This window comes from Giraffa tippelskirchi, chromosome 12 (assembly GCF_054371585.1).
Source record: "Giraffa tippelskirchi isolate mGirTip1 chromosome 12, T2T-mGirTip1v1.2.pri, whole genome shotgun sequence".
NCBI classification, from domain to species: Eukaryota; Metazoa; Chordata; class Mammalia; order Artiodactyla; family Giraffidae; genus Giraffa; species Giraffa tippelskirchi.
The window spans coordinates 103,714,760-103,838,501 of NC_137286.1; the positions used below are offsets into that span (position 1 = coordinate 103,714,760).

At 45.7% G+C, this 123,742-nt stretch overlaps 1 protein-coding gene across 9 annotated transcripts; it reads right to left on the reverse strand.

Annotated features, from left to right (window-relative positions):
- Positions 1–24,573: 24,573 nt before the first annotated feature.
- On the reverse strand, positions 24,574–98,340 carry WASF3 (WASP family member 3). 9 transcript variants are annotated; one of them, XM_081546670.1, is made up of 11 exons: positions 98,204–98,294; positions 79,187–79,387; positions 63,492–63,584; positions 54,820–54,962; positions 44,019–44,153; positions 41,479–41,632; positions 37,707–37,824; positions 31,294–31,460; positions 30,225–30,488; positions 28,445–28,812; positions 24,574–27,647 (listed from the first exon to the last, which is right to left on the reverse strand). In XM_081546670.1, exons 4-11 carry the CDS (start codon positions 54,950–54,952, stop codon positions 27,490–27,492), a joined length of 1,497 nt encoding a protein of 498 aa, XP_081402796.1. In that variant the 5' UTR covers positions 54,953–54,962; positions 63,492–63,584; positions 79,187–79,387; positions 98,204–98,294; the 3' UTR covers positions 24,574–27,489. The 9 variants fall into 9 exon arrangements, with proteins under 9 accessions (XP_081402796.1, XP_081402792.1, XP_081402800.1 ...); XM_081546666.1 differs by lacking the exons at positions 31,294–31,460; positions 79,187–79,387; positions 98,204–98,294 and adding exons at positions 34,525–34,700; positions 66,454–66,498; positions 75,599–75,619; XM_081546674.1 differs by lacking the exons at positions 79,187–79,387; positions 98,204–98,294 and adding exons at positions 74,037–74,244; positions 75,255–75,569.
- Between the last annotated feature and the right edge of the window lie 25,402 nt (positions 98,341–123,742).

The window sequence follows — 123,742 nt, forward strand, 5'->3', positions numbered from 1 at the left end:
ACAAGACCATTTCAGGATGAAACGTGGGCGGGGGAGCGATAGGCTGAGGACAGAGGGGCAGGCACCTGCGGGTCAGACCCAGAGGCGGAAAAGCGAGTGGAGTTTCGGGAAAGGTGTGGGCTCATCGTGGTGGATGTCAACCCCTGTGCCCCAAGTCCAGGAGGATGGGAGATGATGCTTTGCACTGAGGTGCTGTCGGTGAGACCCTGTGCACGTGAAAGTAAAACTGGTTGGGAGGCTGTGACAAGGTTTATCCTCCAGTGTCAGTTTTCTCCTTCTCTTAGTATTACACCCAAATTTTGTCTGAGATACAAGCCTGCCCAGAAGAAAAACTATACTTATCTTCCTTGCACCTGGGGTGGCCCCTGGGATAGAAGCAGGATTGGGGTCCACAACTACCTAGAAATGTCCTTAAAAGTAAGAAATACACCTTTCCCACCTTCTCTCTTCTAGCCAGTTGAATGCATATGCGGTAGCTGGAGCTACAGCAGTTATCTTAGCCGGAATAGGAGATCCTTGTGCTGAGGATCAAGGTGGAAGGATCTGGATCCGCAACATGTGACATCCTATTCCAGTCTGTGCCAACTATACCCATTATACAGATTCTCCAGATTACTGACAAACCGCCCTCTGTTGATGGGGGATGTGCTCAGGGGCAAGGCGATACACAAAGCCAGATATTTGGAGATGACTTGCACATAGGAGGTGCTCAATATGGTGCTGCGTTGTTACATGAATTGGGGGAAAAAAAGAAAACTGCATAGAATGATCATTTGGGAAAGAGCAAATATCCCTGACTCTTAGAGAGATGAAAATAAAAACGCAGGGCTGTGCAGGCAGACCAACTGTCGTTGAGGTAGGCTGGAAGCTCTATTTAGGGGAAAATAAAGCATAGTCTAAAATAGTCGCCTCCATCAGCAGGTCCCTGGCAGCGCCATCAGCCACCCACCCTTCCTTGACGGCCAGCTCACAATAGCCCCAGGCGAGAGGTCCCTTGTTCAATCGCAATCGCTTACTGTCCCTTGGAGCTGGGACTGTTTTGAGGTTTGTTTTTGCACACCAGGGAGCAGTCACTGCCCTGCACGTGCCTTCTGGGGAAACACTCTGCCGTGCCTTCACTCTGCCAGCCAGCCTTGCTTGGGGGCCAATAGCCCATCCCTGGAGCCTTCTGAAGCGCCATGAGGGACGCTTGCGGGGGCTGCGTGTGGTCAGTGCACAGTTTGGAGGCGCGCAGAGCCCTCAAACAGCTGAAGGGACCAAAGCCAGCAGGTGCCTCCTAGGCAGGCCTTCCCAGCAGCTCAGCCGAGGCAGCTGGCCTGGCCGGGTAAACTGAGGCAGAAGCTGGTGTGGGCGGGGGGGCATGGGGAGGGACCATGCTCCAGAGCCCCCTTTTGACCACTCAGGAGTGAGGATGCTCCTCCGGCCTTTCAGACTCCCAGGACCCTGTCAGACTTCATCCGTCCCACCGTCTGGATTTGATATGAAGACTGACCTCTCTGAAGCACTTGGGTCTGGAGTGTAGCTGCAGACCAGCTACCCTCGTGGGTGGCACGTCACGGTCTCGGGCTTTAGTAAAGACTGCAAGGCCCATAGCCTGGCTCCAGGACTTGGTCCATTTCACCTGCATTTTCAAATGTGTTGGCGTAATTGCTTATTACCTTTTTGATGATCGGTGGGACCTTTAGCAAAAATCCCCTTTATACATCCTGATGTTGATTTTGTTACTTCTCTTTTTCTGTAAACTGGGGGTGTAATTTTTGTCTTCTCAAAGAACCAGTCTTTGGCTTTCTCAGTCCTCTTTTGTACACTTATTTTTCTAAGTCTTTTTCTTGGCTTTTATCCTTATTATAAATGATACTTTCTTTGGCTTTATTTTCCTGTTTGTTTTCAAACTTGTTGAGACAGACTCTTGGTGCTTTAATTTTTAGCATTTATTCTTGTCCACTAAACTCGTTTGGGCTTCCCAGGTATCTCAGTGGTAAAGAATCCACGTGTCAACTAGGAGACGGGGGTTCTATCCCTGAGTCAGGAAGATCCCCTGGAGGAGGAAGTGGCAACCCACTCCAGTATTCTTGCCTGGAGAATCCCGTGGACAGAGAAGCCTGGTGGGCTACAGTCTATGGGGTCACAAAGAGTTGGACATGGCTGAGGGACTAAACTGCAGCAACAGCAATAGATTCATTGAAGACCATAAATTTTCCTTCAGCCATGGCTTTGGCTGCATCCCAAACATTTTGATATGTAGTGTTTAAGAATAATTTAATTTAAAAATATTTTCTAATTTTTATTATGATTTCTTCTTTGTCACATATAGTTCTTCAGAAAAAATACTGGTTAATTACCCATCAAATATACTTATCTTTTTGTTATTGATTTTTAACCTAGTTGCATTGAAGTGAAAATATATTCTCATCTTCCTTATATGTTAGATGTGTCTCTTGTAAACTGTGTATCGCTGGGTTGTGTTTACCCATCTGGCAAACTTTGTATTAATTAGAACATTTATCATGTTTACAATTAACAATGTTGTGTATTATAGATTACTTTTATTATTTCATTCTATTGTCTCATTATGCAGTTTTTCATATTCTTCTAGTGGTTACCATGGAGATTACAACACCACTCCAGATGTGTCAAAGTCCAGTATGAGTTGGTTGTCTGCTTCTTTCTGCCAAGTCCTGCTTTCTGTCCCTTCTTTCTGCCCTGGATTGTTGAATGCATTTTTAAAATTAATTTTCATTAGAGTACAGTTACTTTACAATGTCGTGTCAGTTTCTTCTGTACAGCAAAGTGAATCCACTATACATGTACATACATCGCCTCTTTTATGGATTTCCTTCCCATTTAGGTCACCACAGAGCACTGAGCAGAGTTCCCTGTGCTCTGTTCTCAGTAGTTAGCTATTTTATACATAGTATCGATAGTGTATACATGTGGATCCCAATCTCCCACCCCATCCCCCCGCCCCTTCCCCCTTTGGTACCCATATGTTTGTTCTCTACGTCTGTACCGCTCTCTGGGCTGGGCCAGAGCTCAGGCTCAAACTGTCCAGCAAGTGGAGTCTGTGTTTCCTCAAGACTATCTTTGTTTACAACGACACCTGGACGTCTGCAGGCCCATGTGACATGCATGGTGGGGGTGGCAGGTGGAGGTCAGGGTTCAGTGGGCAATATCAAGCCTCCGGAGAGGAAATGCACCCCGGGGAGGAGGAGATGGGGCAGAACACAGAGCCCCACTCCAGGCCAGGGCTCCACAGGGAGCTGGCACTTAGACCCCTGTTCCCTGCAGGACACCCGGCCACATGCATGGCCCGACCTGGGTGGGTGTGGGCTGAAGAGCTGGACTACTCGACTCTGGGATGGGGCTACCCTCGCTGAGGTGCCACCAGAGTGGTGGGGTCACTGACTGAGGGGAAATTGCAGGGCCTGATGTGAAGACAGGAGAGTCTGACCCTCCAGGTGGAACACTGGAGACCCTGCCAGTGCTCCACGGAAGGCAGGCAGCCCCCGGCCTCCTGTACGAGGTCCAGAATTGCCCAGGGCCACCGCCCAAGGCCTGGAGTCAGCCTTTGTGTGATCGCTTTCCTACTCCCCAGCAGAGACACCAGATCCCTGGGCAGTTTGTAAAAAAAAAAAAAAAAAATCACCATCTAAACTAAAAGAAAAACCTACGTGGGGAGAGTTTGTCCTCTAAGTTTGCCAGATAAGGGCTTGGAAACCTCCAAGTCTAAGCTCCTCCACTTGATGCCACAGACATGCGGCGAGGTTCCAGCCAGACCTTTCGGGGGATCTGATCACGCCCCTGCTGAACACCCTTAGGTCATTTCTGAAAGTCTCTGCCTCTTGCTCAGCTGCGTCGGCTCTCAAAGCGCCCGTGTCACGATCGCCCTGGTGAAGACTGTTTCTGGAGAAGAAGGTCCCCCTACGCTGCCGCTAGGTCATCTGCTTCCAGACTCCGCCACAGCTGTCCCCGGAATCTCACTGAGGGACCTGGGGACCCAGGGCAAGCATCTGCAGCACCTTAGAGATGCCAGCTCCTCCCAGAGGCCACACCAGCCTGGGATGAGGGGACGAGAAGCCCGTGGGTCCGAGCCCAGGTGGTGGGAGGAGAGATCTTCCCCCAGGGGAAGGGGCTGAACGGACCCCAGGTGTGGGGGTCGCAGGCTGACCTGGGGCCTCCCCGAGGCCTCTGTCCAGGGCCATCTCACCTCTGCTGCCTCTAGGCCTTCAGATCACAGGACCCTCGGCCTGGCCCCCTCCCTGATTACCAGGAAAACCCCCCACTCACCTGCCCCTGCAATTTCAGGACACTGGCCAGCTTGCTTGCAAAGCCTGCCCACTCTCCCCAGGACACCGGCTCGTGTTCCTGAAGAACCTTCCACAATCCCTTGGCGTGTGGGCCCATCGCAGACACCCGAGCGAGGGCTTCATATGAGAAGCACCCAGCAGCTCATGATTGCTACCTATGAAACACAACTGTGGGGGGCGCGGAGCGGGGGGCGCAGGGAGGCCCTCGTGAAGCGTGCGTCCCCCGCTCCACGGAGTGAAAGTTTGCAGCCAGGTCATTCCGTGCTCTGCAGGGTGTCCATCCTCCTCTCTGAGGAGGTCTGATGGGAAGGTCTACCCTTGGCACTTCCCGGCTCTGCTGGGCACCAGGAGCTCCAGGATGGAGAGAGAACCCGCCAGGACCCTCCAAGGAAGCTGCCAGTCTGTAGACTTCTCCACTGATTCTGACCCCGGCTTTAGGGAACAGCACAGCGGAACCCCAGCTCTGGTCCCGCATGCCTGGCAACTCGGGGCCGGTGGGACCCTAAGGACCTGAAACCCTCCTCCTGCATCTCAGCACCAACTAGAGCGAGGCTTCCACAGGCTTCTGAACACGACTATGGTAGGAAACGTGACACGCCACCACCCTCCACGCGCTAGTTATTCCATTTCTTTTTGCCAGTGCTGTTGATGACCCAGCAAATTGATTTCATGTCTTCGAATCGATTTCCAAAGCACATTTTGAAAAGACTAGGTTAAGGAACCCATACATCAAGGAACCTGTTCTTCTTTCAGTGAATAATTTTGAGTCGCTCTCCGGTGGCGAGCAGGCTGGACACCTAATACGTAGTGCTGAGCTAAGGAGATAATGCCCGGCCTGGGGAAGTACACATGTTACAAGACTGTGGATGCTCAGTGAACAAGTACATTTATAACTGTGAATCGTATCAAGGGCTGGGAGAGGAAAGAGCAGGAGGACGGAACGACTTGGACGAAGTGGGCAGTGAGAGTGCGCTCCAGGCAGAGGGAGCTCTGTGCACAAAGGCCCTAAGAGAGAACTCCAGGAGCTCAAGGATGAAAACCAAATGCCGGTGGGCCCGAGGGCAGGGAGCCTGGCGGACACTGCAGGTGACCAGTGACCACAGGCTGCAGGGGCTCCCCATCCAGTGAGGGAGCCACAGTCACGGGTGCTCTTGAGCGCTGAAACGTGTATTGAGATGTGTCCCACCTGGAAAATATACTAGGATTTCTAAGACTCAAGGGAAAATAACCATGTCAACTATCTCAGCAACTTTTTATATTAATTTCATGTTGAAATGATATGTTGAATATTCTGTATTGGGTTAACTAAAATATATTATTCCTGGAGAAGGGAAAAGCTACCTACTCCAGTATTCTTGCCTGGAGAATCCCCATGGACAGAGGAGCTTGGCAGACTTCAGTTTATGGGGTCGCAAACAGTCGGACACCGCTGAGCGACTAAGCACAAAATATATTATTAAAATTAATTTCAGTTTTCAAAATTTGCAGTATGGCTACGAGAAACAGAAAGTTATACCTTGGTTCACATCTGTGGTTTGCATTAGAATCTGCTGGAAGATGCTGCAAATCACAGAGGTTTAATCAGGGCAGTTAGGAAGTCGCTTGGCTGCTCTGCGAGAGGCAAATTCAGGGCGTAGGGTGACAAGCAGAGATTGTGGGAAGGGGGTGTCTCACCCGATAAAGAGGGAGGGTGAGTGTTGACTTGGATAAGGGGGGGCGGTCCTGAGGGTAGGCAGAAGGGGATGATGTCAGATGTGTTCGCAGGGCCCCCCACCGACCCACATACTCCTTAAGCATCAAGAAAGGAGCCTTGGCCATTTCCTTCGTCTTATGTGAAAATAGAGTGAAAGAGTTAGTCCCTCAGGTGTACCCGACTGTTTGTGACCCCATGGACTGAAGCCTGCCAGGCTCCTCTGCCAATGGGATTCTCCAGGCAAGGATACTGGAATGGGTTGCCAAGCCCTCCTACAGGGGGTCTTCCCGACCCAGGGGTGGAACCCATGTCTCCTGCATTGCAGGCAGATTCTTCACCATCTGAGCCACCATGTGTGTTGCACATAACTATTTGTCTACACCCCTTAGTGGCATTATTAGCAGCTTTATTGTGTGTATGTGTTTAGTTGCTTAGTTATGTCCAATTCTTTGCAAACCCATGGACTCTGACCCCCCAGGCTCCTCTGTCCATGGGATTCTCCAGGCAAGAATACTGGAGTGGATTACCATTTCCTCCTCCAAGGGATCTGCCCAACCTAGGGATTGAATCTAAATTCAATCCACCTGTATTGCAGGCGGATTCTTTACCCCACTGAGCCATAGGGGAAACCCAGCATTATTAGTAGTAGTATTTGTGTGTGTGTGATTAAAAGGCTACTTTATTTTCTTTCCCATCACCTCTTTGTGACTTATTTGGTGAACATAAACTTCCTGCCCTTGATAAAAACATTGAAGGTCCATGACTTTTTTGCAAGTACACGGCTGAAATCAAAACCTGCCACTAATATTATGAGAGGAATACAGTACCAATTTCATTATTTTTTTAAAAAAGTTTTAAAAATCCAGTAAAACATTTTAAAAGTGTCCTTAAGGGCTTCCCTTGTGGCTTAGCTGGTAAAGAATTTGCCTGTAATGTGGGAGACCTGGATTCAATCCCTGGGTTGGGAAGATCCCCTGGAGAAGGGAAAGGCTACCCACTCCAGTATTCTGGCCTGGAAAATCCCATGGACTGGATAGTCCATGGGGTCGCAAAGAGTCAGACATGACTGAGCAACTTTCACTAACTGTCCACAAGTTGGTATTATATTAGCAATATGAGGTGGTTTAACACTAGGACATCAAAAGATGTAATTCACCATACTGATAGAATATGGAGAAAAGTGAATGATCAGCCGAACACATGCAGAAAAAACACTTTTAAGAATTCAGTATTCATTCTTGATAAAACATTTAGGAAACAGGACTACAGGGGATCATCCTAATCTCACAGGATTTCTTAGCAGCAATCTTAGAGGCATTATTGCCTTGTCCCTTTTGGCCCCTGTGCCAACTAGAGCCAGTGCCTGTAAGATGTGGGCAAATCCCTCATTCTAGCATTTATATCAATAATGGGAACATTTATATTTTGAGCCAGAGGGCCAGAGAATATAATATCCGATATATTGATCATTCCTTCCAGAGTTGAGTTCATTGCACGTGATCAATATCTAACATAACTTCGTCAGTTATTAAATCTCTGCTTCTTTAAAAGCAACAATTGACCCTCTCCTGCAATGGATTCATGACGCCGGGGCCCTAGGAGCCTGGGATGCTGGCCATTCTCTGACGATGATGGAGTCCCTTTCCCTGCAGGTATATTCTTCTCTCTATAAAACTGCACTTGATTGGGACAAACTCACAGATGATGTTTTGAAAAATGACCAAAGCTCAGCTTTCACGAGAGAGTAAGATCTCAGTATAGCCAGTCTTTGTAAAGAAGAGACACAAGACAGTGATGTGGCTCAAAAGAACACCAAGGTTTAGGGCCAAGGAGGGGCCAGGGCTCCCTGAAGAAGAGTCTTGTTCCATTGATAGTGCTGTTGAGGGGGCCATCTTTTCACAGGGCCCCAGGAGTCACAACGCTGAGGTTCTCATCCACCTCCCACCCTGTGACACAGGCAGGTGAACTCAGGCCTCAAAACAACGTCCTCTGCCCCGTGCTCCAGATGGGAAAACCAAGTCACCAAGTAGTGGACACATGGAGAGAACTTAGAAGATGGCTCCACATGCAGAGAGTCCAGTATAAATGGTAGTTATTCAAAAACTGGCAGTTGTCTAAGGGTGACGCTTGAAATTAATTGGGGTCACTTCTGAAACTATCAGCAACGGTAGCAGGATACAAGGTTAACAGACAAAGTCAACCACTTTCCTATTTACCAGCACAACCTGGACACTGGGACTTTCAAAATCGCCTCCAGATGGCTCTTACATGCAGCCAGTGTTGGGAACCCCCGTCCCAGGCCCTGGAGGCACCCCTGAGCCACTGACCAAGGCCTGATGAGCAGGCGGCTTTAAATGATCATAATATCAACTTTGCATGATGCTAAGAACAGTCAGCTCCCTTGCCACGTTGCCATCCTAATCATCATAAAATTGTAGTGTATTGGCATAATTTAGAATCTTAATGAGAACTGCTTTCTTCATCTTAATTGGATTCCAAGTTACATTAATTCTTCACAAAAATCTCTCAATATATTATGCTTACTAAGTCAGAAATATTTTGTTAGCACTGCATTTTAAACATGAGAGAAAGAGAGGGGGGAAAAAAAAGAACAGAGCAGATAGCTCATTTTAAAATACTCGAAAAGGCGAAAGCAGTTCTTGCACACACCAGCACCGCAGACGTGAATTCAGCCCCAGCTCGTGTTGTATAACAGAAACGAGACTTCTAACTGCAGGAAACAGAGCATAGCCACCCAGGGAGCAGCGTGACTCGGACCACGACCTGCCCCATCAGGAGACGCGCTCCCGCCGCAGCCACCTAAACCCTTTGAGCCTGTTTCCTTGGATCTGAAAGAGAAGAAACCAGTCTCACTACCTGTGTGTGACAAGGAACTGGGTCAGGTGCCTGTGTTTGCAACTTGATGAGACAAATGACGAGACTTTCTTAACTCAGGCAAAACAGAGACCCAAGCACATGCATTGTCCAAAATTACACAACCAGGAGAGGCAGAGACAGGATTAAAAAAACTGGGTACCTCTGAGTCCAAAATCTTCTTTTTTTTTTTTTAATGTAGAGAAACATACAATATTTGGGCTTCCCAGGTGATGTTTAGTAAGCAGTGGTAAAGAACCTGTCTGTCAATGCAGAAGACAGGTTCGATCCCTGGGTCAGGAAGATCCCCTGGAGGAGTACACAGCAACCCATTCCAGTATTCTTGCCTGGAGAATCCTATGGACAGAGGAGACTGGTGGGCTACAGTCCATGGTAGTAAAGAGGGTAGTAAAGAGTCAGACATGACTGAAGCAACTGAGCACATACGCACAAGCCAATGTAAGCAAAAAAAAAAAGCATTATTTAGCAATGTAAAACTATCTAGGAATGAAAGAAATGTAGAAACAGACTATATTTGCTTTATTTAATTATCATAAAGATGAGATAAAATAACAGTAAAATTTTTAAGTGTATAATACATTAGTGACTCTAGGCACAAAATCTTTCTGTCTATGCCACTCTGGTCTAATAATTCTGACTGAGATAAAAAGCCAGTTTAGACTTGAAGGCATCATGCCAACTGAAAGAGACCTGCCCATAGATTCCACTGATGTGAGGATCAGGAAGATTATGGTGAATGAAGAGGCTTCTTAGACTTAAATCCATAACACGAAGGGGTGGGAACCAATTTCTTATTTTACTTGAACTGCCTGGGCCACTCAACTGTAGGAGTCCAGGGGAGCCCAGGGGTGCCCTGCTCAGGGCGGCCTCTCTTCCACAGAGTAAGCTGTCTCCCCGCGCCCCTTCCAGCTCTCCCTGCCTCCCCCTCCGGCTCCCAGGAGGGCCTTCAGGGTCTCAGAGCACAGAAGCAGAGAAGTGATTTCCATCTCTTTCACTCAGCCTCCATCCCAGCCTGGTCCATGAACTGAAGCAGCCTGAGCAGGCTGGTCCAGCCTCCTCTGGCCTTGGTTTCTCTGTTACAACGGCCTGGCAGCTCCAAACATGGAACTTACTGTACTTTTTGCAACTTCTTTTTCTGAGTCAGTGGCTCTCCTCCAGCTCCCTGGAGCAGAGAGGATTCTGAGGAGAAAGCTTCCAGGCCAGAGACGTGCTCCCCCCAACCCCCACCCTGGCTGTCTGGTTTGATGTGACAGCCACTTCCACTTACCACGCAGCTAGGTCCACACCCCACTCCCCCCAGGTCTCCTGAAGGGTCCTTCACGCCCATCAGAGAGCATACAGGGCCACCTCGCGCATGACTCAGCATCCCGCCTCTGGGGACCCGCCCATGTCCAGGACTGACCGGAGGGGACAACTTAACCCTGGCTTCTTCAAGCAGGAGTGAGGACCCTGGCAGGATGCCCACACGACCCTCCTCTCTCCGGCTCCATCCAAGGCACGACCCACGTGGAAGGAAAAGCCCGTTTCCAGGCAGAAATAGCCTGGGGAAGCACACGTTTTAGGCCGGTCACCCTGACTACCTGCTCTTAGGAGCTGGGCTGACGGACTGGGAGGCTCTGGGTCCGGGGATGGGGGGGACCAGCTCTACAGCAGTGCCCTCCTGGACTGGGCAGCGGGTCACCTGAGGGCAGGGGGTGGCTAGGCAGGTGGGAGGACTCCCCCAGGGTGTGCCGAGGGACCCTGCGCCGGTGACGCCTCATCCTGGTCCCGGAGCCGAGGCAGCACTGCCCCCCTGTGGACGGTCCCTGCATCGCAGCCACCTGGCCGCCCAAGGCCCGCGGGGCAGCCGCCTCCGACCAGGCAGGCACGGTCGCGGGATTCAGGCCTACCGATGTCCCCACTGCGGGGCAGGCACCATTCTCACCACGTTCCGGGTGAGGAACCCAACACTCAGAAGCCACCCGCGACCTACCCCGGGCCGTGCAGCCCGTGACGGGCCGACAGGGGCCTGGGAGCCTTGTGCCCTGCGGGCCTGCTCCCCCCCGGCCCCACACTGGACTGACGGCCGCAGCTCCACGGCGAGTCTCAAGCAGGATCCTCCACGCTCTGACTCTGCTCGCTCCTTCAGCAGTGTGCGGGCGGCTGTCTCTCGCCTCTCAGACCGCCTCTCGGGCCACTGGCTCATCCACACCCTCCCCCAGACCAGCCCCACCGGTGCCCCAGACTCGGACAGGCCAGGCCCCCAGCCGCGTCCTCCTGGAGCAGTGGTCGCTGTGCAGGCCAGCGCCAGCGCACACTCTGGCGAGGTTTGGTTTTGGTTTTCTTCTGTTTCGGTTTAGTCCGCGGGGGCGGCCCTGGGGGAGGGGTCCCTGTCTAGACCTGCGCTCCTTCACCGCCCCATCTCGCCCACTGAGAAGCAGAGGCCGTTCTTTCATACCTCCTCCCTCCTCATTCCCCGGGTCCTCTGAACCTCTGCTAGGAGGTAACCACCTCGTCTTGTTCTACTTAGTAATTCTTTATATCAAAATGCCCTTGTTCAGGGGAAGGCCGGGTGAATTGAGAGGGCAGCACTGACATAAATACAATACCATGTGTAAAAACGCTAGCTTTGGGGAAGCTGCTGTATAACACAGGGGGCCCAGGCCAGTGCTCTGTGATGACCTAGAGGGGTGGGGTGTGTGAGGAGGGGAGGGAGGCTCAAGAGCGAGGCCATATATGTTTAATTGTTATAATTACTGATTTGTGTTGTTGTACAGCAGATACCAATATAACATAGTAAAATATGTAAACATAGTACAATACAACCAATACAACATAGTAAAAAAAAAAAAAAACAATAAAAAAACGAAAGCGTTAGTCGCTCAGTCATGTCTGACTCTTTGCAACCCCAAGGACTGTAGCCCGCCAGGCTCCTCTGTCCATGGGATTTTGCAGACAAGAACACTGGAGTGGGTTGCCATTTCCTCCTCCAGGGGTTCTTCCTGAACCAGGGAGCGAACCCAGGTCTCCCACTTTGCAGGCAGATTCTTTGTCACCTGAGCCACCAAATATCCCTGTCCAAATAACCAGTGTAGTTGCTGTTTTCAGTTGAACCCGGACAGCCTGCTGGCAGAGCTCAAGACTGGCAAAAGGGGGCAGATCTCTGGCAGACTGCCCCCCCACCCCCACCCCAGGGCACAAAGGGGAGAGGGAGCAGGGGGCTGTGGTTGGGGTGCTTGTGAAGGTAAGAGTCACTCACTCAACAACTGAACCAAGGGTGAAATAAAGATAATTTCAGATGAAAATAATGAGCTTTTCCATCAGCAAACCCTCACTGAAGAACATTTTTAAATAACGTACTTCAGTAAAGAATGAAGTGATCCCAAATGGAAGGTCTGAAATACAGGAAGAAAGGAGGAGCAAAAATAATGATGAATTTTGGGGTAGACCTAAAAGGACATGAAACAATGCTATCTTACGAGGTTGAAAAAAAGAATCCATAAGTCAGATGAGGGTGCTATGGACTAAATTGTGTCCCCCAAATTCACATGGTGATGCCCTAATCCCACTGTGATGGTGTTCAGATGTGATTAAGTTATAAGAGGGGACCTTTGGAATGGGATGGGCGCTCTTATAAGAAGAGACCCCAGAGAGTTCTCCTCCACCCTGCCCCATGAGGGCACAGCAGGAAGGCGGCCGTCTGCAAGCCAGGAGGAGGTGCCCCCACCTCCACCAGAATCCAAACATATTGGTACCCTGATGTTGGACTTTCAGCCTTTAGAACCATGAGAAAACACATTTCTGCCGTCTAAATCACCCAGTCTGCAGTACTTTATTATGGCAGCTGAACTAAACCAGGGAAGGCGTTCTACACTGGAGATGCGGCAAAGCCCTCGTCTTGCCCCAAAGGAGTGAGCAGACAGGGCTGGCAGCCAGGCAGCTTGAACTTGTAAATCTTCCCGCGTGGACTGGCCACTAGGGCTGATCGGCCCATGGGTGTCATAAAACAAATAAGTTCATTACCTCTGGGGAAATTATTGACCAGCTTTAGACTTGATAAATTGAGTTTTCATATTATAATGCTGAGAGTAATGACCTATTAAAAATTTTCCAATTAAAACACAAAAACTGTCAGAAGGAGGAAAAAAAAATCCAAATATTTGCTAACAAGAGGCATATCCAAAACATAAGAATACACAAGATTGAAAGTTAAAGGACAGAAAAAGATACACCAAGAAGATGTTCATTTTAAAAAATGCCACTGGAGCATTATAAGTATTAGATAGAACAGACTTAAGGTAAAGACAATCGTCAGAAAGAAGTTTGTGTCATAACAACAAAAGCTCATTCACTAGAACGATGTAAGATCTGGTTAAAAGAACAGATTCCAGGGACAGTCTGTTCAAATCCCAGCACAGCTACTTACTATATGTGGAGTCTACAGCAAATTACTTAGTCTCTGTATTTTTCAGTTTCCACACATAAGTGGACTACTAATAGTAACTACCTCATAGGATGGTTGGGCTTCTCTGGTGGCTCAGTGCTATAAAGAATCCGCCTAACAATACAGGAGACTTGGGTTTTATCCCCGGGTGGTGTCGGGAAGATCCTTTGAGAAGGAAATGGCACCCTATTCAGTATTCTTGCCTGGAAAATTCCATGGACAGAGAGCCTGGCAAGCTGTAGTCCATGGGGTCACTGAGTCAGATGCAACTTAGTGGCTAAACAACATAGAATGGTAAAGAGGATAAACAAGTTAGCATACATTTAAAGCAATTAGAACAATGCCTGGCATGTATGTATATAGTAGGCATTCCATCCATATGACTTGAAATTACAAACCCTAATAACATGAAACAACATATGTGAAGATAAGTTTACTAGAACTACAAAATATAATAGACACCAGTCCAGATTCTCAGTGGGCTATTCTAGACACATCCTTTCAGTGATTTAAAAAATTCAGTAACAATATGGAAAAGTTGACAGTACAAAAACCTTAAATCAATGAACACATACAAAACACTGCATCCAATAACCCCCTATATATAAATTATTTTCCAAAATTTGACATATACTGCGTCATAAAGTAAATGTCAGCAAATTTCATACAAAGCCTGCAGGAAATCATGAAAAACATATTCTAGAACTAGATGCAACAAAGCTAGAAATAAAAAACCAAAAAACCCTAGAAAGTCCTCCTATGTTTGGAAATTAACATTTCTAAATATTGGGTTGGCCAAAAGCTATTTGAGTAACTCGCCCAAGGTCACGGGGCAGAGACAGAATTGGAATTCCAAGAAGCCCAATTCTAGGGCCCCATTCTTTGGTGTTTGCCTTAATTATAGAAAAATAAGGTGAATTTTATGATGAATAGGAGTCTTTCATCTCTATATCACATCTGCAGCGTATCAAAATGACTATATATTTAAAAATAATTGGTCAATGTTTTTTAGGCTGGAGAACAATTTGTTGTTGTTCAGTTGGCAAGTTCAGTTGGCAAGTTGTGTCTAACTCTTTTGCCACCCCATGGACTGTAGCCCACCAGCCTCCTCTGTCCATGGGATTTCCCAGGCAAGAATACTCAAGTGGGTTGCCATTTCCTTCTCCAGGGGATCTTCACAACCCAGGGATTGAACCCACGGATCCTGTTTGGCAGGTGGATTCTTTACCTCTGCGCCAACCAGGGAGGCCAACCCCCACCCCAGGTGAACATTTACTTGGCTATAAAAGTGACAGGTATGAAAAGGGAAGCAGGCAAGATCACCCTCCCCCACCCCAAGACACGTGTACGCTCCTGAGGTTTAGTACTGTCACTGTCTTATGCATCCTTTCAGAAACATTTTATGCACATAGAAATAAAGACATGTTTTTTCTTTTTTATCTAACGAATGGTATATATGCATATTTTTCCGACCTTTGTTTTTTCACTTTAATGATATATCTTGAAAATCATATTAATCCAAACACCCTCATATCTTGTACAGTGGCAGAGTATTCCATTGTGTATACATTAAATTCTATAATTTAATTTGTATTCTGTTGATAGAACAGGAGGCTGTCTCCAATGTTCTGTTATTTCAAACCATGCTGTGGGGAAGGTGTCATTTTGCACATGTGCAAATAAGCTGGAAACACCTCTCTGTGCCAGCAACTGGAGTATGTCTCAGTTCCTAAAGGTGTGTAACAAATTACCCCAAATCTGAGTAACCTAAGGGGACATTTATTTTTGCTCACAAATCTGCAGTTTTGACTGGCAGAGCTCAGTGGGAATGGATGTCATTGCCCCAGCAATAAGGGGCTGCAGAGACCCCAGTCCTCTGCAGGGGTCTCTCCCACTCCCGGGGCCGGCAGGCGATGCTGGGTGTCAGCTGGGACCGGACCTTAATGTGGCCCCTCTAGTTGGCTTCCTTGCAACATGGAGGCTGACCCCAGAGATGGGTTCTGACCCAGGCTTCCTTGTCTTTGTGACCTCAGCTGGGAAGTCTTGCCTGCAGAGAAGCAGCCCCTAAAACCCCACCCGGCTCTGAGGGGAAGAGAATCCACTCCTGACACTGGAGGGTAACGTGGGCCCAGAAATACTACTTCTGGAAAAGTCCTGCACAGAGATGGACGCGCTCGATCACAGGCATGTGCAAGTCTTGATAGATGTTTGCTAATCGCCCTTGAGGGAATATGTCCCAGTTCCCTCCCAACGGTGGTGAATGAGAAACACACACCTGTTTGATGGAGGAATCAGAGATGGAAGCACAGAAGGGGTGCGGGGAGGGGCCGCAGGAGCGCAGCTGTTCCACCACCCAGCCGCTGGGGGGCGGCGCTTCCCCGGAGAAGCGCAGGGCGGTGCCCTCCGAGGCCCGGAGACCCCCGGTGACTACAACGCGCTTTAAGATTGAGGCCAGACGCCCTCTGCATCTGGTCCGCTCTGCAGGCTCACACCGCGTGGGTGCCTCGGCGGATGGAAGAGGAGAGGCGGATCAGAGCCCTCAGTCTCTCGACCTCTTCAGTACAGCGCTGTTTTCCCTGGAAGGTCCATCCAGGGACTCGGGCACCACCATCCTCCACAGGGCTCTGGGGTGTTGCAGTTCCATTCAAGGCAGGTTTCCAGACGGCCTCAGGGTTAAGTGCCAGCGTCCAGCTCGCTCAGTCCCCAGGGGAACAGGAGATGCTGCTGGGGGTCAGAGGTCGTGTCAATGCTAAGCCCCAAGCCACGCTCCTGCCCAGATGACTCCAGGGGTGATTGTCTCTGATTCCACCATGCTGAACCCTTGGTCACTTCCAGGGACCCCAAGACCAGAGGCCCCGGGACTGAGCTTCCTCCACAGTGCTGTGAGGCCCCGGGTATGGCATGAGGGCGCTGGTAGCAGCACCAGCTCAGCAACCCTCTGCGTGAGGTCTGAGATGCAGGCCCACCCTGGGGTCATCATTCACACAGACCCACCCCCACCTCCAGCGCCCCTGAGTCTGCCCTCAAAATGCCCACCTTCCCATCTCCCTGCCTGGCCTAGAGCACCGAGGGGGCCTGTCCACCGGCCATGAGCGTCTCTCACCAGCCGAAGGCCACCTGCGGGAGGGAGGGGTTAGGCCAGGCACCCGCACCAATCCCCAGGGAGGTCCAGGCCAGCTCTCTGCCTACACACCGCTCCTCAGACGTCAGCAGGGCCCTAAACAGGACGTCTTGACCATGAAGCTTTGATGCCAGGATGGTTCCATTGTGCATAAACCTTCCAAAAACCAGTGAAATGGGTGCGTGGACCCCCTCTCCACCAGGACTCTGCGCTTGGTGGAGTCAATTTGCTTTTAGTCCAAGCAGGCAACCAGCAGGTGGACCAGCAGGGCTTCCCAGGTGGCACTATGTAATAATCTGCCTGCCAATGCAGGAGGTGTAAGAGACGCGGGTTCAATCCCTGGGTCAGGAAGATCCCCTGGAGGAGGGCATGGCAACCTGCTCCAGTATCATTGCCTGGACAATCCCATGGACAGAGGAGCCTGGTGGGCCACAGTCCACGGGGTTGCAAAGAGTTGGACACGACTGAGCGACTAAGCAACAGCAAGGGGACCAGCAGGCCCGTTCTGCCCAGGCCTGCCACCCACCATGAAGAGGCCATGTTGTCACTTTGCCTGGGTGGACTCGTCTACCTCTGGGCTGCACTGGGGCCCCGACTCTCACTTCCCACCTTGCAGTCCCGCCTCAGCTTCCTGGCAGAGCAGCGGCAGCAATGGGCTCTACCAGCTGCCCACCGAGTCCTCCTGCAAATTCCTGCTAGTTGGCCTGGCCGGGAGAGCAGAGTCCCACTGGGAGGCCTGGTTTGAACCTCCGTCCTGGGACCCCCGGGGAAAACAGGTGGCCTCACTTTTCTCACCTGTGAAACGGTTGCACCCCTCTGCAGAGAATCGCCATGTTCAACCCGACGGCTCACGCAGCCGTCCTAGCGTGGGGCCAGGCACAGGGCGGCCGGCAGAGGGGGGAAGGCTGTTCCCATCACCCTGGTCCTGTCCTGCTCTTACAGCTCCTGGCCCAGCACCTTCATCCCAGCGGGAGAGGCAGGTGTTCTGGCCACACTCAGAGCAGAGAGGGGTCAGGCTGAGACTCAGGCCACGCGGATGGGGGGTCATGGGTGTCCCTCCAGCCACCCCCTCCACATGGTTTCTCCAGCTGAGGTGGACGGGCCCTCGGGGACACTCGATTGCCTCCCCTGTATCACTCTGCAGGGGGGGAGGGGAGCCGTCTGCTTGCCAGGCCCCAAGTGCCCGCTCCCCGGGGCCCCACCCTACCGGACTCTCTGCTGGACTACAGGGGACACTTGACCTAGTCCCAACCCCCCTGCCGGTGGCCCCCAGGCCATGGTATGGGGAGTGTCCCCCTTTTCACGCCCTGGCAGGCCTCTCACTGCCCTCTGTTAGCATCCACTAAGGAGCCAGAACACAGGAAGCCCCGCCTCCAGTCTCCCTGCTCCAAGGAGGCCTCTGTCCAACCTGCTTTTAGGATGGGCTCCTAACCGTGGCCTTAGGATAGACAGTGCTGCTCCTTCCTTCCAGGCGAGGCTGGAATGAGTTCCTCGGGCAGGGGTGGGCGGGCCCCAGCTGGCTCAGCCCCAGGCTCCCAGGGCCCCCAGGCTGAACACAGGTGCCCAGTATTCCTGATGAGCTGGAGGGCCCACCCGTATGTAGATAAATCTCTTTGGCCACTCGTCTTAGCAGAGGGCAGATAACCATGTTACCAGGTGTGGGATCAAGCCAAGAATCGTTACTGTTTCCCATCTCAAGTGTTAGTTGCTCACTCGTCTGACTCTTTGCGACCCCGTGGACTGTACCCCACCAGGCTCCTCTTGTCTATGAGATTCTCCAGGCAAGAATACTGGAGTGGGTAGCCATTCCCTTCTCCAGGGGAATTTCCCAACCCAAGGATTGAACCTGGATTTCCTACACTGCAGGCAGATTCTTTACCATTGCAGCCACCAGGGAAGCTCTTTTCTATTTAAAGTCAGTTACGGGAAGGGACACCCTAGGGCATCCCCCACCCTGGGACCAGCTAGGGGACCCACCTGCTTGGGTCAGTCCTGCACCTGCAGACCAACTGTACTTAGCAGGATGAAGCCACTTTCCCCACTTCCCACCCTACGTGACAGACCTACACCAGCCCCCACAGAAGCATCTTTTTGTTAAACATGTGACTCTAGAAAACCAAGGCAGTGCTTGGCTTCCATTCCTGTTGCCGTGCCCCCAGGGCCAGGGGTTAGGGCCCCGTGTCTCTCATCATAAACTTGCCTCACATGCCAGTTCTAAGGGCCATGAAGGGGGGTGGGGGAACTTTTAAAAATATATATATTTTTAATACACCTTTATCTTTTGTCTCCACTGTGTAGGGTCTTAGTTCCATGACCACGGTTTGCACTCACGCCCCCCGCAGTGGAAGTGAGGTGTTCTAACCACTGGACTGCCAGGGAAGTCCCAAGGGAACTTTTAAGAGCAGGGTGCTCACACCTCCAGGAGAGAAGTCCTCGGAGCTTGGGGCCAATTCACACCCCTGTGCGTATCACACCAGCCCTGTCCCCACCCCAAGGACCCCACAGTGGTAGAAACGGAGCAGAGAATCAGACTCATCTCCCAGTCCAGCCAGGGCAGGATGAAGCTCTGTCCAGTGAGTGGTGTCAACAGGGACAGCCCCCAGACAAGGGTCAGGCCCTGGGATTTTGTCCTCCCGGGTACTGAAGCCAAGAGTTCAGAGGGGCTCCTAAATTACCTGCTCTGCCCAGAACCATAAACTCTCCCAGGTGCTGTGTGCAGCCAAGACTCATTGGTACAAACGAGCGAGGAGCTTGGGGGTGGGGGGCGATCAGCAGGCAGGTTTGCAGATGAAGGGACAGCTGTCCTGAAGGAACAGGGGGCTGGGCCACTGGATGTGAAGTTAGGATGGCCACTCTGCACCCAGGCCCTGGGGTCCAAGATGAAGTTGCTTGGCAGGGGACTCTGCTCCCCCATGCACACCAGGGCTGCACACTTCCCTCCATTGGGCACTAGTGGCAGACAGCCCCGGACTGTGGAGGGTCTGGGCCCCATGTTGAGTCCACTTGGTGCCTCGGTGGGCTGGCCTGGGTCACTGTCAGAATCTTTGGGTTCTGATCAGTCCTGTAAGGTCCTGTAAGAGCTCGTGTTTCATGAACTCTGGTGTCCCCAAGAATCACTTGCCTGGTGGGGTGAACTGCGATTCCAGGGTCTCCTGCTCGAGGTTTGGGATGGAGCCTGGAAACCTGCGTTTTTAACATGCATCCCCAGGTAACTGTGGTGCGGGTTGGGTGAAACAACACTGGGAGAAAACTCAGACTCTTGGCTGGTAAGACCCTGAAGGGGACGTGACCGCCGGGCTCCTCCGGGAGCATCCAGGGACATCTTGGCTCAGACACACTGACTCCTTTATTAACTGCCTTGGTCCTCAGCGCCCCCAGTATTGCCTCAAGACCCGGTGGTGTAGCAGGGTCTGGACACAGAGGGGAGGAGAGCAGGGAGCTGCAAGTGGGCCACTGGGGGTGGGGGCAGTGCTCTGGAGGAATCCAGGGGCTCAGTAGTGACTCATTGCTCAGCTCGGCCTCAACGTAGCTGCCATTGAAAGTCTCTAACTTGCAAGTCAAACGAATGCTTAGGTTCTTGAAATGTTCAAAGATGTTTCAAAGCAGCTGAGAGGTAACACCCTAACTTAATTATCAAGATCACAGTCTTGATTCCAAGAGGGTCCATTTCGAGCCACCATCACCTGCGCCCACAAAAGGCAACGTGTGATCCACATAAATGCTGAGTTACAACTCCTATCTGCAGGACAGGAAGGCTGCATCCTCTCAAATTGCTTGACTTCGATTTAAACAGGTTTGGGGCCAGAACTGCCAGAACGCACCCTAGAATACTAAATGCTTTGAAATGTCACTTCATGGAAAGTACCACCACTTGGTAGGTTTTAAATTACTCTCAGGGGGCCTATTTTCTTCATGGTGAATCATCCACCAGTCACCACCTCTAATCACGGTGCTGTGTTTGAAGCTAATTACTCAAGTCACAAGCATGCAGATGAATGTAGTGGGGGACTTAGAAAGATGACATATGCAAATATTCACTACAGAGCTACTGTGTTTTGGCACATACATGTCCAGCAGGTGTCAGCTCTGTGAAGAAAGTGTACTTTGAAAGCAAACCTTTCTCATCTAAGTCCTGTCAAGACACCACTACAAGTTACTCGCACCTGCAAATACATAAGTCTTCTCAGGCTTTGACGAATCTCTGTGTTAGCACTGTCTTTGCTGAATATACAATGAGAGCACAGTACAAAGCAGAGTAACAGTGTGAAACCTTCTTGGTCTAAAGGTAAGAAAATCAGAGAGTGATGATGGCACGCAGTGGTTCTCCAACTTCTAAGTAGTAAAACCAGTGTTTCAAATGAACCCCTAATAGAATTTACATTTCTAACAGTGAAAACATTAAAGTGCTCTGGGGAGCATAAAAATTTGAGACTGGGGTTAGGGCTGGTGATTTATTAAAGTAATCTCAAAAAAAAATAATAATCTCAATTTACACATTATTTATGTACTATGTTTTGCTTACAGCTTACTTAGATACTATCCTGATTCACAGACATAAGGAGATGCGAATAGCGAATGTTACAGAGCATGTTGTTCCTTAGTCACAGCCATGTCTGACTCTTTGTGACCCCATGGACTGTAGCCTGCCAGGCTCCTCTGTCCATGGGATTCTCCAGGCAAGAATACTGGAGTGGGTTGCCATTTCCATCTCCAGGGGATCTTCCCTACCCAGGGATCAAACTTGCGTCTTCTGCACTGGCAGGTGGATTCTTTACTGCTGAGCCACCAGGGAAGCACACCATGCGTGCAATTCTTCTATACCATGTACATATAAAGAGATCGCAAGTCTCACTGCAGGGTCTTTGCAAAAACAAGTTTGCCTGGTAGAAAATTTGAACCACTGGTCTTCTGTTATATTTTGGTATTTAAAAATGGTCTGTATTTTTAAAAATTACATTTAAAAATATTTTAAAAATAAACGTTGCATCAGATATTTACAGAACAAGGCTCCTAGGAATGGAGAAAGAACCCATGCCAGACAAATTCTTTACAGAAAACAATTATAAGCTGGACAAACTACACCACACAACTATTCCAGGCACTGGAGAGCAGTCAGAAAGACACTAGAGAAAGCTGGTGCTTGAAAGGAGAGAAATTTGGTGCATTTCTTGTTTTTTAACTGCATTTTTTTTTTTTTTTTTGCATGAGGACAGGCTACATCCTATCAGGCAGGGCAACTAAATTTGAATAGAAACGCTGCAGGGAATTTCCTGGTGGCTCTCAATGCAGGGGGCCTGGTTTGATCCCTGGTCAGGGAACTATATCCCACAATGTGGCAACCAAGATCTGACAAAGCCAAATTTAAAAAAAGAAAAGAAAAGGAACCCTGCAGGCTTGCTGGCTCACTCCAAAGTCTGTTGGCTTAAAGAATAAGAAAACCAAATTCAGAGTGACCAGAGTTGAAAGTGAGGGGGGGGGATCCAAGAAAGGAGAGCTGGAGAGGGGGCCCAAACATTCTGTGTAAAACTGCACATCTGTGGTTGAGCCTGCAACCAGGCATGCACCAGGAAAACTCAAGGCAGCCTGGCTAAGCTGAAAGAACTGAAAAGATTTCTGCTGTTACCCATTGCAAGGGGAGTGGGGAAGCACTGGCAGTTTAATTCTAGCCATGTTAACTCTCTTTTTAAAAAATCAGCACTTTTCAGAGGGACATAACAGAATCCAGAGTCTCTAAGATGTGTTATTCACCAAGTTTATGATACAATCCAAAAATACTAGGCATCATGCACTCAATATCAATAGAGACTGATCCTGGAAATATCTCGATGTTGGGGATTAGCAGGCAAGGGTTTTTTAAGAGGTAGTGTAACTATGTACAAAGATATAAAGGAAAATGAGCTTTTAGTAAATGAACAAGTAGGAAATCTCAGGAGAGAAACTATTAAAAAAAAAAAAAAGGAACAGCAAATTCTAGAATGGAAAAAAAATGAATAAAAGATTAGATGAGTTTAAGAGCAAATTATAGATGACCAATAAAGACTCAGTGAAACTGAAGATGGATACATAAAAATTATCCAACCTGCAAAACAGAGAGAAAGAAACTTTTAAATTGAAACAGTCCCAAGCAACTGTGGGCCAACACTAAAAGGTCTAACATATGTAGACAGGCAGACCTCAGAAACACTGCAGGTTTGGCTTCACATCCCTTGCAAGATAGTGAGTCACATGAATTTTCTGTTTTCCCAGTGTTTATGAAAGTCATGTTTACACTTGCTGTAGTCTATTAAAGTGTACAATAGCATTATGTCCACCAAAACAATGTACTTACCTTAATTTAAAAATATTTTATTGCTAAAAAATGCCAGAATTACAACAGTAACAACAAAGATCACTGATCACAAATCACTGTAATGAATCATGAAAAAGTCTAAAATATTGCGAGAATTACCCAAGCGTGACACAGAACATGAAGTGAGCAAATGCTGCTGGAAAAATGGCACCAGCAGGAGTGTTTGAGGCAGGGGTGCCACAGAGCCTCAACTTGAAAAAAAAATGCATAATCTGTGAAGACCAATAAAGCAAAGCATAAAACAAGGTCTGCCTGTAACAGGGGTGCAAGAAGGTAAGTGTGGAAAGGGGCAGAAAATATACTTGAAAAAATAATGCCCAAATATTCCCCAAATTTCATGAAAGACATACATTTACAGATTCAAGATTGGTGAACCCCAAGCAGGATAAATACAAAGAAAATCCTAGCTAAGGATGTGACAGCATTTAATGTTGTCTCTTTTGATGAGATGCTCCCTAAGGGGCAGAGACTGGCCTGTTTCTGTCTCTAGCAAGTGGCCTGCAGACACCGATGGCTAACAATCCCCTCTGTCAGCTAGGCGTCCGGCACAGTTCTGTGTTTTACACGGGTTATTGCATTTACCTTCTTCTTAAGCCTTCAAACCTGTTGATGAAGACTCCCTTTCTGATGAAGCTCTGTAAATGACCATCAGTTAATAAATACCTGCGGATCCCTATGAAGTACCAGGCGCTGTTGCTTGACAAATAGGCTGTAACAGTAAATATGATGCCCCCCGCCTGCCCTGATGAGCCCCAGCTGCTGAGGACACATGTAAATAGAGTGGGAGCCAGGCATCTAGGGACAAGTGCTAACAAGGAGGAAATATGGAGTATCTGGCAAAATGCTTCATATTTTAAAAATTGCACACAGCTAACTTTTGGTAAGAAAGTAACTCGGAAATCCACCATCCATCCAATCACTCCACAAGTAGCTGCTTGGTGTGGAGGAGTTGGGGCTGTGCTGAGGCTCAGACACACAGATGACCGGGGTCCTCGCAGAGCACAGCGCGTGGACAGCCAGCTTGGAGCAGCGGCCGCAGGAGCCTGGATGCCAGCCTGTGCCCCCTAAGGTGGCTGCTCTTGCCCCCCTGACCTCAACTGCCACAACCCCCTGCAGTGCTGCGCCCATGTTCAGTGCAGGTCCATCAGAAACCTTCCCCGGCTAGCAGCTTAACTTTACTCCGTTCTCTCACACAGGAAACAGGGAGAATGCCCCCTTTCAAATGATCATTTTAAGGAGTAGACGGAAGCATCTCAGAAGCTATCAATGCTCCAGAATATTAGTCGCTACGATTGAGACTAGACGTGGTTAAGAGGCCAAAGTCTCCTGGGCAGGTTGCTTCCTGCTCCAGGAACAGCGTTTTCAAACTATACCAGTCCTTCCCCAAGTCACTCGCAGAACTAACCTCAACTCTTGTCTACACAAAAATTGTGCAGAAAGTTAAATGGCATCTGAGCAGTATCTTTTATTATCTAATAATGGAAAGTGAAAGTGAAGTCGCTCAGTCATGTCCGACTCTTTGCCACCCCATGGACCGCAGCCTACCAGGCTCCTCCATCCACGGAATTTTCCAGGCACAAGTACCCGAGTGGGTTGCCATTTCCTTCTCCAGGGGATCTTCCCAACCCAGGGATTGAACCCAGGTCTCCTGCATCGCAGTCAGACGCTTTACCATCTGAGCCACCAGGGAATAATGGAAAGGCTAATTAAAAGACCCACCAAGCCCCAATTTCTCCCCCCACCCCAAAGGTTAACCATACAACACTGCTATAGTAAGAAAAACTGTTTAGGGTTAAAAGTGTAATTTTATTTAGATGTTACTTGTACATAATCTATAATAAGATATACAAACAGATAAAAATTGTTTACCAGGAGGTTTTTTTTAATACCACTTTAAATTCAGTGTACAACAGCATTGGTAATACTGCAAGGTGACAGACTCTGGTTTAGAAAACAAAAATTACTTGCTACTCTGGCTGATACATTCCCATGAGTCTTCAATGGATGAAAATGTATCATGAATTTCAGCTGCAAATTATTACAAAACTTTCACAATCTAGCCACTTGGTGCTCAGAAAAGATTTTGACATTCTAAAAATTTACTGAAATGAATATGCTAATTCTTCAACAGTATACTTTTACTGAAGAAAAACATAAGTGACCGAATCTTATGGTTTTAGGGCTAAACAACAGAAAATTGACTACATCATATGCGTGCAGTTAATGGGTGGTTCTGAGTCTTCTTCTCATCCCTCTGCCTGATCCATGACATGAGAAAAAGTTTGTAAGAAATTAGACTAAACAAAAAAATAAAATAACCTTACAACATAGAGCTTACTTTAAAATGTAAAATCCATACATAGGAAGTATGCATTTAAATGGTTTTCTCCATTTGTCTCGTAAATACTTCTTGAAAATGAAAATGGACAGTTCAAAATAGTCACTTTTTCCTTTTCATGTGCTATCGTATTAGAAAAAGTCTGGATTTCATTTTTAAAATAAAGCAGTGCTGAGAAAAATACTGCAAAAAATAATCTAAAATGGATTTTAGTCCTTTTCCATTCTCTTAGAGGCTACATAACACATCAGGGCAAAAGTGTTTTCACTGGTTAGAACATCAAGTTGAAAATAACTTGTTGATTAAACTACAGGAAGACAACCAATACTTAACAGGCTCATGAATATGTATAAAGTGCCACTAATTTTACTGTGATAAGATATAAATAGAAGAAATCCTGACACGGATAGTAGCTTTATGCATTCTCTCCATCCTGAGGACAGAAGGGACATTACAAAAAAAAAACAAAGAAGATTTACCAAACAGGTTCTAGAAGGACACAGGTGCTTCCTTATCCAAAAGTAACACTAAAGACAAAATACTGTAAGAAAGACAAAATATGACCACAATTGGTAAAAGTCCCAAGAAAAATGCCAACACAGCTGGCCTCTGCACTGGAGAAAAAGAGAGAAATTGAAAGAGAGGAACTGAGGAGTTCATTAATAACTACTCAGAGGGACACAACATGGTGACGAGCTCCAACAAGCATGAGCCTCAACAGCTGGTTTTAGCTGAAAAGACTCAGACAACCTGGCCTGGGCCCTTGGAAACAAGGGTAATACAGATCTGAGGCTTTTCCGAGTTCCAACCTAGGTGACTCAAGGCCCGTCAGGCAGCCCTTACAGGATGACCATGACCTTCCACAGCCCATATGTGTCCCTCAGGGACATAGACGTGATGGTGGGAGCAGCAGCTTCCTGGGGAGAACTCAGTAACAACACCCCCCTCCCCACCCCCGGCAGTCGGGGTCCTGCTGACATCCTACCGTCCACCCACACAGCTCTGTTTTAGCCACAGATTCCTTGGTCACAACTGAGCGTCACTAGGACCCGAGTTTTCACGTGGCAGAGAAGTCAGAACTGCTGGGGGATAAAGTGTCTTTGTACATCCGTGAAGTTACATCTGAGATCAAAGCCTGGGGTGTTTTTTTCTTCCAAACAAACAGTTCACCTTCACCCAGCATTACAGAATCTAAGTTCTCATTCACGAGTTTCCTAGCAGTTTGTCTTGAACAGGAAGACCCGCTCGGGCTCACCTGTCACCACGTGGGAAGGGACAAGGAAGGGTCGACACTCCCCTGGGGTACCTGGTCAAGCGTGGTGTGCCGACGACCGAGTGGGAGAGGAACCCGTGTGTTTCGAGGGCTGGGTCCGCAACTGGCCACACCACCAGGGAAGGCAAAAAAGATGCGACAGTCTCCTCTCACCCAAATGAAGCTCTCAGAACTCAAGACCAGGTGGGGCCAGGTGCCACCTGGAGCCTTCTCTGTGGCTCCAAGGCCTCCACGTGAGCCCACCTGGGACATGGTTCCGGGAGAGAGGTTGTGAGAGCTCTGCTCCCAGGTCCGTGTGGGCTGGTTCCCCAGCTCCAGGGGCCGCTGAGGGTGCTGAGTGCACCCCTGTCCCCGACGACCCCAAAGGAAAAAGGACCGTTCTCCACTTTCCTTCCTACTGTGCTCTGGAAACTTCCTACAGAAACCACCAGGGAGCACTGACTCCATAGACGCCCGAGAGGGATCCTGCCTGAGAAGGGCCAAGATCACATTTCACAAGGTCAGCAGAGAAAATGAGGTTCTTCAACAGAGCCTCCAGATTCACAGAAGCCACTGGGCCATGACAATGCAAGCTCAGACAGCTGAGTCTCCTACTTGTCAAATCTTTCTCTCAAGAACCAACTTCTGAAACACATTTAAAAAAAAAAAAAAAAAGTGGAAAACAATATCAATTACTGATCGGAAGACACTGGTCTGTTGCACAGCTGTGAATCTCGCAGAGACCTGACAACAGGCAGCTTCACAAACACACAGCAAGTCTGCAGGATTTTCATGATCAAGGAGCGTGAACCCAAACGGCACTAAACGCGTTTGTGGCCGAGAGAAAGAAGCAAGAGGCTGTTTTCAGGACGATGCGATAGTTACAGCGTTATTTCCTCGTGTGCAGCACGGTTTGCTATGTTTAGTGGCACTTAAGTATTACACAGTAAATACTGAAAAAACCCAGAAGTTTTGGATGTGCAAAAGCAATCTCACATTATTGATACAAAAGTGGCTAAGCTACGGGATTATAATACCACTATCTGGGTGCTGGGACCACTGACATCGTCAACACGCCCCCTGGCCCGGCCCGGCCCACTGGGTGCCCGTCTCAGTCGGACCAGTCGTTCTCATCAAACTCCGAGTCGTCGTCCGAGTCGCTGTACTCGACGGCGATGCGCCGGGACAGGATGGTGGCCACATCGTTGCCCACCGGCTCGCGCTTGGCCTCCTGCTCCCGCTGTTCCTGCACCTTCTTCAGCTGAATCCCTAGAGACATGAGAGGCAGCTCAGAATGCAATCCCTCTGCTCGTTCCGATTAAACAGAGACGGACCAACAAGCCTATTAGACATTTTTGGCCTACTGATGCTAGAATAAAACGTTTTAGAAACTGGAGGGGAAATGCTTGGAAAATAGATGTTCCAGGACCAAGAAAAAAAATCAAATGTACAGAAGTTGTGACATTCCTTAAGTGATGTGTTGAAATGCAAGGTAGTCAGTTACGATTCCAGTGCACATGAGCTCCGAGAAAGAACATTCTAGAGCAGCACAGCCCAATCAGGTAGCCACCAGCCACCAGAGGCTGTTTCAAGGTTTCTGGTGGGCCCTGCACTGGGACAACTGTGCCAACACGAGTGTTTCCATCATGAAGACTGTATTCCTGGACAGCCTACAGCTCAATGGCACATCAAACTAAAAATACAAAAAGTCTAAGACAAATCCTAGATGTCTGAAAAACTAGATCACTGACAGGAGCTCATTTTCTTTTATTTATACTTTTGACTTTAGAGTAAGATGCAGTGAAAAAAAAGAAGATCCAGTTAACTGATGATCACTTTTATAATCTATTCCTAGTCATGTAAAGCTTTTCTGAATTCTCAGTGCTTTATCACCGTGTTTACTTGGCACTGAAAAAACACATCCACTGTTAAAAAAAAAAAAAAAAGAAAGAAAACCAAACGAGGCTCCTGTGACCCTCTCCTAAAGGCCATCTGGTGGAGGTTTGAGCTGCTGGAAGCCGAGGAGGCCATGGCTGGTGGGCCGCTGTCCTGGGACGGGCACTCACCCATCCGGATGGCAGCGAGTAGGTCGCTGCGGGCATCGCTGACCGGCGGCTGCGCTGCCTCCTGCCTCTTGGCCTCGGCCCCCGGGGGGGCGTGCATTGGAGAGGAGGAGAGCGAAGAGCCGGCACCTGGAGGGCCGGGCGGGGGCGGCGGGGGGCCCGGGGGCGGCGGGGCCGTGACCACAAGCCCACCAGAGGGAGGGTGGGGAGGGCCGACGTAGGCGGAGCCGGCGGAGGCCGGGAAGGGGGGCTGCAGGGGCATCTGGAGGGGGCAGACGAAAGCAGTTTGTGCGGAGGGGATCACGGGCGGGGGCGGGGGCGGCGGGGGTCCTGAGGGGCTGTAATACTCCGTGATCTGCGCCGGCAGCATCCTAGCGGAGACAGGAAGCAAGAGTCACTAGAGAGCAGTGGGCGGTCCCATCCTCGGAGGGTCTCCCCTACCTCGGAGACAGCCCCTCCCCACCCCCCCAGACACCACGGCACGCTGTCATGTGGAACACTGTAGGATGCAAACAGCCACGCTTTGGACCACAGGTCATCACAAGTCACTGTGATGGGATTCAAGATAGTCTGCTGACGTGCACCAAACTATAACCGCTGGAAAAGGTGACGTCTGTGGAGCGCTGGACAGCTGACTGCAGCACGAAGAAGGCAGGACAAGGCATCCTTATGCGTGGCATCTCAGAAAAGGGGCTCAGAAATCTGTCTTAGGAGGGTTCTGAGGCCAATCAGATTGGCAAATTCTGTATTTTTCATCCTGTCCCCATGGAAATTCCCCACAGCCCACAAAGCCCATCAGAATATCCAAAGCTTCGAAAACCCCTCCAGCTAAGAAACCTGCAGGGTTCTATTTAGCCGAGGGTTTTCCAAACCAACTGGACCACAAACCCTCTCTGCCTGACACTCGGAGCCTCAGAACACTCTGTGGGAACCCTGAGTTACAGAGAACCAATTGAAGGGACCGTCTAAGATCCTGCGGTTGGAGAGAAAACCTCTGGAGGCTGAGGGACCTACGTTTAGAGTACCACCCTCCCTGCCCCAGAGGGGAGAAAACCCTGTCCATGGAAACACATGTTTAACTTCCCTGGGCGCTGACTGGGAGGGACTAACTCTTGAAAGACAGCTTAAGCCAAAAAGACCGCTTACCAAAATACAGGCGGTGCTTAACTTAATAAGCCCTTAACATGAGGATCTTTTTTTAGGAGATGTTTGAACTTTTCCCAAATGACACAAAACAAGAGGACCTGGTGGCAGAATAATATTTGGGTACCCAGAGGTCAGGGTTACATACACCCAAGTCTAAGAAGTCCTGTGTTGCATATTATCGTTTTCTCCTTTGAAATTCGAATTCTATGGAGCATTTGGGACCCGCTCACAAAACTGGCACGTCGTCCTTTGTCAAGGCCCTGGTAATGTGTGTTCACGAACATAGACACAAACCTGAGGCTTATGTGTAATAAAAGGGGACTTGCGTGACCCTGCCTTTCCTAACACAGAGTTTCTCATAAGGGACAGTATCTGCACCCTGCATTCCTGGCTGCATCCTAGCCTCCACAGAGTTTGGCTCAGTGTTCAGTGTTAGTCGCTCAGTCATGTCCGACTGTTTGTGACCCCATGGACTGTAGCCCACCAGGCTCCTCTGTCTGTAGACATCTCCAGGCAAGAAAACTGGAATGGGTTGCCATTTCCTTCTCCAGTTTATTCAGTGACAATTCGTCATCACCCACCCCCAAGACCCCATGCAACGGCAAGCCCCAGAGCGAGCCCAGGATGGGGTATTTACCCGTAGTCGGCTGGGGCCATGGGTGCGGGGGCCTGGGGGCCCTCCGCGGCCTGCGGTGGGGGCGGCGGGGGCTGCTGGGGCCTGTTCAGGGCCAGGTGCCGGGCCGAGGCCGACGGGGGCCGGAACTCATGCTCGGGGGCCTGCGCTGCCGGCCCATGGGGTGGCGCGTCACCTGCTCCGTAGGAAGGGGTCCCGGGCTGCGGGTGCAGAGAGTGATTGGGGGTGGCCGGGTATGAGTAATCCGTGACATCCGATGCATGGGACCTGCGGGCCAGAGCCAGGGGTGGGAGAAAGTGGCGTCAGTTAAGAAGACTTCCCCCCCGCCACCAGGCATCAGCGTACATTTAAATCAGAACACGGCCAAGGCACAGAAATCACACGCTTATTCCCTGTACTATCGACAAGGTTGAGGCCCACAAGAGCTTCCAAGCACAATGCAATCATGATTTTAGCGGCAAAGCGCCAGGGTTACGTGGTTTCAGAGCCACAGCTGTGAAGTGCGTGGTCAGACAGACGGACAAGCAGCAGACAGCACAGCCCCCTTCACAGCATCGCAGCGGACCCGTTTGTAAGACAGGAGCCTCCAAGACAGGCTGCGGAACTTGAAAACGGCATCCAAGGTGGAAGATTTCAGTGGCGATTAAACTGACAGCGTATAACTAGACCTTAACAAACAGCAGATGAATCGGAAAAAAAAAATGAATGGTAAGAACAGAGAAAGAAGTCAAGAATGCAGTGAGTGGTAGTTTTCTTGAACAGGAGAAATGTATTTATGGCCAAAAGAGAGAGAAGGAACACGGTGCTGCAGGCAGAAGCCCTCCTGCTGTCTCCAAGGCTCACAGGAGAGAAACTCTGAAAGGATGTACACATCTCCGTGTTAGTTGGCAGAGTTCAGAAGGATGCTGGGACCCTGGGGGTACCGCTGGGGGCGGGGAGGGCTGGGCAGCGCTGCAGGGCGTTAGTCACCCGGGTTATGGGATGTGTGGTCAGTACAGGGCAGGGCATCCTCTCGTGACGCCGAAGCAGGGGGCCGCGGGGGCTGGGACCCGGAGCAAGCAGAACCACAAACCCGGCGGGCGTCCTGTGCTCTGCCGCGCCCCCCGCCTGCTGCAGCTTCCTCGCGTCACTCATGAACTCAATGCCCATCTTCCTTCTCTCCCATTCTTCTCTTCTGGTCCTGACTTTTCTCACACTTATTTGCTGGCTTCTGTTGGGATTCAGCTTGTGTCTCTCTCTCTGAAGGAAAGAGGCAAACACACATCGGATCTTTGGAATTCAGACAGCAGCTTCCCTGGGGTATCATTGTGTAGACAAGTTCTCTAAGTGGCAAAAGACTACTTTTTTTTTTTCCTTTTTTCTTCCCTAATTGCAGTCTAAACATAACTTGTAACTCACTTCCTTTTTCCCTAACTGCAGTGTGAACTGTACATTACGGTGTGCATATGACTGTCTTTTGAACTATGCCAACTGCTGGCAAGGGAGTTAAAAATATTTTCAGTGGGGGAAGAATCTGACCTGTTTTTAGTTTTAGTGTATTTTAAAAATGTAAATACCTGAAACTCTGGATTCCCCGATGATGGGGGCATGGCCCCGTGTGGACATAGCCGGGGTTTAACTTTCTAATGGAAACAAACTTATCTACAGGCTACGGAGTGCTTCTGATGGGGCGAGGAGCCGAGGCTGGAAATATCCTGGCACAATTCAGAGCTCTGTTCTGTAAGGTTCGGGGTGATACAGGGCCGAATGGAGGCAATGGAGGACAAAACTGGGTGGAGGACAGAAGTGAGTAGGGCATGCCCAATGTCGGGAATTAGAGCAGGAGAGCCTGGCGGGCAGGGCTCTATGACGGTGGTGGGGTGGAGTGGAGAGGGGGCTGACTGGTCACTCGAGGTGTCACCGCCCCTGTTCAGGGGACACCGGCGGGCTGGACGAGAGGTGAGGAGGAGGGTGACCGCTGAGCAAAAAGGACCCCCCAATAGCAAGGCAGAATCAGCTCCAGGAGACATGGCACCCGTGTGGGCCAGGGCGGGTGGTCCTAAAGCTGCAGGGGCACCAGGAGTTATCTGTTAGGGGAAAGAGAATGTGGAGGAGTGAAGAAAAGATGGGACAGGAGGAAGTGTCAGCAGTGGAGACTCAGTGGGAGAAGCAAATGAAGCCCTTGGGGTTCTGCGGGAGGGCAGGGTCGAGTGGCTGCGTAACAGGGTCAGGTGGCTGCAACACACAGAACAGGGCGAGGAAGGGGGAAGGACAGGGGCCAGGAGGCACCCTGCTCCCTGATCGATGGGGGGAGCCGGGGACAAGCATTTCATCAAGGCTCATCCTAAATGTACGCTTAGAATCAAACCATTCCTGATGATCTACAAAGAAAGTGAAAACTTATCATTAATTTGTGTGATGAGCTGAAAATGTATTACTTACAAGAACAAATTATATACGTACCATCAAACTTAATGCTCAAATTTCCCTCAGTTACCCTCCATACATCCATTAAAAACCGTGTTTCTAAATAACACTTAAAACAGGAATGTGTGAAAGTTGCTCAGTTGTGTTTGACTGTTTGCAATCCCATGGACTATAGCTGACCAGGCTCTTCTGTCCATGGGGATTCTCCAGGCAAGAATACTGGAGTGGGTAGCCATTCCCTTCTCCAGGGGCTCTTCCCAACCCAGGGATTGGCCCAGGTCTCCCACATTGCAGGCGATTCTTTATTCTCTGAGCCACCAGAGAAGCCCAGGAATATGAGACATTATAAAATCAAAAGGTAAATAACACAGGGCAGACTTCAATTTCATTAAGTAAAAAATACACACATGTACAGAAAAAAGACCCAAAAAAGAAATACACTAAAATGCAAAAACAGTGGTTTCTCTGGTAATAGGATTATGAATACTTTAATTTTTTCCAAATATAAAAATTTAATCTTATTTTATAATAAGAAAACCGTTACACTTTCATAAAATAAAAAATATCCAAAATAATTTAAGGGCTATAATCCATCAATTTTATACCCAGCATGGCAGAGTCTAATCTCAGATTCCAGAATGAATATTGATTAATTCAACTGAGAGATTTTTAAAAAGTCATTTTTCCATCTGTACCTATGGAAAGAGTTATGTATGTAATATTACAAAGTATACGTTTTGCACGAATAAACAGTCCCAGCTTAGTTGGAGAAAAAAGAACAGCAGATACGACACCCTGGGAGCTGTCAAGTTCAAGCACTTCTCACCCAAAGATCTATGAGCAGAAGTGTATCTTCAGTCTTACTTTCTACAGAGATAAACTGACACAAAGGCTAAAACTTGAGGCTACAGCTCAATTAAAGCTCCAGGAAATGTCAGATCATTACCTGATAACAGCTTGTACAGAAAAATCTAGACCCTGCCTCAGGCAGGGACCTGCAGCCCTTGTGGGATAAGTGTATTTATGGGAACTATACCCACCGAGCATTAAGCATCTTCTGTACAGCAGTCTGAGCTAAACACAGAGGTTAATACACATTTCTTAAAACACAGATTTAATGCAAGGTCCAGGTTACTGCTGATGTAAGAATCCTCTATTCACGTTTTTAAATGCCGATGGAAGAGCCCACCTTTACAGAAACAGAAATACGAAATTAACTGTAAATTACAATTACTGGTCAGTTCTTCCTGTCCAGTGAAGCCCTTTCGGGATAAATGCTGCTTAGTGACCATATCTTTCACATCTGCAAGAAAACAGTTTTATTGAATTGCTAACAATTTTTAAAAATAAATTCCTAAGAGAATTCTCCTCCTGCAATTAGAATACATAAGATTAGTGAACTGAAGGGGGAAAAAAAAAACTTTGTTCATCCCTTTTGGAAAGGTTATTAAAAAGAACAATGAAGTTATTCCTTGATCACATCAATCACTATCTACCAATCGTTTCAGATACCAAGCGGCAAAGGAAAAGCAAAATTCTAAGCAAAAGAGGCAGAGAAAGAATGAAATGATTATCAAAATGAAAATGCCAGTCACGGGCAGGTACTAAGCCCAAAATCAGAATCGAGGTAAAAACAGTACATCTAGATTAATGGAATGATTAAGTGAAGTCACAGATGGAAAATGATGCAAAGTAACCCAACATCAAACAAAACTAAAGTATTATTTCAAACTCAAAACATATACAACGCTCATCTTTAAGGAAAGTTTGGAAACACACTGTGGACCACGTAAACACAAAGCTGTGCTACGTTTCCACTTACAGGGAAGCCAGGCCCCACTCACCCTCACAATGCATGCACGCATGCGTGCGCGCGCGCGCGCACACACACACACACCTAGTGTCTGGGGACAAGGATCCTTCAGAAGACGCTCCGTGGTGTGCGCTCTGTGATAACCTGGTGTCGGGTCTAAGCTCTTTGTCATACGCCATCATATTCCATTCTTGGCGCCTGTTTCTGGCTTTTCTAACCTTTTTCACCTCCCGGGTTGTGCCATCTATACGCTTTTGCTCCTGACGTCCGAGGAGGAAGGCAAGCATGCCGAGACAGAGGGAAGGAAAAGAGCAGGTTAGTGCGGTAGCCACGGCAGCGGTGAGCCTGGGGTGCAGACAGGGCGGGCCCCTTTCCATCACTCCCCGGTCGAGAACCTCCTAACACCCTCGCCCAACTCAGACCCAACCAAGAGAACAGACACTGATTTAACACCAACATGTAAAAGTTACTACGTTGCAGTTTCAAGAGTTGCTTACCATTCTTTTTTTGTCAAGAATTCTCACTTCACTAAGATGTAGCTTCTTTTCAGTATAGATACATCTAGACCTATTTTATACACATGAAATACCTGCCTGCTCCATACAGAGACATTGTTTCCCACCCTTATACTGCTCTGACTTGTTAATGTATAATTATCTGTCACAAAATAATTTTAAGTGTTCAGTTTCAAAAGGATTACTTCAGAATATTTGAGTGAACCCTGCAACTAGCTTGTACAATTACAACTGGCGTGTATTGTCTGAATGCTTTTAAAACCAAGAGAAAGAAAAGGAGGGAGAGTTCTCTGGATTCCAACATACCTCCTGCTTGAGAGTCACTGTCTTTGACTAATTAATAGCTATCACCCTCACTTTTAAGAGGTGAATGCTGACATGGGTAGGGACATGAGTGGTGGTATCTGCCACTCTGTTTACAATGGCTTAGCCTCCAATCTACCCATCAACGCATGACCAACACACATACATACACACACACACACAAGCCGACTATGGCATAACGTTGACCTTGATACATCTGCACCCGGCTACACTGCCTACATGAAGACCCCAAGGCTGTCCCCAGCTACTTTTTACCCCAGGATGATTTCAGCTGCTGCTACTTAGAATGCTCCTCCATCCTGAAGCCCCCCGACCCCCAGGCACACACTCACTCCGCTCAAGCAGCCTCTTCTATCTGACCCTGCATCTCAGGGACAGGCCTCCTCCACTCTCTGCGTCCTCCCTGCACGGTCACCTCGCCTCCTGCTGCCACCTCTCCCAAAGCCGCCCATTCCCTCACTTTGCAGCTCTGCAACTTTAGCCTGACACCAACGTCGTTATTTGCGGGACTTAAAAAAATGTTTTTACACCAGCAAACGAAAGAAATTTCAAGTTCAGAGACAACGGATGTCTTTTCCCCAAATTTTCTAAACTAAGTCTTCCTTCAGATGGGCTTGTCTGTTCCAAATAAGAGTGTGACTTCTAGGGTTCCTAGAATCCTGGGAAATGAAGGCTACCTTGCCTCGTTTTCTGTTCCTATAAAAAGCAGATTTTGTATTAAAAATTTCAAATTTCTTTCCCTCTTTATGAGTTCCAGAGGATGGCATGACTTTTTTTAATGTTTGTTTCCCCCACTTGACTCTCATCTCCATGAGGGTGACAGTCCTTTCTTTTACATCACAGCCTTTAGAAGGCATTCAAAAAAGAACCATTATACAAATGAATGATGGAGAAATTCTCATCAGAATTTTATGTGTTTGAGGCACACAGGATAAGACAAAACCACCAAGGAAATGACAAATAATTCTGTACACATAGTAATCACACACAGTCAACTAAGACTGCCTTCCCCTGAAGAACAGTGGCGGAAAAGTTAAATATTTTTGCCAAAACGAACACTGCTGCTTCGAGGGAATCCTGGGAATCCTTTAAAATCCTCCATTTTAAAGGAGGCATGCTTTAAAGGAGAGAACTTGTGAAGTCTTGGGGTTCTGCCCTGGTGCCATGAAGAGGTTTGGGGATTCAGATCCACAGGCCTTCAAATCTCTGTTCCTTCTCCTTTGGAGAGATTAGCACCTTCCCACTCTGTACTTTAGTCCTTAGCGGTGTCTGCTTGAATATTTCTCCACTTGAACACCCAGCAATTCTTCCAAGATTCCCCATTAAATTGCCCCAGCGGGATTCTCCGGGCAAGAATACTGGGGCAGGTTGCCATGCTGTTCTCCAGGGGATTTTCCCGACCCAGAGATCGAACCTGGGTCTCCTGCATTGCAGGCAGATTCTTTACCATCTGAGCCCCCTGGGAAGCCCCGAGAAGAGCACACAGATAAAAATCTGAGAAATTCCCTCCCAAAATTTGAGGTGACATCTCACACCTGCAGCCTGCAACCGACTGCCGACTGCCGTGTTCTCCTTCCGAAATCCTGGTTTCAAATCTCAAGTCCTCTTCCATCCTGAACCGTCACCCCTACTGCGCCAGTACACCCACTAGTTGTCTCAAACCTCCAGGGAGCCAGCCCACAAAGTGCTAATAAGCTCTTAACTCACACACTAGGTGGTCATTTTTTAAAACATTGTTCACATATAAAAAGGCTTGGCAACTAATTGCCTTTGGAGAATTAACTGCTTTTCAGTCATTTAAGTCTAATTTCTGGGCCCCAAAGTGACAATTTTCAAAACGTAAGTTCCTGAACCTGAGGGTGGGTTTGTCCTTCTAAGAGTGTTTGCAAGCCAGGTGCCTCAGTTCTTCTGCCTACGACCACCCCACCAGAGGGAAAGCAGCTCATTTTCAGGAAATACTATCCTCTCAGTGTGCTGACCACACATGGTTTTCCATCCGATATGAACCTCTCTCACCAAGGTTTTAATTACAGTTAGGTGGCAGCCCAACAATTAAGAATGTTAAAAATGCCAAAGCAGATAATTCTAACTGATATGCAAGGATGACTGCTTTATGAAATTTGCAAGTGCAAGAGAAAAGTTATAAAACGCAGTGACAAACAAAACTGAAATTTTTGCCACTACTTTCATGAAAGCAGAGCAAGTTTTAGAGAGTAAATCAATAGAATTTATTGACAGTAGTACTGTATTACTGTGTTAGATTGAATGGTATCTTCACATGAAGAATGCAACCTCTAAAAACACTTCAGCACAAAACCCAACCTGTCAACTGTTTAAAAAAATGTACTGATTTTTAAATCTCTAATTTCTAAGCAAGCATCTCAATTACACATTTACATGAACATTTCCCATACTTGAATTCTTTACCTTTTGACGTCTTTTCTCTTTCCTTTTGTCTTCCGTGTCCTGTAGCATTTTTTCTTTCCAGAGGTCAAAGAAATAGGAAGGATCAGTATAGAACTTCAGCCCATCCTTCTTATCATCTCTGTAAATCAATGTATTACAAGTCAGGCGGGAAGAAAAAGGTTGTTAGATATTTTCATATGGGGTAATTATTAATGTTCATTTAAACTCACGAGATAACATCTGCATGAGGAATCTGAACTATCCTATACTCTCTGAAGTCTCCCAATTTTCCTTATTTGAAAAAAAACTGTGAACGTGCAGTAACAGCAGTTTTTTTCTAGAATAATTAAGTAAAAAACTACTCTTGCAAATTTAGATTTAGAAAAGTGCTACCCAAAATCACAATATGGCTCATAAACAGCAGTATCTAATACCACAATTATGTCAAGGTATGTTCTGTTTATTCCAATGGGGGCTACATATAGATGGATCTCTTAGCACATATATGTTCACTTCTATTCTGTAGTGACAAGGTTATTTGGATAAAAATTAGCAAGTACTCTGTCTTTTTTTTAAAAATCAGGTTTGCCCAACATCTATAATTCAATTAGGAAAGTAGAACATTCATGGTGCATAAATATAACTAGGATAGAAAGTGATGACCTAGATACTTTTCAAATGGAAAGTGAAAGTGTTAGTCACTCAGTCATGTCACTTTGTGACCCCAGAGACTATAACCCACCAGGTTCCTCTGTCCATGGAACTCTTCAGGCAAGAATACCGGAGTGGGTTGCCATTCCTTTCTCCAGGGTTTTAAATGGAAGTAACTCACAAAGAAAATTCACTTGCAGCTATTTAGTTTTCAAGAACTGCTATAATTACTGTATATTAAAAAATATTTCAAGTCTTTATATGCTACTCATTCATCACAAAGTCAGTAAAACACAGCCAACATGGACCCAAAGTTGTAATATACATCAACAGACAGCAAAGCTCAAAATAATCATGTTAAGAAGTGAACACTCTATCTGCTAATGCTTTATAAAGAGTATGTGACCTGTATATTACCTTCAAGAGGAAGCAAAAGATTTTCACTTAAAGAGAGCATTTCAATTAGTCATTTGAGGCATACAGAGAAAGAAAAAAAAAATCACAGAAATAAGTATAGAAAAGAGTTTCTGGCCCAGTAGTCAAAGAAAGTGACGTGAATTACTCGAGGGAAACTGGTCTTGAAGTTACTGCTATGCTGGGTTCTCTAAGCTTCTCAGCATCAAATGATAAGCCAGGCTCTCAGGAGGGCGGTCTGGCAGTTCTCTGCCTGAAAGTCACTAACAAACCAGCACAATTCACTCTGTACTTCAATCTTTAGTTATTTAAAATCCTGTCTCTTCCCAATTTCCTAAGTGACAAGCAACTTGCATTATTGGGATTTTATTAAAAACATTGTTGTGAAAAATATAAACTATTTCCCTAAGATACTACTAGGTCGTTAATATAGTTGAGGACATGGAAAAACTGAGCAGCAACTTGCTGCAATTTTAAAATGTATAAAATGCACCTTCTTTTTTCAAAAGTGGAGCTAATACTTTGATGAGGAGTTACTACTTAATGGAACAAATATGTACAATAACTTAAGCAAACATTAACTTTGACACCAGAATATAAGCGGAAATATTCTATGTTTATCGCAACTAAACACTTGACTTTTCAGTCACACTGTACTTATTTAAAACTGTGTTGTCACTGTCATATTTAAATCCAATTGCAAAAGTTTGTGTTTTTTTCTACCCAGAATATTTCTGTATTAATAAAAAGTAGATTTGAGTTGGCACGACTATTTTTAAACACACTATTAAAAGACATTTTTCTTTTCCGTAAAACTGAATATACACAATATATATGAACATCAATTTATTTTTATGCAATTAAAAATTTTAACCACCACAAATATTTAATCATGATCTTGATTAGTGAAATATGAGTGGTTCACTGAGTTTTCTGGGTTTCCTTTTTCCTTTATAACAAAATATTTAGTGAGGTTTCTTAGCAAAATTTTAGTAACTTCTCATGGCTCTGGGATAAATAAAGCTGAAATTGCCCCCAGAAAAATGTCTGCTGAACAAAAGCAAATTCACAAGTTAAAACATTAGGCTTCCCACCCCATCTCACCTCTCTAGCTCGTCACCGAGCCACGGTTTGAGTTCCCGGAGTCATATGGTAAATTCCCACTGGCTATCTATTTTACATACAGGAGAGCAGGAGGGAGGTTCAAGAGGGAGGGGAAATGTGTACACCTATGACGGATTCATGTTGATGTACGGCAGAAACCAACACAGTATTATAAAGCAATTGCCCTTCAGTTAAAAATAAATTTTTAAAAGGTAAAAAAAAAAAAGTTAGGCTTACAATACTACTATTTATCTGTAAGTTGAGTATCTAAAGACTCCAGAAACGTACACTTGTTTCACAGAAAAATGTGGTATCCTGATCCTCTCCCATCAGAGCTTCCATGGAATCCCTATTTCATTTTCTGGAGCATCTTACTGTCCATGCTGAAGAAAGGGATGAAGTCTGAACGACTACTTTCCTAGCAGAGCTGCAATAAAGGATGGGTCCAAACATCTCCTTTTGGACCCTGAGAAAGGACAGGAATTCAGACCAAGAAAACCCCTGGGCACTGCCTGAGAAGGGCCACCAGACCCAGGAGAGCAGTAATGGACATGAAGGACTCAGTGAATTCAGGAAGGCTGGGGTACCATCCAACAGAGCTAATCCTGGGGGGCTGTGAGGACCATCCCCCACCAATCTGAGCTCATCAGAGGCTGAGGAGCGAACTCTACAGGGGGTGAAAGATGGGGACAAACAGAGAATTACTGGGTAGGCGAAAAAGTTCATTTAGGTTTTCCTGTAACTGTTTCAAAAAACCCAAATGAACCTGTTAGCCAACCCAATACATGAAAATAGGAAAGAAGACAGCGATGTGGCAGTAGGTCGGAGAGGAGTTCTAAAGAGCATTTTTAGTATCTTAATAATAATTTTTGTACAATTTATTTTTCGTTCTTTTTCTAGGAAGTTCGGTCCCAATAATGTGTCCTACCAATTCAAACAAAAGGTTACCTTCTCGATTCTATACTCACTCTTAGAAACCCCAACGCTGCAGAAAACAAGTTTCTGAATTAAATAACAAATGTCTGCAGGGCTGAAATGCTGAGACAGGCACTTGGCTGCATTAGAGATGAATTATGCAACTCCTTTAAACTTGACTTTGAACGTGAGGATCAACACAATCACACACCATTACTATGTAATGTGCCCTCTTCTACTCAAGATATCTGCATCTGAAAGCTACCATCAGAGCTCACACTTCCCTTGGTAAGCTTATCTGTTTTTTGAAATACTCAAACTTTAGCAATAATTCTGTAAATCACTAATGTCATCGTGGTTGTTTTTGTTGTTGAGTCGCTAAGAGTCTACTCTTTTGGGACCCCGAGGACGGTAGCCCGTCAGGCTCCTCTGTCCATGTAATTCTCCAGGCAAGAACCCACTGGAGTGGGTTGTCTTTTCCTTCTCTAGGGCATCTTCCTGACCCAGGGATTGAACCTGTGTCTCCTGCATCCCCTGCACTGGCAGGCAAGTTCTTTACCATCTGTGCCACCTGGGAAGCCCAATTTCATCATGGATAACACTGCAATTATTATTCTCAGAGTCTGAAAAGATGTTTTCACCACACTGCCCGCCTCTCTCAGCTTACCCCGAGAAGCTCCGGGGACGCACCTGCGCGTGGAAGACCTACCTGTACGGTGTCAGGATGTTCAGAGGAGGTGGTTTGTCGCTCTGGTTGTAAATGTCAGCAACAGGATTAGGAATGGTGCTCTTTGACACCACCTGCTGGTCTTGGACTGTGGAGCTTCTGAAAGCTTTTTTCATGTTGATGTCCTGCAGTGACACTGTTTAGACAAAAGTCCCCCAAGTCGGGTTATGTGGAAATATCCTGAACCATTTAGAAACAAGTATAATTTGATTCACAGTCATAAACATCTCCTAGAATAGCCAAAAATATAACATCTATCCTGCTGCTGCTGCTAAGTCGCTTCAGTCGTGTCCGACTCTGTGCGACCGCATAGACGGCAGCCCACCAGGCTCCCCCGTCCCTGGGATTCTCTAGGCAAGAACACCGGAGTGGGTTGTCATTTCCTTCTCCAATGCATGAAAGTGAAAAGTGAAAGTGAAGTCGCTCAGTAGTGTCCGACTCTCAGTGACTCCATGGACTGCAGCCCACCAGGCTCCTCCGTCCATGGGATTTTCCAGGCAAGAGTACTGGAGTGGGGTGCCACTGCCTTCTCCAACATCTATCCTAGCCGAACAATAATATCTATTGTTGTTCATTTAAAATCATGCTTACTAGTATGCGCAACCTCTCCCTCTGATAAACAATAGTTACCTCTATAAATCATGTCTTTCCTTCTTTTGTGGCAATATAATGATTTCATTGAGCCTAATTATGACTACATCATTCTTTACTCAAATAGCATTTCTCAGAAACCACACAGGAATAAAGTTATGAGTGTAATAGGTATGTAAACACAAAGATTCGGGGTATCCAGGGGGAGGGGAACCATTCAAACGGTTAATACCAGTTTAGTTACAATACATGTGGGAAATGCATCTGCAAAAAATACATGAATGTAGAAAGTGCATTAAGTTTTTCTGACAGTAATATTAAGGAGAAATGGTAAAGCTTTTCAGCACACCTAGAGTCCTGGAAATTAAGCAGCATGATACAAATCTACACTAAGGAGTCTGAGAGAAGCAGGCTAATTACACTCATTTCTTGAGTCTGAACGGCACGCTGCATCTCAGGTATCAACTCATCCGACCTTGACATGACTTTTTGAGGTGGGCACACAGGCGCACTCATCCACTGGACCAATGAGGCTGACGGTCAGGAGTGTTAAAATGACCGTTCCAAGATCACCCAACGGAGGAGTGGTAGGATCACATCAAGCAGAGGTTTCCTGACTTGGTCAAGGATTCTTCTATTGGAATAGCCACGCCAAGAAAAGTCATAAGGGAGAATACTGATTGGGAAGGGAATTTAAGGCTGTAAGATGTGCTGTAGAATCTCATGATGCTAACCTTTTCCAGGGTAGGGTTTACCACAAGCATCACAACTGCAAGAGCCAACAAAAAGCTGAATAAAGACAAGTAAGTATTTTTAAAATCACTTTTGATACCATTTGAAATGTATATGATTGATTTAAAATGTTAAAACTCTTTGTCTGAATAGACCCAGTATCTATTCAAACTTTTCCTTTTAAATAAAAGATACATTTAAAAATCAAATTAAAAAGAGCACGTCTCTAGCTTCCTACTTACTGTTGGAAAAGTAAGAATGTTCATAACAAATATTAAAATCTCAATGTTCTACGCTTGTTAAATTTTTAGTTCACTAATTTAATTCTGACCTTTGAAACAGATCTGAAGATAAGAAAACATGTTTTTTTTGAGTGATGAGGGATGAATTTCATAAATAACTACATTTAAAAAAACTCTCATTTTTTATTAATACTGCTATTGTAGGCCTAGTAGAAAAATAAGATGCTAGGATCATTTTAATGCCAGGAGGGAAACTGTAACTACCTATACAAAGGGAAAAATAATTTTTAATCTGAGAGTTTTCTTCAAAGTAAATATAAAATGGCACATCTTGATTTGGGGGGTCAGTTTTTTTCAGTCTAATTTCAGTCTTTTATTTGAAAGAGACAAAAAAGTGAAAATTTTTTTAAGGGACTATTGAATTTTAATTTTTTTTGAAACTATCCCAATTTCAGGGTACATCATCAAAATGACCATCAGTTAACTACACAGCACCTGTGGATATTAACTTTGTTTTAGAGGTCTGAAGCCCTTCATTTCTGGGCAATTAAGTCAGCAGGATCAGCTCAATTACAATCAGTCCTAAGGGGAGCAGAAGGTACAGGGCTCTCTTAGCTGGACAGTATCTTTGGAGTGAGTCTGTGATTTTTCCGGTAAGAAAGTATCTTTCCAATAACTACCAGTAACCTCCATTGGGACTTCTAACACTGAATGCATTGAGTCCTTTAAAACAAATACTGAATGTGTCATTTATTTAAAAATTAAGTGTGGTTCATAAGGTAGACCAGATGTGACTCTTAATTACTAAGTAACCCCACACTGTGGGTTTTGCCCCTCGCTTTTCTTCTAGGAAAAGAGGAGATGAAGGATGAGCGCACGACCCCAAGGAAGCAGCAGGGTGACTCTCTCCCCTCCTTCAGCATCATTTACGGCCCCGGCTCTCCAGGGATGACCTACCCTCTTCCACCGTGGAATCCAGCTGGGTGACCTTGACAGCAAGGCGATCAATCCTGTCCTGCAGAGAGTTCGCGCGGATGTAGAAGTTATTAGCCTCGTTAAACAGCTCTCCAAATATGTCCTCAGCATGTTTGCCTGCAGAAGGCACGAGCAGAAGGCTGCCTGGTCAGAGGCCACACTCTCACCCAAGCCCAACACCAACCTCCACACACGCGGTTATGTGCAAATCATCACAAAATGCATCACCATCAAAGGCCTGTAGGATTTTTCAAAATTTATTAGGAATACTCATATGTATCTGAAAGTGACCCAAAGTTGTAGGATTTTTAAATGACCCAAATAATATAGAATTTTTACTATGAGCTTTCCGCCCTCACCAAGTTGCTTCCCGTTAAATTAAGCTTCTTTGAGAAAAAATTTTAACTCATTTTGCATGCTTTGCACATACACAGCTCAGGACCTGAACTTTCCTTTTACTTCCCAAGTAAACAAATCTGATTCAACAAATCATGTTGGCTTCTAAATTCAGAATTTTAACCTCATTCACAATCAGCAATGTCAGATATCTTATACGGTGCCTCACACTTCCAATGGCACTAAATTCTTCTAATTCATATTTCAAAATCTAGGTATACAATGCTGACTCTGGCCCTCCCTAAAAAGCAGTATGTTGAATTCTGAGTTAAATTTTTCTGTACAGATCATCTCTTCTTTTCCGTGAGTGCGAGACATACCTCCCATCTTCCTTAAAGTGTAATTAATAACATTTCTGAAAATTTCACAAGATGGGAATCAGTATCTGCTTATGCTCAATTTCCAAACCCTAAGACCATTCCTTTACTCACTCAACAAACATTTAAGAACTGCCTACTAAGCATGCAAGCAGCATGACTGCTGGAGCATGACCGCTATGGTATGAGTACGTTTAGAGCTTTAAGAAACAGCTAAACCGTCTTCCAGAGCGGCTGGACCATTCTGCATTCCCACCAGCAATGAACTCGAGTTCCTGTTGCTCTGCACCCTCGTTAGCACCTGATGTTGTCAGCGTTTCATGTTTTGGCCGTCCTAATAGGTGTCTTTTATCTTGCTTTAAGCTGCATTTCCCAAAAGACTGTGATGTGGAGCATCTTTTCATGTGCTTGTTTGCCATCTGCACATCTTCCCCAGTGAGAGGTCTGTTCAGGTCTTTTGCCCATTTTTCAAACAAGTTGTTCATTTGCTTATTGCTGAGTTTTAAGAGTTCTTTGGATATATTTTGGATAATGGTCCTTTATCAGATTATGTCTTTTGGAAACATCTTCTCCCAGTCGTTGGCCTGTCTTCTGATTCTCCACAATATCTTTTACAGAACAGATATTTTTAATTTGGATGAAGTCCAGCTTATCAATTATTTCTTTCACTGTCATGCCTTTTAACACTGTATGTAAAAAGTCACAGGCATATCCAAAGTCATCTAGACTTTTTCCTTTGCTGTCATCAAGGAGTTCTACTGTTTTACATCTAGGTCTAGGATCCATTTTGACTTCACTTTTCTGAGGGGTATAAGATGCGTTGTTTTTATCTGCATATTCTATCAACTTATCACTCAAAAGAGAAAAGAGCCTGAACCTTCCCGGAAGAAAAGTTACCTGGAGCAAAAATAACTATAATGTTTTCACCGTGCTTTACAGTTTACACGGTGTTCTCACACCCACTCACCTTAGTCTTTGCTGTGAACCCCGAGACTATAACCTCCACGAGAGTTAATAACCACCTGTGTCCACTGGGTGTCCCCACCTTGGACAGAGCCTTCTGGCACCACCTGTATGATGAGTGAGAACTCATGAGCCAAACATGGCGCCACTGCTCCCACCTTCCAGGTGACTAAGCTGAGCACCAGATGGTCCGTCCAGACACCGTGCCGAGAAAGTGGGAGAAACAGATGAAAAGACAACTTGGGTCTCCTATCTTCTGATTCCCTGCCTTAGCGCACACTTCCCTCAACTTTCTTGGCTAGAAATTAGCGACTTCTCATGAATTATCTCAGGTCATGAGACACTTGGAAATTTCCTGTTTACTTAATAAAATGGACTGAAATATTCTGCCGCTTCAATGGTTACTCCTAGATACTGGATAAGCATCTCTTAAGCATTGAAAATCTGTATAATTTCATAAATTCTAACAGTGTAACTGTCTTAATAACAGGAACGCTGCCTGAGGAAATAAGAGTAAGAAAGGAATCAATGAACACCACTAAAAATGGGAGTGGGACTTTGACTACGTATCTCAGTTGAGCAGTCAATCGTTTCTCCTGAAGCTGAAAACCTGCGGTGCAGCTTTCTGGAGTCACCTGAAATCCTGCCGACAGTCCCCACTCACGCAAGATACAAAATGGTTCCAAAAGGTGAACCAATTTAAAAAAAAAGAGTCTTCAGACAAATTATGCATGCTTTTAAACACTGTAACTAGATGTGGCATCCAATGGTAAGGTTTGTTTGCTGCCTTTATTATGAACTTCCTGAGCAAGCCTCGTGTGTAGCTAATAGACATCTCCATGCTGGTGTCCTGTAAGAATCGCAATCCCTGGACAAGTTCTCATAGGAGCTCATGTTCCCATTAATCAAACCCACACCCCTACGTGGAAAGGCATGGTCTGCCGACGATGAAGCCCCAGAAAGAACAGAGTCACCCGTGACTGCTCCCTCCCTCCACGGGCACGGACACCAAACCTCTCCTGCCCGCCATTCCCTGGGCTCCAGCCCTCCCTGTTTCTCTCCTGAATTACATCAACAGCTTTGTTTTCCCATGTCCAGATTCACCTTCCCTTCTTAGATCTGCACATCACAATGCTGCTATTCCGACCCTTCACTGCCGCCATCATTTTAAGACCAAAGCCGAGGCTCTGAGCAGGCACGGAGGCCCCGTGCACTTCGGCTCTGTCCTTCCTCTGGGCCCCGGCAGAACACACTGCCTAAACCCTCCCCACCTGCTCATAGATGCCATTAGTCCTCTGCGTGTTCAAACTCCTCCCATGCTGTTACCTGACTCAGAAGAAGAGATGAAGGCCGGCAGTGACTCAGAAGGTTCTGCCGGGTCCAGCTCAGTGCCCTCCTGGGCCCATCCCCTGCTGCCGTCTCCCTCCCATGTTCCACACCAACCACCCGGGCCCCGCGGATACTCAGACACACCAGACACGCCCACTCCTGCCCAGGCTTTCACATCTCCTGTACCTCCCTCCTGGACCACGTCTGTCACCCAGGTCTAGACCCAAATGTCATCTTCTAAGGGAGACGTTCTCTAGCATCTCTAGCTAAGTGGCACTCACTTCTCCGTATACACACTCACAGGTGTAAACAAACCCCCACACCCCTCGTCCCCTCCCTGCCATGTTTTTCTCTGAGCACTCCCGCCACATAATAAGTTATACACTTGTATTTAGTGATCCTGTTTCCAGCCTGCCTCCTTCCACAAGAACACACAATCCAGGAGAGGAGGACTCGATGCATCGCTGCATCAATGGCCAAGGTCTAGGGCGTGTCTGGCTTATTGTAGGTGCTCAAAAAGAGATTTAAAGAAACGAACAAAAATGCACACACTTAAAACCCATCCTTCGGGAAGCAGACTGGAGGCTGTGAGATCAGAGGCACCTCCCTGTGTCCTCAGATACCCAGAGGACATCTTAGTCACAGGACGCATCCTACACCCCTCCTCTTGGCTTTTTTACACAAGTCCTTAAGGGCGTGGGCCATGCCTGTGGTCTCTGCACTGATTGCGCTAGCCGGTGCTCAGCATCTCTTGAATAAAAACACATAACCTGTACCAGTGTTTTCTTGTTCACAAGGACACAACCAACAAAGGCTCCCTGCTCGGGTACATTTGGGAAACGCTGGACTAGAAAGAGTAAACATGTATATGCCTCAGGCATCTCAAAATCTTTACCATGCTCATGTGTGTCGGGGTTCCGCAGGACAAGTGTCATGCACACCACATTTTCAAACTGACTGGTTTTTGAAACACCAGTAACGCCTTTCAGACTGTTTTCTGAAGCCCGTTTGGGAAAATGCCTGCCCATTCAGCTGGATGACCTGTAGACAAAGCACCGTGTTCCAAACGGTTTGGATTCAAGTCTAGCAGCTGTTTTTTGGAATGTCAGATGTAATCAAAATGGAACCAACTAATTTTTTTCTACTTGACCATTCATGGTTAAAATAAAAAAAAAATTCCAGTGCAACTCCAAGAAAACCCCTTTCCCTTCAGCGCTGCAAAAATCTAATCAATAGCGACAGTGTGTACCACCATCAACTCAGGCATGGACAGCACAGCCTCTTGCTGAAGTGACTTGACTGTTCTCAAAACACACTCTGTAGAAGCTAAACAGGCTGAAAAGGACCAATAACACAGACCCTCCACCTTCACTGCTTAATCCTATTTGAAAAAACACAACAGACACTCTACTCCACTTAGAAGTTCTCGATTTATAAAAAGAAACAGAAATTAAAGACTTGCAAACTTAATCTACCAGCTGCTGGAAGCTGACAAGTGACTAAAGAGAAGAAAATGGGAGGAACTATATTTTCTGATGAACAAGAATAAAGTGTTGCAACCACAGCACTCAGTTTTAGGAACAGTAACTCATTCGAAGAGCTTAATTTGACTCACTCTTCCAATGGCAAGTCTGATAATAGCTGAACTGAACTAATTCTGAATTGAATTAAAGACCACGAAGAGGTAAGAGCCACTGATTCATTCTCAACTGACAAAGAACCAGTCAGGGATTTATCTGTACCACACAAGTTTGTGTCCAAGCTCAAAAAATCTTGTTGGGAAGGAAAGGATCAAGAAATGGGGCGATGGGCAGAGGGTGATCTCTCAATAAATGAGTATTTGGTAGGAAGAATGAAGATGGGGTCGGGGGTGCATGAGGTGGGCAAGAAGGGGTAAACCCAGTCCTGGGATCACCACCGTAGAGCGGGCGGGGCAGGGCGTGCCGGTGCAGAGGCAAAGCAGAGGGCTGATACGGCAGAAGGGGGGCGGCTGGTTCTCCCCTAAAAGCTTTTATTTTCCCAGTGAAATAAGCAAATCATTAGCTCACAATCTGGAATGGGGGGCTGCGGGGAGAAAAGATGTGAAACAGGCAGGAAACGAATTAGTGCAGGAATTACAGCGTGGCTGCCAAGCAGCCCTGAATGCCCACCTGAGGAAGGCTGCCGATTTCATGTCCCTCTCCTTTTCTGACACAAGCATTTAAAGATACAAACTTCCCTCTGAGCACCTCTTTACGTAAATCCCACAAATACGCTGGTGATTCTGTGTGTTCATTACTGGTGCAATAAGAGTTTGCAATTTCCTTTTTGATTTCTTCTTTGACCCAAGGATGATTTTAGAAGCTGCCACTTGATTTTCCAATATGTGAGAACTATCTAGAAAGATTATTAGAATTATTTTCTCATTAACATCATGCTCTTGGTGGTATGAGTCTCTTCAAATGTATTATTTTATGGCCAAGCGCAGGCCCCATCTGAGAGAGGCAGCATTAAAAGAACGTATATTCTGCAGGTGGGAGTTTTGTTCTACAAATATGGGTGAAGTCAGCCTGGCTGGCAGTGTCGTTCAAACCTCCCATATCCTGGTAAGTTGTGATCCTTGGAATCTGTCTTTCCCAGTTCTGGGGCAGTGGTTTGTCCCATGATCTCAGTTCTGTGATGATCTAAGGAGAAGCTGCTGAGATCTTTTCTTGGGCAGGTGGGTATGACTTCCACGTCTGCAATGCCAGGCTGGGGTCATCTGTGGTTCCTACTTCTTTCTGTAACTTCTCTTTTTTCTTGATCGAGTGTCACACTTTTCTCCCTTCCCATGAGTCTCCTATTTTTGGCTGGACCACGTGTGTAAAAGGCTGGTGGAGAATGAAGCAGACACAGTAGACCTACCCTTACGAAAGGCCCCGTGTCAAGAAGGAACACCACTGACCTGAGACTGCTGATGATCACAGTCATGGACTGATAGGAGAGTGGTGTCGTGGTCTGGACAATCTTAGAAAAAAACATTAAAAACCTTGAAAATCTTCCCTCAACGTTTTTAGGTGATAATAACAGCACAGATCACAATGACCAGAAAGACACCTGTAAGTCACTTATGATACGTTACCGTAGGCCTATGAACTCATGAGATGGGAAGAACACAGATGATAAGGCAGAGAGGTTTGATGGCTGGCTTTCCACGTGTGCTCGGAAAAATTAGTCTGCGTTTAATCCTGCCACGTTGCAGTCAGCCCAGGGCAGGGAGAGGTGAGAAACAGCCCTGGTGTCATTACTTCTATTAAGGAAACACTTCTGATGCTCCAGGTGAGTGATGGGCTAGGGAAAACTCGTCTGTTTCCAACAGCCTTGTCTTTGTGAGGAGGGGATTCTCCTACTTGCCTCCAATTCTGTGGCTGACAGAGCCTTACTTTACACGTACGCGTACACAGGACTGTTTACCTCCTTCATTGGCTTTCTATTTTTATCCACAAGAAATGCAAACACGTGTCTCAGTTTGAAGCAGTAAATTTTTAAAAATTCATGCTGTTTCTTCCAGTCAACTCTGTCCAGTACATAAACACCTCTTCTCTTAAAGCACCCTTAACCTAGCCTGAACCTGCATGGTGATGAACTTGTGATCTATCTCTTGCATATATTATATTTAATCTTCCCTTTTCCCCTCAAATATTCCATTTGGCTAAAAACATTCAAGAAATCTATTCAGTGCATGCCTTCAAAATACTTAAAATCTCTCTTCTGACTAGAACTGCACTTGGTATAATCAATTAACACAACCCTGAATTTCAGATCCAATTACATAAAGCAAATGTATTACACTGCAAGCCATCAAGGAAGTATTTTCATTCAACTTAGCATTTGGTTTGACATGAGACATAATACATAAAGAGTATTAATAAAAATAATCACTAATTAAAAAACTGAGAAGGAAACTGACTTTCCTTCTCATTTATACAAGTACTCAATGTAGAAATTAAATGGAAAATAGGTTTTGTAATAGTTTTTTTTAAAGAGACTCATATTTAAAACTGATAGAGTCTCAGAACTTTTATACCATTGGTAAGGATGATCTTAGCTCTGTGGGAGGAAGCTTGATGACATATAAAATGAAAGAAATCTTGGAGAAAAAAAAAGGAGAGAGATGCCAAAACAGATTTGAGATGTAAGTACTAGTTTTATAAAAGAATTATGACAGTGTCTCCACAAACAAAGAAACGTATGTATGCGCAACAGCAAGATAATGGTTATTCGTGGTATATCAATATAATACAGTAATCTCTAACTATTAAAAATGTATCTTAGATGCTGAATATATACCAAGTGAGTATAGGCTACAAACTCAAATGTATGAGAAATCATACCATTAGTACCATCAAATATACCCAAAAACTCTGGGCAGTGTTACCTAAGGTCTAATTCCTTTCCTTGTGACATCTTGGGGGCCTTTGTAAGAAAGGAAAAGAAAGAGCTATTACTGCAAGAACGTAGAGAGAGAAGCAGAAACTGGCTTGGGAGGCACAGAAATGGATTTGACACAAATGCTCTGTCTCCTTTTTAAAGCAAATTCTATTAGAATTACATTATAATATCAGAAGAAATTTGATTGCGAGACATTAATTTTAATTGAGCAACTAGGTGATAAGAACAAGAGCACTCAGATAATTAATCAAGGAAAATGAAGAAAAAGCACTCCCGATTCAATGTTAATTGCTACACTAAACTGTCATTATTTGAAGAAAAAAAATATCAATACTCCATTGCTGGAAAACCAAGTGACATGCTAATTTTTTTTTTCTCACTGAAGTAAAGTTGATTTACATATTATTTTCATTTCAGTTATATAGTACAGTGATTCAATATTTTTACAGGTTATATATTGCATTAAAAGCTATTACAAGATAATGGCTATAATTCCCTGTGCTGTATATAGTAGATTCTTGTTGCTTATCTGCTTTATACATAGTAGTTTGTATCTCTTAATCGCACACCCCTATCTTGCCCCTCCCTCTGCCCCACTGGTAACCACTAGCTTGTTTTCTGTATCTGTGAGTCTGTTTCTGTTTTGCTATATACATTCATTTATTTTCTAGATTCCACATATAAGTGATATACAGTATGTCTTTCTCTGACACTTATTTCACCAAGTATAATATTCTCTTGGTCCATCCACATTGCTGCAAATGGCAGAATTTCCTTCTTTTTTACGGCAGAGTAATATTCTACTGTGTGTATGTATGTATCTATAGCCCACTGTCTCTATCCATTGGTCTGTCAATGGACAGTCAGGCTGCTTCCATGTCTCAGTTGTTGTAAACAGTGCTGCTATGAACACAGGGGTTGTTGAAAAACATTTTCAAGTTAGTATTTACATTTTCTTCTGGATATAAATCCAGGAGTGGAATCACTGGGTCATATGGTAGTTCTGTTTGCATTCTGAGGGACTGCTGTTGCTGCTGCTGCTGCTAAGTCGCTTCAGTCGTGTCCGACTCTGTGCGACCCCACAGACGGCAGCCCACCAGGCTCCGCCGTCCCTGGGATTCTCCAGGCAAGAATACTGGAGTGGGTTGCCATTTCCTTCTCCAGTGCATGAAAGGGAAAAGTGAAAGCGAAGTCGCTCAGTCGTGTCCGACTCTTAGCGATCCCACGGACTGTAGCCTACCAGGCTCCTCTGTCCATGGGATTTTCCAGGCAAGAGTACTGGAGTGGGGTGCCATTGCCTTCTCCGTCTGAGGGACTATTTGGTATCTATTATCCCCTCATGACGCTGAACTGTCCCGCCACAGATGTGAAGAGAACCAGAGAGACACCAGAGGTGCACCAGGCCCTCCACTGCTAGTCTTTCTTCTGGAAAAGACCAAAGAGATGCCTTCTGGCCCTGGCTCTGTTCTTCCTCCCCTAGACCCACGAGAGCAGTGCTCCCCAGCCTTCTCGGCACCGGGGGACTGATTTTGCGGCAGACAATTTTTCCACGGATTGGGGGTGGGGGGCTGGTTTCGGGATGATCCAACAACTACACTTTCTGTGCTCTTTATCTCTAATCCAACGTCACCACTGACCTGACAGGAGGTAGTGGTTTGCGGCCCAGGGGTTGGGGACCGCTGCACTAAAGAACTAATGACTCTGGATTGCCCATCTAAAGGACCCCCAGTTTTCACTGGGCCCAACTGGACAGCCCAGGGTAACCTGCTTCTCGCGAGGTGAGCTGACGAGCAGCCTCAACCCTCTGCCTGCCGAGTGACACAGCACACCCGTGGGTCCCAAGGGTGAAGATTCAGATACCCTCGGAGGGGCTGCCCTCACTCAGCCCAAAGGGGGCTCCACGGAACGGACCAGAGCATGTGGGCAGCTCCGCTTACAAACAGGTCCCATAGACACGACTGATACAACACTGTGCATGGAACACGGCACAATTATTAAAAACCGTAATAGTTTATGTTGGTTTTCCTCACTTAGACCCCATGCCCATAGACATTTCAGGCATAAAAACAAGAGACTGAAAAGCATTCTTACAGAAATACATGAAGGCACACAGAAACACGTTCACCCTTCAACAATCCACATGGTATCCTCTTGTAACGTGAATCTACACATTTTATCAACAACCGCTACCAAAAATCAATTATAATTAGTTCAGACTCCAGAAGAAATCTATTTTGAAACACATTTTAAGTAATTTCCAGGTTACTCTGGCCTCAGCCAATGATTATAGATAGCATATATCAAAAATATATCCATAACAACACAGTACAATTCTTTTAAAGAAAAAAAAAGACTCATCTGTTGTGTTTCTTCTTCAAAACAAATAAAGTACTTGAGTTGTTTTTTTTTTAAAAAACCACTCTCCTGTGCTCGAGGCAACCAGGATGTGAAATTTCATGGAGGATTTTCTCATTATTAACAGAGGTTCTGAAAATTTAACTGTGAAAACCTGTCACCCAAAATGCAGTGTGAACCATCTAAACCAAAAAGGAGTGGGATGAAGTGAGAAAATAAGATCACGACGTGAATGTAAAAGTTAGGCAGAAAGACTGCAACTTCAAAAAGCTTTGGAGGAAAAGCATTTTCATGCACATACGAGTCTTAAGAAATGGAGTATTTCTTGTGTATCTCATACTAATTTTCACAATTGGGAAAAAAGGAAGCCCTCTCCTCTTTATGCTTGTGTTTGCTTACATGTCTGTAAACCATGCATGTGACGTGTACGTGGCACTGCGTATGTGTCACCAGCAGCGCATTGCTGACCTCCATTCGGAAGTCAGTACCTGCACTTTAACCTTTAGAAGGTTAAAATCAGCAAGTCTCACTGGTTTCAGGCTGGATCCTCTGATTCATTTGAAATCTTATTCAGTCAACAAACATGTATCGAGCCTCCACTCTAGGCCAGTCATAGCACAGTTCTCAATTCACTACGTTTAAAAAAAGGATTAGTCCTGTCCAAGTGTAATAAATAACTCACTTAAAAAACACAACTACCAATGATTTTATCCTTATGTACAATAAGCTTTTAAAAATGAACACTACTTTAAACTACACATTTGGTCTTATCTAGTCATCTGTGAACCAGTCAATTCCAACTTGATCACACCAAGCTGGTGTCAGAAGACCAGAGAGGGCAGACAGCTCATTTCACGCTGGGCAATTTTCAGGAGGGAGGAAGGCTCTTTCCTCCAAAGCCTCTTCTTCGGACAATCCCAGAACCACTGCACTGAAATCACTTGGCTAAAGTCATTAAAACTAACACATCACTGGTAATCAGAAAGGAGGGAGCCCGAGGCAAGGGGACTCACTCAGACTGCTCAGCTGGCGGATGATGGCGGCCAGGGTGCTGTTGGTCACACACTCGAGCTCACTGGTGATGCCTTCGGGCAGGGCCCCCCGGCACAGGTGCCGGGGCTCGATGTTCCTCTTCACTAAGGGCATGGCTCACGATCTGAAAATGAAAAAGATGGTTTCAGAAGCTCACAGTCCCAGTGTAACATGCCTGGAGCTTCGACTCCCTGGAAAATCGACTCTTGCCCAGGAATCCGCATTATCCTATCGCTTCTATGTGAGCGAACTGGCTAAACTTGCAACAGATGTCGAACTACTTATATAAACGTTACAGATATACAGACAGCACATCCTACTTTTATAGAAAAATGACGTATGCACGATTTCTAGCTAAGCATGACTAAAATAAAACACTTAATTATTTCCCATCTAATTTTGCTTACTGTACAATTAATCTAAACCTGAATTTTTCCTGTGATTTTACTCATTATGCAACAAGACGCGTGCACATTGGCATTTAACTTCCAGTAGTACTCTTCATTACAGTTCAAGTCAAATGATTAAAGAATTTCAGAATCGGATCAATATGCTTTCTACTTTCAGGCAACCTTCCTATCTTCCAATAACTCATCTAATCTCTTTTTAAAATTCCATACAATGAAGCTCTTCAGTTATCCCATAGCATGATTAACTGGAATACCTTTATTCTTAAAATAAAAAAGAAAAGAAATGACAGAAGCAACTCCACAGATGTTTAAAACAGTATGAAGTTCTCAGAACATCTCTTTCCGTGACCATTCCTGTCCATGTGAACCATCTGGAAGATGTCTTTTGGGTGAGCAGCCAACTGAGTGAGACAAACACAATTAGTCAGTTTTTCCAGATATCTTACTGCTGGTGGTTTTCAGTTTAATTTTGTTGTGATCAGAGGGCATGCTTTGTCTGATTTTAATTCTTTTAAATCTGTTTTGTTTTACAGCCCAGAAAATGGTGTGTCTTGGTGAATGCCTCACACGTGCTTCAAAAGCTTATGTATCAGCTTCAATGACTGACGCTGCTGCTGAGATGTTCTGTATCCTTAGCTGATTTTTAATACACTCGCTTCATGAATTACTGAGGGAGGGTTGAAGCTGTCAGTGATCACTGTGGATCTGTCAATTTCTCCCTTGAGCTCCAGCAGTTTGTGTTTATGTATTTTGAAGGTCTGCTGTTGAACATATGAAAGTGAAAGTGAAGTCGCTCAGTCGTGTCCGACTCTGCAGCCCCATGGACTATAGCCTACTAGGCTCCTCCATCTTCGGGATTTTCCAGGCAAGAGTACTGGAGTGGGTTGCCATCTCCTTCTCCAGGGAGTTGAACATATACACAATATTTAAGATTCCTGTGTCTTCTTTAATGTATTACCTTTGGTTGCCCTGGGTCTACATTGCTGCTCGTGGGCTTTCTCTAGTTGTGGCAAATGGGGGCTATTCTCTAGTTGTGGTGTGTGGGCTTCTCATTACAGTGGCTTTTCTTGTTGCAGAGCATGGGCTCTAGATGCTCAGGCTCAGAAGTGGTAGCGCCCAGGCGTAGTAGCTCTGCGGCATGTGGAGTCTTAGTTCCTCAACCAGGGATTGAACCTGCATCCCCTGCACCGGCAAGAGGATTCTTAACCCCTGGACCATCAGAGAAGTCCCTACTGTATGTTCTCAGCGAAATGACCTCATTATCCTTCAGTGATGCTCCACTTTTTCTGGGAGATCACTGTGCTGGCTGCCCGTGTTTGGATCTGTGATCATGTTGACAGGTATGCAGGAGCTCTGTCCTCAGAATAAACATGATCCCAGCAGAAGTGGCCACACAGAGCCCATGCTCTGACTCCACTGTACTGTCCACTGTGAAGGGCAAGGTTGCGGCTGCTCCCCGGTTTTACAGCACTCCGGCTGCCAGCTGACGTCCTCAGGAGGTCACGTGTCTGCAGTCAGAAGGGCAACCTGGGCTTCCCCAAGGCCCAACCCATTCCGTGACCTTCTCGACTGACACCACCTGACCTCTTCTTAGTTAAGCTTCAGATGACATCGTGATGAAGTGAGGGGCGGGGCGGGGGAAGGACCACGGACAGTTCACCAGTCATGGTTCACCGGGATCAACATCCAGACTTCGCTACTAGAACATGGCCTGTCCGCTTCTGCAGGATGAGAGACTGAAGAGCACCGGGGTCCTGCCACTAACACCGCACGGCCCTAGGAGACGTCTTAACTGAGAGAGCCTCAGGTTCCTCTTCTGATCAACAGAGCTGCTGCTCTCGAAGGGTCCTGAGCTCTCATAGGCTTTCCCTCCTTCCAGTCAGGTACACTTAGCTGGTTTCCAGAAACATCCACATTGGATTCACCTGCACGCCAAACATCTGCATTTTGATTATACTTCAGCCAGTGGAAATGCAGAGAATAAACATCAAAAAATAAGACAAAAATCCCTTTCCTCAAGGAATTAAAGGTTCAGTGAGAGAGACAGGCATATAAATGAAGTTACAATCCGCGGTGACAAGCACTAGTTTAAGGTATTTCTCATTTCCTGGGAAGTTAAAATACAACTGGAAAGACTTCACTGGTGGGGAAGAGGGGTAGGGGTGGGGTCACACTGCATTGCTGACCCCACGTGTGGCACACGGAGGCCACTCAGTAAACGTCGGGGTGGTGGAGGAGTGCAGTTCACAGCCATGGCTTAGAAGCCGATCAGAGGTACAGTGGTGAGCAGAGCTGCCTTCCAAGGCTCAGAAGCAGCATCCCATTATTTTAAAAAAATTATCCAGTCTTTGCTCAAAACCCTCTACAACTAAATAATAAGTATCTCTGGGTGGGGAAAGCCGAGTTCTGTCTATGGACTAACACAGTGATACATATGAAATGGTCATTCACCTTTCCTTGACACGTGGACCCTTCAGGTGGATGCTAACACCCAGTTCTAACTGAAAAGGCAGAGAGCAGAGGTCAAGAATGACATTCCTCTGCCCCCATGCATTCACCACTGGCTCCTGTCTCACTGCTTGTCTGCTATAAGAAGAAGCCCCAGAGCCATCAGTCATTGATCATGAAGGAGGTACAAACTGAAACCACTAGGAGGTGGCTGTACACCTGTTAGAATGGACGAAGGTAAAACCACTGGCCACACCGAGTGTTTGGTAAGGATGTAGACGGAGCACAGTTCTCTGCTGAAGGGAATGGAAAACAACCCAATCACTACGGCAGTCTGGCAGGTTCTTAAAAGATTAAACACACACTTCTCAGGATGACCCTAGGATCTATTCCATGCCTGGGAACTCACGCAGAAGAATTAAATGCACACGCTCAAAAAAAGACCTGTACACGAACAATCACATGCCTTCATCTGTAAAAGCCAAAAACAACCCCAGAATAGAAACAAGCCCAAATTCATCAACAGGCGAGCAGATAAACAAACAGCACTTCTCAGCAACAGCAAGGAATGAATCACTGAGCCGGGAAACAACGTGGACAAATCTGGGATGATCATGCTGAACCAAAGTCAGACCAAAAAACAGTACAGCCAATAGGACTCCATCTATGTAACTATGATACTGTGATTTATAGTAACAAATAAATATATTTGGTCTTCATCTCCATCGATGGCACAGAGCTCCAAAAACTCTTGGAATTCCTAAGTGACAAGGGCTATAAAGGTGTCTTTTGCCACAAACAAGCCAACCTCATTGAACCACACCTGTGGATGTTAGTGAAGTGACTACGGACCCTCCCTAAGGATGGGGGAGCTGGTTACCAGGGGAACCAACCCAGTGAGTAGGAGGCTGGAAGCTTCAGTCCTACCCCCAAACCCCCGAGGAGAGGACAAGGGCTGGAGGCTGAGTTCCATCACCTACTACCAATGACCTAATGCATCGTGTCTGTCATGAAGCCCCCATACTCTCAAAAAGATGGGGTTCAAGGGCTCCCAGGTTCATGCACCAGATGCATTTATGTGCCAGGACGGTGGTGCATCCCAATCTCACAGGGACAGAAGCTCCAGGGGCTTGGTACCCGCAAGACTTCGCCCTCTGTTCTCATCATTGAACTGTTCATCGTATCCTTGAAGGTCCTTCTAACAACCCTGCCATGAGTCCAGTGGGAAAACTGGTTTCCTGGGCTCTGGGCACCATGAAGCTCAGATGGGGCCATGGGAACCTTGGATTTACAGCTAGTTGGCCAGAGTGCAGGTGAAAAAGGAAGCTAGTGGGGTGCGGGCAGGGGGTCGTGGGGGATAGACCCTTCACCTGTGGGGTGACTGCCCTCCACCAGACACATGTCAGAACTGAGGTCAACTGCATGCCCTGAGGCTAGTGTCGCCAAACTGCCTGCCGTTGGAAAACCCACACGTCTGGTGTCAGGCGAAGAAGCGGCAGACACATGAGTGCTTCCCTTTACAGTCACGTTCTGGAAACACAAACCCATCTCCAGAGACACAGGGCAGATCGGAGGCTGCCTGGAGGTCGGGGAGCGACCAGGGAGGGTTGACCAAGGCCAGAGGAACCGTCCGTGGTGATGGTGTGTGAGTTCATGTCTGGTCTGTGCTGGTGGTTTCGTGGCCATGTGCATGGGTCAGAATTCATCAGACGGTACATCTCAAACACGCATCCTTTACTGTTGGTCAGTTACGCCCAATAAAACTGCTTAAAACTGGATCTGTAGGGGTGGATGAGAGATACAGAGCAGAATACAAATTGGGAGATGCCTGGAAATTTATTCCCTATTTAGATTTTGACATGATGGTCAGGTAGGAAGAATTACTGTCAGCCACAGACATGGGACAAAAGACTACAACAGACCGAAAAAAAAAAAAAAAAAAACCACAGAAAAAAGATAAATTTAGCAACTCGTCGGGCGCAACTCCAGAAGAGTAACACAAAAGGCCACAGTTAATGGCTCAGTGAATCCGGCAGACAGAAACACTAGCTCAGTTCCGAGGAAAAGTTTCCTCCTGCAGAATTCCCTCCTCCTCAGGGGATGTGTCCCCCCACCTGCCCCCAAGCCCTGAGTCAGGACTGCAAAGAGGGTGAGCACCGAGCACAGACAGCTGCTCTGCAGGGCCCTGCCTCCCTCCCACACCGCAGCCGGACAAGCTGGACAAGCCAGACCACTGAGCCGAATCCGAGTTCCTCCACTAAACTGCAGTCCTCACCTACAACACAGTAGCAACAACGCCTGCTGCTCTCCTCCAAGGGCTGCGATGAAACTGCATACCAGCAAGGCCAGGAATGCCGAAATACGGATCCCAAACCCCCAGACACAACTCCTGTGAAGGAATCGAGGCTTACCTGACACAATAAAGAACTAGCCCCATCCCTCCCTCTCCCTTTTAATTGGACAGGAAGGGAAGGATGGTTTATCAGCACCACGACCTGGCTGTGATCACACTGTGATGAGCAGGCCAGATTCACGAGCTGCCTTATGCAGTATTATTACTGCGGTATTATTACTGCAGTATTCTTCAGGATCCACATTAAGCGTCTGTTACGTGAATGCTCTTTCAAATAAAACTAAAATAGTCAACTTCTGATTCGAAGTACAATAAACATGTGACCTACAGACACTTGACAAACCCAGGATCAAGTTGAGTGGCCACTGCATTATTTTCCTAAGAACACATGAAGAAGCTGAAACCATCAAGAGCGCTTTAAGACTTGTGAGGGAGACAGGGCTTTCTGAAAAACATGAATGTCAAAGAATTCTCAGGGACTCAGACTCTACTATATGACCTATGACTTCAAGGTTTAATTCTCAAAAGGCTCTAGTTTTTGTTTCTGTTCACTCACTTGACCATAAATTGAGAGTCTTCCTGGAGATAAGTCAGCATCTCCTCTTTTTGTTAAAAAAGATGCAGCTCTCCTTTTTCTCCACCCTACTCCTTTACATCAACCATCTGAGAATGACATTCACCAAAGAAATTTATGAAAGTCCAAAATGCGTTAAAAATAAATTTAAGTCCCTAGAGGAAATGAACTATAAGATACAAAAGCAGATCATTTGCCAATTGTGTAAAGAAAACACTATTGACATAGCCTAAAATATCAACTTGAACCATATAAAATTACCACTTTTGTTGGTCAAAAATAGCCAAATGTTGGCGATTCATATGAATGACATCATAAAATAAGGTCAAAATAGTAGCAAATCTGTAGAACCTATCAACTGTTCCCCAGCACATGTGCTACGAATCTGGAGTCTGTATTTTTAGAAACCAAAAGCATCCTGATAGCAGTATTTTTGGCAACTAGAAGCTGTGCTCATGAAAGAAAGTTAAGATAAACTGAACAGCTATTTTAGTTAACTACTCCCAATTGTTTGCAGTATGAAAGCAGGAAGAGATGTACTAGTGAAATATCTAAAATTTGCAACACTTGGTCAGTCTCAAAGAGCACACCCGGCATCCTATTGGTTCCAACACAGTACAACAGGTGGATCGTGATCATCTCCAAAAGAATCATTCGGGTTTCCAGGTGATGCAGAGTCCTGCCCCAAGGCCACAGAAGCTGAGCCCAGTACTAAGGTCATCTCCAGAACTGACTGGGCCCCTTGTAACTGTTGCCAAATAGCCCCCCTGATCCTTACCAGCCAGTTTCCTGACCACAATTTAGGCAAAAATGTCCATCCCAGTACTCTCCGTATAGCACCCTAACCAATCACCTGATGCCACCCTTCCAGCAGGAATTTTGTCTTGCAGCTATACAAATTGGCTCAGTTCAGTAGCTCAGTCGTGTACGACTCTTTGCGATCCCATGGACTGCAGCACACCAGGCTTCTCTGTCCATCACCAACTCCGGGAGCCTACTCAAACTCATGTCCATTGCGTCAGTGATGCCATCCAACCATCTTACCCTTTGTCGTCCCCTTCTCCTCCCGCCTTCAATCTTTCCCAGCATCAGGGTCTTTTCCAATGAGTCGGTTCTTCACATCAGGTGGCCAAAGTATTGGAGTTTCAGCTTCAGCATCAGTCCTTCCAATGAATATTCAGGACTCATTTCCTTTAGGATGGACTGGTTGGATCTCCTTGCAGTCCAAGGGACTCTCAAGAGTCTTCTCCAACACCACAGTTCAAAAGCATCAATTAACCCCCCAAAAGCACTGATTTTCCCTGGTCAGTCAGGAGGTCAGCCCCACTGCACTCACGGTGCCCACATGACCTCTGCTCTTTGTCCTCAATAAACTCACTCCTTTCTGAGTCTGGAACTTCTTTTCCAACACATGTTCAGACAGGTCATGTTATAGAAAATCAACCAAAGAAACAAAATCATAAAGCTGATGATGATAAACCGGTTACACATGATAAATGGGAACATGTTATCAATACACATGTAAGCATTTTATATGTTATGTCATTGACACCCACTACAACTTTATAGGCTGGCAGATAAAGATAAACTTTACAGATTAAGAACTCAGGGCTCAAAAAGTAACTTATCCAGAGTGACATGACTAGTAAGCGCAAGAACTTCAACTCCAAACCAGCTGTGGCAAGTGCCAAAGTCTTAGTATGTTTCTGCAACTAACATCCTCCATCAGCATCACCAAGTGAGGGTCCATGGTCTCCGAGGTGCTCTGAGGAATGTTTTTTAATGTTTTCAGCAGCTTATCAAGATTGTGTGTGTGTGTGCTAAGTCACTTCAGTTGTGTCCCACTCTGCAGCTCCATGGACTGTAGCCCGCCAGGCTCCTCTGTCCATGGGATTCTCCAGGCAAGAATACTGGAGTGGGTTGCCATGCCCTCCTCCAGTGTATCTTATATTATTACACAAAACATGTTGGTATATGCTAAGACATGACAGCAAGCATAAAAAACAACTGTTAATTCCTCCAAAGCTAAGTGACAGTTATAACAGAGTTAACAAATAACGTTGTTATACTCTCAAAGAATTTGAGAGGACATCTTAACATTGTTTCAGATAGCCTTTTTAAAAAACAAAGGCTGTTTAATGAAGCTGAAACCAATGCATAACTTTTAAGTACTATACACAGCTTTCCAGTTACATTAACAGAAAGAAGAAAATGCCGAAATAAGACATCCCAATAGAAGATGCTGACTTTTAACTTTAAACTTAAAAGAAAACAGTAATTTAAACCCACAAGTGATATAAATGTGTTGCCTTGCTTTCATGAGTTTCAGATCACAATCACAGAAACCAAAATGTAGTAGATAGTACGGGCTGGTATTCAACAGCAACTCCCAGCCCCTACCCTCCCTGCTATATCAGAGGCTAGCAGGCAAACCCACATTTCTGAGGCCCCTGGCAAGGGGAACCCTGAATTTGCTTTCGCCTCTTTCCCTATCCATATACATTTCTTTTTCTTGCTTTGTTTCACTGACTAGGACAATTCTGAAGTAAATGGGAAAAATACATAGGGGAGAAAATGAGACCCAGTTTAATGAGTCAGAAACTGCATAGCCACATTTGTGGTTCACATAAAAATTAACAGGAAATGAATGTATCAAATTTCAGTTTTCCTCTTTCAAATTCTTACTGTTGACTAGGAACAAAAGCTTGATATATTACCTGGCTGTTAATATTTATATATTAAACTATATTAATATTTAATATTTAGAAACATTAAGATACTTTATCCTACTCTATTTCAAATTAACATTTTGAACTACAATGTTATAGAAATTAAATGGCTTTAATGATGAAATGCACACACTCTTACCATGTAGCTGTTGACTTATGGGTTGCAGAAATGTCCCCTAGGTAGCATCACCACTGGCTCAGGTATCAGTAGTAACAGCAATCAAAATTAAAGCTAAAAAGAAAAAAATAAAACTAAATACCAGCAAGCAAAATGCATTCGAGTCTCCAAGAAAGTTTAAAATTCAAATTTCACATTTCGATAATTTCATCAAGGGACCTCTAGTCCCAGAACTAGTTCTTTTTTAATTAGTTTAAGCAGGGAGCTAACAAGGAATGTGCATTCCAGTATGACTCCCACTCCTTGTCTTGGAATAAGATCTGCAAGTAACTTCAAGGAGCTGAGTAAATAACATCCAAAGGGAAGAAACATAAAAGCCCAGTAAATCACAGGTCTGTTCAATGGAACTGCTCACACACACTGCAGGCTTGTGATCATCCTCAATTAATGGAATACCAACCCTCTGCACAAGAACTCTTATTTCAAGTCCATAAAAATTTTGGTGATCAGTTCAAAAATATTTCAATAGTACGTATGGGGATAAAACAGTGACAAAGACTCCATGTGGGCCAAATTGACCCTAGTGTTTCCAGGATGACTGACAGTAACAGCAAGTCTACCGAGTCACATGAAGTTAAACACTGTTCACCAGTGAGAAGCTATGCGGTACCAAAAACAGTATAGTTTCCTAGACAAACAGAGTTATGGTTCATGGTGGAGAATACAGTCAGAAAGGTGTAGTGAACAAGCCTTCATTCATCCAACAAAACTTTTCCAAGTACCTGGCCTAAGTTGCTCACCCCCCACCCCCTCACACCCTCACCTTCAACACTGTGGACACAAAAATCACTGAGAAGATGCCTGTCAACCCTCTGAGGGTGGCCGATGCTGGCAGATACAACACAACACCGTAGATGCAGGAAAGGGCCCAGGGGCCGGGAAAGTGGGTGGAGTAGAACAAAAGCTTCCCGGGAGATCAAGGGTGGGTGGGGAGGGGTGAAGCTAGGAAAGGAGGCCCAGGAAAGGAGAGGATGCAATGTCCTTAGGGAAGGCAAGCAACCCGAAGTCTAGAAAGGGCTGTCTGGCTGTGTTGTGAGCTGTAGGTGGGCCAGCAGATAATGAACACCCAGAGTTAAGATCATCACCATCCTTTTGAAAGTGTGAAAGAAAAAAAATAGATCGTTCAATGACACTCTGATCCACACACGTCCTCCTAGTTTGCTCACTTAAAATTAACAGCAGCACATGACTTCCTTCCCCTTTCTCAGGCGCAGCTGTATGGCGGGCGCTTGATTATGCAAAATTAAAAGTGACTTTTCCCTAAGTCATTTGCATAAGTGATCATCTTATTTTCAAAGACAGAGAAGTATCTCTGGGTTTTAGATGATCCAGGCCAAATTTCTCCTGAACCAGATCACCTCATCTACATGATTCTGAAAGTAACCAGCATGTATGTTTCACTCTGGATAAGGTTACTATATATCTGCTACTGTGCATAAGGACAAGGCCACTGTCCACATATGTGTGTCCTGGGTGACGCTTTGTATTTACAGCCCTGGGTTACCTCTTCCTTTGGGAAACACAAGTGTGGATTTCCCCATTCATGTGAAAGACTATGCAACTAATATTCTGTTATTAGTTATCTAGTGGCAAATGTCTCACTGAAGGACAGAACCATGCTCCCTGCCATTTCAATAAACAAAGAACGCTGCCCACCATCCAACCAGCAGCCACAGCAGCTGCCCTGACAAGTCAGCCCTGAGGGGATTCAGAATGGAAAAAAACAGGATACCGGCCCTAGGCAGTTCAGACAGAGGATGAAGGACTATGTTCCATGAGCCCAGATCCCCGCATCTTCCCACACACAGAAAAGCACTAAAAGCATTAACTTGGGACGCCTGTCTTTTATGATTACTAGTGACCTTCTGATGTTCAACTACGTTTGTTCATTCTTTCCCAACAAAACTCCAGTTTATCCTGGCTCCCCCCTCACCTCTTTGGAGCAGTTCCTCGGAGAAACTGTGAGGCAGTCTCCCAGGCTCTAGTCGGCAGTAAGGCCCCTCCCCCAAATGAAACGTAACTCCCAACTTGCAGGCTGTGTGGTTTTCCCTGGTTGACACAGGTAAACACTCTCATTAAAAAAAGGAGAAACTGGGGATTGGAAGGTGACTTGTCCAGGCGACATGGCTTGGGAGAGGCAGAGTCCGGGCAGGCTGTCTGGCCACCACCATCGCTCTTAGTTACCACATCACACAACGTGCGTCACAGGACTTCCTCGGGATGTGCACACGTGCACTCTTCTTTCCTACTGAGCGGCAAACACGTCTAAGCTAAGTCAGGAGCTGTGAAGGGCTAGAAGAATTAACTCAGCTCTGTGAATGTGCTGCCTCACTTTACAGGGGAATGTGAATCTTCAACCCCTTGGAAGTTACAGGTGAAGAGCGTGAAGTGTGAAATGCCACACCCCTACGGAGAGGTGTCACACTAGCTCAGGGAAACACGGTTATATGCTGCACCATCAATGTGGTAACTCAAAGGTCTATGTCCCTGGGTGAAGCCCTGGCCATGGTGCTGAACATGCCGCTCTGTGGCTACTCCTGGGAGCACAACGCCCTTCACTTCCTGCCAACAGGCGTGCATCTGTGATGGTCCCACCAGGAACGCCTCTCTTCTTCTGGTTTCCGCGCATCCAAACTGGCTCCAGCCTTCACAGTGCAACCTAGAGTGGCCTCTTTCACCCACCCGTTCCTCCCTCTGTCTGCTCAATGAACACTTACCTGCTGGGGTGATGTGTCAGGCTTTGGTGTATGTCCCTACCCTGTCAAGTCAAAGCCCATACTGCACCCACAAGAACCTCTTGGTACCCTAGAAGAAAAGTCCTATCGACGAGGAATCAGCATTCAGTGTGAGGACGGTATGTGTGTGGTATCGGGAGCACAGGGGAGGAGTGGCAGCCATGGGGGGTGGGGGAGGAGTTCACAACCTTGGTAACACTCCAGCCTTAATGCAGATGACAGATGACCAAGACCTACAATGAGACGGGGGAGAAGTTTTTAATGGGAATGAACTTGAGAGGCGTAGGTGCTGGGTGATGGAGCAGATGGGCACTGGGGTGTCTCAGGGGTAGGGGTGGGCCTGGGGCAGAGGCAGCACTGCCTGGCTCAGCTCCTCCACACACACCCCCGCCCCACAGCGATGGACGTGTTCCACAGATGGACACTGGTCCGTGTACAGCCCGAGCCACAGACAGGACTTGAGTGATTGCTTGACCTTGGCAAGTGTTACTGAGGAGATGAGTTTTCTATTTTATTTCTTAATTAACATTAAACAGCAATACATGAGGCTTTCCAGGTGGTGCTAGTGATAAAGAATCCACCTGCCAATGCAGGAGACATAAGAAATGAGGGTTCGATCCCTGGGTCAGGAAGATCCCCTGCAAGACGGCATGGCAACCCACTCCAGTATTCTTGCCTGGAGAATCCCATGGACAGAGGAGCCTGGCAGGCTATAGTCCATGGGGTCACAAAGAGTCGGACACGACTGAAGAGACTTAGCACGCACACACTCACGTGCACAGCAATGCGTGGCTAGTGGCTATGAGACGGAACAGTGCAGCTCTTAATGCTGCAGGCTTGCGATTCTGAGCTGAGGGGTGGTCACCAGATCTGGGAAAGGGAACACCAAGAGAAAGGTACGCAGACATGAAATTATTTGTTGAATAGATGGATGAAGAAGTCAAAGGACAGAGGAACAAACTGAGTGAGCTTAAGGATTACTCCCTTTAAAATCCCACCAAGACGTGGCTGTCCTCATCCGGTCAGGTCCCCAGTAAAGTCCTCAACAAGGGGGCATCAGAGTGCACTCATGCTGGCCCCAGATCACAGCCTAATCCTTAAAACACTGCTACTAACTTAAAATCCCTTACCCTGTGAAGTACAAAAAAAAAAAAAATAGGAGGGGGGAGAAAAAATAAAGAATAAGGAAAAACTATTATTTTGAAACTACAGCAAGTCATAATGTAGATCAAGGATAATCAACGAGGCCAGGATAAACATCTGTCTAGAAAAATATGTCTTTTTCTGAGAAAAGGAGGCAGAGAAGGGAGAGGAGAGTGGCTTGACCGTGAGTTCAGGTCACTTCAGATACATTACAGGCCACTCAGCTCCTAAGCGGTTCAGCTGAACTTGGTCTACACTCTTCAGTGAAAGAAATGACTGAATTTACTTATGAAATAACGCGTTTCGTTCTAGAGAGCACTTTAAAAAGGTCAATGATAATAAAGCTGTCCCTGGGATTTTGCCCTTTCCTCTTAGTTCCTACAACATCCAAAGTCAACATGAAAGAAGGAACTCTGTGATGTGAAATCATCTAGCCTGAGACAGGTTGTGTCTAAATAACTCACCAGTAATCTGCCAATTAACCTAATCTGATTGTATCAGGATTTGTTTACTATTTCGGTCCCTGCCATCCCAGCCTAAGCTTCTGAATTCCAGTTTTCCGGAAATGGGGAGCCGCATACATACAACACACACACATGATCCAGTACGGAGGTTTCCCCACTGCCTTCCGGGGCCACCTTCCTCCTCAGACTCAGATTCTAAGCTCCTCTCCATCCAGGGGATCATAGCATCAACCGTCGTCACTCTGCACACAGCAAGCTCTACTTACAAGATGGTGAGCACTCCAGAACATGCAGACTCTACCATCTTCAGAGAAACGTCTCATCAGCATGTCTACTGGAAATGGTTTTAGCTAGAAGCGCGTGTCTAACAATATAATAAAACAGCAACCTCTGTGTTGCTCTGCCTGGCCTCTCAGGTTGGTTATCTGAGCTTCAGCTCTCACGGCTGGAGTCGTTTTACACCTCTCAGGTCAAGGCCGCTAGGGACACACTTAACCGGCCCCACAGCTCAGCTCAACACGTAGGGAGCTCCTGTGTAGAAGTGCTGAGGGGTACACATGGTCCTGGTGCCCTGTGTGTGTGTGTGACACAGTCCCAGTGCCTGAGAGCTTCACCTGGTGAGGAACAGGGTGTGTCTGTGTGTGTGTAAGACATGGTCCTGGTGCCCTGAGAGCTTCACCTGGTGAGCAACAGGAGTGTATGTGTGTGTACACATAAAACAAGCAGCAGGAGAGGTACTGCTGTATAAAACACAAAAATAATGTCAGCTGACATTCAGAGCCCACTCCCATCTAGGGACATTCATTTAACAATTAACAAAACCATATTAATTATCTTATGAGGATGCAGATGAAAAAAATTCTCCCAGTTTTAAGTATTTGTCCATTTAAAAAGCATGTATCACAGATTTATATGCTAGGGTCATAAAAACAATAGTTTCTCCCCCTTCATTTCATGATCAATTACTACCGTGTATAACAGGAAGACAAAATGATCAATTCTTGATACAACGCAGCTATGCAGAGAGCCAAGGCTGGCCCATACCTCTGGGCTAACAGTCCCCAGCCAGAGACTCGAATAACCCAGATGGAGATGTGAGCCACATCAACACCTCACAATCCATTCAATCACTGAGCATCTTCCTACGACACATGAGACACAGTCATGAATCAGGTGGAAACGAGGCCTGATAGCGCTTTGTGGCCAGAGCGACCCGCACAGTGTCCTGGGAGGAGAGGACCAGCTGCCACAAACAAGACTAGACTTAGATGTGCGTGCGGAATAAAGTGACACCACGAGACTGATTCCTGTCCTCAGAGGCGCAGGGCCGATGCGAGGTCAATATAAACAAGTGCTATGCCACCACCTAAATATGAAGGCATCGTGAGGGGGTCAGAAAGTTCCCAGGTCCAGAACCTGCTCATAAAATAAAGCGTCTGTCCTCTCTGTTGAGGTCTGGGCAGCTACGGGAAATGCTGCGGCTGGAGTGGGAAGGGCCAGAGAGCCACCCCCTGCTCAGCACAGGTTCCCCCCGGGTTGCCACCCTCCCCGGGTGCTTCTCCTGAACACTGACCAGGCAGGGGACACTGTAACCTCTCGTTGTGAACACCAGCTCTGTATTCGGTTCAAGCCTGCATCTTTATCACTTCAAACCCGTGCCCTCCATTCTGCCCTCGGAAACCAAAGAATCCACCTCAGCCACCCCTCACCTCTGCAAGCTTCCGGGGATCTGAAGGCAGGGGAGGGCTCCCAGCCCCTCTGGGCTTCCCAGGTGCTCCAGTGTGCCCTTCACAGATGTAGGTGCGTCAGAGGCACCAGGGCCCCAGTGCACCCTCCCATTAATGCGGCCAGCCTGCCTTCTCCGCTGGCTTTTCCTTAGGGTCCCCGCACGATGAGCACCACCCCACCCCACGGGGCGGCATACCAATTCCTGGGCAGGCTCCACAGGGTTCCCCACCTGCCCCTCCTCCCACCTGCATCTCCCACACCTGCCCTCCCACCTGTACGCCCTTGGCCCCCCTCTGGCCAACGAGCGATCACTTACACTGCTAGCTGCAGGTGGAGCCCGCCCCCTCCTCTGTGCCCACCAAACCAGCTGGGCAATGCAGGATGGCATGGTGTGGTGGGCTCTGGAGCTAGAATCCAGCTCAGGCTGGGCTCCCCCTTAACACCCTCTAAGGCAGGTTATTTAAGCTTAAACCCCTGAAATACAAAAATGAGAGCGAGAATCAAAGGAGTGATCCCTGGTACAAGCTGGCCTCCCACATGGTAACAGCGCCCCAAGAGCATCCATCGCTGACCTGGCACTGGCCCTGCCTGGTCCCTGGGCACTGTGACTGCCCCCCGGGCTGCAGGAGGATCACCTCATCCTTATACCCCCAGGGTTTCACACAAAAAGGAGCTCAGAGACCTCCTGAACCATCCTGGGTCCAGAACAAAACAAACAGTGAACCAGTAAATGAGCACACAAGAGTCTAAAACCAAGACGATCAAAGAAGCCCAGGTTTAGGTTTGGTCTTACGTCTGCCTGGTTATTCATTACCGCAGCACAAGATACCCGAGCTACTGGGAGACCAAAGAACTCAGAGGCTGAAAAAGTTTGTAAACTCACAGTAAACAATCAGTTTTCAAAGGAAAAGTGGATTTTCTAATTATTTGTTGCTTCTGCCAACTATGTTAAGCGTTTATAAATATATATATAATGTTTTTAGGGCTTCCCAGGTGACGCTAGTGGTAAAGAACCCACCTGCCAATGCAGGAGACGTAAGAGACACGGGTTTGATCCCTGGGTCGGGCAGAGCCCCTGGAGGAGGGCACGGCAACCCACTCCAGTATTGAAGAATCCAATGGACAGAGGAGCCTGGCAGGCTACAGTCCATTGGGTTGCACAGAGTTAGACACGACTGAAGCGACTTAGCACGCACACATATAACATTTTTAACACTCACAGCAGAGAGGTCTGGCTGTGGGCAGCCACCTGAGTCCTAAAACTGCACTCTTCACTTCCAAAGATCTTTTTCATTTTCTTTTTTATTTCCTAGTACCCGGCTCAATGCTTGGCACACAAGCAATGATCAAAAGGCATTTGTCAAATAAGTGAACTTTCCCAAATGCCTTGGTTAAAAAAAAAAATCATACTGCATCTTCGTGACCTACTTCAGCCACGTGCCTCATGCCCTGGTGTCAGTCCCATGGTCACCACCTCAAGGGCTGGGCTCCACCCAGGGGAGCGGCAGGAGAATCTGGGTCAACAGAACCCCCGATTCAATGTAGCCCAACAGTTAATGAGCTTTTGCAGAAGGGGCATAAAAGACAAAGTAATAATAACTTGCACGGGATAAAATAAGGTTCCCAGCTCGAGGAGAGATTGCTGACTGGGAGCAAGTTTTCAGAGAGCTGTTTAGCAACGTTATGGAACAATCCACAACCATTAGATACAAATGTGGACCGGGACCAACTGGCAGCTGTGCGCCCTGTGCTTTCATAATATTCACAGGCAGCCGGAGAACAGAAAAAACAACCGAGCAGCAGAACCAATGCAGGAGATGGAGGGGCAGAGCTGACCATCGGGGGAGGGTCTGAGCACAGGCAAACAGGGGGACGCCCAGGGATCCCTGAGCATTTCTTCCAGAACGCTGCAGATGACACAGTTACCACAAGCTTACCCATTAAAGACATCCCAAGGATTTTTTTTAAACTTCTCTTCTTAAAAAGGGGACACTGTGTCCTTGGCTGAGGTCCTGGCACTCTTCTTCTTGTTTGTGACCCCACGGGGATGACAGACCGACAATTCTGGGCAGACCCCGAGGACAGCAGTCTGAACCCTGAAACAGAGTCAACTCAAGTAAAAGGATTTTCTTGCCTACACAATGTTATATTTTTCTCTGCTTTAATTACTGAATCCTGTAACTGGGATTCATCACTGATTCAAACAGATGCTAAAAATAGTCTGTTCTAGAATGTGGAATGAGAAGCATCGTGTGATTTTGCTACTAAATGGACTCTGTTTTCTTCACAGCTCAGTAACTTACTCTTCAGATATATTTCCTCTTTTTATTAACCAAAAATGTAAAACCCTCCAGATTCACATTAAACATTAATTTTCAGTACTAATTATATATTTATAAGTTTGTAAGTTAAGATCTCAGACATATACTAACCTTACTAAAAAATAGTCTCTTTGACTCCTTCCCTCAATGTCTAATCATAACCTTCATCAAACACCTCTGATTGCAAGAATACAACCTCATTTACATATGATGAATGAATTAAAAAGGAGCTGTGATCCAACAGGCTCCTGCTGCAAATGGCAAATTATTAATAACACCTTACATCTGAATCCATGGTGCCATTTACAAAAGGCTCTCACATAAATCATCCCGTTTAATCTCTACAACAAGCATGATGCCAACAAGCAAGGCAGAAATTAACTAGCTTACTGGTGAGGAAATGGGCTCCAGGGGTGAACAGCATGGAAAGGTGGGAGGGGGAGGGGCCCTCCCTACATCCTCCTCACTGAAGTCCCACCTAGTATAACATTTCCTAAGCACCCCCAGGCCAGCCTGCTCACCCCCTCCTCCAGCTTCAACAGAACTCAGCATAAGCACCTAGGTAACACCCAACGCCTCTTCTTCCTACTGAGGTTTCCCTTGGGATGCAGAGGCTCTGTCGTCTCACCTCAATGAGGAGCTCTGGAGGGTAAAAACAGAAGCTTACATTTCATGCTGTCTAGAGTAACACCATGCACACCACAGGGGGACGCTGGACCAGCGTTAGGACACCTCCTATCAAGAAACCGACGCGGAGACCAAGGTCCGGCTTCACATCCCGACCCTGGCGCGGCTCTTGGCTTTGGCCTCGCCTTCCTCGCTGCAGCCAATGTAAAGTCCATCCCAGGCCATCGTTAGTAAATATAAAGGAGGTTACCTTAGTAATGATTCAAGTTGCTATCATCTTTTTAAATGGTCCCTGGCTTCTGACCATGTATTGGTTCTTGAGAACCTGGGAACCTGACCCACTGGGTGTCTCCATAGTGTCTATTTCCTTGCTATGACCCGCCTTGATTCCCACAGGCCCCTGGCTTCTGTCCATTCCTTTAACTTCCAGCCCCACCTGGTTCTCTCAAGCAGGTTTTCTAACCCAACCTGACTCTCTAATCCACCCTCACATGGACCACAGTTGGCCCCTACAGGGACCCACAGAGTTTCTACAACTGCCGGAAAGAGGGGGTACTTCTTCACTTATACCTTGAGTCCTGCAGGTCCAAGCTCCTTCAAGAGAAGGACAGATGTAACTAAGATATGAGGGCAGTCACTCTGGCCTCCCCACAACAATATTCTTCCTCTTCAAACTCGGACTAAACAATATCACAACCTCCCAAAGTACCACATAGTAAGCAATCAGCACACTGCCAGATACCAAAGAGACCACAACCAAATTAGGACTACTGTTTAGTTTCATTCAACATGCTGAATCTTAAATTTCGACCAAAAATATCACATAAATGCACAAAAATACTTAAGAAATCTGCACCTTATCAGATGGAAATAGCAGATATAAATGCACAGCAGAGGGCTGGCTTTTTCCGATCACCATGACAATTTTTATGTATTCCAGAATCAAAATCTATTTCAAAGCTTTCTGTGTACCACTAAACCTGATATCAAGATTTCACAAGCAATTCAACAAGTAACGTCAGTTCTTTTTCTCCCTAGGGACAGAGTATAGTCACAGCCGCTGTAACAAAGGGGTCCATAAACGCCACCCCGCCTCCCTCCCCCCCACCTTCCCCACCCCCCCACCTTCCCCACCCCACCCCGCCCCCGGCCAAAAGGGACCTGTTCATGCAAACAAGACAGATACACGCGCTATCACAGTTTATGATGCATCTGCATTCAAGTCTCCTGAGCTCCCGGTCACACCCTGCAGTAGTCACATCTAAAACACACTGAGGAGGAAAAACACAGCCCATGGGAGGAGACAGAAATAGGGAGGAATGATAACTGCCCAGAAAAACAGGTGAAATTTCAGTCGCCTGGAAGGTAGCTCATCACTAACGAGGAAATGGGAAAGAACTGAGAATCGCTCCCACACCCCCAACCTTCACTTGTCTCCAAAGGGAACAGGGCAGGAGGAGCAGGTTGTGATGGAAAGAGAACACTTACCAGCTTGGAGGTGGGGACCTGTGGTGCAGGGAAACCCCCAGATCCCCAGTGAACAGAGCTGAGCCCAGAGTAAGAATGTCAGGATCCACGAGCACTGCTGTAACTGGGCGGACGGAACAGAGACAACTGCAGGTGGGAGGCCAAGGGAATGAACACAGATGAGAAGAAAACAGCCTCTGAGAGCAAATGCCAGCAGAAAGGCGCTCTCCTAAAATGCCAGTGGGGGTAGAAACTGTTATACTTCTGTTCTCAGGGTATGTTAAGAGCCTTAAATTATTTAAACGATTTCAACTAGCAATTCTTTATATATATGGAAGTGAAAGTGAAAGTCGCTCAGCCGTGTCCGACTCTTTGTGACCCCATGGACTGTATAGCCTACCAGGCTCCTCTGTCCATGAGATTCTCCAGGGAAGAATACTGGAGTGGGTTGCCATGCCCTCCTCCAGGGGATCTTCCTGACTCAGGGATCGAACCCAGGTCTCCTGCAGTGGAGGCGGAATCTTTACCATCTGAGCTACAATGTGTCACTATATATATATATAAATATACTCTAAAGGAGTAAACACAAATGTGGGCAAAGATTCGTACATTAAGATGCTCCCCTTAGTGTTATTTATAAAATAAAACACAGGAGAAATAGGACAAACAAAAGAAATTAATTTAAAGCAAATTATGTTAGATTTGTAAAATAAATTATTAGGCAACCACCTATGTTGCATTTTAGAAGACTTCCAAATTACATGGTAAAAGTCTTATGACACAAGATTACATGGGAAAGCATACAAAACAGTATCTACAGTATTAACTTATGAAAGAGTTATTTGTTGGGTATCTACTATGTGCTAGTTCCTAGGTACTAGGGACCTAGTAAAAAAATGCAGTAAAAGATATAATTCCTTGTTTTTGTGGAGCATGGATTCTACTGGTGAGCATCCCAGAAAGGGTAAATAAATAAATCTGCAAGAGAATCTCATGTGAAATAAATGTTAACGAGGCAAACATTAACAGATGATATAAAAAGAGTATCAACTATAAAAAAAAAAATCTGAAGTTGACTTAAAATGTAAAGCAAAAACCAAAATGTAAAATAAAAACCAAGAGCGAATTTCAGGTGACTTAACTTCAGGTCTAGAAAAATAAAGGTGGCATTAAGACAACTGAAAAAGTGTCTGGGTCCTTTATGGTTTACCCTTCAGCATTCCCAGGAGGCGAACTTACAAGCTCTGACCTCTCTCAGCCTCAAACATAAAACTCAGGAGGTGCAGGAAGGCGATCTGCCCTCGGAGGCCTGGGCTCCACCTTTGGCTCCCAACAGCCTGTGCCCCACTCAGAAGGCAGAGCAGTTCTGTCAACAGGGGAGCCGGATCTCAGTCTTTCCTGATCTGAAACTCTCTAGGGGCTGGTCATCTCACTCAGGTAAAAGCCACAAGCCTTACGATGACCCAGAGAGGCACCTGGCCCGTGTTCTCCCCTCCCTTCACTGCTCTGCCCTGTCTCTCCCATCTAACTCTGGCCACCTCCCTGTCCTTCTTCAGGGATTCCTCTTCCCCCAGACCACTTGCCGCCTTCCGATGTGCACGTGTGGGTAACTGACAAGTTTCCTCCTCTACTGCCCACTTCCCCCGTTAATGGCGGCTCAGCGGGGGTGGGGCAAAGACTTTTTCACTGTCTGGTTCACTGATGAACCCCCGGTGCCCAGGCAGCACACGACACATAACGTGGGAGTCAGTAGCCAGCCTGCTGAAAGTCCATGCGGCGTTTCATCCCTACTTTTCATTCAGAAGAAACTAGAGAATTATGAGACTATCAGATTTTAGATGTATTTATTTGAAACTTTTCCTCAGTGATCTCATCTAGATCTGCCTTGTACTTCAGTCTCAGCCAGATTACTTTCTACGAGTAGATTTTCAGGGGATATTTCTGGTTTAAGATCTACATTTAAAGATGAGATCTGTAGGAAGAAAGACATTTTATAAGAATCATCAACTTATCAACTTATGCCTCAACTTATGTCTCCTTTTTGTTTTCCCCTCAAATAAGAAAGGTCAAAATTAAAAAAAAAAAAAAAAGGACTGAAGTGAAAGTAAATATCATGTTACATCTTTTTACAGAGAGTGAGAGATGGCAATCTTACAATTAAAAACAGTAATCAGAAGACTCACCCTTTTTTTTCTGAGTCTGATTAAATGTGGAGGAGAGATATTCTCAGCAGAGGATTACAGATAAGAAAAGAGCAGGGTAGAAACCCAAGCGTTCCAGCCTCCAGCCAAGAACATCCGGACAGTGTCTTGCCAGCGAGGACAGACAAAGCATATTAATGAGAAATCCTGTTGTTACGCTATTCAGATGTGGGCTCAGCGCCAGCTTCCCTAAACCGAATGGGCTTCATTCACAGGGGAGGGAAAGTTACACACATGAGAACAAAGGCGTGTTTACATTCCCCACTCACTCCTGTAACCTGAGTTTATGAGGCCACCTTCGCCCACACTGGCGGAAATCCAGGAAGGGGTGGTGGTGGTCAGTCAAGGAACCAACGTGGGGACAGGCCGCTGCCCTGCTCCAGTTCAGTGTGAGAGGCATGACAAGGGTGTTCACTGAGGCTAAAGTCTAAAGAACCATCTAGCCAAGCAGCACAAGTCTACCCGCATCCAAGATCACGCAGAGCACGAGGTCTAACAATGAGAGGAAGATGGTCCACTCCAACCCAACCTTCACCAACAGGACTATTTTTAATGTAACCGCAAGAAAAGTGCACATACATGTCTGCCCAGCTTCATGGTGCTTTGGAGAAATAACCAAAGGGGAGATTTAAATACCAGATATATGCAAAATCATTCCCAAAGGATTTTTACTCTCAGCATTCAACCAATGTTGAATCAGCAAGACGCCTCCTACACAGGCATCTCTGGACACTACCACACCAGGTCAACGTCTCTAACTTTCATGGAACTTTGTCACTTGTGACATAGGTAACTGGCCAGACCATACAGTCCCCGATGCCTGCTGAGTGGTCACGGCTACAGTCCTACTGATCATGATTGACCTGTCGGTCCTGGCGGTTCCCACCAGGCGTGTTCACTTCCTTCCATGCTCTGCTGGCACCTGCCCACTCCCTCCGCCCAAGCTGGTCCCCAGATGAACCACTCCTGGTGCTATATCTAATGCCTGACACAACAAGTTGAAACTCTTTCCAAACGGATCCTCTCACAAAACAGAAGACTCCCTGCAGCCCAGGGATTCGTCTGAACAAAAACAGAAGGGAACTAAGTCACACTCCATCCAGTGATTAACAGAAGGGCAGGCGTGAAGAGGACTTCCCTGTGGCTCAGACAGTAAAGAATCTGCCTGCAATGCAGGAGACCCGGGTTCGATCCCTGGGTCGGGAAGACCCTCTGGAGAAGAGAATGGCAATCCACTCCAGTATTCCTGCCTGGAGAATTCCATGGACAGAGGAACCTGGTGGGCTACAATCCATGGAGTTGCAAAGTCAGACAAGACTGAGCAACTAACACTAGGCATGAAGAAGTGCCTAACCTCACGTGACATCCATAAATGCAGAGGAGAGCCGCCGTGCCATACGCTGTTTTCACTTATTATATTAGCAAAGGTTAAGGCATGAAAATCTATATGCTGCCCAGGGTGGGGGAACAGACACTCTGACACTTTACTGGTACACATATAAGCTATAAAGGAAGCTTTTCCAGATGGCAAAGGGAAATACATAATTTTTTAATAGTTGTTTATTTATTTATATTTGGCTGTGCTCAGTCTTCATTGTTGTACGAAGGCTTTCTCTAGTTGCAGCAAGTGGGGCTACTCTTGTTGGGGTGCGCTGATCAAATCAGAATCTAAGATCAAATTAGAATCTAAGGAAAAAATACATATTTCCCGGGCTTCCCTGATGGTTCGGTGATTAAGAATCTGCTTTGCGATTCAGGGAACACCTGTTTGACCCCTAGTCTGGGGAGATCCCACATGCCTTGGGGCAACTAAGCCCACGTACCACAACTACTGAGCCAGAGCCGCAACCACTGAAGCCCACAACTACTGAAACACCCACACCTAGAGCCCTTTGCTCCAAACCAAGAGAAGCCTCCACAAGGAGAAGCCAGCGCACCCCAACAAGAGTAGCCCCGCTCACTGCAACTAGAGAAAGCCTTCGTACAACAATGAAGACTGGGCACAGCCAAACATAAATAAATAAACAATTATTAAAAAATATGTATTTCCCAAAAGGCAACCTGTAACTGACAACAGATACAGAAGTCAGTTTGGGGAGAAACACGCAGGGTTAATTTGACACCCCTCACACACACACACACGCGTGCGTGCTCTCCCCGGCTGCAATGTGACCAGGAGGGACATGACTCAAAATGGGCTGGTCAGCTTCCCTCCCAGGACCTGGGATCTGAGACTCTGATTCTGGTTGACCCCCATCATGTCTGCTCCAATGAAGGAAACTCACATCAAGGGCTTTACCGACCAAAGCCCCACGTTCCTGGCATGTCCTCTTTCTACTTAGCACACAAACAGCATCTGGATCCAGTCAACTGACTCCCAGTTTGAAGTTTCCAAATGTAGGATTGTTGTTGCTGTTTTTTAGTTGCCCTGTCATGCCTGACTCTTTGCAACCCCATGGACTGTAGCTCGCCAGGCTCCTCTGTCCATGGGATTCTCCAGGCAAGAATCCTGGAGTGGGCTGCCATTTCTTTCGCCAGGGGATTTTCCTGACCCAAGGACTGAACCCTCAGTCTCTGCAATGGCAGGTGGCTTCTTTATCACTTTATGGCCCCCAAGGAAGCCATACTCTAGGATTATTTTCTTATGTTCTTGTTTTTCCTAAACCCCCTCCTTTAACCTTTCTAATTTCATCGTGGTGATTTAACAAGTTTATCAGATGACTATATTGACCCCTATGATTCACGTTTCTTAAAGAGTTTGTGCCTGCTATAACTAGATTCAACACATCCCAAACCTCACTCTCCACTTCAGAATACCATTCCAATAGAACTATAGGATTTTTGGTGGATTTTTTTTTTAGGTTTTTTTCTTTAAGTCCCATAACAATTTTAAAATCAATGAGTCCTGAAAGTAATTTTCCAAAGGGGGCAAAAAAAAGAAATTGTCATCTCCTCACTTTTAAAACTCACTTTAATGATAACTGCTATTCACCGATAGATGAAGGGCAATCTTCTCCCATCATTTGTTCCACTATTTTCCAATCTGTTACAGAATCCTGCAGAGTATAGATGTGATGTGCCCTTCAAAATGTAAACTCTGGCTCATCTGAGAATTAACACAGCCTTGACTGTCTTCTCCCATAATCATTCCATCCAAGGCTTTCTCCAGACCTAACAACGAACACTCAGAAAGGGAAGAAGATACATACATACTTATTTCAATCATAATAGTCAACTATGACAACACAAAGAATGCAAGCTTTCAAAGCACTTAATTCTGCTGAAGATGCAGTCGCGTTACATGCTTCGAAAATAACGCACTCCCCCATCCTGTTTTTAGAGAACTTTGAAAATCTAGACAATATGCTTCCTTTCAAAACACCAACTGCTTACAGAGGAAAAGAAAGAAACAGACAAATGATCTTGCCAAGAACCACTTCTGCAGTTTCTCTTGTTGGAGTAGCCCTTTCAGCGACAACAAAGATGTAAATTCAATCCTTGATGGGGTTGATGATATACCACCTCTCAGTTTATCTAGAACTGAATTTTAGAACAAAAAAGAGCTTACAGGACTCTAATTCAGTTGTTTCCAACTTTTGCAAAGACGAGCACCCCACTTCAATGCTAAAAAATGTTAAGAGTTCTTAACAATAGTTGTGTCTAATGATTGAGAAAGTTAAAAAAAAAGTGAGTACACAGCAATTCTTTAAAAATACCTGCAAACAGTTGTAAAATAGTAAAATGTGAATCTGATTTTTTTTTTATTACAAAGCCAGTTAATGTCAGAATTAGGTTTAAAATCAAATCTCTAGGCTAATAACACAGATGGGCCCTAAGAATCCAGAGTGTCACTCATCACAGAGGAAGGTTTTCAGTAAGCATGCCCAACAATCCTCTTAGGAACAAGACAAGCCGATTTTAAAGTTCTTACGGGAAAACAAGCAGAGATGTGAAATTCTGAAAAAGAAGACTAAAGAGTTGATAGCATCCCCATCAGACACAGAGACACTAAAGCTACAGTAATTAATCAGTGTGGTGGTGCTGCTGCTGCTAAGTCGCTTCAGTCATGTCCGACTCTGTGCGACCCCGTAGATGGCAGCCCATCAGGCTCCGCCGTCCTTGGGATTCTCCAGGCAAGAATACTGGAGTGGGTTGCCATTTCCTTCTCCAGTGTATGAAAGGGAAAAGTGAAAGTGAAGTCGCTCAGCCGTGTCCGACTCTTAGCGACCCCATGGACTGTAGCCTACCAGGCTCCTCCGTCCACGGGATTTTCCAGGCAAGAGTACTGGAGTGGGGTGCCATTGCCTTCTCCAAGTGTGGTGCTGACTTCTGAGTAAATACACCTATGACGGAGCAGATTAGAAAACGCAGAAAATGACAAATACATACACATCTAGGAACTCAGTCTAAAATGGATGTGGCATTTCAAACCACTGGAGTAAAGATGATTATTATTAAATGCTACTGCAACAACCCATTAGGGGGTTAAAAATCCACTGAGTCTGAACCCATCCTTTATACCAAAAGAAATTTCAAATAGAGCCAACAAAGGACTGAAAGAAACATGACTGAACAAGAAGCCAAATGTTAAATTACTTGAAAAAAATCAAATATTACATTATTACTGAAAATTCTATGCATGCACTGTCAGTCGTGTCCAACTCTGTGCTACCCCATGGGCTGTAGCCGACCAGGTTCCTCTACCCATGGGATTCTCCAGGGAAGGATACTGGACAGGGCTGCCATTTCCTTCTCCAGGGGATCTTCCTGACCCAGGGTCAAACCCCATGTCTCCTGCATCTCCTGCATCTCCTGCACTGGCAGGCAAGACTTTTTACCACTGAGCCACAGTCATTTGAAACAGGATTGAACAACAGAAGCCAAATGTTAAACTACTTGGAAAAATCAAATATTACTTCATTATTAAAAAGTCTATACACAGAGCCAGAATTATGCACTAGACGAGGCCCCCTTCAGAACACAACGATTCCAACCAGTGAACACACCCAGGTTCTCTGCCACTGGCGCACAGCACTCCTGTTTGCTATACAACCCCAGATCACTCAGAAGATAGATAGCCTTAAAACAATTAAAAAAAAAAACAAAACTAAATCTCACAGAATCCATGGGAACAACGTCAAACCTCTCTCTCTTGCCTGGGCCTGGGAAGTGAGGTTTCTAGAGCACTGTCCTCAGCTACAACCTCCATTCACACTGGAAACCATCAGCCACACAGTAAATCTTCCATTAGGCATCTGGGGCCACAGTTGAACTTAACAAAACATACACATGGCAAAGCAACAAGCGTTTTTTTTTTTCAGAATAAGCCTGCTCTGGGGTGTACGGTCTGACAGTCCGCATGCAGACTTGGCAGTGAACGCTTCCTGATTTATGATGTCCACAGACATGACTGGGCACGTGCTGTATGTAAGTTGTGACACCAAACTCTAAGATGGAGAAGAACCAGCCTTCCAGCCTTCTGCCTTTGAGAAGCTTACCGTCTTAACTTATTAGCCAAACAAATCGTACGGATCAACAGGAGCAACATGTGTCAAGTTTCAATCTTCTCATTTCCCCATATGACCAAATAAAGCAAAACAATTTTTATCTAATGTATTACTTATAAGCAAATCACTTCTAACCATGTGTTTTTTTAAACCAGTTTATGGGTTACCTAAGTGCCTCGGCCCCAAACTAGAAGGCACCACAGAATAGCCTCTTAGCTGAGTGGGGGCTCCACTGGTACGGTAAACAGCTGGTGTGTGTGTGTGTGTGTGTGTGTGTGTGTGTGTGTGTGTGTGTGTGTGTGTGTGTGTGTGTGTGTGTGTGTGCGCCTCTTAGCTGAGTGGGAGCTACATTGGTACGGTAAACAGCTGGTGTGTGTGTGTGTGTGTGTGTCTCTCAGTTGTGTCTGACTCTTTGTGACACTGGCAGGGTAAACAGCTGTTTTGCATGTGTAAACAGCTGGTGTGTGTGTGTGTGTGTGTCACTCAATTGTGTCTGACTCTTTGTGACATTGGCAGGGTAATGTAAACAGCTGTTTTGTGTGTGTGTGTCAGTCACTCAGTCGTGTCCGACGCTTCATGACCCCATGGACTGTGACCCACCAGGCTCCTCTGTCCACGGGATTCTCCAGGCAAGAATACTGGAGTGGGTTACCATTCCCTTCTCCAGGGGATCTTCCTGACTCAGGGATTGAACCCAGGTCTCCTGCATTGCAGCTGCTATTAGTATTTAAACTCAACCGTTATTCAGTATCACATAGGTCCTGAAACCATGGAATTTTTACTTCTTGTGGATTCTTTCCCCTTTATCCATAGCCTGTTTTCCTCCAAGTTTTCATCCATTCATTCTCTTTGACATGAAAATAGAATTTGCTACAATTACGTGTTTGCTCACTTCTGTCGATTTTTGCCAAGTTTTCTTCCTTTTGTGCTTCCTGGGCTACCACTTTGGAGGATATTATGTATTTCGTGATGGAAGCTCTGATTCAGAGGGAATTTGCTCCCCCCCCCAACCCACCATCACTCCCCAGAGAATGGGAGACATTTCTCCTTCGCGTCCTTGGCCAAACGCACCAGCCATCGGAACTATCGAAGGAGAAACTCTTTTCATCTTTTTCGTTTACAGTCTTTGAAACAGTTCTGACTTTCTGTAAGGTCATCTGCAGGGCAATTCTGACTTTGCAAGAGATTCCAAAACCTCTTATCCTATGTGTACCTTCAGCACGCAGAGTCTAAAAAGATTTCTGAATAACTATTTCATGTGTTTCTTCGATGCCCATGAACGTTCCCCATAAAGCTGAAAAAGATTTTATAGGTTCCTTATTTTAATTTGAGGAAATGACTGAACTCAAGACAAAGCATCCTTTAATCTGGTAGTTATGAAGAGATGAATGAAATTATAAGTCAATTCCATTAAGCTGTCCTTAATAATTTCTGCAATAAATAATTCTTTGGTTAACAACCAGGACTCTCAATATACTGCAGTGAATATATTAAATGTAGATTAGGTTAACAGAGGCCATACAGTCTTAATTTCAGATCCCATGACTAGTTTCATAAAAATTATGTTCACTGCCTAGTACTGGAAATTAAAGTCACACTTCTACTCCAAAAATAAGTGCTCCAGAGAAGCACGCTTAGCAAATATTTCTTGTGAATTGTAAGACACCTTCATTTGCCACAGTCAGGGATTTTCATAGTAAGTATCTTTAAAATCCTGAGTGTTCCATTTGTATTCCAGCAGAAACCACCCAGCCCTCAAGAAAAAGGCATAGGAGAAGGCTTCCCAGTCTGTTAACGTACGGGTCCCCTGTCATTCAGCCATGATGAAGTGCTTTTGTTATCATGCTCACTGGACCTCCATAATCCTGCAAAACCAAGGGTGTCTTTGCTTTTCTTTTCTGGAAGGGAGGGGAATGACAGGAGAGCACCAGTTCAGTTCAGTTCAGTCGCTCAGTCGTGTCCGACTCTTTGCGACCCCATGAATCGCAGCACGCCAGGCCTCCCTGTCCATCACCAACTCCCGGAGTCCACCCAAACCCATGCCCATCGAATCAGTGATGCCATCCAACCATCTCATCCTCTGTCGTCCCCTTCTCCTCCTGCCCCCAATCCTTCCCAGCATCAGGGTCTTTTCCAATGAGTCAACCCTTTGCATGAGGTGGCCAAAGTATTGGAGTTTCAGCTTCAACATCAGACCTTCCAATGAACACCCAGAATTGATCTCTTTTAGGATGGATTGATTGGATCTCCTTGCAGTCCAAGGGACTCTCAAGAGTCTTCTCCAACACCAGAGGTACCACCTAAAAGTTAGAGATGTAAGGAAATAGGAGGCAAAAATGCATTATCTTACAGGAGGTCAGGGGCTCTGGTGGTTCATCAGTAAAGAATCCGCCTGCCAGTGCAAGAGACAAGGTTCGATCCCTGGGTGGGGAAGATCCCCTGGGGAAAGGAATGGCAACCCACTCCAGTATTCTTGCCTGGAGAATCCCATGGACAGAGGAGCCTGGTGGGCTACAGTCCATGGGGTTGCAAAGAGTCAGACATGACTGAGCACACGATCAGGAGGTCAGAGATTCACTGCCCTGAGCCCAAAATGAACTGCACTGAACTGAGTTCTCCGGACCTTTCTGAGATCTCTTTCTGGTGAGCTGTGGCTTCTGCACACCCAACCTTTCCCGGCTACTGAGGGGACAGCCATCCTCCTGATGCCTGTTACTACCTGCGGAGACTGAAATGGTCCTGATGCAGCCGCCCAACCACAAAGGCAAACTTGAAAGAAAGCAAGCGAGGCTCCGACAGACGGTCATAGCTCTAAGAAGGGACATCCTACAGATGTGATACAGAAGAGGAATGGAGAGGCAGCCCAAAGCCACAGGACAGTGTGTTCAGGGCCATTTCCCTGAAAAACTGCTCAAAGAAACAATAAAAGCAGGAAATAACAAATTTACAATTTAAAAAGCAAATACAAATACTTTTTAATAGAATGGGTTTCCCTGGTGACTCAGACTATAAAGAATCTGCCTGCAATGCAAGAGATACGGGTTGTATCCTTGGGTCAGGAAGATCCCCTAAGGAAGGGCATGGCAACCCACTCCAGAATTCTTGCCTGGAGAATCCCATGGACAGAGGAGCCTTGAGTGCTGCTGTCCATGGGGTCGCAGTGTTGGACACAACTTAGCAACTGAACAACACAACAACAGCGAGAGAGGGTTAAAACATAGCCTTGGTGGTGGTGGTGATTTAGTTGCTAAGTCGTGTCCGACTCTTACGACTCCATGGACTGTAGCCTGACAGGTTCCTCTGTCCACGGATTTTCCAGGCAAGAATACTGGAGTGGATTGCCATTTCCTTCTCCAGGGGATCTTCCCGACCCTGGAATCCAACCCGGGTCTCCCGCATTGCAGGCAGATTCCTTACCGATTGAGCTGCAAACATAGCCTTAGGATGTAGCACTTACTGCTTCTGCATCGGGTGAGAAGGAAGGACAACAGATCAAAAAGTTTTGGTCAACTCAACCTCTCTGGGTTTACATTTATTCAACTTTCCCAAAATGTGGCTTAACTCACTACTGTTCATATCCCCAACACTTCAAAACTTCTGGAAACTTAACTTTAAATGAAACTTGCTGAATCTTATGTATTTTAGTACTTTCTTATATATTTTAGTACTTGAGATAAACCAAATTTCACTCAATTCAGGAACAGAAATCATATTCCATCCATCCAGATAAGGGTTTCTCATTTCACCAACAAACCAATGCTTGTAAAACAAACATAATCTTAAAAAAAAAATACAAAATTACCAGAAATAATTTGAGGCTGACACTAGAATTACGGGGCAGAAAAAGTCAACAAGGTGCCGAAATGTATTATATGAAATCCAACACTTCAGAAATAATATTTCAAAGCTAACTAGATCTACAAAAGCATATGAATCTAATGCTTGGCCGCTTTTATACAAAGCCCATTGAAAGGGATTCCATTCACTGAGGTTCTTTATGATGTTTCTGATAGAAACAGAAACTGCACATATTTTTAAGCTACATTATGCTACAGCACTTCTGAGGGGGAAAAAAAAAACATGAAAGCCAACTTTCGGACACATTCATATTAATAAGAACCTATCCTAATAACTGCTCTAAAAGGAAAAACTGAAGAGGTTATTTTCAAGTGCCTTTAATACTGGAAACCCAAAAATACACAATAAGAAGTGACTGGAAATACATGCATCTCTAATTTTCAACAGTGAAGGCTTCGAAAGGCCGTCAATCCAGAAATCATGTTGTTTTTTGGGCATGATTCAGTTTCATTTTTCTCTGGGCTCATTCATTTGCTTCTGATGACCATGCATAATCAGTGGGCATGCTAACTGTTAGGAACAGCATCTCGTGATGGGAAGGGTCATCACAAGAATTATGTGCTCAGTCATGTCCGACTCTGTATGACCCCATGGACTGCAGCCCGCCAGACTCCTCTGTCCATGGGATTTTCCAGGCAAGAATACTGGAGTGGGTTGCTATGCCCTCCTCCAGGGGATTTTCCCGACCCAGGGACTGAACCCAAGTCTTCTGCATTGCAGGCAGATTCTGTACCGCTGAGCCAATGGGGAAGCCCCTCACAAGGGTACACACCATCTCTAAAGATTATAGTGAGGGATGGATGCAGAGTGACCAGGATGCAAAGAGAGTCACGTTTTTCTTTTTTCTTTTTTCTCATTTTCTCCCCCAAAAGTTCAGAGACAATGGAAAAATCGTAACATAGGCAAGGTGATAACGTATGTGAGATTTTGTTATATCTGGAAAACAAACCAAAATAAAGAAGAACTATTATTTTCAACCTATTTCCTATCTTTCGTACTTTGATTTAGTGTTTGTCTGGAATCTGTGAAACATTAAAATACTTGAATTTTATTTGCCTATATCCAAAATTACTCAGTAAAAGGGAAGCAAAAAATTATAATTATATAATTTGCTTATAATGGATCATCACCATCTTTCCCCTTCTCTAGCTTGCGTATTTTATTTACTTTTGTATTTTAATCTAGTTTCTCTCTTCTTGCTGTACAACAGTTTCACAGTAAAAAGACAGTTCCAGACAACTGTCATTCTAAAATTCTACAGTCTAAAACACATTCACAGACCATTTTTCAACAATTTTGAAGTTAAGTTCTACCTAGATGGTAGAAGATTAACAAAACTAACAAACCTTTAGACTGACCATGAAACAAGGAGAGGAATCACAAATCGGTAAACTCAGGAATGAAAGAACAGACACTGATCACTACTAAGGATTACAAGGGAATACTCTGAAGAAGTTTATGCCACTAAACTAGACAATTTAGATGAAAAGGGAAATTCCTAGAAACATATAAATTAACAAAACTGACTTAGAAAGAGAAAAGCTGAATAAATGGACTGCAAGTTAAGAGACTGAATTAGTAATTAAAAATCTTCCCACAGAGAAAAGCTCAGGTCCAAATGACTTCACAGGTGAATATCTAAAAAGAAATACCAATCTTTCACAAATTCTGCTACAAGAGGAAACACCTCCTAATTCATTTTATGAATCAGTTTTATGCTGACACCAAAGCCAGACAAAATACCACAAGGAAACTATACATCAACATCCCTCGTGAATTAGACGCAAAAAGCCTCAACAGAATATTAACAAATCAAATCTAGAAACATATAAAGAGTTACATATCATGAACAAATTGGATTTATCCCAGGAATGCAAAGTTAGCTTAACCCCGCAAAATCAATTAGCACAACGTGTCATATTAATAAAGGACAAAACTACATGACTGTCTCAAAAGACATAGAAAAAGGTCTTTCACAAAATCCAATACCTATTTGTGATTAAAAACTCCCAAACTAAGAACTGAAAAAATGTCTTCAACCTGATAAAGGGCATCTACGAAAACAACTAACATCATACTGAATGACAATGCTTTCCCCTTAAAATCAGGAATAAGGCAAAAATGCCTGCTCTTACTTCTATTCAATATTGGAATGCAAGTTCCACCAGGTACAGAAAGGCAAAAAAGAAAAAAGAGGAGACCATCCAGACAGGAAGAAAAAAATTGTCTTGCTAGTCAATTTCATGACTAAGCGTGTCATGATCTTATATGTAGAAAGTCCTAGGGAATCCACAGTGACACTGCTAAAACCAAAAGATAGGTTCTACAGGTCACAGGACACAAATCAGCACAAAGCAACTGTGGGGCCATGAAACCAGAAGACGATTGCTTCCTAGCAGGAAAGCAGTGACAAACCTAGACAGTGTGTTGAAAAGCAGAGACATCACTCTGCCAACAAAGGTCCATACAGTTAAGGCTATGGTCTTCCCAGTGGTTGTGAGAGTTGGACCGTATAGAAGGCAGAACGCCAAAGAATTGATGCCTTTTAACTGTGGGTGCTGGAAAAGACTCCTGAAAGTCCTTTGGGCTGCAAGAAGATCAAACCAGTCAATCTTAAGGGAGATCAACCCAGAATATTCACTGAAAGGACTGATGCTAAAGCTGAAGTTTCAGTATTTTGGTTACCTGATGTGAACAGACAACTCATTGCAAAAGTCCCTGATGCTGGGAAAGATTGAGGGCAGGAGGAGAAGAGGGTGTCAGAGGATGAGATGGCTGGAAGGCATCACCCATGCAATGACCATGAACTTGGGCAAACTCCAGGAGATGGTGAGGGACAGGGAGGCCTGGCGTGCTGCAGTCCATGGGGTCGCAAAGAGTCGGACACGACTGGGTGACTGAACAACAACAACAAGGTGAAAATAAAGGTTTTTCTTAAAAACATTTAAAACAGACTCAAATGGCCTCTTCCTTTTCTTTTTCTACTTAAATGTTTAAAATTTTTTTTCTTGGAAATATTTCACATCTACAAAAAGGTTCACAGCCCCCTAAATCTACAGCTTTTAGAGAATTACCATAAAGTGGACTGCTGCTACGGCTGCTGCTGCTAAGTCACCTCAGTCGTGTCCGACTGTGCGACCCCATAGACGGCAGCCCACCAGGCTCCGCCGTCCCTGGGATTCTCCAGGCAAGAATACTGGAGTGGGTTGCCATTTCCTTCTCCAGTGCATGAAAGGGAAAAGTGAAAGTGAAGTCGCTCAGTCGTGTCCGACTCTTAGCGACCCCATGGACTGTAGCCTACCAGGCTCCTCTGTCCATGGGATTTTCCAGGCAAGAGTACTGGAGTGTGGGGTGCCATTGCCTTCTCCGATAAAGTGGACAAACCCAGGTAATTCACACAGATCATGAAGCAGGGCACTGCCAGCACCCTTAGATGTGCCCTCCATGACCGCTCAGGTGTTAATCCTTTCTCCTTCCCAAAGGGAATCACTTCCCTCACTAACACCCTTTTTAATTTTATCTAAGTGAAATCTCACAGTTATGAATTCTGCTGTTGAGCATCTTCTGCCCAACATTAAATGTATGAGATTACCATTGTTGCATGGAACATGTTTTCCATTTCTATCACTGAACAATATGTGAATTCACCACAATTGACTCAGTTACTCTACTGCTAATGAACATCTAGGCTGTTTCCAAACAGGCTATTACAGCAATGCTGCTGTGAACACCACCATACCTGCATCCTGGTAGGGTCATGCATTTCTGCTGGATGTATGTATACCTAGAACAGAGATTCTGGCTCATACAGTATATGGATAGTCAGCTTTAGTAAATAACGCCTGAGAATTCTCCATGTTTGTGACAATTTGCACACCCATGGGTCAGGGATACGAGTGCCCACTGCCCCACTGCTCTCCACACTACAGGCCTCTGTCTGGTCTTTTCCACGTTAGCCAATCTGATGACTCTACGGTGGCATCTCAGGATTATTTCTATCTGTGCTTCCTGATTCCTAATGAATTTAAGCTTCTTTTCATGTGTTCACTGGCCATCTGTATGGCCATACCTGTACATTTGTAAAATACTTATTCAAATCTCTTACCCATTTTTCTTTTGGATCACACACCAATTCTCAGAAAGACCATACTTTCCAAACTTTCTGTATGTAATACAATCAAATGTCTACACATTTTTGGTTGTTTCAGGGCTTTCTATACAGTTTCATTCATCTGTTTGCCTATGCTTGTGCCAATATTGCACTGTCTAGAATACATGACTTTATAAACTCTTGATATCTGATAAGTCCTGCCACCTGTTGTTCTTCAAGGGTGTTTTGAAATTCTTTGCTCTCTACATTCATATAAATCCTAAAAACACATAAACACATAGCCTATTTCCACACCCCCTAATTTTTTCAGGCTATGAACTAGAGTTGACAGGAATCTGTATCAATTTAGGGAGAATGGACATCTCTGTAATATTAGTCTTTCATTCCATGAACATGGTATAGTCCTTCTTTACTTACCTGTACCTTGAATTTTCTAACTATTTTATGGTTTTCTACATAAAGGTACTGCAAATTACTTGCAAGTTCTACTCCTGTATATTCTGATATTTACTGTTATTGTAAATAGTACCTTTATTAACTTCATTTTCTAATTGTTTATGGCTATAGAGAATCTAGCAAGCAGGCTAAACACACATCTTAAGTCTAAAAACTTACACATAATCTTTTGGATGTTTCTACATACAAAATAGTTTTTTCTGCATGTACTGAATTTTCTCCTCTTCCAACTCTTGTATCCTTTATTTCTTTTTCTTATCTTACTGCACTGGCAAGAACCCACAACATAATGCTGAACAAATGTGATAATAACAAGCATCTGTATCTCATTTCCAATTTCAGAAGGTCACTTTTTATTATTTCACCACCAATATGACATCTGCTGCACATTTTCTTACAGATACTCTTCCTAGTTTGCTTGAAAATTTTTCATCACAAATAGATACTAAATTTAGTGTTTCTTGCATCTAATGGTGATTGTCTAGTTTTTTTTCCCTTCATTAATATGGTGAGATACACTGGATTCTGAATGCTAAACAAACACTGCATTCTAGAATAAACACAAATAGCACATGATATATTATCCTTTTATATTAATAGATCTAACTATTATATTTTAGGATTTAGCAAGCATGTTCATGAATGAGATTGCCCTTTGATTTTTTCCCTTGTAACATCCTTGACAATATTAGATATTAAAATTATGCTGGCCTGGCAGGACTTCCAGGCTCAGAGGATTTTTGTCTACCTAATTCCAAGTCTCCCCATTCTCCCTCCAAACCATCCAATAAGAAGAGTGAAAAATCCACCTATGACCATGCCTTCCAGCATTAATAGAGAAGGCAAAATACAACAGCCTTCAAATTACTTGTAAGTAGAGGAATAAACTGAACTCCAACAGAGCTTCCAACACACATCACCTCAAGCCAAGGTGCTTCTCGTGTTGTTACTGACACCTTGCATTATTCAAATAAGCCCTTTGCATCTAAAACAATGACCTGGGAGGCTCAAATGCCACTGACAGTACAGGTTCAGTTCAGTTCAGTCGTTCAGTTGTGTCCGACTCTTTGCGACCCCATGAACCGCAGCACACCAGGCCTCCCTGTCCATCACCAACTCCTGGAGTCTACCCAAACCCATGTCCATCAAGTTAATGATGCCATCCAACCATCTCATCTTCTGTCATCCCCTACTCCTCCTGCCCTCAATCTTTCTCAGCAGCAGGGTCTTTTCAAACAGGTATTGTTTTAATTCCCGATCCTCATGGAGTTTTGATTCTCATTATTTATTTATAACAGCTTTATTATTATGAGTATCTCCTATAAGTTAATTCAAGCCTTTATGTAATGGGGGAGCAAGAGAGATAAGCCCTCACTCTTTCTGTCCAATAAAATCATCAAGTATCCTGACAAATATTTGGAGAGAGTACACATTCCATTTAAACAAAACTGTACTTAGAACTTTCACTTATACACAGTGGATCTAAGTTATTTCAGTGTCCAAAAAAAAAGAAAAAAAATGCTGAGTAAATATTAAAATACAGGGCAATATCATTTGTCACAAATGAAATTTGATAATCATTAGCAACCAAATAGCTGAAGAAATAAAGCCACAAACTTCCAAACTGTGTGCCAGGAAATAGTAGCCACAGATGTGGCTTAAAAGAAATTCTCTTCTAAACTCTTTAATGCCTAATCCCTAATACAATTCTTTCAAATGATGCCCTAAGGTTTTGTCATGTCCATAATTTTTTTTTTTTTGGAGGAGTAGAATGGAAGGAACTGGACATACTAACCTATGTGATTGCAATGGACAAACAGTGCAGAAGCTATGCATTTTTAATTACGCTCAGGTAGGGACTTCACTAAGGTTGATAAGCCTGTAACCATTCAAAATTACAATGCCAATTTGTAAAAAGAAGTAATGTTTTAATAATCTTCCTCCCTGGGATATCTCAAAGAACAATTTCCACTTCAGTCAAGCCTTTGGAAACAAAGCTGTTTGCCATGTGTAATTGAAATCTGAAGACAGGTGACTGGGGAGTTTGGGGGATTCTGTGTATTGCCATTTTTAAATCAATAATCAAGGCCGTTAACTCTAAAGGGTGTACAAAAATGCGAGACAAATCCTATGGAAAACAAAGAATGAAGATATGTTCCAAATCTACAGGGTCAGTTATAAAACAAATTAGTTTTCTATTACTATTGAAATAGACGAATGTCTTATATTAAAAAATTACAATCATGGCCCCAAAATTAAGATGTTACTTTGCAGAAATGGAAGGTGACTCTGTGGCTCCCCTTTCCAGGCTACGGACAGCTGCTCACAGGATGAGACCAATAGGAGCACACACTGCTTTGTCTCTCTCCTTGCAACTTCCTGGTTAATGCCATCCTCCTTTGGACTGAACGCTTGGCTCTCTATTTAAGCACTATTCCTTCCAGGCACCACAAGGAGTAATTTAAATCCCTGAGCCTCTCCAGAAGCATTCATTCTAGCCTGAGGAAAGAGTTACAATATCAGGCCAAAGTGGAAATCTGCCCAGGTAATGCCCTAACCCAGCACTACATAAAGGAACAGGTGAAAACCAAAACCCACGGTGTCATATACAATTTTGAGCTGAAAGAAAATAAGTGTGATGCTAGCAGGACAAAATGACTCCAATTAAGTTTTTAAAAGTACACAGTAGGGGTAGCGCTCTGCTTATGTCATGAATCAGAATTTATGACATTCAGTCAATGAAAAAATATTTGTTGAGGCTCTTCTATGTGCAAGGAATACACTATTTCATTCATTTAGTGGATAAAATATGGCCACCTGGGCTCTGGTTCACAGTCAATCACATCCATACCTTTACACTGCCAAAAGAATTTCACTGAACTGCTGACAAGCACAAAACGGGAATCGGCACTCAGGGAGAGGATGGTAGATGAACTAAAATGGAACTGTTGCCATAGATAATAAAATCTTTGGATTGGGACTCCCATGGCGGCCCAGTGGCAAAGACTCCATGCTCCCAATGCAGCGAGCCTAGGTTCAAGCCCTGATCAGGGAACTAGATCCCACATGCCACAACTAAAGACTCCGCCTGCCGCAACAAAGATCAAAGACCCTACATGCTGCAGCTAAGACCCTGGGCAGCCAAAATAATAAAAATAAATATTAAAAAAAAAAAATTTGGATAGAGACCAAAGGTCAAGTTGGCTGGCGGAAGACAATGAGTGTTACCCCTTTGAGCTAAGGCTATGAGCTATCAAGGTCTTTACCTGAGGTCATCTGACGCAGACAGACACATCTACCAAGACAGGCACCACCTGTCAGGTTCCTGCCCATCAGGAGTTTATAGATGGTGAACGAGACAATTAACCCTCTGCCTCACTTCACCTCTCTGGCTTTAGAGGACAGGAGTTTGGCTGTATCAATCCTGTCACCACCAGTAACTATCATGATACATGGTAGGCATCCAAACACGAGGAGACCTCCTGAAAAGAACCGGAAAGCAAAAACTAAAAGAAAGAAATTAAAATAAATAAAACATTGAAAAAGTTCAAGAATATGTAATACAACTGAAAACATCTTTACATCAATTTCAAGACCATTGTTCCAGAAGGTCAGAGGGCACCCCAACAACAGGGAAAAAAATCTCATTTGTAAAAAGTCTGAGAAATGATCCCAGATGCTGAGCTCAGAGTCAAGGCTCAGAGGCTCTAGCAGACCTGAAAAGCGAGAAAATACCCTGGGGTGTTTGGGATATTTAAAATTTTTAAAAAATATAAGCCAACGGAGATGAAGAGCTAACCTCAGAGACAAGAGGCATGGTCCAGGGAAAAAGAAACAGATCAGGGTGACTCCAAAGATCCGGAGTGAAATCTGAGTATGGAGAACATGCTAATCGAAGGACATCTATTAAGTTAGGGGGAGGGGCTCTGATAGGAAACAAACAACACTGGCCTTGAGGTCAGTGGCCAAGAAAGCAACGCCAGGACAGGCCAGCCAGAGAGAGGATGTCCCAGACAATGTGACCCCCTGAGGACATCAGGACCTGGGAAAATGACAAGGCTGTGCACACAAATACCCACACTTAGAAGAACCACCTGCTGCAGGAAAAGCATGCCTTAAGAGGAAAACAGCATCTTTGTTCTCCAGTGCAATCCAAAGGTTTTTTTTAATATTTATTTTTATTTATTTTGGCTGCGCTGGGTCTTAGTTGCAGCATGTAGGGTCGTTGATCTCTATTGTGGCAGGTGGAGTCTTTACTTGCAGCATGTGGGTTCTAGTTCCTTGACTAGGGATTGAACCTGAGGCCCTGCACTGGGAGCACAAAGTCTTAGCCACTGGACCAGCACAGAAGTCCCGATCCAAAGATTTTATTATCTACAGCAACAGTCCCATTTTAGTTCACCTCATAACAATCCTCTGAGTGCCGGTCTCCGTTTTGTGCTTGTCACAAAACACAAAACTCACGCTGCCCTAGGGTTCTTCTCTAAGCGAAGGCCCTTCTCTCATCTTCAAAATCTAGCCTTCCCTGACTGGCTTCACCCCCTTAAGCTCCATCACTCCTCAATCCACAGCAGTAAGGCTCCCTTGAGATGCCTCCTGCCAAAATCAGTAATTGCATCCTAGGGCTAAATCCAACAAAAACCTTGAAACCACCATCCAACGGCATGTCTGTCTAGCACCCTCTCCCCCTTGGTCCTTTAATGCTCAAACCCCTCCAGTAAAAAAGAAGAACATGCCCCCCTTCACCTACCCTCCATCACCCTTCAGCATCACACTTCTGGCCCCCGCTTATAAGGAAGCCCCCTTACAAACTGGCTGTCTCGCTCCAGTTCCCGTAACTGTGTCACCATCGCCATCACCTCTGTGATAATGACCTGGCTGCTATCATCCCCCTTAAATGACATTTCGCTGGATCATGGTTTCCCAGACACCACCCATGTCCCCAACTCTCATTCTTTCAGTCTCAACGTGGCAGCCTGCCTTTTAAATACAAGAACTCCTCAGAGTCCATTCTCCTCACTTCTCTTCTCACTCTACACATGCTTCCTTAATAACCTGATCTACCCCACAGCCTTCGCTGTTAACAAAGGCAGAGAGGTTCCAGAACTTTCTCTGCTCACTGCACCTGTTCACTGCACCCTCGACTGTAACCAGAAAATACCCAGTGAGTAATGAAACCCTTAGCTACATGCAAGTAACAAGTATCTGCTAGCAACTTAGTACCCATTTGAAAACAGTGCACTTCTATTGAGAGAAAACGGGTATTTTACTTCACTCTTAAATAAACCATGAACAGCCCACGTGCCTGTGTGGAACAGCTCACAGTTTCTCACACATGGAGTCAGACTGGATACCACTCCCCCCACCCCTTCCCTAGCAAGCAGGGAAGTCCCAGCTTTGCAAAGACGACATCATCAGAAGGAATTTGGTAGAAACTCGGTGGAAGCTGTCCTTAGGTGCTAGGGCTGACAGGTGTTCGCACGGCTGAAGGTCCTTCAACAATTTAACCCCCCCAGTCTCCCTGCGAGTTCAATGGGGCAAGTAGTTTGGGAGCCAGTGCTGAGAACTCTCAAGTCTGTGTCTCCAAGTCCAGATACCTCCCAACATCCGGATCCCAGTGCAGCCACTGACTGATGCGCCCTGCAGGCACCTTGAACTTGACAAGGTCAGCATCTTCCCCCAAGGGACTGGATGCTGCTCCCTGACCTGGAATCTAGGGACAGCAGAGCCATCCACCAACCAACACCCTGCATGACCCTGTCCCCTCCCTCTCCCAACACACACACAACCCTGTCCTACTCCTCAACCTCCCCTCCCTCCAGCCTTGCCCCACTGCCCGTTCTCCAAGGACACACCTGACCATGGAGAAAGAAACAGGACAGGACTAGGGCGCCAGTAAGAGGAGGAAAGGAGACTGCAGACTTTCTACTCCACTGATCACTAGAGTGATGTTAAATTTATTGTAAAATATGCATTATTTATGCACTCCTGGTCTACGATATTCCTGTATTACCTGCCTAAAATGAGGTGGAGGGTAAAGAACCAGCCCTGAAGAGGAATGCAGAGGTCCAAATGCCAAGAGCATTTGGAAAAACCTGGTGCTGAGAAACAAGGATGGAAAAGAGAAGTTGAGCATTTGCGGTCTGTCCAGCCACATGGAGGCGCTCCCAAGAAAATATAAGAAATGACAGTCATCTACGCCTGGAAAACACAATCTCGAATCCTTCAGAGAAAGTTCTGGGCACTCTGAAGGACCATCAACAGCGGCCCAGGAGCTCAGATAACTCTGAATACTTGAAACAGGCAACTGTTTCAATCAAAATATTCCAATAACCAAAAAGTTCCCTGTCATATGCAGATCTCCACAGGAAGAAGGGTAAAGCCTACCTACAAGGACACACTGGGAAGAGGAGGGATGCTCTAACGCTGGCAGGACTGCTCAGCAAAGTGTGTTTTTCGACCTTTATATTCACAATTTGTAAAAATGGTGTAGAACATCATTGACTATTCGGTCAATAAATCTGAGACAGAGAAAACGATGCTATACTGCAACTTCAGGTCAGCAACCAGAAGGGCAGAAACAATTTTTTATAAGTAGATAGTTCTAGAACGAGCTTTTCACTGTGGTAAGAAAACAGAGACTACAGGTCAGATGGTAACTACATAAAGCCAACCAAACTTTCCAACCTAGTGAGCTCGAAACATCTGAAAAGACACAACTCTCATGAATATAAATTAAGAAGGTCTTTAAAAATGAAGAAAAATGAGTGTGACTGTGGGTGTTCTTAGAAAGGAGCCCAGACACACAATGAGAACTGCCTATGGGAAAGACCAGGCCGGCTTCCTTTTGTTTAACCTCTCAAGCAGATAAAAAGAACTCGCTTTCAAGAATCTCCGCATTGTTTCACTGCTAGAAAAGGAAAGTTGGGTGAAGGAGATACAAAAAGAAGCAACCAACCTTCAGCGGAATTTGCCCTAGAGGCAAAAGAAAAGTAAGTCAATTATAACACTTTGAACCTAATTTCGATAGAGAAGCAGACATTTTAAATTTTTGGCAAACCTCATTTTTTTTTAAGATGCAAAACATTTCTAATGGCTGGCTCCTCCGCTTAAAAAAAAATGTGGATTCCAGTTCTTAAGTTAGTATCTCCTGCCCCACGAGACACTTGATTTGAAGCGCTTCAAAAGCTAAAGCAGACCTTTTCAAGTGTCAGCTTTTAAAAACTTAGTAATTATTGCTACTAGTGACTGAGTATTTAAAATTCACACCCAAATGAGAAAGAATTCCTATCCCGCCCAACAGCAGCTAAGAAATGAGACGTCCCATTCATCCCTTAAGCCCACGGCTGACTTTCTTAATAATTAAGAACTCTGCTCTCCACCAGGGAACTCTCCCTTGCAGAGACTGAACCAAAAAGAAATCGCCATTGCCCGTGAGCCGGCACGCCGAGAGAAGCAAAGGCTTTCCCCCCCCCGGCCGAAGCCCCGGGCCCCGCCGACCCCGCGGGGAGAGTCTCCTTGGAGGACGCATCCCTGCCCAGCGACCCCGCAGACCCGCGGCCCCGCAGCGCGCCGCTCCCGGGCTGCTGACCCCTTCCCGGAGCCCAGCCCGAAGGCCGAGGCCGGGACCCTGACCTCGGGTGCCCGCAGCCCCGGGGTAGGGCCAAGCCGAGCGGGGAGGGCCGGACCCCGGACGGCGGGCAGGCGGGGACCGGGCCAAGGTGCGGCGAGGGCGCGCGCAGCCCGTAGGGATGCGAGGTTCCCGGGCGCTGGGCAACCCCGCGCTCGTGCGTGCGGCGCGGGCCGAGGCCCGGGTGCGGGCCCCGAGGCCGGGAGGCGCGTACCGGGGCCAAGGGCCGCGGAGCGACCGCGGGAAGCCGGAGGGGAGGATGCGCCGGGCCGCAGTGGGCCCCGCCGATCGCCCAGGCGCCCGGGCGATGCAGCAAGTTCACTTGGCCGCGGGGCTGCGGGGCGCGCGCCCGCCTCCACCCGGCCCGGAGCCGGCAGGGATCGAGGCCGGGGACAGAGAGCCGGCCGGCCGCAGCGCGCACTCACCGGTCCGCGCCCCCAGCTCCATGGTCCCGCCGCGGCCGCCCCGCACCGCCCCGCACCGCCCCGCACCGCCCCGCACCGCCCCGCACCGCCCCGCGCGCAGCGGCGCCGGCGACGCCGCCTCTGGCCCGGCCACGGCCGCGGCCACGCCCCCTCTCGGCAGGGGGCCCGGCGGAGCGGGGTGGGGCCCAGCGCCAGCTCCACCAACCAGGGCCCGCTCGCCGGCAGCGGCTCTCGGATTGGCGGGCACCTTGGCCAATGGGGGCACGGCAGGAGCGCGGCGTGTCTGCGCCGAGGGGCGGGGCATTGCGGAGGAGGTGGCTCTCAGCCTTGGTCCTCCGCCCCGGACTTGGGAATGAGGCTCTGACCGGAGTCCCTACCCCGGGGAGGTGGACAGGTGAGGACGCTCTGGGCAGAGTTTAGTGTGGGCGCCGCGCAACCTCTCCGCTTACGATGGGCCCACTGCAGTCCCTTCGGGTGTCCTCCCCTACCCGAACCTTGCTGGGCTTGGAGGGCTCTTGCAGACAGAGATGCATGTACCTGCGTGCTGCAGAGTTGAGGGCTGGCCGCCCTTAGAGGATTAGAGCCGTGCCGCGGTTGGTCTTATGCCCTTCTCAAATCCGTTACCGGCCTCCCTGCAGAGCCTTCTCATCTCCCTCTGCAAGTGTTTTCCCTTCTTATTCCCCCAACTCCAGTCTCCCCCTTTCCAAATGTGAAAGAATCCACAATATCTATTAAACGCAGGGTACGCCTGAAACTACTCAGCCAAGCCCCCTGGCAGTGGGACTTGATGACTTAGGGTAAACTTAAGGAAAGAAAAGAAGGGGGGAGGAAAAGGGAGGAAAGGAAGACAAAACAAGAGAGAGAGAGAGAGAGAGAAAAGCCGATTATGTTCTCCTAGGTCCTGAAGGATGTGTGGATCATAACAAACAGTGGAAAACTCTTAAAGAGATGGGAATACCAGACCATTTTACCTGCCTCCTGAGAAACCTGTATGCCGGTCAAGAAGCAATAGTTAAAACCTTGTATAGAACAACTGACTGATTCAGGATTCAGAAAGGAGTATGATAAGACTGTTTACTGTCACCCTGTTTATTTAACTTATGCGCAGAGCACATCATGAGAAATGCAGGGCTGGATGAGTTACAAGATGGAATCAAGCTTGCAGGGAGAGACAGCAACAACTTCAGATATGCAGATGATATCACTCTAATGGCAGAAAGCGGAGAGGAACTAAAGAACCTCTTGATGAGGGTGAAGGAGAGTGAAAAAGCAGGCTTAAAACTAAATATTAAAAAAACTAAGATAATGGCATCTGGCCCCATCATTTCATGGCAAATAGAAGGGGAAAAGGTAGAAGCAGTGACAGATTTCCTCTGCTTGGGCTCTAAAATCACTGCGGATGGTAGCTACAGCCATGAAATTACAAGACGATTGATTCTTGGCAGGAAAGCTATGACAAACCTAAACGGTGTGTTAAAAAGCAAAGACATCACTTTGCTGACAAAGGTTCCTATAGTCAAGGCTATGGTCTTTCCACTAGTCACATACAGTTGTGAGAGCTGGACTGTCAAGAAGGCAGAGCACCAAAGAATTGATGCTTTTGAACTGTGGCGCTGGAGAAGACTCTTGAGAGTCCCTGGACAGCCAGGAAATCACACCAGTCAATCTTAAAGGAAATCAACCCTGAATACTCATTGTTGAGGGGAACTTCAGCTGAAGCTGAAGCTCCAATACTTTGGCCACCTGATGCAAAGATCTGACTCATTGGAAAACACCCTGATGCTGGGAAAGATTGAAGGCAGGAGGAGAACAGGGCGACAGAGGATGAGATGGTTGGATGGCATCACCAATGCAATGGACATGAACTTGGGCAAAATCCAGGAGATGGTAGGGGACAGGGAGGCCTGGGAGAAGGAAATGGCAACCCACTCCAGTATTCTTGCCTGGAGAATCCCAGGGACAGAGGAGCCTGGTGGCCTGCCGTCTATGGGGTCGCACAGAGTTGGACACGACTGAAGCGACTTAGCAGCAGCAGCAGCAGCAGGGAGGTCTGGCGAGCTACAGCCCATGGGGTTGCAAAGAGCCAGACGTGAACTGGCGACTGAACAACAGCTTTATTCTTTTGATTTACCAATAAGATCACTAAATCCCAAGTTCAAATCCCAATAAAGAGTTCTAGAAAAACTAACTCAGATTGTCTTTACAGACATGTGATAACTACCCACATCTCATCCTGCTGGTAACAGCAACTACACGCTAGGAAAAATGCATAGTAGTTGATAACAATTTTAGCAATGTTTGCAGCACTGGAAATGCAGAAGAAAAAGCATGCACCCCACTTTATGTGTAATCTATTAACCTACATTACTTCCAAAAGAAGGGTTTTGGAAGCTCTATTTTAAAGTGACATATATTTAGTTTCCATATCATGGCAACATGAAATATTCTGGTCATTCATAAGGTAAACAGGATATTAGTGAATTATCACAGTGCTCTGTATTTGAAGTATTAATACCAGAGTAATAAATTTCTGCTCAATTCAAAGCTGAATTGGCAATCAAGTTAAAATGTTTTTTCTTCATTCTGTCTTCACTTACCCAAGGGAGTAGCTTCCATGTCTATATTTAGGTCATTGATTTAGAATTCAAAAATATGAAGGCATAGATTACCCAGAGTGTGTTTTCAGGGCTGCTAATCACATTTGCCTTGTTCCTCCTGGCTTCAGTGACCGCCCTCCACCACCGTATATATAGTGCTGCTACACTTAATTTACACCTTCTATTAGCTTTTAATTGTACTATCCTGATGTGTGCAGGGTTGTCTCCTAGAAGTTGGTCTGATCTCAAATTAGATGGTAAATCCCATGAGGGTAAGGCACTTACTTTCTACTCCTGTTTCCTCACTGCATAATGTCTAGTGCAGTGCTGGAACATCCAGTGAATATAACCCTACCCTAGTACTGTGTCCATAATGTAGAAAATTTTCTTCAAATATACTACTTCTGTGAACCAGTCCTTCAGATAAAATTGCTCAGAGCATTTTCATTAAGGGGCTAATGCCTCACACTTAACAGAGCCTGAAAAATGTTGCCAAATCAGGAGTCAATTGGTTGCCTGAAGGCAACGGCACCCCACTCCAGTACTCTTGCCTGGAAAATCCCATGGACGGAGGAGCCTGGTGAGCTGCAGTCCATGGGGTTGCTAAGAGTCGAACACGACTGAGCAACTTCACTTTCACTTTTCACTTTCACACATTGGAGAAGGAAATGGCAACCCCACTCTAGTGTTCATGCCGGGAGAATCCCAGGGACGGCGGAGCCTGGTGGGCTGCCATCTATGGGGTCGCACAGAGTCAGACACGACTGACACGACTTAGCAGCAGCAACAGAAACTTGAGTCAAGTGTATAAGAGGGAGAGGGGAGAGGGGGTGTTTCTTAACCACATAGTAGGAAGTCTGGAGTCAGCCTGGGGCTTCTGCCTCAGCTCCAGGGGGTCAGTGGGTGTCAGCCTCCTTCTCCCCATTGTCTCTGCTGTCCTTGACACGTGACTCTGTCTTTGTCTCACATATGCCTGCTCCTCTCTGGACGTTGTCTCTCGTACTCTGGAAAACGGTAGGGGGATGGGTAAAGGACACAAGAGCAAAGAGATGACTGCCAACTGAATCTTCCCCTTAACAATCTTTCTGGGAGGTTCCAACCACCACCTTCTGCCTGCTTCTGATTGGCCAGACATGTGTCACACTGACCACCCCTAGATGCCAAAGAATCTAAAATGCTAAGTAATGTAAGCCACGGACCTTGTCTGCAGCAGTGTTAGGGCTCTGATAGTGAGGGAAAAGGGGAATGTAGTTTCTGCCATGGTTACCCAGTCTCTTCCCTCACTCTCATTTATTCATGAGATGACCCACTTTTTTAAAAAAGTCATTCAAATCTCAGTAAGAAAACAAACAAGCCCAGTGTGAAAGTGAGCAAAAGGTCTGAAGAGACTCCTCATCAAAATACAGAGGGCAATATTCATTACATGTCAGAGACCTGTAAGTTAAACAATGAAATACTACAACATACATTCTAGAATGGCTAAAATCAAAAAAACTAATAATACCAAACCTGGAAAGGATGCAGAGCAACTGGAATGCTCATTCCCTGCTGGTGGGAATGCAGAATGGTGCAGCCATCTAGGAAGACGGCATGGTAGTTTTCCACAAAGCTAAGCAGAGTCTGACCACATGATCCAGCATTTGAGCCCCTTAGTGTTTACCTAGATGAGTTGAAACAAAGGTCCCCACGAGAACCTGCATCCATACGTTTGTTTACATTCATCGAACACTGGAAGCAACCAAGATGTCCTTCTGTAGGTTCACGGATAAACAAACTGGTACTTCCAGACAATGGGATGTTATTCAATGATAAAAAGAAATGAGCTATCAAGCTATGAAAAGATGTAGACAAATATGAAATATATACAGTATTGCTAAATGGGAGAAGCCAGGCTATATACTGTATGATTCCAACTATATGACATTCTGGAAAAGGCAAAACTATGGAGACAGTAAAAAAGATCAGTGGTTGCCAGTGGTTAGGAGGAGGATGGGATGTATAGGCAGAACACAGGATTTTTAGGGTAGTGAGACTGCTCTGTATATTATAATGGTAGACATATCATTATATATATATATATATGTCAAAAGTCCATAGAATGTACAACCCAATGCATAACACAAAAGTGAAATATCCTGTAAACCACAGACTTTAATGAATAAAAATGTACCGGTATTGGTTCATTCATTGTAACCATACTAACAGGAGATGTTATTAATAGTAGGAACCATGTGAGGGGGTCAGTTGGGGGGGTGCGGGTAGTGGATGTATGGCCCTCTAGCTACGGCCCTCTATGTACTATCTGCCCAATTATCAAGGGAATCTAAAACTGTGCTAAAGAGTAAAGTCTATTAGTCATTAAAAAAAAATAGGAACCATAGTTAACATAATGATGCCAACATAATGAAGCTATCGTAATAAAAAGAAAAAATTTTCTTTGAAGGAGTCACCTTTGTTTTATTTATGGACTTTGAATGCATTCACAGACAAATTCTATTGCCCTTCAGCTACTGCTAAATCTTAAAAAATTCTTCACATATACTTTTTTTTTTTAGATTTAGTTCTGGGTAAAAGATTCACCAATTGTCTGCCCACTGCCACATTTTTTTTCAGTCTTTATCAGTCTCTCTCTCCCTCTCTGAGCCCCCTCCCATTTTATCTATCTCTGTCTATCTCTGTCTCTCTCTCAGCACGCATGACTTTTTTTCCATTCAACCACTGAAAGTGAATTGCGGACAGTCAGATACTCTACCCTTAATACTTCAGCATGTATCTCCAGGAACAAAAACATCTTGATTGTTCTACAAGATGGGATCATGGAGACTAGGCACCACTAACTACTCAAGACTTCATCATTTCCTCTTTTTTCCCCTGTAAATATTTGTCCAACCTGATACACAGTGCCCTTACCCCAGGAACTGAAATCCTGCTGAAGTAAAATTAAGTTTGGGAGCACTGGAGGTGATGATAAGGCATCGTGCTGAAGAGAATCTAGGTGATGTGAGGCGATCAGTCGTTCGTGTTCCACGAAATGACGTGTGTGGAGCGCGTGGTGCGGCCAGTCCTATCACCACCAGTGAGCTGAACGCACGCTGCCTGGTGTTATTATTAGGACAGCTGAACAAGCTCTCAAGTATATTCCTAATGAGATCCTCACAGCTGTATTCTTCAAAGTTTTTGAAATGTGCCATCTTTGTTCCTCTTTACCCTTGCTGGTCAAAATCTTGAATAAATTCCCAAAGTTAAGATGTAGGTAGTTTCAGTGTCATCTTTACTTTGAATCAGATGAATCCGAGAGTGATAGCCCAGTGATTATGTGAGACTCTTTATAAATGAGATACTTGCTTGGTGATGTGCTTAAGTTCTCTTTATCATTATTAAGTCCTTAGTGAAAAAACAATTGTCATTCTTTTTAGTTAATAGCATGTCATCTTACATAAAAATTACAAACTGTTTTGCATTAGGAAGTGAGTTCAGTCTCACTTTGTGCGAAGCCAAGTAATGAGAGCGGTTACTAATTAAAAGAACATGATTAGAATATGTAAGAAATCAAATTAGAAAAGCACAATAATTGTCAACACTTTTGACATGTTCATATGTCCTTGTTCTCAGAATGAAGTGCAATAGTAGTCGTAAATACCTCAGTTCTCAAGAGTTAATGTAGCTCCATACATAAATCTTTATAAACATGTTTCACTTACGCTAGCTTTCTTTTGAAGGATAGTATCTATTTTTATCTTGACACTAGAGTGAGATAAATACACACATCTACGTGCCCACATCTCACAAGAATAAAATCTACCCCAGAAAAATGAAGCGTTTTATCTTACATTGGAATATTAGCTCAATTATCTTGTGAGAACAGGGCAGTATTGACATCAACCTTATTTTCAAGTGAGGGGAATTACAGGACGATGATAACAACTAACATGTATTGACAATTCATTATTTGCAGTGTGATGTGCTTGTTATCCTTAACATTTGCAACATCTTATTCAGTACACGGAATTATGTCCATTTTACAGATGGACATGGAGAAATTGTGATATTTACCTGGGGTGATATTTTAGCGCTAAAGCTGTTTTTCCAGTGAACCAGGACAATGGTGAAAATTGCCACGTGCACACGCTCTTCCGAGACCACATCCAGTACTTCTGCCATCTGTCCCCTGCCCTTCTTTCCAAGTGCCACTATGCAAGCTGATGTCACTGCCACCACCTTCTGTACTGTGACAGAAGTATTTCTAATACTGGTCCCCTGGCTTCAGTCCCCTTCTGTCTTCACACAATTTTGTGAGTGGTTTTTAAAATTCCTATGAATCTGATTGCATCTCTTCACTGCTCACAAACCTTCGGAGGCGCCTACTGTCTACAAGATGAAGTCAAATCATTTTCTGGCTCCAACCGGTTTTCCTAAAGCATCCTGCACTCGCCTGCATGCCTGGGCTGTCTGATACCCGTGGGGTACTTCCCTTCTGCCCCTGGGAAGCTCGCCTTTCACAGGCAGCTCGAAGTCACCCTCTCTGGAGCCTTCTGGCTCTTATTCGCCTCTGCCTCTATGCTCACCTGTGTACCCCTCCACCTTCCTTTCCTCCCACAGCTACTTCACTGGCCCCCACCAGACAGGGAATCCCTAGAAGGCAGCAGCTCATTCTTATCTGTCTTGAATCCCAGGCCCCTCCACATGCTAGGCATTGAACTAATGCTTGTTGAATGGATTTCATGACAGCAGAGGAATAACTCACATCCGAGAGTTCCACGGAGCACTTAAGGGCAGAGGGCTCCGAGGCACCGGGCTTAGACATTTCCATGGTGAGTGGGTGGAAAGTAGGCTTCCACCCGCCATGAGGGCCACGAAGCTGACGGCAGTGGGAGCAGGAAGGGTGAAGATGTCTGGGTGGTGGGCAGCCTGGCCACGCGTGGCCTGGGGCTCCCGCCTGCTCCAGCGCTGCCCCAGCCTCATGGCCCTGGTCACCTTCTCCGGACCCTCGTCTGCTAGCCTCACAGTTTGACCTTGCTGCAGGGAAAGCACGTGGATCTGCAGTTACCTGGCTGTCAAATGCGTCCCCAAAAGAGAAGCACGGGCCATAACTAGACGCCATTTGTTGTCTGTTCACTCTGGGCCCTGAAGCCTGGGGAGGCAGCAGGGATGGGCTGCGAAGAGTGTGAGTTCTGGAACTAACCACTCAGGACCTGCACTCCTGACCCCCATTCACTCAGGGCAGTAACCATGTTTCTGAGCCCCAGTTGCCTCATATGAAATGTGCATAAAAGTGGTTGTACCCGCTTCCCTGGTGGTATAGTGGTTAAGAATCTGCCTTGCAAAGCAAGGGACTCTGGTTTGATCCCTGGTCCGGGAAGATCCCACAAGCCAAAGGGCAACTGAGCCTATGTGCCACACTTACTGAGCTGTGCTGTACTCTGAAGCCCGGGAGCCCCAACTAGTAAAGTCCATGCATGTTAGAGCCCGTGCTCTACACCAAGAGAAGCCTGTGCAATGAGAAGCCTGCACACCTCAACTAAAGAGTAACCCAGATCTCTGCAACTGGAGAAAGCCCACACTCAGTGCAACCAAAAATAAAGAATTTTTTAAAAAAATGATTTTACCCTAAGTATACATATGCCCCCTCCCTCTTGAACCTGCCTCCCCTATGTACTCACAGATGACTCAAGAAAACTTAAAACATAAAATAAAAATAATTTTTAAAAAGTGGTTGTACCCTTGCCAGAGTTCAGGAAATGTTAATTATTCCTCTTCTCCATCCTCTCTACGTCCAGACAACACTCGATTTATCAGCTCTATTCCCTTTGCCACCTGAAGGAAACCCGTTTTAAGTCAGTATTTTACAAACAATGCAGAAGAGTTACTTGGAAATGCCTGAACCAAACCTATGACATGGACTCAAGTTAATGATAAGTATTTAAACAAGCAGTAAATAGGGTACAGGATGGACCTGGGTGTTGCAATGAGGAGTTTTTTTTTTTTTTTTTTCTTTTATCAACCCTGTAGTTGATATCGCTGAGGGTACAAGCTGGTCCAATTGGATTCATAGGGAATGTGTTCATCCCTAGCTGGGATGAATGCTTCTTTTATTAATAGATCCATGTGGGTCGTATTTTCCTATCATCACAAAAACTGAAGAGCGCTTGTTTCAAATTCAGTTATTAAGTGACAGTCTTCATTTTACTGCTTGGGTTATTACTGTGCCTAATTTGCTCCTGAAACAAGTTTACAACTCTCTCGTGCACTGCAGACTGCACAGTGACCAGCTAGAGCTGCTGGGGCCATTTTCAACTCCGTGAGGTCGAGTTAAATAAGACACTGAGCTCTTAACAGGAAGTAACCAGCTCCCAGGTAGATGCTACCTGAGGGACGTGCCTTCATTTCCAGATGCTCCCTTTGACCATCAGAGCTGGGAGTTTTGCCAGTTAACCATTGCAAACACATTTATATGTGGGTTATGATACAATGGCTTTCCCTATAAAATTTAAGAGCTTCCCTGGTGGCTCAGATGGCAAAGAATCTGCCTGTGATGCAGGAGACCCAAAAGATTTTAACAGATTTGGGTGTTTTAAAAAAATTATTTTTTCTTAGAAAAGCCCTTGATGGTAAGATATTTGACAGATAAGGCATGGGAGGTTCAAGGAAGTTAAATATCTTGCCTGGGGTTACAGAGGATTTTTATTTTAATAAACCTCAGATGTCCTAATTGCCTTAGCTGCCAGTCTGAGTCATCCTGGGTGGAAAGGCTGTTTTTTTTCTTTCCTTCTTTGTGATTCCCACAACACATTCACTAGCCCCCACTACTCATAAGCGATCATCAAGTCTTCTTAGTTACTGCAAAGCATTAATGATATTCAACAACCTTTCTAAAAGGAGACATAAGTTGCAAGGTGTTCTGAAGGACGCCAAGCCAAGAGTCATGTTCCTTCCTGCCCATGAGTGGCATCTCGGGAGGGAACCCCAGGCATGCTATCAAATTCAAACCTCGTAAGTCAAGGAAGAAAGGTTGTTAGTTCTAGGGAAGAAGAAAGGTAGGTAGTTCTAGGGGAGAAGTCAGTTATAAATTAAATTCCATTGGAACATCATAGAGGGGGATAGAGATTCATTCGAGTGGAAGCATGGAAGAGATAACCTTCAAGTTGAACCTTCAAGGGTAGATGTCATTTTGGAAACGGCAGAGTTGGGGAGCAACGGGAAGAAGTGATGGAGAAGCCAGAGGAAGAGATTAGGACTTATCTCCATTGGGTCATTAAGGTCTTGCTAAGAAATTCAGACATCACTGCATAGACGGCGAGGACCCACTGGAGGCGGTCAATCCGTACAGCCACATGTGCGAGAGAGCAAACTGGCCAGCAACCCAGGGAAGGGGTGAAAGGACTTGCGCTTGTGCTTCGGGAGGACTTCTGTCCTGTGGAGGGGAGGTGGGTTGGAGAGGAGGGGTCGGAGGTGAGTTATTGAGTTCTCACAGTTGTGACAGGTAACAAGGATTCAAACTGGTTACACAGCAGAGGGAACAGAGAGGAATGGCAGGTGTGGGGCGTGGGCAGTGGTGTGGGGCGTGGGCAGTGGTCTGGCCCTCAGGGTTTAGCCCTGGTATGGAAGGAGGAAGAGAAGAGGTTAAAATGTCAGGGATTGAGTCAAGGTTTCAAATATCTGGGGAGGGCCAGGAGGATGTTACTATAAACAGAGGAGGCTGGAGAAAGGGCAGGCTGGAAGATATATCTGGAGTCTCACAGTGAACAGGAAGGAAATTCACTGGGTCCTATATAGATAGAAAAGATAGAAATATACAATCAAAAATATACGGGTGTAAGGACTCCCTGGAGGTCCAACGGTTAACAGCGCACTTCCCCTGCAGGGGCCGCAGGTTGGGTCCCTGGTTGGGGAATAAGGAAACTGCATGCCTCGCAGTGAGGCCAAAAAACTGAATAACAAATAAAATCTATCTATACCGTTTACTCAGTAGTTCCTTTCTGCGAGAGGAAAATCAGAAATAAAGGCAATTTTAAAAAAATACATTGGTGCACAGATGAACAATGAAGTCCTACTACATAGCACAGGGAACTTGGATATGTGTAACTGAATGACTTTGTTGTACACCAGAAACTAACACAGCATTGTAAATCAACTATACTTCAATGAAACATATATATATATATATATACATATATACATATATATATGTATATATATATAACATACAGGCACAGAGGATGACTTATTAGAATCTGAAAACCTGAACCATCTCTGCAAAACTGAATATGAGGTCAGTGTGTGTTAAACCAAGTGATCTATTATGACAGCTATTAATAGAGTGAAACCTTACTCTCCAGGGGAAATCAAGTGATTTTAGATAGCGTCATTGATTGACACTGATGGAAGACTAAATAACTACACCAAACCTACACAGACTATCTTAATTCACCCAAACAAAGGTCCGTTCTCTGAGCTGTCCTTGCTGGTTTCTATTTGTCACTCGTTCCAATATGGGCAAGAGTCGGGAGCATTTTACTTGCACTTAATGAAAATGTTCAAAAAATTAAAAGTCTCAGCTGCTGAGGAATTTGCAGTTTAGTCGAAAATATCAGGAGAAGCAAGCGGACTATGGCAGTCAGTGTGCACACACTTCCAGAAGGTTCTATGAGAAGCATCTTAAGCAGAGAGGCTGAAAAAGGGAAACTTATGCAAGAAGCCTTCTTGAGGAGGAGACTCAGAATGAGCAGGAATCAGTAAGCTCGAGCAAAGAGCCACCTGTAGGCAAAGTTGTACCAAAAGCAAAGGTACCAGGGTGTATGGTGAACTCAGGTAAATATCACTGTTAACCCCGGACAGACCCAGAAAGCTGATGTACATGGAGTGTGTGTGTGTACACCCATGTCAGTGTAGGCATAGGAGAGAGGTGTGGAAAGGTTATACAGAAATGAAGCAGGAGGCAAACTGAGGCAGGTCCTATTCGTGTAGCCAAATGATTTACTTACACATTATATGATTACAAAGAAGGTTTAAAGGATGTCATAACATATATACCACAAAACAAGATAAGAAGACTAATGAGGAGCGCTTCCCTGCTGGTTCAGTGGTTAAGAATCTGCTTTGCAATGCAAAGGACACTGGCTTGTTCCCTGATCCGAGAAGATTCCACATGCCTTGGAGCAACTAAGCCCTTGGAGCACCTAAGCCTGTGCTCTAGAGCCCAGGAGCTGCAACTACTGAGTCCACGTGCCACAGCTACTGAAATCCGAGTGCCTGGAGTCCATTCTCTGTGACGAGAGAAGCCACCACAATGAGAAGCCCGCACACACAACAAAGAGTAGTCCCTGCTAGCCGCAGCCAGAGAAAAACCACACGCAGCAACAATGAGCTAGTGCAACCAGAAACAAATAAATAAATAAACCTTAAAAAAAAAAAAAAACTAATGAGGAAATTGAAGAACAAACATATGAGGCCTGGACATTGTGAGATGAGGCTGAAATCACAAAGAGTAGTTAAAGGTGGACCATTTATTTGGTTCTGAGATTCCTAGCTGCCAACCTAAAGAAGAATGACTCACAAAGTTGATTAAATAAAAAGAATTCAGTGGCTCAGAAGAAACAGTGGCACCTGGAATGTAGAAAGGGTTCCTGAAGGTTCACAGGGTAGATGTTTTGCTGATAGGAGCATGGAGCTGGATAAATAAAGACCTGAGGACCACCATCCTGGTAAGGCACCAAGTGAGATAAGAGGCTGAGGGTGCGGCTGCAGGCACCAGGCCTCCCGCCCCCGCTTTGCCATCCAGGCTCCTCTCCTGCCATCTGGGATTAAATCAGCATGGGAGCCGGACACCCACATACACCCAGCAGAGGTGTTCTGGCTGGCCGGCATCGTGTTTTCATTATTGCTGCCTTTTGTTTTAACTCTTCTCCCACTATTACCAAACCAATTCATTTGTAAAATTTTAAGATATAGAAATACATTTTCTATATAAAATACAGAAAAAAAAAAACCAAACAAAACTACAATCCTGATCAGAAATGAGCACTATTCATACCTGCTTTTTATCCTGGATATTAGCTCCAGTGGCAAATACACCAGCCCCCTGGGGTCTCATCCTCTTCTTTCAAAGACATGGGTCATCTTGGATTAGGATCCCACCCCAACGGGCTCATTCAACTTAACCCTCTCTTTAGTGACTGCATCTTCCAATACAGACACATTTTGAGGTACTGGGGTTTGGGACTTCAATACTTGAAACTGGGGGAGACACAGTTTAGCACATCACAGCATCATTCATAAAGTCTAACTGGAAAACATTAGCTTCAGCTTATGCTGTATTCAGCAGTTTCTAATCTTGTATCTGCCCAAGTATATACAAAAGATCTAAGATCTACCACAGGCTTGCTTGTAACACCCTCCAACGGCAGAGTCTTTTAAGAAGGATATGATGTGGGGGGCGGGTGGTTTACATCCCAGCCCCAGGAAACAAAGCAGAATTGGAGAGTGAGGACAGTGCCAATCCCCAGTCCCAGATCTGGAATTGTTGTTTTTTAAGGATTTGTTGCAGAACTAGCCTTTATGTCAATAACAATTGCTGGGATCTTAGAGATTGACTCTGGTGGGCTTAAATATAGCTACAGTTAATGACTTATAGATTATTGCAGTATAACAGCCCTGTAAAAGCTGCTTCCCACTCAACTGTCAGTGGAAACCAGGAGAAGAGGGAGGTCAGGCTCAGCCAGGCTGGGGAAACCAACAGTGCCACACAGTCTTTCTGTATTCCAGGTTTTTTGAAAGAGAGAGAATTGTCAGGCAGGTGCTGTTAAACATGGTTCTGATACCAGGACAGAGGACTTGAGGCCCCGAGGCTCTGGGACTGGGGGGCTCTCTTTGTTTAGTGCTGCCCCATCATTCCACCTGGAGTCCACACAACGCCTCTCCTCCTTGTCCTAGAATTGGGTGTTTAGATCTGACATTTACAGCTGCCTGAATCTATTACTCCTCCCACCTCAGCCCCCATGCAATAGTGATAGTTCTTTTGTTGTTGTTCAGTCACTCAGTTGTGTCCAACTCTGCAACCCCATGAACTGCAGCAAGCCAGGCTTCCTGGTCCTTCACCATCTCCTGGAGATTGCTCAAACTCATGTCTATTGAGTCAACCATCTTGTCCTCTGTCATCCCCTTCTCCTCCTGCCTTCTATCTTTCCCAGCATCACGGTCTTTTCTAAGGAGTCAGCTCTTTGCATCAGATGGCCAAAGTATTGGAACTTCAGTTTCAGCATCGTACTTCCAATGAATATTCAGGACTGATTTCCTTTAGGATGGACTGGTTAGATCTGCTTGCTGTCCAAGGGACTCTCAAGAGTCTTCTCCAACACCATAGTTCAAAAGCATCAATTTTTTGGTGCTCAATCTTCTTTATGGACCAACTGTGGACCAGATTCAAAATGAAGTCATTATCTCTTTGAATGATCTCTATCGTATTTTTTCAATTCTAACTGGAAGCTAACGGTCTTCTGAATCAATAAATAATCCACCTTCGTTTCCAACAACTTTTCCCATTTGACCCACATAGTTTTCCAGATTTGCTTTCAAACTAACCAAACATCCATCCATCCATCCATCCATCCACTCATCCATGCTTTACTTCCTCCCACATGCACAGAGGGGTCCCAAGAGTCCAGGTGAAATGTTTCCAGAAAAACAAAGACCCAGGTCAAAGTCAAGGCAGATCCTTTCCCACCACCTCTGTATCAGCCCAGCATGCCGCTGCCTGGACGTGGACGTGACTCAGAGAAGTGGGGCTCAGGCTTCAACACAGGGACCCATGGGCCATGACACCCCAAAGCCCTGTGCTACTCCCCTTCATGTCTTCATTTGCTTTGCCTGCTTTACAGACTCCAACCTTTTAGGCCAATTCAGAAATTCTTTATCTTGTTAAATCTGTAGGCTCCTCATGCTGTACACTCTACTCGTTGCCTTCCCAAAAGTGATACTAAGTAAATGTCACAGGCCACCTATCTATAAGCATTTGCTGAGGACCTGGTCTATGACTAGGGCAACAACAGCCCTTGCTGTTGGGTTTTAGCTTTCAATGGGTTTTGGGCAGGAGGAGGTGAGGAGGGCTGGTTATCCCAGATGAAACACACTCCATATGTGGCCTTGAACCCTCATCCTCACATCAGTGTGTGAGGTTAACACAGCCTCGAGCAAAGAGGTGCCCATCTCGACAACTACTTCTCAATGGCAGGTTTTGTTTTTGTTTTTGTTTTTCTATTTTATTGAAGTATAGTTGATTTATAGTAACGTGTTAGCTTCTACTGTACAGCAAAGTGAGAAGTCATACATGTATATTCCTTCTTTTTCATGTTCTTTTCCATTACGGTGTATCACTATATTCAGGATATTGAATATAATTTCCTGTGCTCTACAGTAGGACCTTGTTGTTTACTCATCCTACATGTAATAGTTTGTATCTGCTAATCCCAAACTCCCAATCCAGGGGACTTTCCTGGCAGTCCCATATGGTTACGATTTTGTGTTTCCACTGCCGAGGGCACGGGTTCAATCCCTGGTCAGGGAACTAAGATCCTGCATGCAGGGCAGCTTGGCCAAAAAAAATAAAATGAACTAAATTTCTTTTTTTAAAAAAGAAAGAAAGGCTAGGCGAGACTTTGGAGGTATAAAAAGGAGGAACCCAAATGGTGTTGGAGGGCCAGATGAGACACTCCCCCTGCCAACCCAATCCTGTCTGCCTTCTCCTCCTAGGAGTTAACATTGATTGCATACTTAGTACATACCAGACACCATTCAAAGTACTTGTTACATAAATAATTCATTTAATCCTCAAAATACTCCTGAGAGTACCCATAAAATAATCTTATCCCATTTTTTTCATCAGACAAACAAGGCACAGAGAGGTTAAGCAGATGGCCCAGGATTGCACAGCTGTCAGATGATGGGCTGGATAAAAACCAGGCTAGCTGCTAACAGTCACAGTCTTAAGCACCCCTTCCCCTGCCCTAGGGAGCTTGGGCCCCACACTTGGGGACTTGGCTTGACTCTGCTCTAGGGCCAAGGCTCACAGCTGACCTCATCCTTGCATCAGAGAATCAGGACTCTTGGAAATACCTTACATTTTTAATTTATAAAAATAATGTCTTTTGATTGTTTTTCTTACTAAAAACACAATACTTCTTTACTGTAGAATAATCAGATGATAGAGAGAAAGAAGAAAAGTAAAAGACATCCAGAATATCACCACCTCCCACCCCAAGACAGTCACTCATAACATATGGCTGAGTTTCCTGAAAGACTCTCTCTGTACATACATACCACACCCCTGGGGTTATTGCACACAGATACAAACTCCCCAGCAATCTGCTTTTTATCACTAAGCACCGACACAAACATCTGTCTGGATCAATAAATATTTATCTATAGCCTGATTTATCATCTCCTAATAGGGAGTTGGGTGCAAAGCATGTGGGTGGGGGAAGGGGTTGTTTGGGGTCTGAAGCAGGGAAGAAGGCCCTGGAACTGATGGAACAGAAGATGAAGAGGCAGCAGAGGTGGTCAGGGGCTCAGCATTATCAACCTCGTCCAGAGTGGGCAGAGGACGTGGCAAATTCAACCTGATTCAGAGCTGCCCTGGGAGCAGGGGTGGGCAGCAGACTTCTGAGTGCTGATTATGAAACACCGTGATGGAGCAGGACTGGGACCAGGACCGATGTTCCACCTTATTCTCAGCACCCATCTGGGCTTGACAGGTAGTCCTGCCAGGGCTGGAAGCCCACAGATCCATGGTTGGGAGCCCTCTCTGGTCTGCAGACTTCCTATCTGTTGCAACTAGAACATTTCCACACACCCTCTCATGGGACCCCTCCAAACCTGCTCCAGGCCTCAGTGTGTTCACTCACAAGGCCTCAGACACTGTGTTCTGCCTGCCGGGCGGCTGTCCTTCCCACACCTGTACCTTACCTGGACCCATCCAACCTTCCCAGGGCCTCTGCACAGCTGGAGTCATCCAGGCTGACCCACCACATCCAAGGATATTTCAGGAGAAAGCCAGAGCGGAGGTGGGCTAGGCCAGGATCCTCCGCCATGTCTTGAACAGCGGGACGAGGAACCTGTTCAACTCAGAAGTAAAAGGAGAGCCATGGAAGTTTCTAGAGCATTGGCCCTGAAAGGGTCATCTGGAAGTAGCATGGAGGATGGATGATGGGGGAGATGACCAAGCAGTGCTTAATTCTCTAGCATCACCTGGGCAGTTGCTGGGCTGCCCATCTTCAGAGACTCTAACGTAAGTGGTCCCAGGAAGGTATTTGTTAAATACCATAAGCGGTTTAACCAGGAATGGGGAGTCTTAAAGAAAGGACGTGATCCCCAAAACACAGCTGAGTGGCCTACTCATTTTTTTCCAAAAGCAGCTGGCAGAAAGGTATTTCCAGAAACGTGTTCCTCCCTGGGTCTCTGGATCCTGGTCTCACTTTTGCATTAGTTTCTGAATCTGGTAGCCACCCTCAGGCCCTGCCACCCTCACCTCTGCTGACCAATCCGCACTCACCTAAAGCTCGGTCAGCCACCCTGACGCTCAGTAACTAGGCCTGGCTGTGCCTCCAGATTCTGCGTTTGCCTCCACAGTTGACATAATCGGCCGTTATTTTCCCGGCAAGCTCACACCCCCAGACCATGTAGAGCGGATAGAAGTGTGTGTGTGTGTGTGTAGGGGGTTGGTGTATGTGAGAGGCATCACAAAAGGAAACACTCAGGGCTCTGCGGCTGATTGAAGCTGACAGGCTACAATTGAAGAGAGAAGAGAGAGATTTCATTGAACAGCCATGAATTCCTGCAGCTGATTAACATTTGCTGAGAACACAGAGTGTAAAGTCTGTAGGAGGAAAAATATCTCCTACGTCGCACGTCTTGGGCTGTGGGAGGGTGTGCGTTTCCGGCAGCAACATAGGCGTGGTGGTTGACAACGGGGAGGCGGGTGAATTGACAGGTGTGGAGAGCTGAGCTGGAGCCCGTCAGGAGAAAAGATGATAGAAGGAGATTAGTAAAGCCGCAGTTTGGGGATTAGAAGCAGGCAGGAGCTCCCACTCCTGAGATGGCAGAGCAAGGCCGAGGCTCGGCGTGGAGGAGGGTTTCAGGCTTTGACCTGAGCCATGATTTGAGCAAAAGGAGTCTATTGTAAGGATTTTCCCTCCTGGTATAAAATGAAATGATTAAGAAGGTGCGTGCTTAATTTTTAGATGTCCTCCGTGAGTGTGATGGTTCAGAAGGACACAGTTTGGAACTGGCTCATAAGACTAGGAAATTCTGGCCTGATTGGAACAGAGCTGTGCCTTCATTGGGGGAGAACTCGAAGTCAGCTCTGAGACATTCTAGAGGGAGCAGTCCGCGGGCCCACACAGCCCCCACCCAGGGACCTCAGCCCTGAAACTCAGCAATTTGATATTCATTTCCTCGTGTGCCTTGGTCCTCTTGTTAAAATTCAGACACTCACTCTTAGAGGTAACACAGTAAGTACATTTGCACCAAGGTGTTAATGATTTCTCAGATCTCCTTTCCTGATGACAGTGTACAGGGTGAAATCGCCAGAAACTTGGATTAAAATCAGAAAGAAAGAGAGGGAGACAGAGGGAGGAAGAAGAGAGAAAGAGAGTTGTTTGTATAGCAATGTCCAGAGCAGCATTATTCACAGCAACCAAAAAGTGGAAGCAACCCAAATTTCCTCTAGGGAGTGAACGGATAAAGAAAAGTGGTCCATCCATACAGTGGAATACCACTCGGCTTTTAAAAGGAAGGAAATCCTGATGCACAATACATAGATAAACCTGGAGGACATTGTGCTCAGTAAAATAAGCCAGTCACAGAAAGATAAACACTGCACGATTCTACTTGCATGAGGTACTGAGTGTGGTCAAGCTCGTAGAGACAGAGAGTAGGATAGTGGTTGCCAGGAGCTGGGGGCAGGGGGTGGAGCATCAGTGTTTAATTGATATGGAGTTGCCGTTTTGCAAGATGGAAAAGTACTGGAGATTGGTTCTACAATGGTGTGAACACGCTTAACGCTACTGAACTACGCACTTTAAAACGGTTAGGAAGGGAAATTTTATGCTATGGGTTTTCTTTTAAATAAGGGTAGCGAAAGACAAAAAGAAATTTCATCTGTTTTGATATTTTGCACAGAGCAGGCTCTAAATGGAAATTTTTGGGTTTTTTTTTTTTTTTATTTTTAAGAGACAGAAGGGAGAGATGTGTTGTAGCTGTTGCTTTTCTGTCTGGAGTGCCCACCTCTGAATTCCCATTGGTGGGTTAAGTTAGGGTCTCTTTCACCATCAATGTCAAGTTCAGTAACCACGGACTGAGCACCTCCCACAAGGTCCATGCTCCTGCGAGTCCTCATTTGTAGGGACCACTCTACCTATTGTACAGAGGGAGATACTGAGAAACTGCAACTCCTCCAGGATGCAAGAGCTGGCCTTTGGTGAGCTCCTGCTTTGGAGAGATTTCTGTGTTTGTTTCTTGGCCCTAGTCAGTATTTGTATTTCCCACATCATCTTTATTCTCCTGGATTACAGAAAACTTGGAAGTGGAAAATAGGAGGCTTCATAGATCTCCTTGAGAACAAGTGGGGGACACAGTGTGAGCGGAGGAGGCCAGTCAAAGACAGTCCACTGTGTGCACCCGCTGGCCGACATCCTGCAACTTCACCTCCACTCTGTGCACCCAGTTCAAGCCCAGCACAGGCAAACGCCCCTCCATGTGAAGACACACGTGTGCAGAGTTAGCAAACAGCCACGAGCTCTGGCGAGCCAAGGAGCAAGGACTTCTGAGCTGGTCACCTTCCTTCTTGCAATCTCATGAGGACCCCACAGCAAATAACTGTGCTTCCTTGTGTTTACGACCTTCCCTGGTGACTCAATGTTAAGACTACACCTGCCGATGTAGGACATGTGGATTTGATCCCTGGGTCAGGAAGATCCCCTGGTAGGAGGGCATGGCAACCCACTCCAGTATTCTTGCCTGGAGAATCCCATGGACAGAGGAGCCTGGCGGGCTACAGTCCATAGGATCACAAGAGTCAGGCAGAACTTAGTGACTAAACCACCACCACCACCACTTGTGTTTACACGTTAACACTTGCCTGTAGAGACAGATCCTCCCCTCTCCTCCTCCCTCTGCCTTCGCTCCTACCCAGGCAGACCTTCCGCTGGTTCTCTCTGGACTTAGGTCAGAGCCCAGACACTGCCCTACAAGGCTCTATTGAGGTGGTCTTGCCCCCTTCCAGCCTTTTTGCTCTTGGTAGACGCACAAGTGGCCAGATCCATGTGTGTGTCAGTGCAGGAGACTGGGTTTGATCCCCAGATTGGGAAGACCGAAGGCCTCACATGTGTAATCTCCTCTGATTTGTAGAACAATCTTCCAATGTTGGTATTATTGATCCCATTTTACAGATGAGGAAACAGACTCAGAAATACTTCAGAGTTTGCCCATGATCACAGAGTTTGCATGCAGCGGTCAGAAAATGAAACAGTCCTGCCTGACTCCAAAACTCTAAAACTCGATCTGTCCACTTGGCCAAGTGTGCTTCCCCAAATGCTGCAAACTCTTCTTTGCTTATTTTTGGTCAGACGGCATAGCATGTTGGATCTTAGCTCCCCAACAAGGTATTGGACCTGAGTCCCCTGCATTGGAAGTAGGGAGTCTTAACAACTGGACCACCAGGGAAGTTCCCACAAATGCTTCTTAAAACCCTCCTTGACCTTACCTCCCACCCCCCAACCCCCGCAGGCACATCCTGTGACGTCTCCTTCCTGACTCCTTTGTTAAAACCTGTGTCCTCAGCGCCCACAGAGGGCCAGGCCTGTGAGGGGAACAAACCCTCCCATCTGATAAGTTGTAACTGTCGCTCCCTCAAGGGCAGGGCCTGGGTTGTGTTTTTGTTGCTGGCCCTCCTACTTCACAGGTGAATAGATCAACCTGATTCTCAGCCTGGAGGCCAATGGTTAGGAGAAGGTTTATTTATCCTGGGGCCCTCTCCCCTTTTTACGAGGTTTACTGGAGGGGAGGTTCTTCTTCTTTCTAAATCCTTCGTGTTGCCCCCACCTAACAGTGCTGTCCAGGATCAGGCTCAGGGCTGCAGGTTGTAGACCCATCCTCCTCCCACCAAGGTCAACGTGATCCCTAACTAGTCATTTCTGTGAAGAAATCCTTTGATTTAAAACTGTGTTAGTCCAAGACCAATCTGGCCACCAAATTATGTCTAAGAAGTATCTTGCTCAAACTTGCTGTGAACCGACTGCCTGAGCATCGGCAACAGAGAGAAGGCCTAGAGCACTCCCCTCCAGCAGCCCTCGGCATCAGGAACGCACAGGACATGTGGTGACCGGCTTGTCCAAGAGTCCTGCCAGGGGTGCTCAAGGTGCCCCTGTAAGAGAGGGGACAAGAGGGTAGCATTGACATAGATACACTACCATGTGTAAAACAGATAGATAGCTAATGGGAAGCTGTTGTATAGCACAGGGAGCTCAGCTTGGTGCTCTGTGATGACCTAGAGGGGTGACATGCGGGGTGGGGTAGGAGAGAGGTCCAAGAGGGAGGGATATATGTATACATATAGCTGATTCACTTCATTGCACAGCAGAAACTAACACAACATTGTAAAGCAATTTGTTGTTGTTGTTCAGTCATTAAGTTGTGTTCGACTTTGTGCGACCCCACGGACTGCAGCATGCCAGGCTTCCCTGTCCTTCACCATCTCCTGGAGTTTGCTCAAACTCATGTCCATAGAGTCAGTGATGCCATCCAACCATCTCATCCTCTGTCGTCCCCTCCTCCTCCCACCTTCAATCTTTCCCAGCGTCAGGATCTTTTCAAATGAGTCAGCTCTTCCCATCATATAGCCAAAGTAGTGGAACTTCAGCTTCAGCATCAGTCCTTCCAACGAATGTTCAGGACTGATTTCCTTTAGTATTGACTGGTTGGATCTCCTTGCAGTCCAAGGGACTCTCAAAAGTCTTCTCCAACACCACAGTTCAAAAGCATCAATTCTTCTGAGCTCAGCCTTCTTTATGGTCCAACTCTCACATTCATAAATGACTACTGGAAAAACCATAGCTTTGACTATACAGACCTTTGCTGGCAAAGTGATGTCTCTGCTTTTTAAATCGCTAAGTTTGTCATAGCTTTTTTTCCAAGGAGCAAGCATCTTTTAATTTCATGGCAATTATCCTCCAATTGAAAAAAAAAAAAGATGCAGTTCCAAAAAAGGGGGGAGGGGGGACGAATGGCCAAGAATTTTCCCACAACATTTGCCTTTTACTCACCCCACAGGCGTGAAGAAGTCCAGCCCCTATCCTGACCCTCCAGAGACCTGCTCAGTCACCCAAACTGAGTCCTGGGTCTTGTCAGTCTGGTCAAAAGAACAAAATGCCAGATGCCAAGGATTCTTCCCCTGGGCGGGAGCCACAGGGAAGCTGTATGAACTCTTTGGGCCCTGCAAGTACCATTTACCAGATTACAGAACATTCAGAGCACCTGAGTCATGGAATTAGGTCCTGACAATCTGGTTCCATGGAAACGCATGAGAAAGGACCTAAGCAGCACATGGAGGCCTCACTGTCTATTCTGTGCCTGAGGAATCATGTCTGCTTTGTGAAGTGCTGCAAACCAGGGGATTTAATCCTATTTTATAAAAATCTTCCAACACCATTCTCCTGATAAACTGTTAACAGGTCACCCGCAGTGGGTGCCAGCTGTTTGGCTCTTGCCCACCTCAAGTCATTGGTGTGGAAGACTAACCAGCCTTTAGGGACGAGAGCTTAGACCTTGGCAGACACCTCCTTTGTAGACACAAGCTCAGGGCTGAGATGTTTCTGTCTGTCTTTTGGGAAACACTATGGAGGCACATCAATTAGTCATTTAGGCCCAAAGCTTTCATTCCATTTTCCTTCCACTGAGACGTGTTGAATTTATGAGGCTGGGCTTACAGAATAAATGTTTCCAACATCTCAAGGGAAGCTCTTTCTTTTTTTTTTTTAAGATTTTTTTTTTTTTTTGCTGTGGACTATTTTTAAATTCTTTATTGAATTTGTTATAATATTTTTTCTGTTTTCTGTTATGGTTTTTTGGCTGAGAGACATGTGGGATATAGTTCCCTGACCAGGGATAGAACCTGCCTCCCTGCATCGGAAGGTGAAGCAGTCTTAACCACTGGACTACCAGGGAAGTCCCCTGGAAGTTCTTCTTCTTTTCATTGGCCATTTTGTATTGCCTAAATTCTAGATATTTCAGATGTTTCCTTTATGTTTCTTTATTTTTAAGGAAATATTAAAACTTGTATTCTCATTGAGTTTCAATCAATAATTCTTCTTCTGGAAAAAATGTTCCTCGATAGGCAAGGATAAATTGTGGTTATTTCTGGAGAATGGAAGAGGGAATCAGGTTTGAGGGTGATGGAAAATGGCATTCAAGTCTTTCTCTGTTGAATATATTCTACTAACATACTTACAAATTAAAATTATTTGTGTTGTTCAGTTGCTCAGTTGTGTCTGACTCTGTGACCCCATGGACTGCAGCACGCCAGGCTTCCCTGTCCTTCACTGCCTCCCAGAGTTTGCTCAAATTCATGTCCATTGAGTCAATGATGCTATCTAACCATTTCATCCTCTGCCATCCCTTTCTCTTTTTGTCTTCAACCTTTCCCAGCATCAGGGTCTATAAGTAAATATAAACAATGTGAAAAAAGTAACTGATTTGGAGGCTGTCACTGCTTCCCCCAACACAGCTAAAATAAAGCTGTTTCACAGGTCCCCACAGCCTCCTGAGGAATTTATTCAGTCTGTACCAGCCATTCCCTGCTGCTGCTGCTGCCCAGCCAGGGCTGGGTACAGCCTCAGAATGCTGGGCACCTCCATTTCCTGGCAGTTGTTTCTGCCACAAACTTTGGGGTGATGCTGGCCCTTCCCAGGGGGCTGCTGCCAACATTCCCAGCGCTGCAAACTCTCTATGAGCCCAAAGAGCTTTCTGTTGTCTTCATGCCTCCTCCCAGCCCTCGATCTTTTTCTTTTGTGCGTGAAATGGGGACAGTATTCCTCTGCCTAAGGTCCACCTTAGCCCTTGGTACTGGGATGAGCACCAGATACTACATTTTCTGCTTCTTTTCCTTGACTTGACTTAGGAGGTCACCTGGTTCATTGTCTGCTCCAAGAATCTTCAAAGTGTTTCCTTGGAAGACCTTCTTTCCCTTGCAAATCACTCAGGAAGAGAGTTTGGAGAACAATGGATCCTCCTTGGCCCCACAACGCAAATAGCTTAGATTCAGTCATATATGCTTACTTACACATGCATGCAAGAAAAAAGGTATGTGTGTATTTGAAAGTGTAAAACCATATTTACATACATAAGCAGATGTACGAGTGAATGCACAATTCAAGTAGAGATTCAGGCAATCACTAAGTGCAGTGCCCAGCTCATAATCTGACCACTTGTTGCTTTTAGAATTCTATATCCTGGAATCCAGTACATTCTCATTAACATAGTTGTGAAGTGAGTGAGTGAAAGTCACTCGGTCGTGTCCGACTCTTTTCGACCCCATGGACTATACAGTCCATGGAATTCTGCAGGCTGGAATACTAGAGTGGGTAGCCATTCCCTTCTCTAGAGGATCTTCCCAACCCAGGGATCAAACCTAGGTCTACCACATTGCTGGCGGATTCTTTACCAACTGAGCTATGTGAGCTATTATAAGCTAACATAGTTGTAGCTTATAATAATTTTCAATGGGACACATTATTTCAATATGTTTGGAAAGATCTCCTCAGGCCTTTAAATATTGCTATTTTTAAAAAAATCCTTGCAAATGTCATCAAGGAGTTAAAAGATTTCAAAATACCAAGGGTTTATTATGAATGCCATTTTACAAGTTAAATTATACATCAGAGTTATATATAAGGTAAATAGTAAGAAATGATGGTACAAAATTCAGTAACTAGCCAAAGATTTATAGAGGAAAATAAGGCTGAATGTTCATCTCATGTTTTCAACATTCCTGTATCCATTACTTATACAGTAAATATATATCCCTTTATAAAACATATCTTTGTGCATAAATGAGAAAAGCAATGAAAATGTGTTAAAACAAAGGACCTTATGGGGCTTGCTTGGTGGCTCAGGTGATAAAAAATCCACCTGCAATGCAGAAGACTCAGGTTCCATCCCTGGGTCAGAAAGATCCCTTGGAGAAGAAAATGGCAACCCACTCGAGTATTCTTGCCTGGAGAATTCCATGGCCAGAGGAGCCAGGTGGGCTATAGTGCACGGGGTCCCATTACTGTTTATACAGTAAATATATTTCTCGTTATGAAACATATCTATGTGCATAAATGAGAAAAGCAATGAAAATGTGCTAAAACAAAGGAACTTACTTGATTTTTTCGAGAACTCATTAAATTAATCTCACTTGGTTCTTAGGGTGGCTAAGCTTGGAAAATCAGGTTCAAGAACATCTGCTTCCTCCCAGAAAAAGAATCTGTAATTCAAGGCAAAAGAATACAAAATGGAGACAAAATGTGCTGTGGTTCATTTGACTGGAACACACAGGCATTTCAGGTTTGGGGGTGGGGCAAAGGCGTGTGTGTGTGCAAGTCTACCTGCATCTTTAATTTGCAGAGTCTTGGCTCCCAGCATAATCTGGACACCCAGCAGCAGGAGATGGCATGCTTAATTACTTAAGAGACCCAGAGAATAACAGCAAGATCTTTATTAATGGAGGCATTTCTGGCTTCTTGTGCTTCTTTCTCTGATAAGCTGATTATCACTTTATTGGTGCCAGTCTTGTCAGGACCATGGACAGCTCCACCACAGCGGGGAGTCTCTTCTCTGCCTCCTCTTCCACTGCTAGAATTTCAGAGAAAAACAGATCTGAAAGCTTAACTATTTTCACAGCTTCACTGTACAG

Coding starts and splice junctions, on each gene's coding strand:
- WASF3 (XM_081546665.1), bottom strand. CDS start 54,952: ATGCCCTTAGTGAAGAGGAACATCGAGCCCCGGCACCTGTGCCGGGGG. Junction 41,633..44,018: donor GGATTCCACGGTGGAAGAGG/GTAGGTCATCCC, acceptor TTGTCTAAACAG/TGTCACTGCAGGACATCAAC. Junction 34,701..37,706: donor AAGAGAAAAGACGTCAAAAG/GTAAAGAATTCA, acceptor CTCGGACGTCAG/GAGCAAAAGCGTATAGATGG.